Source organism: Vidua chalybeata, chromosome 6 (assembly GCF_026979565.1).
Source record: "Vidua chalybeata isolate OUT-0048 chromosome 6, bVidCha1 merged haplotype, whole genome shotgun sequence".
NCBI classification, from domain to species: Eukaryota; Metazoa; Chordata; class Aves; order Passeriformes; family Viduidae; genus Vidua; species Vidua chalybeata.
The window spans coordinates 22,129,210-22,272,721 of NC_071535.1; the positions used below are offsets into that span (position 1 = coordinate 22,129,210).

At 43.8% G+C, this 143,512-nt stretch overlaps 2 protein-coding genes and 2 long non-coding RNA genes across 7 annotated transcripts; 3 read left to right on the forward strand and 1 right to left on the reverse strand.

Annotated features, from left to right (window-relative positions):
- Positions 1-2,726: 2,726 nt before the first annotated feature.
- On the forward strand, positions 2,727-66,160 carry LOC128790126 (uncharacterized). Of its 2 annotated transcripts, none has more exons than XR_008431641.1 (4): positions 2,727-2,779; positions 60,725-60,821; positions 61,344-61,455; positions 65,538-66,160. It is a non-coding gene; the product is annotated as an uncharacterized LOC128790126 (long non-coding RNA). The 2 variants fall into 2 exon arrangements; XR_008431640.1 differs by lacking the exon at positions 2,727-2,779 and adding an exon at positions 40,391-40,599.
- Positions 66,161-78,345: 12,185 nt separating this feature from the next.
- Positions 78,346-79,618, forward strand: LOC128789061 (uncharacterized). Its single transcript, XR_008431307.1, has 2 exons — positions 78,346-78,459; positions 78,552-79,618. It is a non-coding gene; the product is annotated as an uncharacterized LOC128789061 (long non-coding RNA).
- Positions 79,619-99,974: 20,356 nt separating this feature from the next.
- Positions 99,975-115,547, forward strand: ANGEL1 (angel homolog 1). Of its 2 annotated transcripts, none has more exons than XM_053944522.1 (10): positions 99,975-100,116; positions 101,981-102,580; positions 103,095-103,315; positions 103,893-103,962; positions 104,356-104,789; positions 105,476-105,602; positions 106,446-106,556; positions 107,733-107,802; positions 108,233-108,390; positions 109,224-115,547. In XM_053944522.1, exons 2-10 carry the CDS (start codon positions 102,214-102,216, stop codon positions 109,391-109,393), a joined length of 1,728 nt encoding a protein of 575 aa, XP_053800497.1. In that variant the 5' UTR covers positions 99,975-100,116; positions 101,981-102,213; the 3' UTR covers positions 109,394-115,547. The 2 variants fall into 2 exon arrangements, with proteins under 2 accessions (XP_053800497.1, XP_053800496.1); XM_053944521.1 differs by lacking the exon at positions 99,975-100,116 and adding an exon at positions 100,225-100,296.
- A 531-nt stretch (positions 115,548-116,078) lies between these two features.
- VASH1 (vasohibin 1) lies at positions 116,079-131,173 on the reverse strand. Of its 2 annotated transcripts, XR_008431304.1 has the most exons (8): positions 130,898-131,173; positions 125,958-126,046; positions 124,800-124,856; positions 123,671-123,745; positions 122,288-122,669; positions 121,760-121,872; positions 120,957-121,160; positions 116,079-117,653 (listed from the first exon to the last, which is right to left on the reverse strand). XR_008431304.1 is itself a non-coding variant. In XM_053944536.1 (7 exons), the coding sequence occupies exons 1-7, from the start codon at positions 131,156-131,158 to the stop codon at positions 121,088-121,090; spliced, it is 1,050 nt and encodes a 349-aa protein (XP_053800511.1). In that variant the 5' UTR covers positions 131,159-131,173; the 3' UTR covers positions 116,079-121,087. The 2 variants fall into 2 exon arrangements, 1 of the variants encoding a protein (XP_053800511.1); XM_053944536.1 differs by having other exon boundaries at positions 116,079-121,160.
- Positions 131,174-143,512: the final 12,339 nt, after the last annotated feature.

The following is a 143,512-nucleotide window of genomic DNA, read 5'->3' on the forward strand; positions in this document are numbered from 1 at the left end:
TCTATGTGCTTTTTTTCCCCCAAGCCCAGTTTTCAGGAAATAGTGGAGAATGAGAAACTAACACAAGCGCGCACACATGCTTTTGCAGGAAAGATTGCTTTAACTCCTTTCTTTAACCATGCAAAATTTCTCCTGCTAGCCAGAATTGCCAGTTGTTTTTCTAAAACCTTACAACCTCAGCCAGTTGCAAGGCAAATTCCAGGATTGATTTGTAGGGAAAAAGAAACACCCCTCCCTCCATCTGACCAAAATCATCTGAAGTTTGAGTGATTTCACTGCACAATACAAAGCCTGTAGCCCTTTAGATCTCCCTGCTGTAAAGAAAGCTTAAATACAAGCCACAAACAAACAAACAAAAAAAGACGAACCTGGGAATGATGAATAGGCAAACTGAACTAAAGTTTTAATTTTGTATTTAATGTTTGTATACAGTAGATGAGTACATTGAGAAAGCAATGTACAGATAGGCAGCAGATTCCCCGCCAGTTCTCCTATTTTAAAGACCCATTCATTTTCCATCTAAGGGATGAATTCTTCCTCCCACTCTCTTCTACTCTCTCTTTTTCTGCGATTTGCATGATCATTTGCTACATATATTATGAATTACTGTTTATCTTAGTCCAGCCTGCAAAGCAATTTCCCAAATAAATTTCAATGGATCAGTGAATTCAGATTTTGTTTTCTCTTCTAAATTGAGGGAAAGAAAAATAGTAAGATGAAGTAAATGTTTTCTTTTTAGCTAAATGGAACAAAAATCTGAGTTAAACACATATGCCTATTTCTGAATTCTTAGGACTCACACAGAAGCCCTGTGATTCAACTGTTTTGTATCTTACTTTTGATTTTCCTGTCCCTTCTTGAAAAAAAAAAGTGTACTTGGAACTTCAACCCTGAAAACTGGTGTGTACTGCTTTGAACCCAGGGAAAGAGTATCCATACAAGGACTAGCAGATTAAGTCCTTTGTGACTGTTAAATATTTATCAGCAAGGCAAATTCCTCCTAGGTTACAGCAAGTACAGCTTGGAATGACCTGTGTCCATGCTTTCAAAAATGAGCAGCAGATTCCTGCAAAACATCCATCTCCTCATTCAGCTAGGATAATGTTTTCCTCTCAAGCTTTGAGATAGCTTGATTAATATGTAGCATATACGGCAAATTTCTTAGGAAAAAAGTAGTAACATATGGGAGCATTCAGATTCCAGAAAGAAGAGTATAAATTGGATGTTTCCATATGGGTTCGGTCTGATGTGTCTGTCTATCTGTGTTTACAGTGACCTGCCCTCATTGTACCAAGATTGCATTACTGTCTCCAGTACTGCTAGATGCACCTGCAAGCACACATCAGCCACACAGGTATTTCTTTTAGGTGTGATGAGTTATCTTTGAGCAACTGAATTTATCTCTGCTTACTACAGAGGCTGCCGAAACCAGATTCCGGACTTTCTGAGGGTTAGAGTTAGGTGGAATGAATCTTTGCTCAAGCATTCAACCACAGCGCCTTGGCTTGTGCCGTTAGCTTCCTGAATTCCCAGATGACTTCCCACCACAGCTTAGCCAGGCCTGGAACTGCTTATTTTCTCAGAAGGGATGAGGTGAAACGCAGTTAGTTCAGTGAAGCCAGTGGCATTTCAAAATTATATGTAAAAGTATGTATTTGTAGTCTTGTTTTTCAAATGTTATCGTAAATATGCTTACTTCTTAACAGGCTCAAAATACTCTCTCCAGTTGTGATGATTTTTAAAAATCCTGTTCAAATGTTTATCAAGCCATAAGGGAAACCGCCCATGCGGTGGTCAGTAAGTCAGTAGTACGTGCACAGAATGAAAGCAGACGCTTTCGTGCACTCTTGCTGCCGCCGGGGCAGTGCCCAGCCCAGGCGCTGCTCCAGCGGGAGCACGGAGCCTTCAAGGCCCCGGAGAGCCCGCTCTGGCTCCGGCCGAGGGGGCCGTGCCCCGGCCGTGCTGGCTGAGTGCTGCCGGTTTGCCCAGGGTGGCTGTGCATGAGCTGAGGCGGAGGCGAGAAATTCGGAGAGCAGCCACGAAGCTGTGAGGAGGTTATTAATGGCGGCGCGTGTGACTGCAGGTACTTGGTGACACTGGAGCTCATTCTGGAGACTCCTCTGATTCTGCTATGTTTTTCTTTTTTGAACCTGGCCTTTGATTAAAAATGCCTCGCTTCCAGCTCACATTGCCTTTTAAATGGCTCTGTAAAGCCCTCTCGCGGTTCCCAGCTCACATCAGAAGCAGGGCTGGAAGTGTTTCTCTGCAGAATAAACATACGGGCTGTAAATCCTGTGATTCAGAAGATCGCCTGCAGTATTCCTCTCCGCTGTTGCCATAGGTAACCGAGCTCTGCAAAACACCATTTACCCTGGAATGCAAGGAGACTCGGAGCTCAGCAAGGGCACTCCGGTTAACCCTTTCCTAGCAGGAAAAAAAACCCAAAACCCTCTGGTGATCTCAGCCGAAACTCCTCGCTCATGCGTGTAAGTCCACACACAATAAACCCGCACCCATGTACATTGAGGCAAATTACCCGCCCGGCGCGGCCCCAGGCATGTGCACATGCACTCTGCGGGAATGGCGGGTTTCTTCTCTTCCCCTAGTGCAGAGCCAGGCAGCCGCTGGCAGGCTGGGTGTTTTCGGGACCGCTGACTCACCGGGGCTGTGTGGCGCACAGCCCCGGCCACGAGCCCGCGGGACGGGTTAAACTGGCGCCAGATGAAGGAACTGAAAGGCAACTGAATAAGGCCGGCCCGGTCTGCAGTCCAAATGCAAGGTTTGTGGAGTGGTACTTGTCAACTTATTTAAGACAGGACCTTAGAAAGGAAGACTTTGAGCTCATACTCACCATACAACTTTGTGGGTTTTTTTGGTAGCTAGCAGGGGATCCCTAATGTTTACAAAGTTTTGCCAATGCCATCTAATGGAGACTTATCAAGTCAGACGATGAGTGCAAGTTTAACACTTCCTTTCTGCCTCACACTTCTTTGCAGTCCAGGTACTTTAAACATCCCCTCATGCCTTCTACTCCATTGTCTGAAGCACTGGATGTGGACAATCAATGGTTATCTGCAGTTTAGGAGAACGGGGCAGAAAGTGGCCCTCACTTTTTTCCTCCTCTAATTCTGACCTACCTGTGGGCTAATGTGGATTCCAGCAGAACCGGAGCTGAAGTGAGGAACTATGTCTGAACAGTGGTTTTTTGCCACAGCGACAGCAGCAATGCTGCCCAGCGAGCAGGTAGCAGCCTTTGCCTTTTTTTTCCCCACATGAACCTGAGGATTATGTGTGTGTGAAAAGTAAATTCATAGCCCTGTGTTCAAGCAGGGGTTAATTTATACTGCAGAGAAGCTGCAGGTGAGACTGAAGACTTGTCTCTTTTTTCAGTTTCACAAACCCTGATACAAGAGCCTAAATATGTTTTGTTCCAAACCACTGCTGTCTTCTTTCTCATACTCCCCTCTGCAGTTCAGTGCATACACAGATACACACCACCAAATAGTTTTTTCTTTTATGGCACAGTATTGCTGCAGGGTCATTTACCTATAGGTAAAAAATGCAAAATTCCTGCTCTGAAGTGTTAACAATGTTGGTTACTTTTACATCAAAAGTCTGATGGGAATACAAAGAAGTCAGGAAATGTGGATAAGGCTGAAATTACATTCATAAAAGATCATGCAGTGGTTGGGAATCACAGCCCATGCATGGACAAGCCTGTATTGAGACTGCTGTAATCCCTGGCCAGAGCAGGGGGGAGCGAAGGAGAGGTCAGTGTGCTTTGTGGGATTCTGTGGCATTACAGGGGCAAGGCGAGTTAGTCCTTCTCTGTTATTTGAACAGTGAGTGAGTATTTTTTTTAAAGATTTTTTTTTTTTTATGTTGCTAGAGTAAAAAGGAACAGGCAAGAGAAAATGACCCCAAATCATAAGGGGATTGCTGTCCATGGAAAAGTGCAAACACAAAATGAAATTGTTTTCCTGCAAAATTCTTTTTTTTTCATGGCTTGTTTCCATGCCACCATGGAGAAGAATGGTGAAGAAAATTATAAACAAGGAAAGGTACTTTTAAAGATTCCCAAGAGCTACTGATTGGGTGTTGCTGTTTCACATTCTCCAAATTGCTGTTACATCAGTCTGGATGGTGGAGATAAACTGTAAGAGAGCTTAAAAGCTATGGAGCAATGCATGGAAGCACAGTGATATATATGTGTGTGCTCTTTTTTGATTTATAGGATTTATTTGCATACTCCTTTGGCATTGCCAGAGCCTCTCTGCAGACCTAACACTTGATCCCCTGTTGTGCTGAGTCCTTTGGGAGCTGTTGACATTGTGGGGTATCTGCTGAGGTATCAGGGACACGCTGTGTGGGTGGAGGAATGGGAGCATGAGATCAGAAACAGGAGTGTCTGTGGGGCAGAGCAAAGCGATAACTGGACTAGTTGAGCCTCAGCCACCTCCTGAAGGTCTGAAAACCACTGGAAGCACTGAAGAAGCAGAGGCTGGAGCTTGTTCCTTTTCCTGATTTTATATGATTGCCTTAAGTCAAGGGTATTTAAATGTCAAGTTTTTATGTAGTTCCTAAATTTACTTAGGTTTGGGTGTTTGTAGCAGAAGGTTTGTGTCCTTGCGCACTCCTATCTGTGTACTTGAATGATGATAAATGCCAAGGCTTTCTTTGGGGGCTTGTGTTTTTCCACAGCCAAGGTGACACATTCCCATTAAGTTTAACCTTCTCCCCCAAGAGTTGATACAATTTATTTCTTTTGGAAGGGAAATATCAGAGCTGTAGCAGGCCCGAAGCAATTTACTTTGAAGGCTGCCTTGGCTGAGACTGCGGATAAAGTGACAAAGAGGAGATTGTGGCAGAGCGTGCTAGATGGGAGTTCAGGCAGGAAAGGGTTACTGTCTGCACAGCTCTCTGTGTCTGGAGCTCCAGGCAAAACCCAGAGAGAGACAATGATGTCAGCACTACCTCCAGGCCCAGGGCCCCTTGCCTGACAATGTGGGCAATCCAACACATTCCCATCTGCCACAACAAGAGCATTCATGCTCCTATTTCCTGACCTCTTTGGATTAAAGCATGTGGAGTTAAATATACATCCAGCCCCATGCTCATACACTTGCATCGCACCAGAAATAGACTTATGGGAAACTGGCGGCAGCTTTTGCCACCCGACACTCGGGATCTGTCGCAACGTTGTCATCGAGAAAAGCACATGCTGGTCCGGTCGGGAGATTGTACAGTCATGTACACAGAGCTAAAATACAGTTCGCTTTTGTGCCTGGAAATGCTGCATGTAATCAGCACGCAGTCAGAAAGAGGTGGGGCGGGGGAAGGGCAGCTTAAATAGAAAATGAAGATTAGTCAGAGGCAGTGATTTCAGCGTTTTAGCCATCTGAAACTTGCTGAGTTTTTTAGTACCACATAAAAAGTTCTGACAGCAGAGAGAGACCTTGGCTGAGCTGGGTGTCTGCACTCCAGGCTGGTGGAAGAGGGAGAGCATGCGGCAGGATTTGCATGCTGCCATGCCGGGCTGGCAGACACACGGAGTGCAGCTCTGACAAGTGCAGCTTTTTGTTTGCTTAATAGTGAAGCCGGTGTGGTAGTGCAAAATTCTAGTAATTAGAAGCATTTTATTGTTTTTCTTCAGGATGTGTGTGTGTGGGGGGGGGTTTGTTGCATGCACATGGGTATCGTGTTGTTTCTTTCTCATGTCTGTGGGTGCTGTGTATCTGTGGCTCTGTGCCCATGTGTATCTGTGCATCTCCATATTTTTCTGTCATTCTTTGTCTGCATTGCTCAGTCTTTTTCCTTTTAAGTGTCGGAGTTGCATTTATTTTCTGTGCACAGATGAGTTTTCCTGTGCTATACACTAAGGGGAAAAGAAACGTAGGGATAGCTTGCATTTTGTTTATGTCTTTGTCAAGAAAGTGCTTCACAATTGAGAAACATGAATGAAGATTAGACTATTTATTTTCCTTTCTTTCTTTTTTGTCTACAGTTTTCTGTCTTATCTTCCCAGTCATGTATTTTCTTTTCTCTCCCTTTTCCCCCATCACACTGCAAACTCCTGTTCCCATAACAAATGCTTTAAATGTTATCTATCCTGCCTGTACAACCAGTCCCTTTTTCATAGCATGTTTCTTGTACAGTAATCTTTTTTTTTTTAACAACTCATAGGAGTCCTTAACACAGCAAATTCCTTTACACAGTTTGGTTTGGTGTCTCTCCCCTTAATATGGCCTCTGCTTATGGCACTCAGAATCTCAGAGAGCACAACACAGGGAAGCTGAACAAAAATAAACTCTCCAAAATCTGTAGTTCCCCAATGGCTCAAAGGGGTCTTGGAAGAAGGTTTAGCTGATAAAATCCTTAGAGGGTGGTTGGAGGGGTGAGGCCAAATGGTTAATGTAGGATAAAAACTGCAAACCCCTTAATTCTCTTAGTGTTTGGCTTAACTTTGCCTTGACACTGAAGAGATGGTGGTAAGTAAGGATGAGCTTGTATTAGAAATAGGATTCTCTCTTTCTGCCCAGCTTTGCCTATGCCAGTTTCAGTACTACAGGGCATCAGTGCTACAGAATTCTCTATCAGTTTCTGCTGGTAGAGGTTTGGAACTGCCTCACTTCTCAATTAGTGTAATCAAAGCCAAGACCCTGGCATCTTTCCCAAGAGCTTTCTTCTCCCTGTGAAACACAGAATACTGAAAATCAGTCAGAAAAAGTGGAGCCAGACTAGCAAGCATTGGATTGCACTGGTGGTATAATAAGGAAGCTGCTTGTAGTGTCAGCCACTCTAAAGGAGACATACAGACAAGTTAAAGTGGTAATAGGCATAATGTCTGTCATCCAGATATTTCAGAGCATATAATAAGCTGTGATTAAATCATTAAACTAAGAACTTCAAAAGGTCTGGCTGTGTAGACTGAGGATCAGAATGCAAGAAATCTCCAGTCTTCTTTCTACCTTGGTACCTGATGTGCCACTGCTATAAGCTAGTCATTTCGCACGGATCTTTAATTTTCCCATCAGTACCACCAGGAATTAATAATACTTAAGCAGAGCAGTGGCTCTTGTAGAGTTGTTTTGAAGGAAATGGAGACTTACTGCAGGAGTCTTTGTGTGAATTTGCGTGCCAGTCTGAAGTTCTTCAGGAGAAAAATGGAGGAAGCATGTTCAGCATGAGATCATCATAGAAGGCATGAAGGTCTACAAGTACCAGGGGAAAGACAATGCTAAAAACAGGAGCACTGCGATTTTCAGGGACCCTAAATTAGGCTGTGGAACCTAGGAAGAGCTAGGTTTGCAGTTTAAACTGAGACACATGCAGTGCTTATGATCCAGCCTTGGTGCCTGATGGACCTCTGCTTTTATTACTTGTCTCAACTTCACAAAGCTAAGTAAGTAGATGAGAATAGAATGTCTATGTCCTGACACCCTGTCTCTTGCCACGAGAACTTAGACCAGCCACCAAAAGTGTGAAGAATATGTCCTGAGATTTCCCTGCTTTGATTAGGACCATTATTTTGATGATGAGCTTTATTTTTTCCCTAGAAATCAAACAGTTTCTCTGTTTATGGCTCTACATACATTTTATATGTGTCTCTTAAGCCAGATATAAGCAACCTTGTGAGAAGTGCTCAGGAGCTGGCTTGGAGCAGGGTGGAGGAAAAGAGGAAGCCTGCAAGTCACATCATCCTGACTGCCTTCCTCTTCATTGATGTGTGCATCACACTGCCCAAAAAAGCTGTTTGAGGAGGTTTGAGAATGTATGGAGCAAGTGCTCCATTTCACTTACGATCAAGCTGAGCTGCTAAGGTGTTCTGTGTAATTCAGTGCCAGGCAGTAGTGACTGCTGCTTAGGAGATGGATTTATTAAGATTATTACTAAGTGTTATTTGGAGGTGACTGAAATTGCTGGGTGGACTCCAGAGGATTAGCTTTCCCAAGATAGCAAATGCAAAACAAAAAAAAGCAACCCCAAACAAACAAGTCACAGTACCAGTTGTGTTTATTTAATAAAGTCTCTGCACAGGATTAGCTCACAAGCATTTGCTTGTTTTTGTGACTGGAGATATGGGGGATGGGAAGGAAGAACCATTTTAGCATGTAATTCCCCAAGTAAAAGCAAAGCTGCAGCGGAGCATCTGGCCTGGCTCACAGAGTAGGTGACAACGCGCTGTGAGCAGGGCAGGCAGAGGAGGAATCACCTCTTCCTGGATTGCACCGGATTTAGGCAGCCTAGTGTGCAGCAACTCTGATACAGAAATAACCTGTGTGAAGGAGGCTCTGCTCAGGAGCTGTCATGTCCCTGTATAAAGGGCATGAGAGCTTTAGGCAGGGCATCGTGCTGATCTGAGCCCAAGAAGTGGCCTGTGGGAGAGACAGCAGCAATCAAAAATAGTTGTGTTCTATAATGAGACTGTAAGAGGCCTCAAAGTGCTTATAGACATGAATTCACCAAACATCACCCCCACAAGCCTACCTCTCTGGAATGGAGGTTGGTGTTGCTCACCCCAGATGTCAAACTGGAGGCAGAGAGAGCTGTCCAAGCTCCCACAGAGATCAGGCCAGATGGGAACACAGTGAGGGCAGCAAGAAAGGAAGATAAAATTAGGATAAAAAATCCATCCCTCAGAAAATACTGATGGGGGAAGAGGCTTAAGGACCAATTTAGCCCATGTTTTTATGTTGCTAATGTTGCTAGACAAGTCCCTCGAAAATGCCAATGGTTGGTAGTGTAGAACAAATGAGTCAGTTCTGCAGTGTAGCCTGGCTGTCCTGCTTCAGTACTGTCACCCAGAAGCAGAGACACATGGGAGCTCCCTGCTGTCCCTTCAGCCTTCCCCAGCATTGCACTACCAGGAGCATAATCACCCAAAGGAGAAGTATGCTGTTGCTTTTTTGTAATTCATCTAGGCCCCATTGGGATGTGGCAGGAGAGACTGAGAGATTCTCCGTTCAAGCCAAGGTACTGGAAAGGTGACCAATGCCCTTGCAATTCCCAGGTAAACTGCTTGTTTCCTTTCATGAGAAGCTGCTTACTTGTTTCCTAAATCCACAGGGGTTGCACTGGCTCCTCTTCCCTCCTTCAGAGAAGTCCCTTATGCAAAGGTAGGCCTGGTTTACTATTGCCTGTGCTTCTCAAGACTTTCCTAGATACCACGGCAACAGCAGCAGAACTGGGTTTTGTAAACCTTTAATTTTATACAGTCAGAGTAGAATGGGACCTATGAATACAATTCAGCAACTTCATTCCTCAAGGGTGGGGGCTGGGGCTGGGAGGATGGGGATGGGGATGGGGAAAGGGAGGGGGCAGTGCACTACTTAATGTTCTTGGCATAAGCTATCACAAGTGGAAATAGGAGGAGGGAAAAGCTGCAGCTCACTGAAGTGGAAGAAAAAGGATGGGAACTCAGTGATGCAGTTTTATATTGAGGGGACAAAATTGTCTGGTAACCTGTGTACTTAATCCCATGCTGTGATTGAAGGATATGTCAACAGTAACTAAAATAGAAGCACAGTGCGAGGTATAGAGCCCTGGCTCCAAACTACCCAGCTTTTACAGATATCTTTAGTGCTTAAACTTGTGTTACTGAAATAATTGATTCCTACTTCAGAGAAGGTAGAGAGTGCTGGACTAGGAGGCAGAGGAAAAAGGAAGAAAAAGGAAGCAAAAGGGAAAAGGGGAAACAGACTGTAGCATTTCAGGATCATGTTTTAATTTCTTTCTATTGTTTATAGATTTTTTTTTATAGAAATCATAATTTTCACCTGACAAGCTGATGGGTGAAGAAACTATTTTCTTTCATAGATAAAAGTACCCCAATTAAAATAAAAAGGGTGGGATTTTCCTTTTCCATGAGTTCTTCATACATTGGAGAAACATCCTCATTCTCAGGAAAGGAAAGAAAAGCTAACATTTATTTGGAAAACACTTTGCAGTAAGAATAAAAGATAGTACAGGCCTAGCCCACTCTAACTCTTGATTTACAAAGAAGTCCAAAGAGCTTTTTGCTTTCACACTGTGAAGCTGGTGAAGAGGTGCATGTTGCAGTGTGGTGCTGGTGAATAAATGGGGCTCTAGTGTAGGTCCTAGACTGCTGGAGGGTCTCAAATCTCCAGACAGAGAGAAGTGCTGTGGTACATTTGGCTTTGTGAACCCATCCATGGTAAAGGGTCTTGACTTTATGCCTGTGACTGATTTGCAATATCTAGTAAAAAATCAAACCCCTTTAGTAAGACTCATTTGCTTGCTCTAATTTACATCAGAGAACCCAGCACATTATGACTGGTGACACCAAGGGTGGTTTAAGATCCCCTCTGTCCTTGAACTTAATACATACATAGAGTACAGCCAAGAATAGGGATCTGTCTCTTTCTGTGATAAATACCCACTTTTATGGGACTGTGGCCATGAGTCCAATTTAACATTATGAAGTAATTTTCTGTGACAATTCAGGTCTCAACTTCATCACTCTCATCACTCTCATCTTTCTCTCTACCTGATATATTTTAGTGTTTGGTATTATGCCTAATATGGAGTGATTCCAGTGAATTAGATGAGGCATTTAATAAAGGTGATGTCTGGACAGTGAGAAGTTTTTTATCTCTGAAAAGTCTTCCAGTGATTGTTGGAATATTCTATTTTAAAATGGGTTTGGCTTAGAAGTGCCACATTTGTATGATTTGTCCTCAATAGAAATTAGAGCCTCTCAGTATTTCTACATTGTGGAATGATTATTTTTTTGAGTTATTCATTATAGTCTTCTGAACCTCCCAGGAGTCCATGAGCTCTTTATGAGCCATATAAAAGGATGCAGACTCACTAGCAGAGCACAGAAATTCCCAGGAGGAGAGAGATTTGTAACTAAACTGAGATGGACAGAAAGAGATGGGAAAAATAAAATTCAGAAAGCCTGGAATAAAAGCAAATTCTTTAACAGCCTAACAATGATCTAGACTCCTGCAAGTCAGGAACAGAGGCAGGCTATACTGAGGATGTTTAGGAAAAAACTCACAGGACTAACCTGCAAGGATTTTTTTCATATCTGGTTTGGCAGCCAGAGAAAGATAGAAGAAAGTTTGTTTTCTGAGGCTTTCTCAAAACAGTGACCCTGAAAAAAACATGCCTGTTACCTTCAAAGGACCTACTCATCTTACATGCAGAATACTCTCCAAAAGAAGAATAATTTCTTTAAAGTACAATAAACGTGGCATACAGGTCAAAGTGAAAACAGCACACCTGGTATTTCTGAGAATTCACCAACAGAAGAATTTAAAGAAAATGCAGACAGAGGATGTACATACTATAAATGCCTAAGTCTCTTAATAAACAATTTTGGAATTCCCAGACTGCTAAAGAAAATATTGCATAGCAAAGCCCTTTCTCACAAAGAAACAATTAGATAAATGCCACCTGCTGATTGCAAAACTGTCTGAAACTTACTGGGATCCATGCATTTTACAGGCTCCAGCTTATTTTCTTACCTGGAAACAAAGTCCGGTGGAGCTGCATATTAAATGTAATGTGACAGAGCCAAAGCTACCTAAACAATGGAAACGTATTTGTGAATATTTGCTCAGTGAAAATATTGCCAAAATTCTCAGTATTATTGATAATGAATTATTTAATCACCTCCAGACAAAACTCCAGCAGAATCTCTGTCTGTACTGTTCTGCCAACAAGTATTATGCATTCACAGCACTCCCTTCGCAGTGACTGCAGAAATGCACTCTGCTTGCCAGTCTCCGAGAGAGGATTTGACTGTGCTGCTATCAGCTAAGTCAAAGTTTCACAGTACTGACAGAGCTACTTGGTCAGGGATGGACTGGATGAACAGAGTCAGGCCTATGGGCAGAGCTGGCCATGTGGATATGCTCAGGACAGGTGTCATGTATGCACCCACTGATTTGTACGTGAGGTTTCTGTTTGGGCATACCCCTGGTGTTTAATGTGTGGTAGTGTTTCTCCCTCCATATAGGTTTGTGCACTTTTCAAAGTGTGCATGGGCTTAAGCAGCTGTGGGACAAATACATGTTCATGGCCACTGTGCATTGGGGTAGGTGTGCCTATGGGCTGTCCTACCTGTGCACTTTGGGGCACTGATCTGCATGAGCAGTCTGGGATAAAGGGAATTCCTCAGGACTGTGTTTTCTGTCTTCTCCTCTACTTTTTCTCTCACTTTCCAGTAAGCTTTTCTGCAAACAAGTCCTTACACAGCCAGGATGTGGGATGGCCCTTGTGCATGGCTGTTCAGAACTGCACGCTGCTGCATGGAGCGGCTGGAGGTGTCTGTCCTGCCTGCAGCATCAGCCCAAGGATGCCTCTGCCTCTTCCTGTGTCATCTGCAGTTCACCAGCAGCAGTTCCTCCCTTTGGCCCGAGGACTTTTGCCTGGGCTTATGCCCAAATCTGTTGTTCAAGCAAAGGACAGAGGAAGCACTCAGTGAGGAAGTCCTGCATGTTTCAGGCTGTTTTAGGCATGTTTGTTCCAGACAGCCCAGTTTGTTGATCTCACTTGTTTTTAACTCATGCAAGGCACAGAATTCAGGTCAGCTCTTTCCTCATTCTTCTCTCTGTCTTGCCCTGCTGGAGTACATGCTATTTCCAGATGAGGTTACACATCCCCCCCTTTTCTTGTCCTATCACTCTGGAGCCTGTTCTTTCCATTAGGGTTTAATGAGAGGCCCACTAGCTGTGGCAATCCCAGCCCTCCAGTCACTGCTGCAGCCAAGGTCAAGCCCGGGGCAAGAATTGTCCGCAAATACAGACACCAGAGTGAAGGGAAGGAAAGAACAATAAGAGCCATTAACTTCCCAATGCACTTAAGCGCTTGAGAGAAACTGCCCCCCCCCCCCCCCCCAGATTGCTGAGTCAGCAGCGGCTGACAAATTAGTCAACAGGATGACTGGGCCTCAGCTCCTGGCAATTAGCATGGACAAAGCTTTGTGTGTGCCTGTGTGTTTTCCTATTAGCTCCGGCTTGCACGCCTGTGAAGGGAGGAGGGACTGGGGAAGGAAATGGCTTGCTTTGACTTCACAAACACATGGAATTTGCATTCCCAAGGTTGCACAGCATTCATTTGGCTTCCTGTTTCAGCATCTTTGCAGGCTGTAGCCATTAAGAATAAAGTATGCTGAGAGCCTCTTAAGAGGGAGGTGCATCAACACAGCTGGAGGAAGGGTGAGCCCTGAATTGTAGTAGCAGAGGCACTACAAACTGGGAGGGGTTCAGTTTAACCCATCAGCGTGGCTAACAAAACCGGTACTGTAAGGGTCAAGGAGTGTTGGCAAGGGTCGGGCAGAAGAGTTTATTGTTGAGAACGGCATTGCTAGTATATTCAGTATGGGAGTAAGAAAGGTGTCACAGATCCAGAGTGAGAGGCTTTGGCAGAGCTCAGGGTGATGAAATGATAGAGACAGAGGGGGATAAAGACTGGACTAAAAGAGGATTCTGTAGGTCAGGAGTTCAGTGTCTTGTCAAAGCGATTTGGGAAGCCAGGGGCTAAAAGGTGGAGCTGCAGGTCAGGATTACGCTGAACGTAGGAGCTGAGTTCTGTCACCATTTGGCAGAGGTCACTGCCTCCAAAGCAGGCTGCAGCGGTCATGGCCCATGCTGTGAACAATGAAATTTCCTGGATTCAGCTCTAGTGGAACTACAAACACACTTTGTTGTTAAAATCCTCTGCATCTCCTCTTGTCTTTCCATCTCTGAGGCCAGGTCACCAGTGGTCTCAGGGTGTGAGTTGCAAGTCCTCAGAGGACCCAAGATGAAAGGTCAAGTACATCTGGTTTTTTAGCCTCACCTTCACCCATTGCTTATCCATGTCCCTGGTAAGTCAGACACTACCATGTTATCATCCTCATTTACGATAAGCTGGTCAGAGTGATTTAGCCAAAGTTCAGTGGTGACCCAAGCTCTGAAAGGCCTTGCTGTGACCCATGAAGGTTTAGTGGGCTTTGTTCTGGGTGCTCCCAGACCCATCTCTCTGCTTACAGGCTTTCACAAAAGCTGAGCTCAAGTGAGAGCTGCAAAGGCATTCAAGCTATCAGTCCTCCTATTTGTGAGAATGGGGGTGAGAGACAATGTCTTTGTATTCTAGGCACCACTACATGCTCCTTTGCTAAGCATAACTGGAATCCCTGGACTTCAAATCCTGCTGCTGAGAGCCTAGCAACAAGTGAATGTATCTACCTAAGCTTTTAAGGAAGGACTAGGTTCGTGGAGGTTAAAGTAGGTCAGAATGTTTTATTTTCTGAGTTTGTTGGATTTCTTTCTAGGAACTGTAATGCTCTGCCTTGCAAGTCGCCTCTGTATCTCTAAGAGACTAGCAGCGCCATATCCATTTACACACCTTTATGCCACACTAAACCTGAGACAGTTTATTCCTTTCTGCTGACAGACAACTGAAGCCACAGTAGCCTCACACTACTTCACCTTTACCAAAGGAGAGGAGTATGCACCAAGGTGCTTCCTGTAGAGCAGCTGATATGCAGCAGCTTGCTGTTCCTATGGTGACCTCTCTGTCTTTGACTCCTGTGATTGATTTTCTGCTTGGCTGTAGGCTGATTTGGCACAGATTTTTACTGATCTCTTAGCTGCTGAATAGTGTTTTCTGAAAATACTAGCTGGCATCTATCTGTATTATTAGGTGTCTAAATAGCTTTTGAATGTGGGTGTCCCTTCCTCATGCTTCGATTCTTCATCCCTTTAAAAGGTCTAACTGTAGCTTTGGCTTGGGTCAGGGTTGTACATCTACACATGAATGTGGATGTGGAGGAGCTGTGGCCATCTAGGTGCTCCTGTTCTCCTCTCAAGGAATGTAGCTGGGGCCTTCTTTCTGCTCATCCTGTCATGGCAGTGGTTACACAGCACTTTGGTTATGCTGCTGTACCTGAGCTTCAAAACTTTAACCTATGAATTTTCTCATCCTGTCAGCCAGGACAGGGAGATACAAGGAGTAAACCCATTTCATCCAGGATTCAAACCATTACAGATGCATGAAAATAGCAAGTCCTCATTGCTTGTCTTCGGACTTCTGCAGTACCAAGAAACTCCATAAGTCTTGCACCATATAGAAAAACCCATGGCTATCTAGTCCATGTAACACACATGATTTATCAGATGTGCATCCCATAAGGAACCGTGGACAAAGATCAGCCAAATTGTCTCTCTGTTAACCTTCCTTGTGAATGTTAGAAATGGTTTATCTCTTTATCACAAGAGATAAAGTTCAGGGTAGCTTTGCTGCAAATTCAGACCCTCAGTTTTAAGTCCGTAGTTTTACAGCACTTAACTTTCTACAATTCTATGATATGCCAAGCACAGCTGCTTAAAAATCCAGACTTGTTCATATGAGGTGCATATGCTACTGCAGTAAGATCCATGCTGACTGTAGCATTTACAAGAACATCTGAAGGGGCATCAGGATATCATAATGAAAAACAGGTTAATGACAAGGTAGTGCCCACGTGTTACAGCAAATACTCAAGGGTCTAAGATGCTGTAACCTTGAGAGTCAGCCACTCATTCCACTGAATTTCATTCCAAATGAGCTATACTTCCTGCAGCAAACAAACCAGGGATGGATACAGTGCAGGAGTGCAGATGTATTTTAGTAACATGGAGTTACAACAGATTGTTACTAAGAGTAATTCCCAGATTCCCATTTCTTTCCTGAAGCACATTCCTAAAACAGCTACTTTTGGGAAAGTGCCAGCAAATAACACTCCCTGTCTGACTGATACCACTTTCTCACCTCTGCTCTTCAAAGTGGATAATTTTATGATGGAAGGCACTCAGTTATTTTGGAGTCTTCAAGGTACATGCAGGACAGGGCACATTTCTTTAACCTGGTCTTGACATTATTCTTCCTGCCCTCCTGGAAGTAATGTGCCTGAGGAATGCAATGGCCTCTTTTCTGACCTGGCAAGCAGTGCCATTTGTAGTGTTGACACTTGTCCCAGTGGGACTTGGGCTGAGATTTTTCCATCCTTCCCTTGCCCAGTTCATTTTGTCCAGCGTGCCAAAAAGGTGTCAAATGGCATTTTTGCAATCATCAATCTAGACTGGGCTGGACCTGGTGACATGGAGGTGAAAGGCTCTGGAGTCTGTTTTCCTGTCCTGCTAAACTAGCCAGTACCTCCTTGTGCTTATTCAGCAGGTTAACTTTGATAATGGCAGCATGAATATTTTGCTGCCATTTAGCTAATAGCTACATTTCCTGTTGCAAAATCATGTAAAGGTAAATAAGGGAAAAAGAACTGCTGTGGCAGGAGACACAGGCCAAATTCAGTGGCTGGCTTAAGGTGTGCTCTTGCTGTAGGTTGATTGCTTTTTAGCAGCAGGTCTGACAAAATGTTGAGCATATATCCCTGAAAAGGGATATTTGATTTTTACAAACCACATGCTTGAGATTATAATTTCACCATTTCTGCTAGCTGTTCTTAGGTTTCAGATACCACATGCAGATCAGATCCAGCCTAAAAAGAGTGAAAGGACTATAACATCTAAATAAGATATTATCAATGGCCCCCCATAATATCGGTGGTAAAAATAATTAAGTCTTTCTGCTTCTCTAGTGTGTTGCATCTGAGGGTCTCAAAGCATTTTACAAGCATTAATTAATTAAACTTTCATCTTCTCCCTGAGGCTTTTTCTGTGCTGGAGGTGGTTCAGTCCAGTTGGGTAGATGTGGCTGTTGAAATCACAGCTGATTCTCAAACCAGTGGTTAAAAACTCCCTCTGGAAATCTTCAGTTCTTACAGCTGCTGCCCTTTCATCCTGCAGCTGTGCTTCCCCATCTTAGTTTGGTGTATTATTTCTCTTCATCTGGCCCATGAATGCTCAGACCTGCAGGTCCCATCTTCTAGTTCTGTCTTGTTTGAGTAGGTGATGCCATTGGCTTGATCCCTAGGAGCTAAACTGACCTGCCACTAGCCCCAGAATTACTGTAGAAGTATTTAAGTAGCTTAAAGACACTTTGAGTTCTGTAATCCTCCCTCCCACTTAGACCAGGGGATATGGACTAGAAAGAAATTAAAAGAGAAGGGATAAAGATCACTAAGCACAAATATTTGAAATTAACTCTTTAGATAAGCATTTAAATTTGAAATATGCCAAGTGTTTACAGATAAAATACAGAAATTACTTATCCCATTGTTGAAATGCAGTAATTCTCAGGGCTGAACATGACAATTATTTAACAGTACAGAGTAGCACTTTCATCATTTCTTATGGAAGGAATCAGATGATATCCAGCTGAAACTGAATAGAAGTGGGAGAAGATAGAACTGCCCAAACTGGGAGATAGTCATTGGGATTCTGGTCCCATCAAAAGAAAGTACATCAGAGAACCTGGAATAATAGTTACAATCATAATTATTATATTATATTACTTGACTTTAAAAAATTATAATAAAAATAGTAATAGTAATAAGCAACTATGCAAAGTGTGCAGAAAGCCATTGGGGTTTTGTTGGCGAGAAACTGTTGAAATATTTTTGCTTTGATATTTATGTAACATCTTTTGTCTTGGGGATCCCAAACCATATCACCAACTGCAGCAATAAAAACCTCCTGGACATAGCAAGCCATATGTTTTTCTGTTAACAACATAATTTTGGAAATCCTCTGTAGCATTTCTAATCAGAAATATGTAAAGTATTTGATTTCATTAATTTGACTTCAATATTGTACATTCCTCACCTAGAAACCAAACCAACTGGCACATTATAAATATGCTAGCATATAGAATTGTAGGGTAAATGACTAATTTAATAATGTGTACTGTGTATTACATGTTTCTTCCTGAGCAATGAAGGTGCTTTACAAAGGCTGGTGGCAATAGAGAGTATTTTCAGTTAATTGGAAATGCATACTTTGTTCCCAAGATACACAATTATCCATTCATTGAATTCTACACTTTTCTTGTGTTTAGTGTGTTTCAGTGCCCATGTTTTACAGGTAAAGTAATAGAAGGGATACATTAAACCCTTCACAGTCAGTGGCAAGACAGGGACAAATTAAAGTCTCTTGATCCTCTCTCTCAACATTGAAAGCATTGTTTTTCTCTCAGTTTCGCTGGGCAAGCAACACAGGACTGGAAGAAAGGGTTTTCAAGGATGACCTTCTGGGTCATCCTCTCCTGTCTCCTGCCATCAGGGGCAACATGTTCTATTGTGGCTTTTGTGACTGTGACAAAGAAAGAATGAGTCACACGTCTCTGCTGGACACCAGACCACTCATTGATACAGTCCAGGTTGCCTTTCTGAAAAAAGGCAATGATGGTATCTTAAGGCAGCTTGCAGTGGGAAAAGGCTGGTCTGGTTTTTGTTCTGGGATTAGAGGAGAATGGCAGCCTTCCAGTGTCAGGTGCTGGGAAGTTAGAGGTGCTGCTGAGTAGGGGTTTTCTCACAGACTCAGCTTCAGCTCTGCCTTTCCCCAGCCATGTCAAGCGGTACCTTATTAAAGCTAGAAGGCTACTTTCACAACAAAAGAGAAAATTATTTCAGGAAGCATCTTGTAAGAGCATCCTGCAGACTACCTTTTAAACCAATGTCCGAGATTAGTTAGGTTGGTCACAGGATTGGAAGGTAGGATTAAATAATTCCCTTCATTCCCTTATTCCCCACAGGATAGTATTCATGGCAAATGTTAGATGGATAGTTCCTGGGGCTTTGTGATGAGAGCCTCTTAGGTCCTTCAGGCCTGTTCACTGTAACAGTTCACCATCTCCCTTCCCCACAATTCTTGGGCTGTTTTATCCCTGTTTTGTGCTCTGCATGAGCTAGTCCTGCCTGAAGAGGTAACTAGCTGGGTCGTGTGTTTGCAAGTCCCTGGATGTATTTGGTTCCGTTTCTCCCACCTTTATGTTATATCAGTGAATGTGCACTGGTGTCAGCAGGCCCGTTGGAGAAGAGTTCAGGGAACACAGTGGGAATGTCCTCAGTCTGAGAGCTGGGAAGTTTCAGCTTGGCTGAACTTCATGTTTTCCTTGGACTCTACAGCGCTTTGCAGGCTGATGACAAATGGGAAATAGCCAGTTCTGTAGCCAACTTTATTCTTTCTCATTTTATTGTCAAAGGGAGGGAAATTCACAAAATTTGTGAGGATCTCGCCCACTTTCCCTCTCCACTTCAGAGCTGCTCATTTATTTTTGTTTTACACTGTAATAGTGAGAGAAGCAAAGCTCCCCAGACCTTGAAGTTAATCCCAGTGTGTAGCACCATACATGACAAATCTGTGTGGTTGTGTTCTCATCACTATTGCCTGCAGCCTCCATACCTGGCTAGTATCACTTGGTTCCTGTCTTTAGCTCTCTCTCTCAAGTTTCAAAGCATGAGAGGAGCAGAAGTTGGATGGCAGGGACAGACAAGAACATGGTGTAGAAGATAGGAAGGATGGGGAAGCATATAAGTGACAGCAGAAAGGTCACAGGAACACCGATGAAGCTGGGAAAAGCATAAACAACCCTAAAGCACTCTCCTATGGATTCTGGTTCATAATTCATTATATCTGCATACTGATATTTCTCATCTGTCAGCTTACAGCTGTGCAATCTGCTGGCAAGGTGTGCATCACTTTCTTTAGTAGGACATGCATTTGAAAAAACATCAAGCCTTCCAGTAGTCCTAAATCCCTTGTGCATAAGCTCAGGCTGTAAGAAGACTGGAGAGGGAAACCAGACATTGAAATCTGAGTTTGGTTCAATTCACTGGACTAGAAGGAAGGCTGATGATGTCCTCATTTGCTGAATACTTTAAGATGTCTGGTATACTGAATAGGCAGGGATCTGAAAGAAGGGAAATGAGAGTTAAAGACTGGATTGCTGCATGTGCATTTCTTACCTCTGCTGGCCTCTGCTATCTTTACACTTGTATGTAGGTTTTTAAAATACCATGTGAAGTGTGTTTAAATTAGTAGTACTACTTTCTCCAGACACATTAGAAAACACTTGCCTCTGCTTTGTGTTTCTTACTCCTTAATTCTCATGCAAGCTGGTGAAACTTCTTCATGCAAGTCATCGGTTAGGACAATCGAAACTTTCTTTTTAGTTCTTAGTTAGATCTTACCAAACACCAGATATTATATCATGGGGCTTTATAATCTTCTTTGTTTCATGCCTATGTGCCATTCTAATCAGACCTGGATGGATACCTGAAGTCACTGTGTTCAAAGTGGAGGCTGTGGAGATCTGTGTCTCTGTCTGTTGTCTCTGAAGAGAATTTCTTGTCTGATATACTTGACTGGAGGGGATAATCTGGCACTAACTTCTCCTTCTCCCACCTCCTGGTTGGAGAATCGATGGGAACTAATAGGTATTTTCCTGCCTAACATCATGGTTCATGAAATTTTCTGTGGCTGACATGGTGCCAAGAGGCAGAGGGGTTATTTTGGGGCAGAATCATTTTAATTTGTTTTGTTTTCCTTTTTCTATAGCAGTGTAGCAATCACCGTCCTGGCAGCAGGCATGCCCTGAGGGAAAGGAGAGGAGCCGCTTCTGAAGACAGTCAGAATACTTCATGGCTGCTTGTCCTCTCTTTGACTGCGGCATCAGCTGGGGGCAGGGGGAGGAGAAGTGCCTCAGGCTCATTCAGAGTTGACCCATGGTTATTTTTAGCTCCTTAATGTTCTTTCCAAGCCCCCTGCCCCTCCCCTTCCCCCCCCCCCCCCCCCAGTTCATTTCTCTCCTCTTGGCAAACGGCACTTTGTGAGCTACTCAGTCACAGGTTAAAAAGCACTGAAAAAAGTCAAAGGGCAGGCAACGGAGGTACTCCTCCGAGAGAGGCACTTGAAAGGTCAGGAAATGCCTGAGCCGTGGGTAGGAGCCCCTCCTAGCCTAGCTCTGCTTAATAAGCAGTCTTGCCAGCTCAGGCAGACGGGGTGATGGGGCTCAGATCTGAAAAACCATATGAAGGAGGGAAGAGGAGACAGTAAAGGAAGAGTAGGAAGAGAGATAGGGAGATACAATAGAGTTGTTGTAAACAAAGGGGGCTGCTTGAGGTGAAGGACAATAGCACTGTGTGAGCATGAAAGAGGAACGAAGAGCAATTTTACTTCCCTCTGTTTGGAAGCCTGGAGGATCTCTCGCTAAAGGGCGATGGGCTTCCTCATCCCCTGCGGAGTCCCTAAATATCCATAGAAGGCAGACCTCCAGAGACATGAGGAGAAGACATGTAGGCAGCTCCACTTGAAGGACACACCTTTTTTACCTTGCCATGTGATGGGACTTGCCAGTGAACGATGAACAGCTGACAAGCAAGAAGGTGCTGGATCCTAGAGAAAGTCAGGTCTTTGCCTTTAGGGGGAGAATGAGTAGTCATTGTGGAGAGGCTTTTCCTGTGTTTTGCAGAGCTGTTGGCAGCCCACCCTTGCTCCTGGCTGGTAAAGCAACAGATGAGGTCTGAAGATGGGCCCAAATCCTAGGACCTTAGTCAAAGCAGGTGTGCAGGATCTAAGACACCTGCACCAGGTGAGGTAGAAAGCAATGCAAGAAAGGAGGTTTTAATCGTAAGGTGCTTGTCCGTGCAGGACCTCAGCATGGGCCACTCTGATGTCTCACAGCATCTTCTGCCTGCGTTGTTTGGTCTGTGTTGTTTTGTCTGCATTGTTTTATTTCTGTGTTGTTTTGTCTGTCCATCCATCATGGTGCAGGATTTGAGCTTTCCAAACAATATAGGGCTTTTTCTCACTGTGCCCCGGGAGGCAGGATTACAGTGTACTATACTCTTCACTCAGGAGCTGGGGAATGGCTCCGGCGAAAGTCAGGGCAAGCCCTTTCCCCAGGCAAAGCCTCAGGTCTGAGAATGAAAAAGCCGCTCCCTTTCCAAGGTGGGGAGCTGGAAAGGAGCAGCTGGGTGCCTCAGTTGGCTACTGCAGCCGGGTCCAGTGTCATGAAGATGCCAGGGCAGAAATAACCTGCTCAAAATAACATGGCTCCCCCCTGCACCATTTCCCCTGCTGCCCCCATGTAGCCCACTCTTTACAGTAGCTTCTTCTTAGTTTTCCAAAGTCCCAGCTGTGTGTCCTTGTCTCAGGCAGGGGAAGCAGGTTGCCTGGATACAATCCCTCTGCTGAGCAGTGCAGTCCCCTGGAAATCAGCCTGCAGTCCCTCCCCTCCTCTTCCCCAGCATTGCTTCACTGTGTGGAAGATGGATTTGGGTCTCTGGAGGACTTCTGGATGCAAAAAAAAGGCGGGGTGGGAAACAAAGCATCACAAATGTCAGCATTCCCTCTTCACCCCAAAGAAACAGTCAGATGAAGGGATTGTAGAGAAAGGCAGGGCAAGGAAACTGTTCCACTCATTGTTGGAGGCCAGGATGAAGCTGGTCCTAACCCAAAAAAAGAGGATCCCACCCCTGAACTGAGCCAAGAAGCCACTCAGAAATTGCATCACTAGCAACGGAGGCTAAGTCTGATTGTACAGTCCAGCAAAAGCAAACCCAACTGAGCATACCCAGATGTCAGGATAATCACTGCTCTGAAAATGAGGTTGCACAGAATGGGGCAGGATTTGGAAGGGATAAAACAATTTTCCTTTGTCTTGGTGTGTGAAGGGATAAAACAATTCCCATTCCTCTTGGTGTGTGTCTTTCTTCACAGTTTCGCAATTGCAGAGCTTCCTTGGCAGCAGACAGCTTCCTCTGGCTGATGTTGCTAGGAAAATCTGCTAATGTGGAAAAGCACCGTGATGTGCTTACAGGCATCTAAACTGTAAAGACCACAAAAAATGTTCACCTTGTTTCAAAAGCCTTTAACCAGGAAGAATATAAGAAAGATGAAAGAGCATTTACTATCAATATCAGAAAAAAAACTCATTCAAGTAAGTCCTTCTTGCTTGCTTTATTCCCTAATTTTCTTAATGCAAAAAGCCACACCTGCTTCATTTTTAGATAAGAAATACAAATCCTTACAAAGGATAATTTCTCAGCAACATTACGAAGTCTCCATATAGCACAATTCTGTAATTGAGAAATACTGTATTACTGCAATAATCCTTGTACTCAAACCATCTGTCATCAATGATCTGTCTCCACCTTCCCCATAATCCTGTGACATGGGCCAGTTTCAGAGAAAGGTAACAGTATAATTGGACTTAACTGGTTGATTCCAGAAGGAAAATTCATGCTCCACAGGTCCAGTAAAGTAGGTGGCTTTTGTAGCAGACACTAAAATGCAACAGATGAAATGTAAAATACAAATATATTTCAGAACCATAAGGAGGAAAAAAACTAAGACTCTAAATACTAAACTAAGACTCTTTTATTATGCGGTGTGCCCTGTCAGAAGCACTCAGCCTGTTTGTAACGACAGGCAGGGCATCAGCAGAAGTGTCTCTGCTGACTATGGCACTGCAGGATCTCAGTGGGAGGTAGGTATCTCTCAGTTACAGTGGTCTTACTCAGGGCTCTCACGAACCAAAGGAACCTTTCACATTCCCCAAGAAAAGCAATGGCCACCCACTGCAGCTTGGCAAGCACTGGTAATTCCCAGTGAGAAAGTCTATTCAGCTGGCAGTCATCTGCATTCAACAGTAGTTTCAGTTTCTTAGTGCAGAGAGTACATCCCCTGATGCAGTGCTTTAGAGCGCATTGAGCATGACGTAAATCATAGATGACAGTAGGGATTTCTACTCTGAGGGGAATGATTGCAACCCTTTAGCCATATTAAGACAGAAAAATGCAGTCTTGGACACTGGCATGTATAGTAATCTAAAATCATTCTGGATTTTATGGGGTGAACTGTGGGGTGAACTGTGAAAACTGGCTCCAGCGTTCTTGGTTGCTTTCTTCAACCCATCACCAGCACCTCAGTCATCTCTTGATGTAGTGTTGGAGACTTACAGTCAGGCAACTGCAGGTTAAGTCATTCAGCTGCATCATATATGCAAGTAGAAAAAGGCTAACCACAAAGCTGGGATTCATCCCTGTATACAGAGTGCCACAACGTGTGCCTTCTTGCTGGCTCTTTATTAATCCCATATGAATTTCAAGTAATGAAAGTAGCAAAACAGAACTGCATAGCACCCAGTAAGTGTCCTGAAGCAACTAGTATGCTCCTAAGATAGGTGTGGAAGCTTCTCAGGGCAAATTTCCTGAGGGTAGAGCAAGGAAAGGAGAAAGAGAAGATCATCTCTGGCAGCAGCAATGATGATAAGGATCTGTAGATAGGGGGTTTCTTTCTTTAATCTCAGAAATTAGAATGAATCAATGAATCGGTGCATAACAGCACAATACTGATGAGACTTTTAACAGTGGTGGCTCCTCTTCTCTGGTTTCTTTGCATCAGACACACTAAATCAAGACACTAGATATAGATGTCACTGGGAATTGGGGTCTAGCTGAGGAGGGAAGAAGGAAAAAGGAAGAGATAGAAGCTCAGATTACCAGTTTTTTACATTTTTTTTTTCTCATTCCCATTTGAAAGAGAAAAAGAGAAAGACACACAGAGAGCGTGAATCATTTAGCATGAATTTTGCTTGAGTGAGGGCTGACATAAATGTGTGAAATAGGAAGGCAATGTATGAATAATGCAGAACAAGACTCTGTGCAGACGGAAGACTGTTATTGTGTCCCTGTTTACAGCTACTGAAAGCACAATCAAATAGGGAAAGAGTGCAAAAAGCCTGCATGGTCATCTCATGATGAAAAGGTGTTAAAATACATTGTGGACCACAAAATACCACTTCTCAATCACTGCTCTGAATTTGCTCATCTGCTCATACCAAGACAAAGAGAAGTTGGTGTTGCTTTCAGTTAGAACTGTTAGACTTCCCTGCAGGTTAGGCTTGCTCTAAGTTATGCCCAAGCTGCACTGGCTGCTATGGTAGACAAAGGCAGAAATATGGGGGAGAGCATATGCTGAGTACCTCTGTCATGCAGTCTTTACCATGCACTTCTGGGAGAAGGGTTTGTAGAACTACAGAAAACAGGTATTTTTATGAAGGTGACCCCTGAAAGAATTCTCTGCTTATTTACAGTTGGTACATGCAAGAAGCTGAACTCATTTCTTATTCCTTTTATGGGAGAAAGTATGGCTAGGAACTAGCACACTCTCCCAGGATGCTTGGGACAGCTGGTTTCCATTTGTGGTCCTGCCACTGGCTGGTTTTGGCAAAATATCATCATTTTTGTGCCACTGGTGAAGCACTTTGAATTTTTCTAACAAAAAGCAGCATGTAAGAGCTGAATATTAATTCAGATTCTTCTAACAAGCCCATCATCATACCGTGTGGTCTCTTATATTCTGTAATTAAGACACACTTTTGCCCTAAGGAGGATATTCTTATTCTTTCCTTTGCTTGATTCCAGTTCTGGATGGAATTTACAATAATTTCTGAGGTAGCCTGTTGGATCCCATCCACAAGGCTGGTCCTTTTCCAAATCACATTCCAGGAGTTCATCTGAGTAGTCATAGGAGACTCTGCCTGCATTGTGTGCCTTAAGAATTCAGTAGTGTCAGAACTCACACATCCATCCATAGCTGCTGAAGATTTCTCAGAAGGCTTTAAGAAAAAAGGGTGGCATACTGAAAAACTCTCTCTCTCTCTCAATAATTTATCATTGTGTTAGACTAGGAAGAGATATTACGTTATGTAGGTTTATAGAAGTGACTGGAGGATGTTCATATTTTTTCGGCAATATTGAGAAGCTTACCTGGAGGTCTTGGGAAGGGCATCTTAAAGAAAGACCCTAGAGAAAAACAGAAGACGGGGGCAAAGCCAGGACATTAGGGAATAAAGCAAGGGAGAGTCAGAAACATTGGTGTTATATTTTGAATTGAAAAGAAACAAAAAAAGGGAAGTGGTAGTGTCTTTGAGGACAAGAGAATAAGGTAGCATGAGAGCCTTGGAAGAGGAGGACACACTCCTCTTTGGATTTATCCTGTTTGTAATATAAATACTATGTGCAAATAGGCATTCTCACATTCTGTCTGTCTACCTAGTTAACCCAGTATCATTTTATAAAAAGGCAGACTGTGCGAAGTCCTTTTGCACAGAGACACACACAGTTACAAGTACGGCACTACAAGCAGCCAGGATGGAGAAGCAGTGATGCTGATGCAATGCAGTGATGAAAATAAGCATTCCTGCTACTTCAGGGATAGAAAAGGCACATCCCATCTGCCTCCTAGAAATCTGCTGCACCCTTTCACCAGCCAAAAGAAGCAGCTAGCTTGAGTCAAAACCAGTCTGCTTTTGGTTCCTCACCTCATGCTTGCCCATTTCCTCTTTTTGTCTGGTAAAAAGGAGAGGTCAGCAGGGATTCCCATGTTTTCAATACACTGTATTTTTATGGTAATATTACAGTGCTGACTATTTGTTTTTTATCTTTTCACCTTGAAATGGGAGCTGCAGGTGTTTGTATGCTGTGCAGCTATTGCATATAATGAAAAGTGACAGGGCAGTTCAATCTCTGGGGTCCTTTCAGTCCACAGGCTTCCCGCTGAGAAACCCAACAAGGTGGGCACTTGGGTTGATATTTTTTACTAAGCTGTTCTGACATATCTCCTCTGGGAATTGTACTGATGCCCCCTAACTCATATCATGCAAGCCCCCTGGCTGCATCAACTAGCATTTATTTCTGGTCACTCACTGGTAATCTGAGCTTCAAATCAGTAGCCTACATTTGAAAGGCTCCCTGCTGTGGTGTCCACGGGAGTCCTGTAGTATTAGATGCTTAATAGGTGATTAAAGGACAAGTCACACTCTTTTCAGCTGTGCTTTGAGGTGTTTTGAGGGAGGATGATATGAAGGGTGGTGACTAGTGTCTTTTGGAGACAAAGACAAGAAACCTGAAACAGCCTGAAGCAGGAGCTCTAATATGCAGTGAGATCAGCTTTTTCTGCAGACTGTGCGATGCAGCAGAGAAAAATCATGCCAGTAACAGGTCTGATGTAAAAATAGGTTGGGTTCTTGAGCATCTTCCCTTTTCTTCATAGCAATATACCCACTTAAGCTTGCTTCACTGTGCTCTGAGGAGCTGTAAAGAAGCACTTCCTTGTCAGACATTCAGATAGCCTGCCACAATGTTGTCATCCTGGAATTCATCATATCCCTTTCTCTGCTTCTACAATTAATGTACAGTTCATATTGGCTCCCTACTAAGCATGATAAGGAGCAGTGAATCCAGCTTCTGTAAATTAGGGAGCCCACCAAATCTACCGCTGCATAAATGAAGAACTGCCTTTAGACTGTCTTCTTTAGAGAAAGATATATTACACTGAATCCAGAGGCTTCCACACACTCTAATACAAATTGAATCTTTGCCTTTCATAAATGGGAAAGCCTAAACAGATTTCTAAGACAGAAGCTCTACTATACAGAGTCCACACTCCCACTGTATAGAACCTGCCCTTGTCTTCCCAGTCCTAGTGTTCAGCTGAAATGCATGTATCCCTGTGTTAGGTGGTGAACCATATGGTGTCCAAGCCTTATATATATATATATATGAAGGCCATACTGAATCATCTCCTCATACATGGAGAGACATATTCTGTCAATTTGCTCTAAAAGTGGATGAACCTTATTTAGTCCAACATACCACCCCCTTTAATGAAGGCTGAGATATTGATCTCCCTGGTAAATCAAGGTGAGATCTACAGATCCCTCCCAATAAATGATGGTGGATTTATTGATTCTTTTCTTCCCACCCCCTGGAAGTGAAAGCAAGACATATTAGTTCCTCCCCATTAAATGGAAGTGAGCTGTATTAAGGCCACCCCCATAAATACAGGGTGGGCTATGCTGACTTAGACCTTAACTACATAAATGGAGGTGAAATGTATTGATTCCATCTTCTGTAATTGAAGGAGTGTTGTATTATGGTGCTCCTTCCAACATAAATGATGGAAAAACATATTGATTCAATCACACTTGAGTGAAAGGTGAGTTTTGCTGAAAATCCCCAAAATCAGGAAGGAAAGCCATGCAGAAATTAGCACCTTATTCAGAAATTTATTTTCACCTGTTATTTTCACATGAAGGCTTTTACTGTATTCAGATGGCAGAGGTGTTACTGCTTAAAAGCTCTGGGCACAAATGAAGTGACAAGGAACCATGCTTTCACTGAAGGGATGTAATGCCTATGTAGAGGGTCTCCTGAGTTCCAGTCCCTGTGCTCTTGTAGACCACCTGATTTAGGCAACTTTCTTGGCTCTTATGTGTCTTGTTTATCCAGTAAGGATAACGACTTTCCTCTCACATTAGGCAGTAGAATAAATTTCTTCATGACTGTCTACAATGTTCTGTTGGTTAATGGGACCAAGTAAGTTCTGGGGACAACATTAGAAGTTGATGAAACATCATAGGGCAAAAATGTTTAAAAATAAGGTGTACTGTATACGCCTTGTGCCCTAAGAGAAGCTAGGCCTGTACGCTGCAGATAAATAATTAGCAACAGCTGCCTGGACCCTGTGGTAATTTTTGCTCTTTAATTATTCCTGCTCTTTCCTACTCCTTTCTACTAACAGCACTGTTTTTAAATTGCTTTGGCTGATGGGAAAGATCCCAAAGTTACCTCACCTCAAAGCCATGCACTAATTCAGGAATTCAGTCTTTTGGACTGTGACTATTGCAAGCGAGGCAGTCGGGACAGTGCCCATCTGGAAAGCAAAACATTCAGATTCAACTGCACCCCTCCAAGGAGAATCGTGTTCAGCCCAGCAGCATGACAAAGCCCAAGACAGCACAGGGACAGCTGCTGATGGTGTAAAAGAAAGGTGCCAACTCCTTGCTTCCCCAAGGAAATGCACTCATTTTCCCCACAGTACTCCATTGCACAGCTGCTGTCTTTTGTTAACCTGTTACGAACATCAAAATCCTTAGGGAAGCTACAGAAGACAAGTGAAGAAGACAGAACCAGCAGAGCCTTGCAGAGAGACCTGCCTATGCCTTTCTTCACAATTTGTCCTCACAGTAGCAACAAGATAGAAAAAAAAAAGAAAAACAAAAAAGACAAACAACAAAGTGAATGCAGGCATGTGTAGATGACAAGTTAAAGACAAAGGCCTTACACATGCCACACAATAAATCCTATCATTGTCACCTTTTTGCCTAATGTCACAAAAGAGAAATGCACCTCTGATAACTATGTCTTGTGATGAACAGGTTGAGTTATGGTGCCTTGTGGTGTCCCCTTGCATCTGCAGGGCACCTCCCACCTCATGTCTCGGGGGCTACACATGCAGAAAGGGGACATATGTTGGATATGTGTTATTATTCTGCAAATCTGCAACATACCTAAGAGGGTCACAGGCATCCTAACAGTAGTCATATCCAAGATACAATCATGAGCAATGCAAGCTTTGTTCTGTTCTTTAGAATGAAATACTAAGGTATATTTTACCATGTGTTTCTTAACACATAATAATTTATCTTGAGACCTTACAGAAAGTAAGATGTGGTAGCTTTTACATGAATTAGCTGTTCCTGGAATATCTTGTGTTCTTCTCATGTGGGTATTTCCAAGCATACTGCTTTGCCTAGAACAGACTTTGAAAATGCCAGTCAAGTGCCAGCGTCCCCCTAAGCCCTTCAGTGGAAAAGCCCAATTTCTTTGCAATTCTCTCATATCGCCAGCTGTCTAAAACCCTCTGTGAGAGGATTTAAATTGGATTTTGTGCTGATTTTATACAGTTGTCTTATGTCTTCCCCATGTGTGTTGAAAGAGATTTGTTCCATACAGCATTGAGGATGCAAATATCATTCCTGTTTCAATGCGTTGTCTGAAAGGAGGACCAGACAGTTGCCATGGCAACTGCACATCTGAGCCAGCTGTAGTTGCCATGGAAACAGAAACTATGTGAGCCAGAAAAAATAGTCCCAGAGGACAAAGCATTTTAAAACACACACAAAAATTCCCTTAAATGAAAATAAAATCTTGCTGTGAGATTCTAGGATCTCAGAAACAAGGGGTAAACCAGAGGAGAATGCCAACATCCTCTCATGATCTTGATGCACCTTTTTTTTTTTTTTTTTTTTTTTTTTTTTTTTTTTTTTTTTTTTTTTTTTTTTTTTTTTTTCTCTGAGAGGCAAGGGAGAAGTCATTGAAAGTGATCCAATGATTGCTAGAAAGGAGGTGAAAGTAAATTCCACCATATCTCTGGCCTGGTCTGCTGATCCTTTGGGAATCTAAATGCTCTGCAATTTTTTTGGTAGCTCTGTGCCACGGAGGCATAAATCAGTACTCCTGTCAGGTATCCCTCTTGTTCACTGCAGGCTCTCCTTCTATAAACCTAACCATGTTTTATACAAGTGCTTCCAAATAATGACATCATATCTTTGGAGAATCTCTAGTCCCTGAAAGAGACATAGCTTTTATAATTAAACAGGGGGCAAGACACACTGTTTGAGATGTCCAAGGCCTGAGTCTGGGATCCTCAAGCAATGGCTGGATGCCTGGCAGCACTGCAATGTGTGCTCTGGCTTTCAGGGGTGGACCAGTGTGCTTGATAAGTACTAAAAAGAAGAATACACAACATCCTACATTTCATCAGAGTGTTTTGTTATTGTTTATCTGTAACTCTTTTTTAGTGCTAATGTTACAGCTAATCAGAGGGAATGATTAAAATGAGAAATGAATGATGCTGTAGAAGAGACTAAGGCAAACAGCTTCAGCATCCAGACAGAGATGTGTGGGTTTGAGGTTTTCTGAGAATGTAAGAGGGACCGACACAAGGGCTGACACTGGGACTGGGCAAAGAGAAGACAGCAGATGGAGAGAGAAGATGACAAGAATAGACTGAGTAATAGGGAAAGGTGAGGGAGGAGAGCCTCAAATTGGGAAATGATAGGGATGAGGGAGGAGGCTGGAGCCACATGTGGTAAAATAAAATGCAGTGAGAGGTGAGTAGGACAGCAGGTGAAGTTTGAGAGAGAGAACAAGGATGGAAGCAGGCAGAAATGAGGATACAGAGTGGAGCAGGATGGGAGACCACAGGATAGGAGGGTGAGCAAGCTGAAGGCAATGCACTTGGCACAGCAGTATGGGACAGGACAGGGATGGAGATGAAGCCTGGCTCAGTATGTATAGGAACAAGGAAAAGCAAAGAGAAACAGGAGATGTGGAGGCCAGATAGGGCACAGAATGGTTTGCAGGGTAACAGACTTTTGGTTGGTTTTCTTAATATTGCTGTAGTTCAGCATATTTCCCTGCCTTTCTAGAATCACTGCATATCTAAATACTTTTGTTAGCTGGTTCACTCATCACACGGTGGTGAAGGCAGCTCAATCCAATGTAGTGTTGTACTTAAATTTTCCAAGTATTTCTTTCCTTGCTCTATGCAGCTAATGTTATAAAATCTTTCAAGGTATGAACTTTGATTATTTTCCTACCAAAAGAAGATTTAGAAAAGCAGTTTATTATCTCAGGTGCCTTTGAATTGTCACTGTGTTTTCTGCCTTTTTATTTTGTGATCTCAGTTCCTGCCCCTTCATTTCAGTCCCACTACTCTCTGTCTATAATAAAGAGGGAGATTGGTGCCTCAATCTGCACACACCTGTAATTTCTGTTGAAGCTAAGGGAATCTGCATGCGTGTAACCAACAGGACTGGAGGACTTGGCTACGGATTTCTGTTTAAAGGGATAATAAACTGCTCACGTTTACTGAGAAGGAGAAAGAAAAAAGTCTTTATTCAAAATGTAAATATCTTCCTGCTGAGGAGCAAACCCAAAAGTCAGCCTTCAGGATATAAATATTTATGCCTTTTGCATAAACAGCAGATGTAACATTTCCAATTAACTGTCGATCTTTCCATTTCTCTGGCTGCTGCTGCTTTCTCTCACAGTACCAGAATGAACAGTTTGCTTGATTTGCCTGAGCTCAGAACTGTCACAAATTTCCACAGTCAGTAAGATGAAATTGTTCCTGAAAATGTTTGTTTATCAGAGCCTAACAATTTCCCTGTATTTTTTATCCCTGGTGTTCAGTGTAAGACAAAGTCTATACTGCTGAAAGATGTGAGATTCACAGCCCAGGTAAGACAACAGAGAAGGAGCAGAAGCAGTCATTGGTGAGAGTGTAGACTCAGTTATTGCAGTACAGTCCAGTCCAGACCTAGAAGAAGCCTGCCTGGAATGAGAGGTCTCTGACCCATTTGGCCACTGGCCCTTCTACCAAGGCGGCCAGCCTGGGGCTGGGTAGTATCAAGTGTAAGAGCTTTTATGATGTAGCCACCTGTTTATGAAGAACTGCCTCCATCAATTCTTCAGTGTCAGCTTTCTCAGGTATCTGACATTTAATCCTGCTAATGGGAGCCTCCCTCCTCCATGACTTCTTTTTCTCTGGGAGAAAGTGTGCACTGTGTAAGCAAGAAAATGAACCCTACTAGAGCTGGTAAACATCAGTTTTCATTGGCATCATGCCTACAAAGCAGAAGATTTTGCTGGAGCATTGGAAGGGAGGGTATGAACAAAAAGCAACAGCAGAAAAGCAGTAGTAGTTAAAAGCAAGATGGAAAGGCAGGTGCAAGGGGAGAGAAAAGCACTTGTCTGGAAGTATGTCAGAAAAGGGGGATCCCTCTGTTCTTTTCTGCATGTTCTACTGTTCTCTAAACTGTCTCTCAACACCACAAAATTTAGCTCAGTATCTTTTAATTTCCTGGGAATCCAAAAATTATTTGAGCATTGCTGCAAATCAGGAGCTGCTGTTCAGGTGATCCAGCTTTCACTGGGAACTTGAGTAAAGAGCTCTTGGCCTTCCTCCTTATGGGGAAAACTCTGGCCTGGGAGCTGCACAGCTGGCCTGGACAGGGCTTTGTGCTGCCAGTGGGGTTAGCATGGAGGTAGGTCAGCCTGGTTCTTTACCTTCCTTGGGAGCTGCATCCTGATGCCTGGCAGCTCTGATAGGTGCTGTTGCTATGGTAACTGGCTCTGCTATAAAACCATCTATGTGACACTGCAGGGATGGAGGCACCTGCAATCCTGCCTGTTTAGAGGTGCACCCTCCTCACACACTTCTGTTACCTGCTGCCTGCTTTTCTCCAGGTTCCCAGGACTTTGAGCTGCATTTTTGTCCACTCCTTTGGCTCTGTCTGTCACATCCTCCCTGGTTCAGGATTTTCACTGGTGTAAACAGCTGTCCTCTTACATAGCATGAGAGACCATCAAACGCTAACCCATAAGAGATGGTCCAAATTCACAAGTAACTGGAATTTTAATTGCTCAATACACACAATTTTCACTCTGTTCTGTGCTGTGCCAAAAAAGCATATGTGGTACTTCCTGTCTGTATTCAAGTACAGTCTTTACTCAAGCATCTGTGATCAGTGATAAGGTTATCAGCACTATAAACTCCCAAATGATCACCAACTGATTTGCTTCAGATGGGCTAACTGAAGTGCATTTTGACTACAATTAGAGCTAACTTTGCTTGGCCCACTTAGTGCAAATACTTGCATGCACCTGCTCCATCACCAGTGGAGCAGGTGCACTGACATAGCTGAAGTTATTACCAGCTGCATGCTACCTTCCTCTTCTTCATATCAACCTCTCTGTGTAACCAGTTACATCTCAAAAAGCCCGAGGTAGCATCAGCAAAATGTCCAGGCTTTGCCTTCCCATGAGGAAGAGCAGCGGTGTTGACTGACTCCTCTGTCATGCCCCGTCCTTGCTGGGACTCACACCATTCCTCCTGCCTGGGGAGCTTCACAGGCACGAGGTGGCCCTCACAACTTAAAGTGGATCAGGGTGTATTAACAATTAAGAATGGAGCAATCTTGAAGAGACTGAAAGTCAGTTTTCTTAAACCACAAGCTTTTTTTTTCAGTTCAGCTCCCCTGACTGTGGCTGACTGTCTGGTATTTCTCTTGAGTTTTCACTGCTGGCTGAAGAGTCTCTCTAGTTTAATGGCATCCATTAATCATACAACAATGCATCTTGGCAGCACAAGAGCTTAGAATTCAAGTTACAGTACTGATGAGCATTGGCCCAGCTTCTCAGGTTGAGGTTGCTCTAAGGTCAAGTCAGAGACCTCAGGCTCTGTTCACATTTTGGGTGTAATGTAGGACACCCAGGATGTAGACAGCTGCTTGTTTGGGCACAAGAACAGACTTTTAGCTGAGCATGCTGAGTGCTCCAGGTCACAAGTTACTCTTGGGGCTGAGGGACAGGGAATAAAGCCACTGTCACACTTTGTGGATTTGAAGGAGATCTGAGAGCTGCAATGACCCTCCCAAGAATTGTCCCAGTCTATATCAGTTTAAGCAGGTCTTTACAAAGACCAGGGCCTCAGTCTCTCATGTCCACTGGCTGCTCTTCTAAAAGCAGATCATCATCTTAGGTACTCTTTGTTCTCTGTGTTTTCCCTAGAACAGTTTGTCAGGTTCCTACCAAGGTATCCAGTTTTTCCAGTGCTCAAAGACCCAAAGTCAGCACTGTCTTCTCTCAGATGCCTTGTGGATGCTGTGATGATCTGCAGGTACAGTGAAAAGCAGCTTTCCAGACTATCCTCCCCATCCTAGCGGGACACAAAAGCAATTAAAGAGCCTGTGGCTCGAGTTTGCAGGAATGAACTAAAAATGGCCTTCAAGGGATTTCTTAATCAGCTTTTCCTATCTCTTGTGCTGCCAAGATGGTATTCAAAGGAAAATGTCATGGCCTGATCACAGCACACAGATCACCAGTCAGACAGCTCTGTGCTAGTCACTCCTGGGTTTGCTGCATGATCCTTGTTTCAAGGCCTCAGGTAAGCATTATGGTGTGTACCGCAGAATGGCTGCACTGGTACCTTTCATCTGTGCAGCCAGCAGTTGTTTTTGTCACTTTTAAAATGTGTCTTCGGGGCCCTGATACAGCTGTGAAAGTACACTAGTGCAGAAGCAGATGAGATACGTCCTTTTACGACTCCCATGTAGCCTCAGAGAGCCTGTTAAGAAAGGTCCCGTTTGAGAAAGACACAGACTTTTCGTGCGTTACGTTATTTCCCTTGTACATATGCTCAGAGAATTTGGAGTAACTCGTTCTTCCCAGATTTGAAACTATGTTTCAGTAGCCAGGCCCCTGAATTTGCACATTAAGCAGCAAGACTTGCTGAGCTGATTCTCTGGAGTCCTACTGACATGTAAGAGATCCATCCTGCTTTTCCTGGGTCTTCCATGTACCCCATTCCTTTTTCAGTCTGTGTCAGGCATAATGACTCAGCAAATACATATGCTTCTTGTTGGCAGGTAGTGCAGGCATTTGCAATGTTGAATATTAGATGTCCTTTTATTTATCTTGCCCTAGTGCAAATTTGACTACAGACTGTTCCATTGTCACTATAATATTTTGTTCAACCTCCCTGCTTCCTTCAAGAGAGGAAACAGCCTGCAGGTGCTGCAGACACTTTTTGTTCCTTTATGACTAGAAGAAACTGCTCTATTCCTCTAAGGCTTTTAGTCTGACTTGATCCTAGCTCACCCACCTGCCTGCATTCTCTGGAGAGCTGGCAGGTGAATATTTTCAGTAATTTACTTTAGAGATGTTCTATCATTCTGCTATTTACTTCTGCCATAAATTATGCCCAGAGGTTAGGATGCTCTTATTTTCCCACTCACAAAGGAACCAAAGGAAAATATTCTGCAGGGCACAGAGGCATCTTTGTGTGGTTTGTAAATATTTCCAGAGGCAGATATACTGGGGAATGAAAAGAGCTGTAGCCTCTACCTCGTAAGCATCGCCTGAATTAACCTGCATCTTCTAGGTTATGCAACAGGGAGCAGTTGTGCTCATACAGCCCCCTCTTCCCACTGTGATTTACATCCAGCGTCTGTGAGATACACCAGCTGGTGCTTCAAAGCATATAGGAGAAATAATAAAAAAAAAGCCTTGAGAGATTATAGCTTACTCCTCATGCAGTGGTTTGACTCATTAAAATCAGTGGAGCAGTTTTCAGTGATTTCTCTGGGATTGGATCAAGCTCTAAAAGCACAAGCCTTGAGAACTGGACTGCAGCCAACTAACTTAAGGGAAGCATAATTCCAAGCGAGTTTTCATTTTTAATTCAGAAGCTAAATAAAATTGAACATCAGTGCATTTAGATGGGTTAGCTTCAAGAAAAATCCAGGGAACTGAAGGAAGTGATATTTCTTGTGTGATTGCCTCTTCTTAGCTATACCCTAAAGGGCTGGTTGCTCTACAAAGCAGGCAGTATCAGTTACCCAGCAATGGACTACTGCTTTCATTATTACTATATGCCTGTGTGCTCATTGTACAGAACTCCAGCAAGCTGGACAATAGACAAGTACAGAACAAAGAGATGGCTGTCCAGAGCATCTCAGATTCTAGATTTACCATTTTATGATCAGTTTGCTGATGGGTGTTGCACCACAAAAAGTGGCATTTTTTTTTTCCTGTTGAAGTCAGTTATGTTCCTAGTGCCCCAAGAAGGTGATAGGGAGGTTTGAGCTTCTTGCTTTGACAGAAAAGATAAAACATTAAGTCCTGGTTTTGCCACTCAAATTCTGCTACGTTTTGTTGGAAAACACCTGCAGAAGTTTATTCAGCATGAGGGTGAACTTAGTTGTATCATACAGGCTTGTTTACAAAATCCAGCATTGCCTGCCTCAAGGTCAAATTGGTACCATGTGCCAAGGCTCCTGCCCTGCTCTAGGCAGCAATGGAGAATTAGCCTACACTATGTCAGTACTTCATGAGTATGTGCTTTCCACAGAAATACCTCTTTTTCTTTTTCTTTTTTTTTTTTTCCTCAGCATGCCCTGATTTCCTGTCTTTTCTTTTGATACCTCTCTTTAGTTTTTGTCTTTTCTGATAGCATCATCTAGTCACCCTCTGCAGGTAATTCCTCTGGAGAAGGGCAGACATACAAAAATAAAAGTTGTAAATCTCTCCCTATAATTCACTTGGTTTGTGAGGTGCAAAAATAGACCTAATTATTTAATTATTTGAGGGGCTATTGTGCTCTTTTGTGTTTAGATGAGCCATAATCATGTTCCTCCAGACCCCAGGAAAGGAAGCTCAAGAAATCCCAGAAGAAAAGGTTGTCCCTGTTTCCAGCTTTCCCTGTCAAAACCTTTGCCAATGTGAGATAAAACCCCTAGTATGAGCAAAGAAAGGATAAAGGAGAAGAGAAGGAAAGCAACTCAGAAACTTGCGGGCAGTTCTGGCTCGGCTCCAGCAGCTGGTGCTCATCTTTGACAGGTATAGGGAGAAATCAGACTTAAGAGGGATCTCAAGCAAGCAAACAAACAAATCACCTAAATGAACAAGCTGGGTAATAAAGTAGAGCTGAGAATCAGTAGCTAACGAACACATCTCTGTCACCACACCGCTTTCTCCTGGGTAGAAGGGGAGTCAATTACCCACCTTCCAACAAGTTATTGATCAAGCTGCTGCCACGTATTGAGCTGGAGACCTGACCATCCTGCGTGTGGCTCTTTGATTTTCTCTCCCTCTGTAGTAGCACGTGGATGGAAGCCAGATGAGCCAGCACAGGACTATTGATCAATCCGCCTCCCCCCTCCTCCTCCTCTTCTTCACCCCGGTTGCCATGGCAACCACGGCTGCTGCAGCAGCAGCAGCACTGTTTACCTGGCCTATTTATTTTCCTTTTCAATATCCTTCCCTTCCCCCCTCTGTTCTCACCTTGGCATGATATTGGCAAAGCACTCAGCAGTTGTAAAAGGGATGAATTTTTATGACTCTGAGGAGGACAATGCAGTTCTCAGTTCTACTTTATCACCCAGTTTGTTCATTTAGCTGATTTGTTTCTGAGTAATCATTGCCTATAAACAACAGATATCTCAGTCACCAACTAGGTCATGCTCCAGACATGGAGGAGGACCTGTCGTTCCAAAAATACAGGTCTCCTTCATAATGGTTTAAGTGTGCCTGTACTAAGATGCACATTTTCTTCTTATATATTGTCCAAGAGTGCCAACAGAGAACTTACTCCAGATATGCCATCATTTTTACAAGCTGTTAATGTCACAAGACTCCTGGGACAGTATATCATAAACATCAGGTGCACCAGCATTTCTTTCAGGTCTTCAGCCACCTTTGTAAGTGGTACTGGGGGTACAGTGTCTTACAGGGACCAGCTGCTATGGAAGGAACAGTGACCAGAGTCATCTCCCAGTAGAAGGCCTTTGCAGAATGTTCATCACAGCTTCCAGCTGCATACAATGAGCAGTTCCGTTTCTGGCACTTCCCAGTTCAACAGCATTTTCAATCATGCTTGCAATCTTCCCACGTGGCAATGCAGTCTTGTCCCATCTCTTTTCTCATATTGCTTTCATTGCCTGAAACTGTCTTCCCATCCCTCGGCAGGATGACAGTCATGCTGCAAAGACCAAACAGTGTATAAATGAACAACATTCAAGGAGTAGCTCATTTCCCCCCTCCTGAATGTGTTATTTTTTTGTGCTGAATCATCCATCTGCTGATGTTCAGTGTACGATTCTCTGCTGAAAAAGGCTTTGTGCAGTATATGAAATATAAGATATACAGACAAAAAATGTTTCTTAGAATATAGTACCTGTGTCTACCCTGTCTTAAAAGTCTTCCTGGCTTCCTTTTAATTGAAATTCTTCACCCAAGTCTCACGTTCCTGATTCTTTCCACTGTAAAGTCATCAAACCCTCCCAGGAGACTCCCAGTTTTCCTCATAATTCAGTATGATTGATACAGGATGTAAAAAAATCAGTTGATATTATCAAGAACATATTATCTCTCCTTGAAGCAAAGCATTATAGGATAAACTCTGGAATTTGCTACTGCACGATATTAGGGAAGCAAATACTGTATTTTAAAGAAAAAAGAGACATCTCTAAGAAACAGAAAGGCACTAGGAATTGGGTGAATGGAAGCTCCAACCCCCAGTGCTGGGAGGCACAGAAGGATTGGGGTCAGTGAGAAGTCCTACTTAATCCTTGTATTTTGTCTACCCTAGATCATTGCCACACTGGGAGTATTACAGAGCCATCATCCTTGCCTCTAAATGGGTTGGCTAATCTCTCTCTGTCAGATACACTACCAAGTTCAACTAGAGCGTCCCTTTATGCAGGAGCTCAAATCCAAGATTGGCTGGGCAATGGATTCATTGAGAACGAGCAAGTCTTGGACAGACTCTGCAAAATGAGACTGGAATTGGGTGTCCAACCACTACCACACATGAGGGCTTCACTTCACTGAGGGACAGTTGATTCAGAGCACCATGAGATAGAGGTACATGTTTGACTGGCTCGAGCAGTGGTCTGGTGTGACATGGCAGGATGTATGATACTAATGCAAATTGTTAGTAGTTATTAACTAATGAAATTGTTATGCCTGTAAGGCACTTAACACTCTACAGGAACAGAAAATAGCCCGGACCCTGCCCTCAGGAGCAGAAGATATAAAAAGGCAAGCACAGACCAATAGTGAAAAGAAAACAATTAATATAGAAGGAGTGTAATGAGAACCAGCACAGGGTTTTGCAGTCACAATTTATGTCTGGTTTTGCAAAGAAAGGTTTGTGTGATCACAAGATCTTTGGTGGGGGGAGAGTATATGACATCATAGGTCTGTCCAGATGCCTGTATGATTTTTGATACATTGGTCAACTAAAAGTAAATTGGATGGGTGAGAAGCTGGTTCAGATATACTTAATTTCATTAAAACATAAAACCAAGAGAAGACTCTTTTCCTCAGCTCAGAAGTAGGTTGCAACAGGACTTTGTATTTTCTCAGACTTCAGAAAATTCACACAGGCTGCAGCTCTTAAAAACACATGGAAGAAAGAGCTTTTAACTGGTGTTTGGAATCAATAGAACACAAAACTGTAGGTGATCAGACTACCGTAGTTGCAGAAAGCTGACCTGAGTAGAGATGCTGCTGCAAAAGGTGGAGCAGAGAGGTATTAGAGAACAGCACGAAAGGGCGTGAGGAGACTCGCAAGGCTAGCAAAAGCTCACAGTATTAGTGGAGGAGACAGGGAGAAGCATACTGGAAAAGAATGCGCCATCTTGCACAGGTGATTTTCATTGTAACAAGTTCCTTAAACTCAGTTAAGTAGGAAGTAGTAGATAAATTCAAGCCAGGAACATGACAGCGTGCTACAGAGATGACCTTTCTAGCTCCATTTGCTGTGTACTGCAGAGAGGAGAGGTGCACGTCTGATCTGGGATATGAATGCTATTGTAATACAGATGACAGATGCAGAGCCCTTGATACAATGGCTATGGGAACAAAGATCTTGTGAACACTGGGTGTGAAGAATAATTAGTTTGTCCACAAATTGGATGGATGAAGTAAGAGAAAGAGAGGAATTGCAACACCTAAGCCACACAGGGCTGGCTGCAGAGTCTACCAGAAGAAAATCAGTGAGCAGCAAGCGCAAGATTTTAGGATTTCATTTTTATCCAGTATTTTAATTAATGGCAAGATGTGCAAGAGGGAGCATGCATTCAGGATACCAAATGACAGTGTGACCCAGCCCAGCCTTTCTTTTCCACAAAACATTAGCGTTTCACTAAGCGCACGCTGCTGTGCTCTTTCATCAGACACACTGCTCTGGTGTGTATCATATGATATGGCAGCCACTCAGGCAGGCGGGGAGCAGCGCAGCCTGTAATTTCCTGGTCATATGTAACTGGGTGGGGAAGCGCCTGATCCTTGGGGTGAGTAATGCTGGAATCACACCATGAGGCACCCTGCTCTTTGCTGTTCAAGGCAGTTGAGGTGCTGCTCTTGCTGTTCTGGCAGACATTCCCCAGGGCATCCGAGTGCACTTACGCTCTGCTGCACTTACAACACCCTCCTGTAACCTGTTTCGCTGCGCACACCCGGTCACTTTCCCACGTTCCCAGCCTTTTGCCGGCGGTCGCCGCTATAAGGACTGCGGATGTGAGCGCGGCACACTCGCCTCCCCCGTGCCGCGGGTGTGTGAGGAAGGACGGGCCCCGCTGCCCTCAAGACACAGGGTCCACGCTGTGGCGTTTATTTGGGAAACGCTCCGGGCTGCTGAGCGAAGGGGGGGCGGCCTCTCCCGGTAGCTTTGCTGGCCTGCGCGGGGCTGGGGGGCACCGCCTCGCTCCTCCCCGCCTCCCTGTAATGGCTGCGGCCGTAGCCTCCCCGCCGGGCCGCCCGCCCAGCAGGCCCCGGCCCCCCCCCACGACCCTCTCCAGGCGAAGGTTGCTTGGTTTTTTTTTTTTTTTCCTCTTTTTTTTTTTTTCCTTTCCTGCATTTTTTCTTTTTTTTCCCCTTTTCCTGCTCCGAGACATTTTCCTACGTGCATTTTTCTCCAGTCGAGCTAATTTACGAGCTAGGTTTGGCGAGGGCCGGAGTTGCCGGCCCCAGCGCGGGGAGGGCGGCCCGGGCTAGGGGGGCTCCCGCTGGGCTCCCCAGCCGGGGAAGCGCACGTCTTCCCGCCCGACATGAGCTGTAATTTCCGGCAGACATTTGAGCTCTGCGACATCTGCACCAAGGCGCGGCAGCTCCCAGCAGCCTCCATGGCCGGGAGCGGGCCGGCCCCTCCTGCCTCCTCCCCAGCCATTTGTGTTTTACTCATTTCCTGCTGCCAGTAATGAGGCCAGCGATGCTGGGGTGGCGGTGGTGCTGCTGAGAAGGCAGATTGTTAAACACACAGACACACACACACACAGACACACACACACACACGCTCTCGGATGTTTTTGTTTCAGGATGAATTTTTAGTGCTTGTGAAAGGGAGGGACTAAGCGGAGCTCGCTGGAGCCTGGCACAGGACCAGCAAGCTTCCCGGCAGCCTTCTGCCGAAAGAATCCAGACGTCCAGCCCCCTACCCCAGCTCCTGTGGCCCCTTCTTGTCTGCTCTCTTCCCCCCTCGGCTCCTCAGGGGCCTCTTTCCCGGGGGCAGCACTGCCCGGGGACCCTGCAGACCCCTTGCTCACCCACGCCTGAGTCCCTTCACTGCCCCAGCACAGGGTTGCTCCTGCCGTGCAAACACGCTGCAGTCCTGACCCCTGACTCCTTAATCCCAATTTTTCTTCTCGGTCGTCTATGGAATTACTGCAGGAGGGTGGACGGAGGCTGTGACATTAACATCCTTGGAGTAGAAAACAACTAGAGGCCAGATAGATTCATTGCACTAGTGACTTGAACTAGGTGAAATGTCGACAGAATTACTCAACACCACAGCCTCAAACTCTCGGTACAGAAAATAAACAAACCTTCTAGTGATGTTTTGTATAGTCTCCAGCCCAGCCCCAACCCACCCATATGTTTCATTCCCCACGGGAGCAAAGGGATGTGGGTCTCCTGGCATGTGACTGTCTTCCCCTACACATCTGCCACAGATGAACTCTGCCATTTGTCTCCTGTTACAGCATACTAACAGGATTCTGCAGGTTTTGTTCAGTTTTCTTCTGTTTTGATTTGGTTTTTGTTTTTAATTTGTCGTTAAAGAAAAAAGAGAACAAAAAACTTTCTTGGCTGCAGCTATCAGCTAATTTTTGGTTGCTTTCGAATGCCAAGGCCAGCAGGATCCAGGAATTCATCTACTGGTGCCAGCAAGAAAGCACTGACCCAAACAAGGGAGCCAGAACTTGGACTGCAGTCCTTGCCAGGAATCAGCAAGAGGCCAGAGAGACCATGCTGCTGAGTCATCACCGCTCCAGCTGCTACAAGCCTTTTCTGGGGACGCGGCTGTTGCTAAGATTCCTGGGAGCTGACTGATTGCTCCTTCTATAGTCATGTAACACACACATACACGTCAAAGGAGCAAGGAGCAGCAGCTGGGGCGAGCTCAGAGCGAGCACACAGCCTGCTGGCCGTGCGCGGCCAGGCTCGGTGGCTCTGCAGGACTTGGTGCCCCGTGGGAGCTGCGCTGTTGCTGCTCGGGGCTTCTTTTGCAGGCACAGAGCTACCTCGCTCCCTGGAAGCTCCGTCTGCCTCCCACTCATGGAGGCGTTTCAAAAATCAAACAGTCCAGGCAGCGATTCTGTACAAAGTTTTCTTTCTGTTTGTACTTGCACGCTTCAACGCATATCCCTACCCACCCCCCATTTAGAGGTAGGGACATGCTTAAAATCTATGCAATGCATTCCTTGCAGGGTCACCGTTGGGTCATTCTCTTTATGCCGTAAATAAGTATGTTCAATTCGCAGGCAAGTAAAGTGAGCTCTTTCCAGTTCCTAGAGCCCAGAACTGAAACTGGTTATATTTCTTATTAAGCCCTGTAAGGTTTCAGAGTATTCTGCAGTTTCATTCACTGCACAGGAAGGTAATGCTTGTTCATGAGCATCCTGCATTTTCCTTCTCCCAGTTTAATGTCTTAAAATTTTTTTTCTCCTGCCTTTTATCTGCCTGAGGTACTTGCCTCCCTCAGATGTTGCAGTTACCCTTGTTTCCTGATCCACATTTGACACTCAACAAACTACATGTACTCAGGGTTTCAAATTTCACGCTATATAATCACGTTTAGGTTGTTAAAGCCTAAAGGTATAGGACCTGTCTTCTCTCTCTGACATTAGACACATCACTGATTTCAAAGGAATAACTAATCATACTAACATTTAATAGTAAAACGTATGATTTCAGAGCCCAGTCTCCTTCCTTCTCTGCTGTGTGTTTGTTGAGGTGCCAAACTCAGAATTACAAATTGCCAAATGAAGATGCAGAGCACTTAAGTTTTGTGGTCACTTTTTTCCCAGTAGCACCTTGGAGTCCTACCCATAGTCCAAGATCACTATATACCATAATACTAAAAAAAGGCTCTCTGCTCCAAGGTGTTCACAGTCTAATAATAAAACAAGAGACCAACAGAGAGCAGAGATAGACAGGGGAGGACTAGTAGGAAATTAATTGGTTTTGGCCAGCATGGCAGGAGGTGTTTTTCACAAACAAGTAAACCAACTGAATTTTAGGGCAGTTTCAGGTCAGGAAGGAGAGATTTTCTGAGATCCTTAAAAAGACAGTTTTCAACTCAAAAGGAGTTGAAGCAGGAGAAGATAGACACATATGACTATTTCCAAGAAAGAGCTTTAACTATTGCATAAGGTCAGTAGCATATTTGAATCTACTTTTGGCCAAATCAACACAGAGGTGGTCCGTCAGCATATGAAATTTGTTTATGGAGACAAATGTAAGGTGTAGCCAAATGCAGACATGGGTAAACTTACCTGTTAAGTGTTTTGAGAAAGATAGATAAGAAATCATATACATACCAATACTGAAACAAGTGTAAATTGCTGAAAGTGGATATGGGCAATCTCCATCACACCAAATGCAAGAAAAACCTGAGGGACACAACAAAACTGCTAGGAAAAAAGTGCTTGGGGACTGGAAGAAGCCACTCATTACTGACTGTAAAGGAACAGTTTATATGGGATCAGATACAATTTTTCTAGCTTTAGTTTATACAGTGGTTTAGGTATTGTAGAAAACAGAGAGGGAAAAAGCACTACACACACACACACAAAGTTTCTAATTACTTGCATGTACAGACTCAGAAGCTGCTTTTGGCTTGTGGCCTGATGGTATGCCTGCATGGGTGGTGAAAGACATGTATGATGAAGCTCATCTTTCCACTCCATGCAGTTACAGGCATGCTGTGCTTGAAAAATTCTGCAATCACAACATCTGAATCACTCTTTTTTGTTAAGCAAGAGTGGTTTTATGCCCCTAGAGTGACTAGTGCTTCAGAGTAAAGGGAAGTCTCTTGGGCATTTCTTGCAGAAGCTCACCACCAGCAACACAATGAGAAAGTACACTCTGACCTAAGATGCTACACAACATCCCCTGTGCTCCAATTTAGGGCATTTTGATATCATAAGAACCTTTAGATCTGTTGTAAAGCATCAGCCACTGCTTGTATTTGAGACACATGTCTGCTGTTGCTGGGATGGATGGCAAGGGATGCCCAGGAGCAGCCTAGGCTGCAGATGACAGGAAATCTAAACACTGGCTTTGAAGAAGAGGTCAAGCTCCACTCCATTCTGAATCATACTGTTGTTCAGCCAGTCCTCTCAATACCATCTCTGGAGCAATAAGATCTTCCAAGCTACTGATTGGTGTTGAACCTCCCACATTCAAACAAGATAGTAAAGTGGCCCATGAAGAAATGCTCCTGTGCACCTATTTGTCACTGAAATCTAGGGCAGTCCTCAGCAGAGGTTCAGGTTTGGTTGCCATACAGAGCATAGTGGCAGCTCTGTATTCATTCTCCTGGGCTTGCCTGCAGTGCTAGCTTCTAGCTCCAGCTAACCTCTGCAAAACTTTCTTTCTCCAGACCCTACTGATAATTACAGAGCCTCTGAAATGGATCCTTTCTGCTTATAAGAATGTTTGTTCATGTGATATGGACAAGGATAGCTGCTTCCTCTGCCTTTAAAGAAGTCATGTGAAGAGCCCCAGAAGGTTTCAGCCTTCCCCCACTACTTTCTACATCAATTCTAGGTCTTTATGTTTATTTTCAAGGCTGCCTGTGAAACTGTCCAAAAATATATTAGAAAAGCCTCTTTCTTTGCATGTTGATAGCACTGTTCTTCTGAACCTTAGGATAATGAAAGACAAGGCATTCTGTAAGCAGGGTCATGGCTTTACAGATCACTCTGCTTGAAGATATAAATCTCCTTTCTCTGGCTTTACTGAAGACAGATCTGAAAACAGCAGAGAAAAGACAAGAAGGTGAAAGAAAAAAGAGATGAAAAGAAAGCATGATTGAAAAGAGCTAAAACAGTGAGAGAGAGGGAGTGAGGAAAGAAGCAGCTTGAAAATAGAATTAAATCAGTTACAATGAAGAAAAAGGTTTTACCTTTCCTGAGACGTGGGAAAGAAAATCAGCCCAGTGGGATGCCATGCATTGTTCTGCTCTTAGATACTCTAGAGAGAGAGTTTATGAGCATATGGAGAAAGGAATTCCATGCAGTACAAAGAGACGTGCTTATGTAGGTGATGTGTCTGCTTATACAGCTTGGCCAGTCTAGCTCTGTGCAGTACCTTAACAAAACAAAGTCCTATACCAAGGGGTTTGCAGCTGTTTTCTAATGTCATTCCTGAGAGCATTTGACTTGATGGCAGCAGGGATCCATGTGGCATTGCACCCCAAATCATAAGCTTTTTATGGCATGTAAGTTTTAGCTTTTCTGATATTTCAATCCCGAAGCTTTAAAATTACTGTAGTAATAACACTCATCCAAAGGTCACCAACACTAAACAGCTCCAATATCCACAGATACTGAGCAATCTCAGGACCACTGTGAGATTATATTAATGTCAGTAAGGAGTCTGTCATGGGGAGAGAAATCCCCACTCCCATGTGCATGCTTTTGAAGGACCACAAACCTTTAGTCCAAGAGACTCAATAGGATTGTAATAGGATTGTGATTCATGGAAGTGTCATGCTTTAGTGTCAGTGCCATAAAGGTTTAAAAAAGTGTATTTAATCATTAATTGGTTTGTGATACTAAAACACATCAATTACAATTAAAACATAAAAATCTAAATAAAACACACATCTACTATCATTTGATAGAGCAATGATCTTATGATGTACTATCATTTTATAGTGCAAATCTTTAACGATATCTCAGTCGCTGTTACATTCCATTCTCCAGCTTTCTTCTGACACAGAGCAAGCCTGATAGTGCTGTTTGTAGCACTTCAGCCTTACCAACAGACAAATACTTCCCTAGATTTTCTCTGTATCAACTACTAGCATGTTTTATTTCATCTATGGTAGAACCATCTCTTTCTGTTTCTGCTATACTATATTACAGTCCACCTAAAACTTCTTTCTCTCTTTCGTATTGAAAGTAGTCCACTTGCAAAATCAGGGTGCATCCCCATTTCCCAGAAAAGGTTCACCTGCAAAGTGCTTTGGTGAATTTTAGCATTAGCAAATTCTAGTTTTACAGACCATATAGCATTACATTTAGAGAAAAATTTGAAAACCTTAACTATTGTTCTGGAGTAACTCACAGGGTTCAAGTAACAACAGGGCTCCAAGTCAGGAATGTATTAACATGGGATTCCTCACAGTGGGTCATGAGATGCTGGTTGATCACATCACCGTTAAGCAGAGTACTTAATCACTTTCTCAGCATTAACACTTGTATGGAAAGGTTAAAGAGAATTAATAGAGGGGTGGGAAGCAAACATCTTGAAAAGGGGTAAAAGCACACTTTGACCTTGTAAGTGAGTCATCTAGCTTCAATATCTGAAAGAACACTGGAATAAGTTATCAAATAATCAATTCATAAGCACCTAAAGGATATCAAAGTAATCTAGAACAACCTGGCTTCAGTTGTTAAGAACAAATAATATCAAAACAATCGAAATCCCTTTTTGACAGAGTAACTGACTAACAGTGAATGGCAAAATAATAGGTATTTATGTCTGGATTTCAGTAAGGAGATTTCAATGTCTCATCTAACCTTCTTCTAAGGATATGGCAGAAATGTGAGGTAAACAAAATCATCATTAAATAGAAGCACAATTTGTGGCAATACACTTTGAAGGAGAGGTTCTCAGTAAGCTGTTTGCTATCAAAGGGGTGGCTAGGATTTTAAAAGAAGCCCCCAGGTCTGTGCTGGTCCTACTCAAAGATCAGAATTTGTAAATGAAGAAATGGCCAAAACCTGGTTCAGTAAAAGCATCCTTTTTTTTTGTGTCAGCATAGATTAGACAGAGCTCAGTGAATACTTAAGATAGACCACCATAGAACAAGAGCAATCTTTGAGAGCCCTTATGGTCCTGTCTTTATTTTCTATTTACTTGACTGTGTGACTGAAATGAGAATTTTCTGATTCATATTTTTTTTTTTTGGTAAGCTGATTTCTTTTCCAGACCTTTGTATCAGTGTAAGAAATGTCTTGTTGGGTCAGATTATTGATTCACCTTGGTGAGTTTTCTGATTCCAGCAGTGCCAGCTGGAGACTGTATTTGGGGCAAGCATGAGTATTTGATCAAAAGAGATATTACACAAATCAGCATTGCCCTTATAACCAAATCTGGTTCCTTGTGAGCCATGGCGGGGAGAATAATACTAAGGCAATTATCCTACTTGCTGTTAGGATATCTCATTTTGGAAATTTTGGAAGCACAGGGACAGTGTCTTTTTGTTCCTGGATTAATGAGACTCTGTACTTTCAAGATTTGTTACATGGACTCAACCTCATGACAGCAGATAAAAGATGGAAGAATTGATGCCTTAACAATTTCAGAAAGCAGTCTTAGAAAATGAACAGCGATATTAGAATTTGAAATTGTCTTTTTCTAGTCCTTGACTTTCGTTGCAATGAATGCTTAGCACTGGCTAGTGGTTACAGTTAGTCACTCTGTGCCTCTGCTTCCTGACTTTAAAATGCGGAAAGTAGTATCTGTCTCCTTCATGGGATATTGTCATTATGAATATATAAGAGATTATGAGATATTCAGATACTGAGGAATAGGCTCTATTTAACAGTCTGATCTAGAGATACATAAAATACAGAGGGTTCCAAGAAGCAGCTGGAATCTCTTTTTAAAGGGGAAAAAAATTCCATCTGAGGAGGTTATGAGAGCACTGGGAAAATAAGCAAAATGTGAGCATGACCATTACAAAATAAGAATGTGGAAATATCAGAGGAAAGATTAAAAGGAAGCTTTAAGCAGGACATTTTCACAGATGTGGTTATAAGGGAATCACATGGGAGTGGAAGAATTCTGCCTAGAGCTGGAAGACCCAGTGTGGACAGACATGTCTTTTCTCATTTCAGATTCCAAAGTCATCATTGGCTGGTTGGGTGGCTCTGAGTAGGTCATTCTGTGTATGAGGCACCATCGTCTCCACTGGTGACACAGGCGTAATGGACCATGAGAGGGAGATGAGAGATTACAGATGGGGAGATTACACTAACTGATGTCTGAAACATTGTAAGCTCTTCATGGGGGTGTACTAGAGGAAGATCAAAAATACCACGATTTGTTAGTCACAACATTGACTAGAAACATTTGGAAGATCATGGACTGCTGTTATTTTAAAAATAGAATGGATGTTGTCAGTGATGAAAGGCAGAGAAGTGACACAGGGACAGTTGTTCCAGTGCAGGGACATATCACTCATCTGATCCCTGCAGTGTTGGCGAGTAGTATCTGGTATCCTCTTTCTTAAGAATCAGTTGTCAGGTCCAGCTGTGCCTCAGACCAGTCCTGGACCACCCAAGGATGAATAGCCTTTTCAGCCTTCCTCCTTTGAGAGGAAGAAGTGCCAGGTGTGATGTGGCTTTTGTAAGGTGAGAACCATGTGAACTACTCTGAGAACAGGTAGTGTGATTTTCCTGGTTGCAGGGGGACTTTACATGTGGTCTCTGTCTCGTGGGCAGCATTGGAACAGGCAGCATGTGCGGGAAAGCATGGAGCAGACATTGCAGAGCACCTGCCGTGTCCAGAGTTCAATCAGCCTTTTTCCAGGCTGAGATTCATTCTCCTCTCTTTACTCTGACTAAACAAAACATGCCTTCAGCTGCTGTTTCAAGAGACAAACCATGGTTATCTGGCACCTGTATAAACCATCTCAGTGAATTAAAAGAACCAGAGTGCATTGTAAAGACCTTTAAGCTACCTGCTTGTTTCCAGGTAATTGAGAGGCTGCCCTGGTGGTGGCCAAGTTGTTGGTCTGTATTCCAAGCATCTTTCCTCTGTCTTCTATCACTGTCTTCTAACACTATTGCTTCTTTGTCCCCTTCATTCCTTTTGTAGCTGTCTCACATTTAATATTGAAACTCAGCATTCCTTGGGCAGGGCCCATTCTTTTCTTCTCTATTTGGACATGGCTAACACAATGAGGTACTGGTCCTTGACCAGAACTACTGGGCACTATGCTAACGATTATAATGGCAGTAATTAATAATGCTTTGTTCTTTGATCTCTGGGCTTGCCGAGGCAGTCAGCTGCTGTAATTGTTCTCTGCCCTAGGGCTGAGTATATAGTCAGCTCGCTCTTTTTGGCTATATCTGTTGATTTGATCTTGGTGCCCCGTTCTATATGTTCACCCTGGCTTCAGACTGGCAGACTGGAGTCTACTAAAGTGGTTTTGAGGGCAGTTAGTCAGGCTGCCTTTGGATCCACTCCTTTTACTGGGAATGGCTTGTTTTCCCTTGTATGCTCTACTGCTGGTGTTATCTTTCTCTGTGTTCACACCAGCTCCCAAGTAAGGTATTCATATTTCCCTGTTGTGCTGATGCCTTGTCATGATATGGCAGTGGTTTTTTAAACCCATGAATATTATTCACAGGTCACCTGTTATTTCCAAGTCCTTATATCCATACACAACTTCTGTTGGTTGACTGGGAATTTCAAGTGGAGAAATCAGAAGCAATAAATATCTGAATGACTAGACTGAACATCTCAGCTGATCCAAGGAGGAAATCTGAGAGGCTAAAATGGTATGGATTTGTGTTTCATGTCATGAATCATATATACTTGTATTTTTTTTTTTTTTTTTGAGGGGATGCACTACCAGTTGCATGTGTAGTCCTGGAAATGGCAGTGGACATCCCTGTGCAGCTGTGAGGGAGACTTGTCCCTCGAGGGACAGAGGGAGACTGCTAAGCAAATGGCTTCTCTAGAGCATATTGCTTCTCCACTTAGTACTTAAATTGTCCTAATAAGAGAAGTGATGAAAATTTGCATTTCCCTCCCCCTTCATAAAAAAGTCATTCTAAGGCCATTACTAATTCCTTACCAATTGAAGATGCTCCCATCCTTCTAGGATGGACAATCCTAGAACAATTCTTCTAGGTAGCTGAACTGTATCCTGCTGATATCAGCTGTGCTGGCAAGGTCAGTGGTGTCACTGGGACAAGCCAGATTAATATATTGAGGTCCTAAAGAGAGGCTAGATAGGTGTGGCTTCTTCTCCCCAGCAAAATCTCTAACACCTTTTCCAGAAGTGGAGTGGTGCCATCTGCATGGCAGGTTTCTGCAGCTCTGATACCATTTAGGTCCCCATATAACAGTATGCTATTGGAAAGCAGAGTGTGAGGAGGCAAGAGTCTGGACAAATGGGAACTAAAACCCTCTTGCCTTTATTCCAGACTCTCTCAAAATAATTTCCAAGCCACCCAGAATAGCCGCAATACTGCACAAGTCTCACACCTACAGAGGAAACTAAACTTGTGAGTCACTCCAGGAGGGCTGGACTCATGCAGCAAAGTTTGGAAACTTCATCCCTTCATCAAAGCCACAGAAGTCCAGGGAAGGCCTAGACTGGCAGGATTAGAAATACAAGGGTGTTAAAGAACACAGCAGGAGACCTAACACAGATTTGGTGACCTGCCTGAACAAATACCTATGACAGAGGGCTGGGGAATATGATATTTGTGCTTGTGTGAGAACCAGCTCAGTGGAATAATAATTATCATCTGCTGAAATGGCCAGAGCATGGTGGAAAGTCAGGACAGATCTTTTCTAGTTGGAAAATGTGACCTATCAAAAAATGATTGATTGTTTCTCAGGACTTGCCAAGTCTTCCAGGTTATTCAACATCACTCCAGATGCAATAGTGGAAAGGACAAAAACACTCTTGCAGTTAACCTGTGTTCATACTGGAGATCTAGAGCAGATAATATCTTACACAAGGCTTCAATTTTCTGTTGAGGTCTTTTGGGGCATTTGCAAGCAAAGCCAGGTCCTATTTTACTTGGGGAAAATGTTTCATGCAGTGAAGAGAATCAAAGATTTCCTTTCTGAGTTCTCATACTCCCATTCTCTCTTCTTGGCACAGCAATCAATGCCTCTAGCAATGTATTCAGCCTTGCAGATGAACTGTGGAAAGAGAGCCGAGGCCCAAAAATCTCACTACGCCAGATCCTTGCTGGCTGGATTCCTTAAGTCTACAAAAGAAGGAAGATCAACATAAAACATCTGAAAAGCAGAACTTGGAGCAGTCAGCTTCTTCTGAATACTAAATTCTCAAGGGTTTATTTTCCAAACAAGATGGGACAGTTTAGGGAAGAGCCAGAAACTTTCAGTTCCATTTTATTAGTGTGTTAGCAAGAATCACCCATTGGCTTATTCTCGTCTTGCTGCTTGACATAATGGATTTCAGATACATTCTCATATCTGCCCTGAGACTAACACTGATCCCTTGTGATCCCTAACCTGTCCTCCAAATCGATTTCTTGCAGCTAGGAAAAGACAGGTGTCTTCCAGCAATCTTGGAAGAAATCAAGGATCCAAGTGCATTCAAATGCTGGTATGTAAATGTTATTAAAGGGCAGAAAAAACCCTGGTGCAGGGTTACACCATTGTGCATAAAGCTGTTCATTCTTGTACTGTATTGATGTTTCATTCCCATTTTCTTTTTGTTTTTAATGAAAGGTTTGCAGTCCTTCCCTTTTTGTAAAGGGACTGCAGTATTTATTATGAACATTGAGACTCCATGGTCGGGGGAGAGTTAATAAGCACATAATAAACAAGCAAGAATGTGTGTAAACAAAAAATACGGGTAATTCTTTATTCACTTTGACCACAGAGTCCCAAGTCTCTGAAATCTTGGCAACCCCCAAACTCAGAGTTCCTCCCTCCACTGGGATGAGACATTAGCTAGTGTATCAAGCAATTACATAGGGTATTTTTTTCTGCAGAGCTGTGACATCATGCTTGGCAGCTCCCCAAGGCACCAGATCCAATTACCTGAGTCACCAGCAAAGGGAAATTGCCAAGAGGCTGTCACTGAATTCAGCTCTGGTGAATGCTAGAGCAGAAAAAGCCAAGTGAAATGGCTGACAGCAGACAGGGGGAGGGAGGGGGGAGGGAAGGGAGCAGCAGCAGTTTCTCATCAGAGACATGGAAGGAGAAATGGATAAGGAAAGGATGAAAAAAAATCCAGGGAGAAGGAGCTAAGAAAAAGCCGTAGGATAAACTCTGTAAGGGGAATTTCCAAGTGTTCCCTCTGTTCTACATAAGGGATGATTGGAGCCACTAGATTGACACAGGTCAAATGCTCTTGGAAGAGTTTTTTGGTATGTAATTAAAAAATTAATCTTCACTGTCAATGGAACTGATGTCCTTTTCTTTTATGATCCCATCTGGAACGTCCTTTTTCAATTTGCTGCATTTTCCAGCTTTCTGCTAAAGCTGTTTTCAAGGACTGAGAAACGGACTTCATTGGTGCTTGCTGTTCCCTGCCCTGGGTTATGTTCCCTTTGAAGCTGCAATATCTTCCTTGCCTGGAGGAGTTTGCAAGGAGTACAAGGTTCCTCTGAATCTGGCACGTGGTTCCTTGTTTTCATAACGAATCCTCTGGAGGCTTCTGTTAATTACTTCACCAGAATTCTTATATATAGCATCAAAATGAAATTCCCCTAACACAGAGAAGAAATATAGGCCTCTGTTGCCTAAGGAGCCGGCACTGAAGTGGTGACTTTAACATGCACAAAAGTATGCCAATGGATATCAAAGCCCTGGCATAAATAGGTTCCCTACTCAGATCATATTTGCAAATTGGGAGGTACTCACAGGGAGAATTCCACCTGAATGCAGCATAACCAGCTACAGCCAGGGAAGGAGGTTTTACGTGCTGGGCACAGGCAGTGCAGGCACAGAGCATTAGTCAGGAACAGCAGCACACATACACGTACCTGGTAAGATGAAGAAGGAAAGTTCATAAACCACAGAAATACGCACTGCTCACAAGTGCAGCTTGAAGTACTGTGCACACACAAAAGCTATTAAGATGTAGATGCAGCCTCATTAATCTGGGCTGTTTTACAAACCCTATTCCCTAGCTTTCGTAGGGGATTTAGGTGATAAATGAGGCCATTTTGAAATCTGGCAAAATGCCGCCTTCCTCAGAGCATACTACAGAATAAAATTCTTATATAATGTGTAAAGTGTGAGGGGGAGGGGGCATCTCCAGGAAGGAGTGCATGTCTGGGTGTGTGTTTGCATGTAAACTATTAGCTTTATCTCCACTGCAGTGCATTTGTGCAAGTATTCTGTGTGTCTGTGTTGTGTGTGGGGGCATGGATGTACAGCTGAGGCTCTGTGAACTGATTTGCACATTGGATAGGAAGAGACCTCTGAGTGTGGATCTCATATATGCTCACATCCCCAGGCTGGAAAACTTGCCATGGCTGACCTTCAGGGTCTACTACAAAAGTTATGGGTTAAGCAGGAATAAGGGCCTTAATTTATCATGGGTAGGTTGGGGAGTTGTCTAGCAATAAAGGTATCTTGTCAGCATCATGACCTTTGCTTTGTGTTTGTGAACTTTTGCTATCGGTACCCTAGGGGCTTAGGAGAAATGAAGGATATGAACAGAGATATATGGGTATGTGTATGGTGTGACTATCATGTTTATTAATTGTGGAACCATGTGTGAAAAATATTTACATACATCTTTTCCTTTCCCCTCCTGCATTAATATCAGAGTTACAAACGCTCTGTAATTTATCAATTAGTCTTTATTGAGATTGCCTCTGGCAGTGCAGACCTTCAAACAGCTTTGAATGGGTGCTGCTGATGGAATCTTCTGTAAATGAATGATGTTTCATCTCCTGTTGACTCATTGCCTACAGCTCCCTAGTTTGTACAGTAGCCCATGTAATCTCTACATCTTTCCAACACCCCACTTGGGTAGGAGACTGCACATACACAAGTATCCTGTGTTCTGACTGGGCACCAGTACAGGCTCACTGGTCAGCTGGCTGCTAACTGTGTGCTGCAGTTAGATTTTGCCCCGCTTCCAGAACTCTGTGGAGACACTAATTTGGGTTGCAGTACTTGATCCAGCCATTCATTTTCTTGAAACTTATTGCATGAGGTTTTTCCTGGGATTTAATTGCCTGAGGGTTCTGTGAATTGGACTGCAACTAATCACAGTGTTAAAAGGGTAACAAGGAGAGAGGTGTGTACGCAGCACACTCACATAGGCTTTCTTTCCTTGAAAGGTAGTCTAAAGAAAAATATTTACTTCTTTCACCAAACAGAATTTACTTGTCTTAAGACTGAAGTTAGGCAAGATTCAGACCTGTAACACTAGCAGTCATTGAGTTTGGTATCTCTCTGCAGGTGTAAAAAAAAAAAAAAAAGCTTTATCTTGTTGTAAAGCTATTTTCAAGGAATTATAGTGGGGGAAAGAGTTGATTTGATTTATTCTTTAAGATTAGTTCCCCCCAGTTTCAGCTAATAATTTCCATGTCTGAAATAACTGACCTATATAATAGCATAGTCTGTCTTTTAGGAGGTTTCTCTGGGCATACTCTTCTAACTGGATTTGTGGAGTGTATTTGTAGAACACAGAGGCACACCCAAGCTAGCTCTCCTTGGGTTAACTCAGGTTAACCCACTGCTGTTGGAGAAATGTTATTAGCTGCCTCAACAAATACCCCATTCCCAGGAATTCCTGCTGCTTCTGCTGCAACCCATCCCTCTGCGTGTCCCTTTTCCTCCTCTTCATGTGTGCTAGGTTAAAATTAGTCCTCTTGCATTTCTCCTGGGCAGAAAGGTGTTTGCCTTCGGCTGCAGGTCCCGTTCTGCAGCTGCCAGAGCAGAAGGTCCATGCGGGTGAGTGTGTTGAGCACACGGGGTACGCGGGGGCAGCCCCCAGCCAGGCACGGCCCATCTTCCACGTGTGGAGAGGCTGCACAGGGCCTCTTGTCTGTGCCTGCGTGGAGCGATGGCTCAGGGCACACGCTCTCCATCTGTGCATGCCTGCAGTGAGTGCACAGGCACGTGCCTTCCACCTGCCTGTGGGTGAAGTGGCTGTTTGCTGGGGACTACCTGGCATCAGGCGTATTGTCAGAGCTGTGGTGGCACCAGGAGGTTGGTCCTTGTTACAAATATCCTTGTTCCTCTTTTTCCTCATGCAGAATTTTTTGATGGAAAAGAGGAGCATCCCCAAAGGTAGTTCAAGTGCACAGATCTGTGATTTATCTGCTGCTTCCACGACGGGCTTAATCCCTGGGTGTATCAACACTCCAGTCCCAGAAGGGACCGTGGCACAGTACAGAGACCCTACAGCTCCACTAACATCCTGGCTTGGGTGCTGGGAGCAGTCTGGCCGCAGTGGAACTGAGCTTGATTGACAAAGATTTGCCGTATTTGCTTTGTCATGTAGAGTTTGGTTTTGTTTTGAATCAGACTGCTAATCACAAATCTCTTCATTTGAATTCAGTGTTCCTTTTGTAATGGCGTCTGGATCCTGAATAGGTCGTTGAGGTACTGCTACTGCAACAATAATGCAAATAATAATAATAACTGCAACTGCAGGATCACAAGTGCAGCATAAAGTACTTGCTTTAGCCTTTAGGTGGATCAGTACTCTGACCTTCAAAATCAAGGCATATTTATCTACTGAAGGTATTTTTCATATTTATTTGGAATTTTAATGTGGTGTTATACTTTCCCTCTGCTAGTTCAGCAATTTTTTTGTGGTACCAGGGTATCTGTGTGGCTCAGCAAGTAGTGGGTGCTTGCACATATTCCTTTTTATATGTGGCATTTTAAGCATAGATAATGTATGGTGCAATGCAACCTGTATGTGCATAAATGGAGCCTGCTTTCAAGCTTCAGTGGTCACAGCAGCCTGCACTCAGCCTTTTCTTACAACAGTGCTGGTCCCTGGCTCTGGCCAGAGTGGAGCACATTCCACTGAGGAGTGAGATTTCACAGCTGAACCCCCTCGAGGTGGCCGTATTCTCCAGCCTTCTATTGTTGCACAATAAGGGATGGGGTGTCTAACCAAAGCTACAGCTCTCATGTTGCTGGCAGGGAGTGGAAATGGCAGCAGCATGATCTCTAATGAAAGTGCCCCATGACCTGTTCTGTCCAAAGCAGGATGCCGTCCCCCAGGGGCCTTCTGCCATCCACATCTCTGGGCTAGCAGGGAAGCTTTTTGTGGTAGGCTTGTGACCCCCAAAGTAGATGGATTTTCCATATTGCATACACAGCCTGCTTTCTCCTTTTAGAGTATGCAAAAGATGTGCCAGGAGCCGGGTCTGCAGCGTTCCCAGGAAGACAGCATACATAGCTGCATGTGTGGCAGTAGGGTGGAGGGCAACAGGATGGGAATGGAGCAGAGGGTAGAGAAGAACAGCCTTTCTGCCATGCAAAATCTGTCCTCCTTCCTCCTCCCCTGTCTTCCCCTCTTCCCTTATTTTTTTGTATCTCCACATCTGTGCAGAATTTCAGGCACTCGAGGTTCCCAGGAGATAGCATCATTTTTGTGTTAAGGATGCTTATTGAATTTGACAAATGATGATTTATGACAGGGCAACCCGCATGGGGCGCAGTGAGGAGTCTCAGTGCCTCGTCACAGACCAGGATTCTGTTTGATTCCCATCTCAGCTCCTCTTTTGCCTCTCATTGGAGCTTACAGCAGATCAGACTCGACAGATGCTGGGAATATATTGCTTAGCTGAGAGAATGAGTTCAAGAGAGAGCATGACACAAACAAAGAGAGCAGAGTGAGAAACTGATCTTCCCATGTCTCTCCCTTTAGCCTATGACCACACCTCCAAGACCTTGTAGGACACTCAATAAATAAATTAACTTTTAAGTTAACTGCTGTGGTAGCCTGGGGTTTAATTCCAACTTCACAGAATATTCTGCATGTCATGATAGTCTCAATTTGGTTTGCAGGCTGCATTTGCTGTCTTCTGGGCCAGCTGAAGGCTGGATCCTCTGGATGCAGCTCACTCAGATCTGCAGCAGATTTTGCTACTTTCTCCTTTGGCCATTCCAGTTCCACTGTGCACCTTTGACTTCCACCATCCTCTCTGTTCTGGTAGTGGAGCCCACACACAGCTCTACCTCTGCACTTCAGTCTTTGCTGCAGATGCAGAGAAAGTTGAGCCAGACCAGGTCTGGCAGGACTCAGAAACGGAGGCTTTGTGCTGCACTGACTGTGGCCTTGCTGATTCTAGATCCGGTTCAGATCTCTGAGCAGCTTTGCCACTTCTGCAAATGTAGATCCCAACCTAATAAACCGAGCCCAGGTAGAACCAGTGGGGTTGTTTCAGGACCCTGCTGCTGGGGCTGTGAGGGCTGAGAACCGTGGTGCAGACACATGAGAGAATTCACACAAATCCTGCTGGATTCATGAGGGCTGGCTTACTACCAGCCTGACCAGAGCTGAGCTCCCTTAGAGCCAAGCAGGTGTCTTTCCACCATGCTCTGAGCACAGTGAAACTCACTTAGTTCAAGCACTATGGAGATGCAGAAAGGCAGCTCATGTCTGGCACTGTGCCCAAGATAATAAACCCTCCCAAATCCAGAGTGCTGGGAGGCGCAATGTGGAGACACTTGAGCAGTCCTGTTGGGAAGCAGCCCAGGTCCAGCAGGGTTGATGCTGAGCCAGAGCTAATAATCGCTGCTGGACCTAGGCTGAGCTTGTGCAGAATGACTGGGTGTCCCTGCATTGCATTTCCAGCACATCCTGTGGGCCCCACGTTAAGGGGTCTTTCCATTGTCTGACAAATATCCCAGCCCCCTTATCTTGGTCATGGAAACGTGACAGTAATGTCTCAGGGACAGATGATGACGCATGCACCAATCCCCTCAGTGACAGCAGTCTGTGAGAGGTAGTTGGGTTGGAAGGTCTGGAGGGAGGCACTCCTCTGCTGGCAGCATGGTGAGGGGGAGGCTGGGCAGCACATGGCTGCTCCAGATGGAAGCCATTAACCAGGAATGTCTGTGATGTGGTCTGGAGCAGTGTAAACAAGGGCCATGAATTATCCCCGCACCTTGTAAGCAGGGCTGGAAAAGATCCCCTGTCATCTTCTCCTTCCCTCCCTCCTCTATCTCCCTATTTCCTTTTACCTCCTCTCCCTTAATTCCCCATATTGCTGTAGACATTTCTTTATTTCCATGTGTGGCTAAGTAAGGCTATGCTTTCTTCAGTCCTTCTGCTTTTAACCCATGCTATTATTCCTGAGAGAAGGGAAAAGGCTAGAGCTGGAGAGGGGCCAAGGTCTCATGAACCACCTCTGAGCTAAATCAGCCCTTGGATGAGTGAACACAGCTCACTGGCATGCTGGGCACATTCACTGCTTCAGTCACTCCTGCCAGCAGCAATACCCTCCCAGTCACCCTGCCAGAGACTCTGACTGGTCCCTCAGCCTCCATTGTTATTGAGTGGGCTGACTCCTGAGAAAGGGGAACACCATCAGCTTGCTCAAACTCTAAACCAACTCAATATTCTGTCACGGAGCCTAAAACACAGTTTACAACAGCACTAGTGAAGTATCCTGTCTTCCTCAGGCTCCAGAGTAGTGTCTTTGAGGTCATCTGAATACAGAGATCAGCAGAAAGCATTGAGGAGAAAGTAGCTGGGCAGAAATATCCTTTATCTGACAGGTTCTGGTGGACTGGCTAAACTGGATGCTCCTCCCTATTAACAGCTGCTTCTCCAGACAGCAAAATCAAAACAGGTTTATGTTTATACATTTCAGCAATCCCGACTAGAAGCTCTAGAAACCATGTTAAATGTTAAGATCTCTTTACTTACTATTGAAACATAGCTATTTCTGGCAAGAAAGAAGGAAGTTATTTAACAGAGCGTAGCAATGCTATGCAACATTTGAAGTAGCAGGATGCTGCATCCAACCATCTATGATATGTAAAATTTAGGAAGCAAAATTAAATAGGTCAAATTGAAATACCAATTAACACACGGTTCTCCAATAGAGCCATGTATTATTTTAGGTCCAGAAAAGGAATTTCAATTTTGAAAACCAGATGGGTCTTCTGGTTATATCATGTGCCCAAGATAGCACTGGTTTGTGTGGTCACTCCTTACCACCTGCTGAACTCTCCATGCCCCATCCTGTAGGATATATTTCCCTTGGACTCATCTAAAAAGGTATCATCCACTCAGACACCTCTACGTCTCAGCCTTGATGGGAACTCTCCTAAGTTAGATTGCTTCAGAGCAAACATCCTGAGTGTCTGCATTTCCAACTCTGCAGTGGCAAATTATTGATTTAGTCCATTTTAGCTACCTAAATGCAGAGTATCTCCATGGGGGAATGATCTCCAATGCTTCTGGACAAAGGCATTATAAGCCCTACCAGTCCCTGCTGCTAGGGTGGATGTCATCTCTCCAGGACAAAGGATGGGACATGGTGGGCCCCCTGCAGCGACACATGTCCCAGGAAGCTACTCAGCTTGGTGGCAAAATGGTTTTTGACAGAATCTAATATGGATGGCAGTACCTCAGAAAGCAGATGTCAGGAGGAATAAGCCCTGGCCAGCTAGACTGCTGCATGATTTAGACAGCAGCCTAATGTCTATTCCTCACCACCTCCAGGAGGGTGTCTCTGCTAATAGGGCTTCTTCCTATCAGCAGCGGTTCTCAGTTTCTTGAACAGTAATAAAGCAAAACTGATTTGGGAAGAAAAATGTAGATGAGAGTGGGCAGAAGTCCAGACCTTTTCCAGTGTTCTTGTGAGCACATCCAGCAGGTCACAACTACTTCTGTGTCATGGGACAACCCAAAACTCAATTCTTCTAGCAATCCCATGGCCTAATCTTTATTAGTGAGGTTACTCTCTACACTTTGTGGTTCCTTGTCCTACTGCCCACTTCAGAGCCAAACAGAGTAATGTTGTTATAATTCAAGTAATTTCTGTGTGTTCAGTTAGGATGTACCATTTTACACCAGAAATGAAAGCGGCCCATTTATAAGATCTGGGCTGTAAAATAGTCTGGATAATCTCTGATCACTAGCAGTATCTGCCTGGGAAAAGACTGGTAATCAGATATGATAAATACAGTATACACAAGAGATAGAAGTTTCATATTTTTGAGATTACATCCCTGAAATTTCTTTCCCTGCAGAACGCAATGTACTCATGGCCAGATGGATTATCAGCTATTCTCACTGACCTCTGAGATATTATCACCTGGACACTGTTAAGACTGGCCTCCATAACAGGTATTCCCAGTTGATCAGTTTTGGTCATGTTTTCAGAGATTTTAAGGACAGAACAGATCATCTTCTCTGTTTTTTTACATAATGCAAGCCCTGATTTTAATTCAGCTGGGGAACACACTATTCATTTTCACTTTCAAACATAATAAGGGTAAAGTATGTCTTTGCACAGTCCTTGTATTCAGAGCTGGAGAAATCCTAATTGGTCTCATTTCATGTGTCTCCTGGGGACCAGCAGAGGATCATTTCCTTTACTGAGTGCAGATATAAGTTCTAAGTGATTCAAAAGATAGAGTTTTCACTGCTTTCCTGGAAAAAAAAATAATCTCCATCTGCAAAAAGTTCTTGCTTATTTTCTCTGCTGTTCCTAACATTATCTCTATAAACACAATCATTCAAATCTCTGGGCATGTTTTCCTCTCAAAAGTGGCTACCAGCTTTCTCTGTTTACTGCCTCTCAGGGATTTTTTACAGCATTTCCTTGACTCCAAATTCACTTTAACATCACTTTGACTTTTTTTTCAGGTGCAAAATCTATGGATCCTTGGATCCTCCACTTTCTCATTTTCTTGGCCACCTCGGGGAAGTCCTGCCTGTCATCCAAGCTTGAGCCCTCTGCTCCAGAGCACGCTCAGCAGTGAGTAGCTTGCTAAAGTACCAGGTCTTGGGCGTCTCTACAGCTGGGAAGCTGCTGCCGCCCACTGCGTACATCAGTGCCAGAGATACTGTCTCCATGGCAACGGAGAGCTTTTTGTTTTTCTGATGAACAGTTTCAAAGAATAGAAAAAGCACATCTGGAGTTGCCATATCAGCTGCTCCCTGCCCCCCTGCCTGCCAGAGTCAACAAGAGACAATACCTCAGTTTTAGCAGACCTGGGCTGAACATCGAGGAGACAGAATGAAAGCAAGGGAGGTGTACAAGAGAGAGGAGTGTAGTGGAGTGTATTATTGATATAATGATGGCTTTGGGTTGGTTACCTTACTGTTTCTGTGGTAGGGGCTTTGCGTGGGAGTAGCTCAACCACACCAGCCTGCTGTGTATTTTCTACCTGTTATGTGTTGCTGAACATTTGAGCAGGACTAATTTTTGTATCCTTCGTTCATAAGGGCAGAGTTTCCAAGTTTCTAAGCCCTTTGTTCAACTGTACTTTTCTTACAGGATAGAAAATTATTGTGTAATTTTTTTGGGTCAGTGCTTCAAAAAGGTTCTTTAGAATTGTCATTATTTTCACTTTCTATGTCTAGTTCTAGGAGCAAGTGTTTTGCTGCTGTTGTCTGCTGTGCAAGAAAGCCTCTTTTTAACAAAGAGAAGCCATTTCTTAATGGCTTCTGGGTTATCAAACAGGAAAGCCATTACTGCCATGGGACCATACACAGCCCACTATATGTGGTTTCTTTAACTTCTTTGTCTCCTTATGGATCATCCTTTGGATAATTTTTTGCTCTGTTCTCAGAAAGGAGATCAGGTGATCTTGTTTCTTCCCTGCCACACACAGCCTCTCTTGAATACAGCAGTTCTAGCACACCATTTAACAAAGAGGTAATGCTGGCTGGCTGTGTCCAGCACAGGAAGAGGCAGAGGAATTGGGCTCCCTGCCATCAACCTCTAACTTCAGCAGGCGGGATGTGGGAAAAAGCAAAACCCAACCCCAGCCAAATAAAGCTGGCCTGCAAAAGACCTTCATTCCTGAAGAATTTTTGAATTAAATACTGGCTACAGCCAGCCAGATTCCACTGAAAATGACTATGTCAACTGGTTTTAAATAACAGTCTTTCATGTATGTGCTTTTTATGTTGCTTCCCATTGTCTGTTGATTTCCCCATAGACACCGAGAAATTAAATCTTTTGCTCAACACATTTTTGTTCCTTCTTACTTCACAAACAAGAGTCTCAGTAGGAACAAGATGGCTGTGTATGCATTGCTTGCCTTCCACTCCCCAAATGGCCATTGGGAGGAGGTGACAGCTACCTCTGTGCATCTGACAAAATCAGTGCCTCCTTTGGGTTTTCTGCACACCTATGACTCATTACTGTAGCAATCCCTGTTACTCTTCCTATTATTTTAGTAGTGCTGTGGGAGTCCTTCTGTACTCTTTACAGAACAAGGCAGTCCTGACTATACTGGGCTTCCTTTGTAAACAGGCAATTCATTTCCAAGCCTTCTCCTAAGAGTGCCAGATCCAGAGTGCAACAGTAGTCGCAGATTGCAGAATTATTTCTGTAAGTTACCTACCTCCAGTGTTGAGCCAGGAAATGAGAATTAGTCCCTCCTGGGGACACAGTGCCCTTATTACAGTGTATGAGAAGGAAGAAGTCTGATTTCTTTGGGGAAAAAAATGGAACAACTAAAGCTGCCTGAATCCCTCTCTCTGGAAGAAAGTCTGACAGAGACTTGGAAATGGCAGCTACAGTATTCCTTGAAATTACTGAAAGCAAATGGTAATGAGGACCAGCTGGAAAGAATGAAATCTTCCACATGGCTATATGTGCCATCTGTATTGGCTCAAATTGTATGGCTATGGCCTGAAAATAAAGAAAGATCCCTTATAAGCACCCTTATGTTCCATACAATTGTTACAGTATGGATTTTTTTAAATGCCCCACAGAGTGCTCTGAGATATGACACAAGGCTGTCTTCCCACAGCATGAGCCTGTTGATGTTACTACATCACCCAAGAATTAGTGGCTCTCTTGCAGCCAGAGCAGGCTTCTTGTCCTCAGGGTCAGCAGCACATTTGTGTAATACTGCAGGTCTTGAACACAATTGTCTTCCATCTGCATCTGCTTTAAAATATAACATTAAGTAAACATAACATCCCTCTGATTTTTGAATGGCAAGGCCCAGAATTGTATTGAAAGATATTCAGGGCAAATCTGAAGCCTCCATTTAAACCTGGCCAGCTTTGGCTGGGCCTCCTCTGCCTGGAGAAAGGGCCTCAGTCATGATCTGCCATTTGATCTGCTGATTCATTTCACCATCTTGGACTTAAGGGAGCAGTCAAGGACAAAGAGCAAGGAAGGGTTCACTGCATGGCCTCTAGTGTCATAATCTGTCAGAAGCTGACTTTTCAAATGTTTTCTAACCTCTGAATTTCTGGGTTTTTTTTTCCAAAACTGCTTCATACCTAAACTGTTCCCTGTGGCTTGTAGTAAAGTCATCCATAACTACCATATCATACTTGGAGAGGGATGCAAAGCTAGGAATGTAATTTGTTTGAGTTTTTCTCACTTGCTCTGCCAAATATTTGTAAATACTTAGCAAGTTCAACAAACCATAGTGGATTAACTATTTTTAAATGATTAACTTTAATTAATAATTTAATAATTATTATATTTAAATTATTAACTCATGAGACATCACAGCAAAAGTGAGCTGAGAAACAGTTTGAAGGATGACAGGTTCATGGTATCCTTTTCATAGCAAGAAAGAAGCATATCAATACTTGCCAGAAGGACTCAAAGGAGGAAGTGAGAGCTGTTTAGAGGAGAGAATAGACAATACAATAAAATCAAACCTTCCTCATGGAGTGAGAGGGTAGTTGGGCTTTCAAATCCAAAAGCAGGAATTTCTGTCAGGAATTAAAGTATATGTTTTATATTCAATTATGCCTTTAAGTATGTAGTCTGGTCTCTGAGGAGGAGGATGGTGACCATGGTTATGATCATTAGTTTTCTACTTTGCAGCATTAACTGATTATCACTGGAGTTTGACCTTCTTAACATCCTGACCTGTAGGAAAGAGCCTGGCAGCAGCTACTGAGCATAGAGGAATCAGCACCAGGAGACAGCAAGGGCTGGTGGCTCCGGGGGATGGGCTGTAGGGAACTTCAGGGAAAGCCACAGGGCAGCAGGGCAGAGCCTGCCAGCCCAGGCTCACCCCACTACCCCAGCAAAGGGCACCAAGGCAGTCCCAGCCCTGGGCATTGGGCACCTCCCTGGGAATGGGGGCAAGCCTAGGCTGGGCTGCCATGTCAGCTCCCCCATGGAAGCTGGAGACCAGTGTCCTGTGATGTTGCTGGTTAGTGCCTGAAATGGGGTCCTGGGCTGTGGGCAGGGTAAGGGGAGACCCAAGTGAGGGTATTGGGGCCCCGGCACTCAGGATTGAAATACTGTGAACTGTTTAAAAACAGCATCAGAAATTCCATACCAGTTTTCTAGTGTGGGGTCACCAAGTGGCTGAGGCTGGATCTGGATTCCATGAGCATGTTTCTTTCCACTCTTCCTTTAGCCTCAGTGAGCTTGGTCTGAGTTAGTTATGTATACTTAAATCTTTATGCACCAGTTTTGTGTGACTTCATTGTCAATCCAAAAGGAATAGGGCCTCTTCTAAGTGATTTCCTATTGTAAATAAAATGTGCTCCTGGCACATTTTCTACTGGAAAGTGGAAAGCACCTCTGTAGCACCAAGCAGTATCATACAGGGGTGCTCAAAATTAGTAAGAGACCTAATTTGGGTCAGGAAATAAAAGTATCTGTGTGCAGTGCATACATTTAAAATAGAAGCTAAGGAGCCTAGCTGTGCTATGTTAACATGACTGCATTGCTTTGGCTAGTAGGGTTGACTTGGACCTCTCTTAATGGCCCCATATGATGGACACCCCACAGACACTTCAGTTTATATTTCTAGCTGCCTGCATCCCTTGGGTGGTTTAAAGTGCTTCTGATGCAGAAGAAAGATTCCCTACAGAGTCACCCCTTTCTCCTTCATGTTTTCACAGCTCTGGTCCCATGTGAAGACACCAGGGGCTGACAGAAGTTCTTTAGCAGCAGCACCCCAGTGAATCACTACTATGGAAACAGCCAGGAGTTCTGTGTATGACGTTTGGAGAGCTTCCAAAGAGGTAGCTCTAACTATATTCAGCCTAGGCCATGCACATATCTGTAAGGTTTCCACTATCTTCTGCCCAAGGTGCCATGTGCGTGAAATTGTTCAGACTCCTGTTTTGATGAGAGAAGGCCTAACCAGTTGCAAACTAATAATAGCCAAAATTTAGCTGTCATCATTAAAAAAATATATACACATAAAAAAATTAACTGCTAGTAAAAGAATGTAAAAAATGGATCGTGTCAGTAAAATATTTTGGCATTTCATTGGTATAAATACCCAGACTCCCTAAGCACTTTCAATGCATAATCCAGATTTACTGCCTTTTCATGATGGCTGAAGTGGTACATTCTTTAAAGCTTGCAATGACTGACCATAAGCATGAATTGTACAAATTCAGAGTTACAACTTTATGGTCTGCGTGAACACTTTTCACCATATGCTTTAGAGATTTACTGAGGTCCTCAATGTTTGAAATGTTTTTGTGAAGAAAATTAAAATGTCAGTTAAAAATATGAAAATGACCAATAAATTCTTGTTGGTTTTTGGAGGTCAAAGGAAAAAAATCTGTTGGTTTGCATCTAAAATAAAAGCCCTCCCTCAAAGGAAAATAATTTCCCCCCCTCATTTCTCTCCTATCTTTATAGTTGATTCAACTTGATAAGGGTTTCCAGGCCAAGAACTTTAAACATGGAGGATGAAAACTATCAAAGCTTCATTCAGCCAGGAAAATGCAAGTAGTGACAGGACAAACTTCCCGTGTGTGCTCTTCCCCAGTGAACATGTTGGTGCTTTTATTCACACAGTTCTCAGCTTCCTAGACTACTGCATAAAGTTAGCTAGTAATTGGATGGAAACCCTCTACCTCAATTCAAGAGAGCATAACAGCTCTCACAGAGCATAACAGTCATCACCTTTCAGTACCAAGAAAACCTGAACTGGTGACTTACACAGACATCACATCTATATCCTTCTAGTGCAAGGAACCATATTTCAGACTTGACTCAGCCCATCACTTCCCACCCTCATAGCCTCAGATTCATGCTGAGACTGACTGCAGAATGATGAAAATAGCAAGACAAGGCATTTCATGTTCTATTTCTGATCTGTAAAGAAAAGCAAAGAATGAGAAATGTCAGGAGTAAAGCCAGCCTTAGGAGATAACCTCTTTCCAGACAAAAGAGATTTGAAAGCACAACCATCTTTATTTTAATGCCTTTCTGAATAAAACCTCTGAATGTCTTGATGCATAGGCCACCACTAACGTGATCATATCATACTCAGACTGTCTGTGGGTTTCTAAAGTACCTATCACTGCCACAGCTAGGTGACAGATTACAAGAATTAGAAGAGACATCACTGCAGTTCCATTTATACCGTATTTTCTGTCCCCCCTAAGGCATTTTAAGATGGATTCTCTGCTCTCTGCTAAATTTGCTTTGCAGTGGTTATAGAGCATGGAGAGAACTCAAACAGGCAGGAGATTCCCACAGGAAAACTCCCTGAGTAGGAGAGGTCTGTGCCAGTTGTATAGCTGTGTCTTCTCTGCTGCCTGTCCGTCTACTCTCAGCAGGAATGGGATGAAACAAAATGCTATATTACAACAGATCTTCCTCTGGTATAAGGTCCATTATCTTGTTTGCACTGGTGGTGTAAACTGGAGTATGTGATTTATTGTTATAGCTTCCAGTTGGATAAGACAGCTAAGATTTGGACATCTGCCTCTCCAGCATGCATTAGTCAAGGGTCAAGGTCCCTCATATTCTGTTTTGCAGAAAAGCTATGGGGAAAGACCCCACTGTCTGTCTGGCAAATTACTTCACAGAAAAGGATTACTGCATGCAGACCATGTATTGGTCTCAGCCTGAGGTCAGGCTGAGCTGTTACTTCACTGGAGAACATGACAAGATGTTCTCGTGGCTTAAGGTTTTCTGGCTCAAGAGATCTTCTTGCCTTTGAGGATGGTAAAACAAAATTTAAGGGCTTCCCTACCTCAACTGCTTACAGGAAAACCAATCATTATTTCTTTTCTTCGTTTCTCTTGCCTAGGTTTTCACACAAACAAATCACAGATACTTTTTCCTGCCTATTGTTCATAACCTCCTCCTGTCCCCATAAACTTCTCTAAACCAAGCCAGCCAACCTACTCATTGGAGAGGGGTTAGTTTCAGTTTTCAGTGTTACCTGGATTTATAATCTGCCTGCTGTGCTTTATAGAATCATCATGGAATCATAGAATTGGTTTGGGTTGGAAGGGACCTTAAAAATCATCTAATTCCAACCCGCCTTTATTAACTAATAAATTTATTAATTTATTTTGCCTTTCACTGCTATGGGCAGTGACACCTTCCACTAGATCAGGTTGTTTCAACCTGTCTTTGAACTCTGCCAGGGACTGGGTATCCACATCTTCTCTGGGCACCCTGTTCCCTTGCCTCACTACTCTCTTTGTAAAAAGTTTCTTCCTTATAGCCAATCTAAACCTACCCTCTTGCACTTTAAAACTGTTGCCGCTTGTCCTGTCACTGCATTACTTTGTAAAAAGTCCCCCTCCATTCTTCTTGGAGGCCCTTTCAGGTACTGGAAGGCGGTATGAAGGTGCAGTTGAAATTCCTCAGGTTTCATTAGTCTTCTGTTTTTTCCCACCTTGCTCCTTCTGGGCTCTGCAGCTGGTTAGCCAGAACTCATCCTGTACTTACTGCAGCCCAAAATGCCTCAGGACATTCCTTCTGGGTTTCCCAAGTTCAGCTCCTTTCCTTGCATAGCCAGCCACTTTGTACAATCAGCTGAGGAAATGTGTTTAGCTGCTTCTTAAAACCAGCTTGACTTTTGGCCTTACTAAACCCTTTAATTGGCCTTCACAGAGCATCAGGGTGTTCAGCATTAGAAACCTGACAATCTCTAGCCTAAATGTATGCATGGCTACTTCATACCCATTTGTTCTTGTGCCAGCATTGTCCTTTATCTTTAAATAGCCTTTTTCTGCTCCCCATGTGTTCATCCCCTGAAGTATTTATTTATAGATTGCAATTATATACCCCTTCGCTAGGCTAAACAACCCAGGCTCCTTAGTTAATTCAGATCTGGTGAATGATGCAAGGCCAAGCATCATGGATGCCCAAATCTGCCTCGGTCAGGGCTACATTAAGATTGTCAGGAGTCAAAAAGGACACACCTAATTTTTACCAGAGTTGGTTCTAGCTGCCCCCCTACTTAATGGCAAGTTTCTTAGTTCAAACTGTGATCAAGTCTTCACTAGCCAGTCCTCCATTTTATCTGTAAGGTAAGGCAGATGTGGGCTACCTCTGATGCACCCTGTTCCATCCTTCTTGACATATCCAAGTGGCTGGGTAATCCACCTTAATCACATTGGGGGTTATTTTTAAAGTACAAAAGAAGTGAAAAATAAATGAACCTCAGTTGCTTGCTTGTTCTAAACTTGTCCAGACAAACACAGGAAATGTGTGAGAGGCAACAGTACTGCATCAGCTCTGGGAGATGGGCTGGAGGAGTTGACAGGGCTTTTCCACCTCTAAACTGCAGGACTGTTGTAATTCATCATTTCTATAGCACCATAAATTATTTGGCACTTTGCAAGCACAGAGGCAGTTCTTGCTTCACTGAAGTAGCATGACTCTCAGGACAGGGTGCCTGGCTGAAGTGTGCTTTTCCCCAGAAAGGCTTCCACTACGAATACCATGCCTACAGGACTATGTGACAATACTGCTCCATTGTCCCATCAAGAGTGGGAGTAAAAAAGCTGGGGAAGGCAGAGGGCTTTTTTCCTAACTCCCCTGTATCACAGCTGGATTTCTCGTCTCTCCATGGCCTGTTTTAGCATTGCCCGGATGGAGAATAGGCTTCTTGGGGCTTTGATGCAGTCTGGCTGTCCTCCAGCAATATCCACAGTACTCCCTCCCCTCCCATATGCTCTCCATTAACATCCTCCTGTCTGCTGAATAAGGAAAGAATAACTCTCCCAGCCCCAGCCAGAACCCCTGAGCCAGGGGAGTTCATCAGTCAGACTGGTTTCTCCTGAACCCAGAATAGGCCTCGTTAATAGGCCAGGAGGGGATTTTTTTTTTTTTTTTGCCTTTCAGCTTGTGGCTGCCCTGAGCCAGAAGTAGAGTCAAGTTACTGTGTCCGGGAATCTCAGCTATTCCAAGAGTAGGAGCAAGTGAGCTGCTGACTCAGGAGGTTTCCTAGTGTTTTCAAGCAGGGCTCAGTCCTGTCAAAGCAAACTGAACTGTTGGCCTTGCCTTCTTCTAGCCCCAGGACAGGCATTAACAAAAGTCACAGTTGACTGGAACAGGCTGGGGAATTGATCTGGAGCAGGACTACGGATCATACTTTTTCCTGGCATGAACACAGGTCCTCACAAAGACTCATATTAGTCCTCTACTCTTTTTTACTCCTCTCCTTGGAGGGCAGTTTAGTACAGTATAGGTATCCACAAGCTATGAGGCAGCTTAGCTTTATTTGCACCATTTTCTAAAAGAGAAGATAAAATCAGAGGGAGAAACAGACTTAGGAGCCAAAATGTTTCATTGCAAATCAGTGTTAAAGGGTCAAGAATCCCTGCCACCCTGAGCTGTGCTGTCACCCAGAGACCACCTTAATTCTGTGTTATGCAAGGATGCAGGAGGATCCTTCCTGTGTGGCTAAATTGTCCTTTGGACTTCCCAGAGCCTGGAATGGAGTCACAGGCCGTGTCTGGAACAAGCAATTAGAAGTCATGCTGAGTTCAGGATTCTTGTCCTCATTTCAAGTCTGCCTACCTGCTCTTATCTCTTCTAAAGGAACTGGTTTCTAGAGGTTGGCAGAGAAGACAAGTCTACTACAGCAGTCCCCTGCATTCGCCCCTCATGAAGCTGTGCACACTCCTTTGCACAGAGACTGAAGTAATTGAAGAGCATATGCTCCCAAGTTTGCACCCCTCCATCTCCCAGCACTTCTGGGACTCCAGCCAGCCTGTTATAACCTGTCCCCTCTCAACCCCTGAAAAGTTCTGTCAGCAGAGTCTCAGCTCTTTTCTTTGAGGTCATGTTAGTCTTTACTTCACTGCCTCTGACTGCATTGGCTGCATTTTCTTACTGTCCTATTCCCTTCTTCAAACTAACTTCACCAATAAAAAGCCAGCCTAGTATGTACAAGGCAATTGGGTGGAAGCTGGTGTTTATAAAACAGAAGGTTTCTTCTGCCTGCAGCTATTGGCATGTCTATCCCAGACACATGCCCTAAGACTAGGATCTGATACAGGGACAAAGAAAAATAAGAGCTTCTCTTACTTGCCTTCAGTCTTGAGGATACAAAGGTCCCCAGTTTGAACAGCTAAGGAGCTCTTGGCTTGTGGCCTAAATGTCACCTGTTTCTGCAGCCCGGCCAGATGGGGAGGACGCCTCTCTTAGCTAGCATCTGACAGAGATTTCCCTATGTAAGGAAAATTTTCAGCTACCTTTTTGAAGGACTTACTACCCTTTAGAGGTGTCCAACACCCCAACAGTGACAAGCTGCTGACTAATGCTCTGGCCCACTAAGCTTTGGCATGCTGTTTGTTTTAGGGCAGAAGCTCTGGCAGAGGTTCACAGATGGTACCTGGGATTTGTAATGGGTACAGGGAAGCAACCAGGGAGGAAGAGCATGCTCCAGGACATTTTATTTTCTAGAAAAATGAAAAGTGCTTATTTTTCTCCGTAATTTAACTCAACATTTGGATTAGGATATGGGTCCTATCTACAGAATTCGTCCATTGAACAATGACCAAAAGAAATCTAGGTGTCTTCCTCCAAAATCTTTGCATCAGAGGGGACTGAATTGTTTCATGTCTGCTAACCAGGGTATGATCAGGTATGTGGGACTGGAATACAGTAAAAATGAACTGCAGAAAGCAATACCTGTAAGAACAGATTTCATTTCACCTGCTTGCTACCTATGAGACAGTGATCCCTGTAAAAAAAAGCAGGACAAACCTGCTGTGATAAATATGACCAGATGAAATAACTTGTTTCATAGTCTGTGATCTAGTTCAGTGAGTCACATGTGGTATCTCTAGAAAGTTGGTAACACCCTAGAAATCTGTAACTTAATACATATTTAACTGAGGTCTTGTCTCATATTTAATAGCAACTCCAACTGGGCTTGCATAACAATCTAGAGAAGGGTGGGGACTGCCAACATAGGCTTGAATAGAGCACTAATAACCCTTTAGTATCCATGATGCCTAAGAAAAAAAATCAGCAGAGCATTTGTGTTTGTAGCTAAGGCTTATTTGCAAAGCGATAAAAATGTGATTACCAAGACACTCAGCTACAGTTGTATTGGCTAAAAAGCCCGAATCTGGGCTGAGAGCGAAGGATGGACACAGAGTGGTGGTAAAGATACCCTGAGCATGATGGCTTCCATGTGAGGGCAACATTCTGAAGAAGCTGTGAGCTCCAAATGACCAACTCAGAGACAAAGATTGTCTTGAGAGTTTCAGGATAAACACAGCTAAACGATGAGGATTCTTTATCTTCTCAGAGAGAGAGAGCCCAAATGCTGCAGTGTTTCAGGCAGCCAGAAAAGCATTTGCTGCGTAATGTGAAGTATTTAAGCACACATGGGCTTCATGGTGTTTCCTGCCAATCTGCAAAGTATCAGTGTGGTGTCTTGTAGTGCCAGGAGCTGGATTAAGGAGAGGAGTTCCCCAGCGGGCATAACCTAATTGCTGTCCTACCTGGGGCACATGGCTGAAAGGCTATGGGGAAATCCTGAAATGTCACACTGTCTCTTCCAATAAAATAAATAAATGTATCTGCCCCTTCTCTGTCTTCTAGAGAGTACTGTACCTTCTTCTCTAGTTATACACCCAAGGAAGCATAAATACTCTCCAAGTTCCCCAACTGGCCTCAGCTCTGCAGGCCAGGGGCTGTGACAGAGTAGTACAGCATGTAAGGACTCTATCCTGTGGACTGCCCTTCCCTCCCTTCCCTCATGGGCTTCTCCCCCATGTACAGAGGTGACTCCTGGTGAGGCACTCATCCAGCTGCTTCAGGTGATGTACATGTGCCCACTTGAGTCTCTCCTGGAAAATCTCATGCCTTCTTAAGGGTTGTTCATGCCCATCCATATACTTACACATGTAAACAGCATGATAGCACATTAACACAGTTATGACCTATGATAATGGCAGTGAAACATGAAAGCTTCTTTCCCCATCCTTGTTTTTCTGGTTTGAAAGACCAGGGTGTGACTCCCTGAGTGGAGGAAAGAGGGGCAGGTGCTTCTGTCAGTTCAGCAGCCCTGTTGGAGCAGTGGCAAGGCAGCTGCACTGCAACTGCTTGTATTCAACTGGAGCTTCAGGTCACTTCTGACTCGAGGAGGCATTTATTGTCACTGGTAATTGTTACTTCCTTACACAAAGCAAACAAAAATACCTGCTGCACCAGCACAATCACCTGCTGTGGTTTGCCCAGGGGGAAAGGGGTGGGTAGTATGACCCAGCTGATGCAAGAGAGTGCTCTGTGCTACTCCATGCTGCTTTGTGCCTTCTGGGTGATTAGTGACATGCAAAATGTTCCAGACAGTACCTTAGCCAGTTTTCCTGTCATATGTGCACACCCCACACTAATCATGGTGACTGTCTGAGATAAACTGAAGTGCTTATAGGTATGTGACTTGAAGTGCACACGAGAGGGACATGCATGTGTCCCCTCCCTCCCAGGCCAGCTGGGAGGGTGGATGGAAGGGGCTGGGAGTGGTGAGGGGGAATGGCACGCTGAAGATGACGGGGATCCAGTGCCCCAAGCGTTTTGCAAATGGCTTCCTTCCGTCTGAGCACAATGAGCTTGTGAAGCGAAAGGAGACAAATGCCGTTTGCAGAAGAGCAGGGATTTTTTTTCTCTTTATTGCAGGCAGGGCCAGCTGCGTTCCAAACCCGTGACTGCAGCAGCCATGACCCCTCCGAAAGGAAATCTGAGCCCGCGAGCAGTTGTGCTTGGGAAGGGCCGGGCTCTCACGTTTCTCTATTTTGTTTTGGAGCCTCGGATAAGTAGTGGGCTTGCTTTTTTCCCTTCGTTTCTTTTCTTACTTTCTTACTTTTTTTTTTTTTTTCCCCCCTCGGAATGTATTTCCACAGCCTCAAGGAAGGAATTTCAAAAAGAAAAAAGAAAAGAGGGAAAAAAAAAAAGAAAAAAAAAAAAGAAAAAAAGGTTCTGGCATGGGAACAAGTATGTTTCAAATTACAGAAAGGATGTGAAAGGTTCAAGAATTTGAGCCCTGACTCCGCCTGTCTGTCTCCACCCCCCACCTCCCACCCGCATCCCCCAGAGAGTGGCTCGCATTGTGGCTCCTCCGCTCTCCGCACAATGAGGTGGGCGCGGGTGTGTCCGGCTGGGCGCTGCGGGGACCGGGCCCACGCTGCCCTTGGCGGCGCAGCCTCCCGCATCCTGCCCGCCTCGCCGGCTGCTGCCTGCCTGCCTTTCCGAACACCCTTTTCCCAGATTTGAGTTCGGGTTTTTTGTCTCCTAGGGTGTGCATGTGTGCGTGTGGTTTAGCTACATCCCAGGAATGTGGTCCTACATCCCAGGAACGAGGTCCCACTTATGAGGGCGGAGCGCCCTCTGCTCGCTGGGGAGGGGGGAAAAGCAAGGCAAAGGTGCAGCTCTAGGGCGGAGAAGTTCGCTGCTGCTGCCTGGCGTAGACACTTGCCCACAGGAGCCTGCGCACGGACACGTCCGTGCCCCCGCGGTGGCTGGAGGCAGGGCCGGTCGCGGCGCTCAGCGCTCTGCAGCGCGCTCGACACGAACCGCGCTCGCTGCTTGAGTCCTCAGCGCCCGTACCCCGCGTAGCTCCCGCTGCAGATCCACACAAAAAGATGGGGTGCGGAGAAACCACTGGCAGAGAGGATGGTTGAAATGGCTTGATCTGCCCTTGTAGGGGAAGATCATAGTTAGATCTAGTCTCAGTCCCTTATGGAGGATCATATCCTGGAGACCTTCTCCATTAAATGACCACTTTATCCTGTCCCCAGATGGAAACACAGACTACCATGGAATGCACATACTCAGTTTCCTAAAAGGGGGATCCTGTGAATAAGGTTACGTGGCAGAACGTTATTTTCTTGTCCTCCTGTAATGTGATCAGGTAGCCCCTAACCATAAGGCTGTGAAAGCTGGCGTATTTGTCCCTTGAGAGTTGCACAGTTAATTGCATGTCAGTGAGGTAACTAAGGTCTTCATGAAATGTCTGGAAGAGAGAGAGCTACCAAAGCAATCTGTCAGGTCTGTAGCATGTGTCTGGCTGCCATCTCATCAGCCTACAAGAAAGAGGGTGGCAAAGACGTGAACTACGGCTTGATTGAATTTTCTGTTGGGCCAAATTCAGAATGAAATATTTTTGGTTGGGCTGTCTGGATTAAGAAACTATGGAAGAGCATCAGTATTGTTGACAGATAAGGACTCATGCTGTTAACAAGAACAACTGTAACATAAATCTTCAGGAGCTGAAATGTTATTATGATCTTGACCTTTATGTCTTGTAAAAACCATTAGCACTAGTCAATTATCTTGAATCTGCTGCTTAATGCTGAAAAAATTAAATTTTGTCCTTGCAAATTTTCACTCCATCATCTCTTCAGATTCTGTAACTTTTCTGTAACAGATTCAGGTGAGGGGCCTGAAACATCTTAGTTGCACTGACCAGTACCTTGTACATGGCATACTCCCAGTTCTATGATGCTTGATTTCATGCATGGCTGCAAGACACCCTTTTGCATAGGGTGCATGTCCACTGATACACACTGAACAGTCTCTGTATGGATGGGAGGTTACTGGAACAAAGAACTATTGATCTAAGTTTAAAAGAGGAAGACTAGGATCAATGTACCTACTTCAGCAGCCTGTGAGTTTTCTCCTTTGCTAAACTAAAAGCCAAAAACCCATAGGCCAGTTCAGCTAGACGGATCAAAGGTCTTCACTGTGAACAAGCTGGGATAGTTTGTCATAAAAGATTAGTCTTTATACTTACTCTGAGATTTCCAAAGATTCTAATTAGTGATGTCCTAAGCATTGTGATGGTGCCTAGGAAATTAGTCTGAATTGGATCTGTTCTGCTGGATGGGATTAATTACAAAAAGATTGTTTTCCTTGCAAGACATCCAAAGGTTCATCTAAACTAGCTAACACATTGAATACCCTCGTGTGCAAGTTGTGCTTTCAAAACATATTACTCAAACAGTGCTATTTTCTTTCTAATATTGAAGAGCTCTGACAATGTCACTTGGCTGTGTCACTCTCAGAAGCTAGGGAGATATGTAGTGTTTAGCCAGCTTTTTACACTGCCTGATTTTGTGCAGGCAGGCTAAATTCCTGAGGTATGTTAGATGAGTCTCAGAGCTGCCTTAATTTATGCTAGCCAAACCATTTCCTTCTGCGCCATTTCACAGGTGCAGGATCAGCAGAGCAATTCATGTTCCACTCCCCGACCGCCCCTGCTCAGTGTCTTATCAGAATTTATCCCTGAATTCTCAGCAAGGGGACAAATGCTGCCACCAAGCTTAAAAAAGCTTTATTGATCTGAGAATACTCAGAGATCTGCACAATACAAACTGCAACTACATTCCTCTACCACACTGCCTGCATGTGACCAAAATCTTCACTCTTGATTTTAGTTGCATCAGGCCACATAGCAGGACAGAAGGTTGCATCTAGTTCCTTCCCAGAGGTTCAATCTCTTTTGATTTTGTGTTTGGCCAAATAAATAATTTTTATTTATCAAGCGTTTCTGGAATGAAAATGTGGTCTCAAACTCTTCAGCTGAAAGAAGCCATCCAATCTCCCTGCAGGTTTTTCCTGGTATAAAGGTACAATCTAGCTGCCACATTGTTGTTGCTTCGGAGTTTAAGTGGACACTCAGATAAATAAAAGTGACACCTGCCCCAGGCCAGTTGCCATCTTTATTTGATTATGTTGTTTTCTTACAGAAGATTTTTGATTGCTGCAGCTAATCTAGAAATTTAAGTGTGATAATTGAACAAATCAGTTTAGTTGGGCATCTGATTCTGTGCAAACCTAAGTAGAATAGTAATGCATGACTAATACACAACAGCACTTTGCATAAGATAAAGATCCATGTGTAACACATGCAAGCCCAAGACACTGTGGGAAGAAAACACCAAAGATATTGAACAGGATGTATGTGCTACTCCTCTACTCCAAAGTGTACCCTTTTCCTATACAACTGTGCTGTAAGGACAGTGAAGCAGGACCTTCACTCTCTGACATCAGGTACCCTGAGATCCCATTGTTCTCTCCTCCTTATTTGCCACTCTGGAAGCACGTGAGAAACTTCTTACTCCTGATCCAGCTTAACTGACCTTAGATCATCTGCCAGCTGATAAGCCAGGAGGCTCATTTCAAAGGAAAATCTGGGATGCTGCAAATCTTGTTTTCTGTTATGTAACAATAATTGTGTGTCATGCAAGAATTTTTTTTTTCTGTGCAAATATAAAATCATTAGATGTTCACAGCTCTCTGGCCTTAATTCTGAGTCTGAATATGTTGTTATTTCATTTTATGCCCGTTAAACTGAAAAAAAAAAGATTCAAAAAAGGATTTCTTGGGACTGAGGGGGGGAGAGAGGCACAGATATTTTTCACTGGCATAGCCAGGGAATGGTGAACAGTTGGTCAACAAACTTTGAGCCACTAAAGAGCATCCTAGGACATGACCTGTTTAAACATCAGCCCCAGAAATGCAGAGTATTTACACTCATGTCTGTGGATAAGCTTCAGTGGGTCCAAGAGATATGAAGACTGTCCTGCAGCAGTGAGACATCACATGTGGGCCAACAAGCAATGGCAGACTTGTCACACTGGTATGGAGCAGTTGTCAGGTATCTTCAGTTCCTCAACCACAGGCCCACTGAGTCCAGCACAAAATGTGCCACAGCCACTGCTGACCCAGCAGCCTCTGGAGCAGTGTGCTGGAGGAACACGGTACAACAGTTCAAATGATACTCCTGCTGGTAGTTCTTCACAGCAAAGCAGCAATGAAGTAGCTGTGGCAAGAACAGCTCTGGTGAGACCCCACCTGCATCCAGTTCTGCGTTCCACAGCACAGGAAGGACATGGACCTGTTGGAGTGAGTCCAAACGAAGGCCACCAACTTAATTAGAGGGATGGAGCACCTTTCCTTTGAGGAAAGGCTAAAATAGTTGGGACTACTCAGCTTGGAAAGGAGAAGGCATTATGGTGACCCAATAGTGGCCTTCCATTACCTGAAGGGAACCTACTGGAAAGCTGGAGAGAGACATTTTGTAAGATTATGTAGTGACAGGACAAGGGGGAATGATGTCAAACTGAGAGAGAATAGGTTCAGATTAGATATCACTAAAAAATTTGCTGTGAGGGTGGTGAGACACTGGAATAGGTTGCCCGAAGCAGTTGTGCATGCCCCATCCATGGAAGTGTTTAAGGCTAGGTGGAATGCAGCTCTAAGCGACCTGACCTAGTGGAAGATGTGCCTGTCAGTGACGGGGGATTGGAAGTAGATGATGTTTCAGCTCGTTTCCAACCCAGGCCATGCCACGATTCCCTGAGAACGGGCTCGGGCGAGGCCTCTGTGGCACGCTGTGCCGGGCCCCGCCGGGCGGGGCTGTGCTGACACCTGGCGGCCGGCGCGGGCACTGCACAGCCCGGGGCCCGTCCCGCCGTGTCCCCGGGGCCTGCTGGGGCTGAGGGCTCGGTAGCCCCGGACGGCACCGGCCGCTCCCGCCCTCTCCGAGCCCCTGCGCAGCGGCCTGTGTTGGTGTAGGCTGCTGTGTTGCTTAGGCGTGGGGTAGAGTTAATTTTCTTTCAAGTGGCTGTTCTTTAGATTTGTGCTGAATGCAGGGTTGATAATAGAGACATGTTTTTGTTATTGCTGGGCAGGGCTTACACAGAGCCAAGGCCTTTTCTGCTTTCCGTACTGCTAAGCTGGTGAGGAAGTTGGGAGGAGACTCAGCCGGGACAGATGACACCAGCTGAGCAAAGGACATTCCACACCATGTGACATCATGCTCAGCATAGAAAGTGGGGGGAAGCAGGAGGAGGGGAGGGATGTTTGGAGTGATGGTGTTTGTCTTCCCAAGTCACCATTATGTGTGATGGGCCCCTGCTCTCCTGGAGGCTGCTGAACGCCTGCCTGCCATGGGAAGCAGTGGATCTGTTCCTGGTTTTGCTTTGCTTACATGTGTGGCATTTGTTTTCCCCATTAAATTATCTTTATTTCAACCCACAAGCTTTCTAGCTTTTTACCCTTCCAGTTCTCTCCCTAACTGTGCTAAGTGGAGGAGTGAGCAAGTTGCTGCTTGGGGCTTGATTGCTGGCTGGGGTCCCTACCAAGCCTAACCACAACAGCTCCTATGAAAATGTACCTCAGTGTTTAGCAGTAGTCAGGAAACAGTAATGACTTTTCAGGAATGACTAGGAAAAGAAGAGAAACCCCCCTGCATGTGCAAGGCCAGCATTTCAAATGCTGCTCTGATTCTTCATCTCAAACCCCCACATATTCCATAGGTGAAGGTGGCACTGACTGCAATTGCAAGGCAATTCTGGAAGAGTCACAGGCATCAGAGGACACATTACCTGCTGGGGTAATGAGCTAAAGCATTCTGAAGGTGGCTACTGAGCAGACATTACCAATTCCATCATGCCAACAGACATCTTGACCTCTGATTAGGCACTGGAGCCACCTAAACTCTATGAAAGTTTTCAAGATATTTCAAAGATTTTTTTCTACATGGAAATTCCATTGGAAAAGAGAGACTTATCAGATTGCAACTAGCTTCTTTCCTTTCCACCGAAAGATGATCTTTCTGAAGTGGCCAGCATTTCCCAGTTTGTCAAGATTTTTGTTGTAAAGTCTATGTTGGCAGTTGGTTATTTGGCAAAATGTATTTCCTGTACATATTAACATTTTCTAGATTCTATTCTTAAATAAATATTAATATATGCAAGGCTTTAATTCCTTCTTAAGAACTGCAAAATATATTTTTTTATTGTTGGTTTAAAAAAAGTATGGTGTCTAAGCCAATCTGTTATGTCTCCCATCTTTCTAACATATTTTTTCCTATGGAGATATTAAAGAAAATTTATATCACCCATAACTTTTTAAGCAATGTGAACTGCAGTTTCTCATTAATTTATTTTATCTCTTCCAAAGGTCCCTATGTCAGGTTTGCTAAGGTGGCAGGGGATGACTGACAGCCCTTACCTCAGTGTTTGTCCATGTGCTTTACCTCAAAAGGAGATAATAACAATATATGAATGTTTTCATTTTCCAATTCCCACTTTCTGCCTTCATCTTTGTAAGTAAGTTCATCACTGTCAGCGTACAGAGCAAGACACATTTGGCAACCAGGTTCAAAGGACCAATCCTTCCTTCATGGAAAAAGACCAAACTGTATAGGAACTTGTTGTGTAGTGGAACATCAGCTTCATTTTTACATTCAATAACTCAGACTATTATAGATCTCCAGTGTTGGGCCTCCCCAAGCCCAGAGCCACTCTGAGCTTTCTTTCAGTGGTTCTCATAGAATCTTGCATTGTCTGACCTGCTTCCTTGCTTCATTTTTATGTCTCTTCCCTCTCTTCCTCCTCTATTTCCCCTTCCACAGGCTTCTGTGCTGTCTCTTGTTCTTTTAAGTGACTGATTGAAAAGAAGTGAAACAGTATTAATCTAAGTAAAGTGAACTTTCTCTGTCAGATATCTTAAAGCTGCTGAGAGGATCTTCAGGAAACAGCCTGAGGTAGGAACAGTAAGGACAGCAAAGATCACAACTCTTCTGACTCTTGTCTGCAAGGTGAATATTACAATTTCACACATGCTACAGTGCTAAAATGCATCAAGAAGCTAGATAAGGGGTATATATCCATATCTATTTTCCCCCTTATATCAACTCTGCCACGTTAAGGACACCAGATTAAGTATTTTCTGGCCACTGGGTTTCAACAGTTTTATCTGCTTACTGCTAAACTACAGTTCTGTAAGTTGTGCCTGAAGTACTTGGGAATCCCTCTGACTCAAGATTAACCAGGCCAAAGCACATCTAGCATCTGAGCATGGACCTTTTAGTATGGTACTGCTCTTTGTGAAGGAATAAAGACTGGACCCAACAAATTAATTTGCTTCTCTTTGAAAACATTAGGAGGCTAAGAGCAAAACTGACCCGTTGCTTCTAGCTTTAAAACTAGACTACAGCATATATTTAAACTCATTAGCATGTGCTGAGGAATGGGAATATCTGGGCATGATTACAGGGATTTCAGCTGATGAGTCACATGTTAGAACTGACTGAAAATCTAGGGGGACTTTTGGGTCCAATGACAAGCAGTTTAGCCTGCAGCAACTGACAGCCTCTTAGGAGTTTGCTGCTGAATGCTCAGGCTCTCAGAACTTGGACATGATTGCTACAGGCACTAAGGAAGAGACACTTTCAAGAGAATGAAAAGTTCTGTAGTGTGAAGGCAGATTTTCCAGGCCTCCTAAGAAGAGGAATCAGAGACAAGGAAAAAAAAAACAAGAGTCCCTGAGGATGGAGGAAAAGTTCTGACAGCACAGATATGCTGTCTTTGCAAATCTTATTTTCGCTGCAGGGGGGATAGTGTTGAGCTGATGCTTCTCATCTTAGGTTTAGGATGAATGAAAATGCCATTCAGCTCTGAGATTCCTGCAAAATTCTCATGGCAAGTTTATCAAATTGGAAAATAAGACTTGTAGTTTGATTCAACAGAACTTCTAAACATACAAGGTGTTTTTTCGTTTACCTTTTATTTACATAAGTAATGGACTGGCCAAAAACATACGTCCCTTCACATCCTGAGATGAATAAGGTTATGTTTACTTGGTGTAAAGCTGAATTAAAGAAAGAAAGACAAACCAGGAGTCATTCACCTGTAATCCACAACTGCTGTCTGATTCCAGTCTAGATTTTGCACTAATTCACCAGTTTGGACTCAGTTCAGTGGGATGCTTTGTTGGTAAGAAGGGAAGTGCTAGGAAACTTGGCTAATTTTAAGCAGAAAAATCCTCCATATCAAAAGAGGGCCTGGCTGTCTTATAATAGGTGAGCAGATGGCCTGGTTCATGGAGGAAGAGAGACAGAAAAAATCCAGAATGGTGGCGGGGAGGCAATTTAAGCCTTTAAAAAAAACCTTTATTATTATTATTATTATTATTATTATTATTATTATTATTATTATTGTTTTTGCAAAAGAACATCATATCTGGCTGATCATTGCTACTGATCCCAAGCACGACAGTGGTTTTGGCAGGAAGACAACTGTCTACTCCATTGTACAGCTGAGGGTTTAGATGCCTATTTTTCACTTTCCCATAGTAGTAAGACATAAGAATCTATCAAAATCCTGTATATCATATACAAACAGTCGCTGTCTGTGATATTCTAAAGTTGGTCCATTATCATTGACGCTATTTACAGTATTTATTGGGTGTCATGGCATTTTTGTTGGTCTCATGCTAGGCTCAACGTTTGCTATGAGTGAATTTTGTCTTTTAGTCTTAACAATCGCAGCATAGTCTGAGTTGGAAGGGACCCAGAAGCATCATGATGTCACCAGCAAAGCTGGCTGGTGGCTGTGCTGCAGCAGAGAGGTTTCCCTAGAGCAGTACCCTAACCAGAGGAGCATTCTGGCCATGCTTTCAGAGGCACACTTGCATCATGGCTTTCCAGAAGGCTGCCACAGGAATCTTTATGTTTCCATCCTTATCAATATTCCCAAAGAAGTTCTCAGAGTTGTAGGTTGTGCTCTTTCAAAGAGTTCTACTGGAAGCAGAGATAAAACACAGGCATGACCATGAAACAGCCACTGATACCTGCCTCCAGCTCTCCTCTTATTCTTCCATCGCCCTGCTTTTATTCAGCCCATCACTGAGAGATATGAGTTCTCAAGTCCTTGTGCAGTCAGACTTTTGTGAGAACAAAGACCTTTTGTTCAGGTTAATTCCATTCTTCTCAGTTATATCTCCTTCTCCCCCTAGAAACAAGACTCAGTAGTAAACCTGGCTTTTTTTTCCTTATAATTGCATATGCTTATTTGGTCCTCATCCCAGCAGCCACTGCTTGGCTAGGCTGTCTAATCAAGACAGTTCTGTCCCCCAGATCTTTGATCACTTTAGTTACTCTTCTCTGAATTCTGCTTCTGTTTGAATGAGGATATCTGAGTACCACAATGGCTATTAAAAACTGCAAAGCATGGTAGTGCAAGTGTCACTAGCTGTGAAGCACAGCTGCATTGTTTGATGTGAGCTAACAGCCCAAGCTTTTGCTTAAGTTCATCTGAAGCCTTATCCACAGCTAATTCTCACCCAATTAGCTGAAAATCTGCACAGCAGTTAAGAAACACAGTGAAGCTGGTAGTGCAAAAGTATTATTTAGCTCAGCAAGCCTCAATCGCTTGCGTTGGCTTCCAGAAAGGAGAACAGCACCATCTGCTGCTATCCGTGGAAACTGCAGACCTTGAAAAGCTGAGCAATGTCTGTTTCAGGTAGTAAATACCGTGTCCTTGTAATGCCATACCCTACTTTTGTGAAGCACATTAATTTTGATGCTACAGCAAAACTGTCAGAAGTGTTTTATGAAAGTCAGCTACTGGGATGGGCTTGTGATGAGGATGGACACTCATTTGGATCATACCTGAAATCAATTTGTTTTACACAGCGAGCAAGTATCTATTAACATTCCTTTTTTTCCCCCCAGTACTCCAAGATCCCGAGGTAATACCTTCTCCAGAAGATCAAAGGCTTTGCTTAGTCAGTCTGTGTGTACTGAGATGTGTGAACATTGTGATTCTATTTGTGTGTTTACTTTTCTGAAGGAACTTGGCTGAATTTCTCACTTGAAAGAAAACTTACCCCTTTGAACCTCCATCCCTCCAAGTGTCTGTAGCATGTGTACTGTGCACAGGGAGCTAAGGACACAATTCAGTAGCTTGCCTGAATCACTTCGATGGGATTTGGATGCTGTTGGGGATCTTGGTGATACAGCCTTTGACATTTCTGTAGGTGACATCTAGTTCAGGAGGCATTTGACACACCAAATCCTGCAACTTGATGAAAGTTTCATTCATCGACTCATTGTGCTACACAGAGCAAGGAAAGTACAGTCAGTGTGAACACCCAGGGAACAACAAAGCCTATCTTGTGTTCATAAATACATTAGCCATTCCCTCCTAAGGATGGTGCCTTCTGCTATCTCTGCTCTTCACTTTCAGGGAACCCCTGGAGACCAACCATAAATAAATGTTCATCTTTCCCTTTTTCCATGTCTGAGATAGAAAAAGGTTTACTAATTTGTGTAGAAATTAGCTTAGTGCAAGGTAGGTATTCTTTAGTAAGTGTCTTTACCAAAGACCTCTTATTTTCGGCCATCCAAGTGATTCATGTTCATCCCTGAGACAGTCCTAGATGGGTCTCCTCTCCCTTCTATTAAGACACAGACTGCAAGTTGAACAGTTAATGGCTACAATGTGCCATAGAGTTCTGAAAAATAAAAATCAGAATCACCCAAGATATTAAAGGATTAGTATCTCCAGCAATGGAGTTTTATAGCCCACAGGAAAGATGATCCCCTCTGGAAAGGGGCCAGATGTCTCCAGATGGACAGAACTTTTGGGAAAGCTCTGCATCATTGTGTAATCCTAAGAAGTTCCAGTCAGCAGAAGAAGGCCCGACATTTGTCTTTTTCCTATTAGCTTCAAACAGGGTCGTGACAGCTCAGCATTTCAAAGCTCATGTTGTAAGTTTTACGTTTTAACATATACTGAATCGGCAGTAGCACAGTGTCCTGATTCAGGGGTTTAGAATGTTAGAAAGTAACCTGTCAATGGAAATATTACTGATGCCACTGTAAATTATTATTCTAAATTTTACTTTGCACTGATTGATCTCTTAAAGACATGACTACGATTTTGTTCGTACCCATGATGACAGGCAAATTGTTCATGTATTATGTTAGTTATATACTTAATTGTTGAAAGTTTCAAGGCAGCTCAGGAAATTTATGAAAGCTTTTGTTTCTGTCATTGTAAAAGGTTCAAGCACTGTATTTTCCCCTAAAGTTTATTTATAGTTTGCCAGTGCATTCTTACAGCTTCTTTTTGGAAACTTAAGACCCACTGTTCTGCAGATCCATCTACAAGCTTATCATCTACTGTGCAATGAGCTCTTGACTGTTACCACTCAAACTCAGTCTTAAACCAGTCTGGGTTCAGCTGGGTTTATTAGCTTTCATTCAGCACCAAGGATTTGATGGATGTGGAGTGGCTCTCTGAAGAAGCCATTCAGACATCCTTGCACTATGGACAGCAGCAGATTGACCAACTCCTGGGAATGCAGCACAGGAAAGCTCAAGCTGCCTTTAAGGCTGCTGGCTCTCCCTAGGGTTGCCAACCTGGTTTAAGCCCATGGCAAAGCTGGTGGACTGCCAGTGCAGCCTCAGGAACAGCATAGCCAAAGCACCATGTCTGGCCTAACAAACAGTGCTGGGGTTGGGCAGCACCTGGAGGGAGCCAGCTTGGGCATTTCTGCATGTTTGACACAGTCAGTCCAGTCCAGAAAAACAACATGCAGGCAGTTGAAAGGCAACAGTAGTTTCCAGAGTACTGTGATGCTGAAGATGAGCAAGTGCCGGCTACTTTGATTCATGATTTCTGAAAATGTCTGATTGTCAGTATCTGCAAGATGGAACCCTATAAAGAGTAGATTATAAAAAGAATGTAGGGAACAGACATGCTTAGAAATCTTGTCAGAAGGAATAAACTGTTGTTAAAAATGTGCCTTTCTGTTGCTTCACCATTGCTAGTGTCAAACCCATGCAAAGGTTTCTAGATGTCCTTATTCCAAATTCCTCCTATAGACACACTAATTATTCATTCTTTAGAAGTCAAGATAAGCATGCATCACTGAGAAAAGGGGCAGAAAAGGCTTTTATTTATGTCTTCCCTTAAGTTTCCTGTAAAGGATTAACACTTTTACTATTTTCTCAAAGATTTAAGACAATGCAAGGTCTTTGGCACTGTATATTTACAATTACTCAGAATTGAAATGTAAGACTTCCCCCCTACAGTATTCCCCCTACATCACAGGTGGAATGAAATCTGTCAGACAGATTATATGTTTACCTACAAGCATTTGATTTGGATACTGAAATGTCATTGTAAATTTATGCCACTGACTATTTCTCTTGTGAAATGCCAGGTAATTTAAATTTTTGCAAGGGTGAGGTGAAGAGAACAACTGTTAACCCTAAAAAGCAGATTCATAGTGAGATTTAGGTTGAAGATTAACTCCTTGCCTCAAAGTTTCTGAAGTGTTTGCTTTTAAATAAATGCATTTCAATAATCTCTTTTAATTTCTCAGAATTCAGCTAAAATTTATTATTCTTTCCAATTTTATTAATTGATTAGGTTAATAGTAATAAAACCAGCAGGACCACGTCTATTGTAATGCTGTCCTTTACACCCATACAGCCTGTTTTCATTTTTTGTTGCAGAATGAGGCCTGATTCCTTGCAGACTTGGAAAATAATTCTCTTTGATCTTAATTTATGCAGGAAAAAATCTTTACCCTAGAGGAATGCCTGTTCTTCAGATTATCTCTGCTGAAAGCACTTGATACTCTCAGGAAAGACTATGGATGAATATTACTTATTTGCTTATTTTTAGTTTCTTTCATTAACATAGTAACAAAGAAACACATGCAAATGTAATACAACCCATTACATGAGTATCCAAAACTCCCCATCAACTTTATTTTTAGTTTGTTTCAAGTGTGAACATAATAGTTACGTTCCAAGTCCCAAATCTAATTTTGGTGAAAACTCTCTTTCCTTTAATCGTGGTGCTCCCAAATGTGGATGGAGGGCCCTGAGGCCCCTGACACCTTCTGTAACTACTCCCATGAAGAACCAGTGGATGGATGGGAAGGCCAGGACTGGACTAGTATATACCCAGGTGTCTACCCCATGTTGGTCTGCAATACACCCCCTGCTCTCACTCAAGAACTTAGGAGCATTTCTCAGTCTCCTATTTTCGAAGCAATAGAGGCAGCACATGAAGTTACAACAATATGTGTCATGCTCCCACCTTGCTACAGAGTATACTAAGATTTGGTCTCTTTGGTTTCTTTTTCCTTCCTACCAGCCTTTTAATCTTTGATTTGAATTTTTTTTTAATAGGACTGCTTTGCTTTTAATGCCTTGAAGCATTCATCTTCTATTCCTCAGACATACTGATCGAGTATCAAAGTACTTCACAGTATCTAGCATCTTAGGCTACCTTGGAGAAAGACAGCTCAGGGGATGAATAGAATTTGTCCTCCAGTGGTAATTCACTCCTTGTTCTAGTTCTGCTGTTAGAAAACGGAAGTGAGTGAAATATGGTGAAACTACAAGCACCTCTCCAGAGCTAGACCAAAGCCAGATTCTGAATAGCTCCTGGAAGAGTTGTCAAATACTAGCCTTTTTTTCTTAATGACTGTGCATAAATGAAACAAAAAGCAAGTGGCAAAACAGTCTAGGAAAAGGGCAGTTCTGTGATCCACCCACTTCCTAAAAATGCATAGTGTATGGTCCTGGAGTCTTGAATTTGGAGGGAGATCTGTTCTTTCTGATGGTTGTGGCTAGTGCCTTGGCATCTTCTGTGGTCAGGGGATTACTGGCCATCTGTAAAAGAAGAGACATAGATCCAGACATGGTGAGAATGAGGATGTCATGTCTAGCAGAAGGCATGCTGTAACCTCAAGGATGACCCTTTCTTCCCGTTCTTCAGCAGGCACATGGAAAAACTGTGGTCCCTTTCAATGGGTTTGTCTGTTATCTCATCGTATCTTGTCTCTGTCCCACAAAAGTCTGCAAGCTTCCAAATCAAGGGGAGTTACCTTCTCAGTTTCTCTCATCTCCTAGTGTGAAATTCCTTATATCAGGTCCATATATCAATCTGTCATGCAGAAGGATGTGATGTGCATCATATTCAGTCACTTGATGGGGAGAGGCAGAGGCAATGGGCCTTTGAATGTGTACTTGCTAGTAGGGCCCCTCTGGATGGGGTTGTGCCCCTTGGGACATTTTCCATTAGCTCAGCTCCTCTTGGCAGCCCAGCAGTTCAGAGCTCAGGCTGGTTGTCTGCCTGCTACAAGGTCTGGCTATCTGGCATTAGGGGGTTGGCACTGCCATATGTCTCTCCCAGTGCATGATCATCTCTCCCTCACCTTGGACCTCATGTGCAGTCCCCCTTCCCATGGTTAGAAAGAAAAGTTTTTTTGTTAAGGTTGGCCAGCAGAAGACATGTTCTTGTTTAGGTCCTTTGTGCTATCAGCTCCTAAGACAATCTGAGTGGCTACAGAGAGAGAGAAGAATGCCTCTAGGTGAGCTACTGACTTTACCTCAAGCCAGGTTAAGAGCAAGGCACACAGAGGCGTTTATTTACATAATCTGAAACAGCAGGCCCAAAGACTGGTGTGGTTGCAGTGATTTACAAAGACAGGGGTGTCCAGAGACAGGCCTACATTGACAGTTTTAAAAATGCCTCTCAACCACCATAGTGTCATTTGCAGGCTCTCAGGATGGTGATGTTAGATCTAGCTGAGAATGCAGCTTGTAAGCATTCTGTAAGCAAGTTGGCTTTTCTGAGCTGAATTCCCAGAGTCTGATCTTGGATTGAGAAGGTGTGTTAGCTCTCAATTCTCACCTCTGGAGGAATCTTAGCTGGTTATTCAGTTTTGCCTTTTCAGGGATTATTGACCCCATCTTACTAGAAGACAGTTTCGGCTTTCTTTTGCCAGGGCTTGGTAATATTCCTTTATTTTAGGTAGTGCTGTGGCATTGCCCTGTTGTGGCAAAGACAGTTTATCCTGTGTTTGAATAAATTCTTAGCAAATCATTTACATTGTGAAGGGGAAAGGTAGAGAGAGGGAGGATTTCTTATATTAATAGACACTGCCTGTTTTTTATGCAAAATGGCCGGATTCTCCTTGTCACATCTAAAATATCAAGACTCACTCTACTTATGTCTGATTGGCAGAGGAGAGGAGCTTCATATGATGGCTGTGCCCAGCTGTACAAGTGCCAATGCCAATTCACATGCATCACACACCTCAAGGTGTAAGTTCTACTTAGAGCAGGGTATGTGTGAATTCATTTGTGTCTGCTGTGACACCGGGAGGGATAGGACTTGCTGCCAACACTTGCTTCACATTCTCAGAGAGAATTTCTCATCCAAATTTTCCATGTATGGAAGGTTGGATGGAGGCAGATGGTGAATTTAGCTGACTTAAAAATATTCCTTTTAGAAACAAAACAGAAAGAAACAGATTCTGCAGAATCTCTGCTGCTCCTGCTTCAAGAGCTGAAGGATAGAAGAGATGTAAAACCTTGAATTTTGAAGAGGCATTTTTCTGGACTAGAAAGGTCAAAAGTTTTAGTACTGATCTCTGTGTTGCCTGCAGGCTTTTTCAAGGCAGGAGCACATTGCCTTGCCCTCGCTTCAGTTGTAATTGTACCATATTTTAAAGATATGGACTTTTATTAGAAAGAGATAACATATCAGTGGAAATACTGACCCAGGAGAAGGAAGGCATTAATGAAACGGAAGGCATTGCAGTATTGAGATGTTCAAGGAACACTGGATGCTCACACCACGTGCCTGTGGCCATAATGGTAGCAGGTGTATGGAACATCCTGAGGGAAGAAGGGCATTCAGATATTCATGCAAGTCTTTCACAGTGTAGTAACAGCACCTGAGATGACTGAAATCCTAATTGTTTTGTTTGCTTTTCCTCTGAAGGACTGCTAGCACACTCAGGTTCTCACTTTGTCTGAATAGACAGATTAGGCAGCTTAATTTTATTCTTTTCTAGTCTGTGTCTCTTGCTGCTTACTGTGCAATGGCTAAAACCATTAGGTTTGGGCTACTTAGGAAAAACTGAAGTAGCTCCAGAACTTTGCAATCAAAACAAACAATGGCTCCAATCCTATGGGATTTCAGTAGAGTGTAATTTTCTGCTTTATATGCCCTGAGGGACTTCTCTTTCAGCTCCTTCCTCTCTGACAGACTGCTCTGTTACTGTGGTTTCTCATGCTGCATGTGTGTTCCCACACAAGACTCATAGTTGCTAGAGTCACCTGTGGGGATGAGAGTGAACCTGTGAGCCAGCCAGAAAGCTCTGGATCTGGATGCCCTGTTTTTTGTACTACCCGCCAGGTCATGGGGCATTCTTGCTAAAGAAGAAAATGCATGTTCACTGTGCTGACACTATCCAGCTCCCTGGTGCCTGAACTCCTGTGTCCTGGCTTTTGGCCAGGATAGAGTTAATGTTTTCGCAGTAGCCATGAGGGGGCAGAGCCTGGACCCACAAGGGCATGTCTAGGTTGTTATTGTCACCACCTCATGTCACTGCCAGGGTTCGAAGTACAGGACTCTTACCTCCAAGAGGAAGGTGGGCATGACTTGAAGTCCAGGGGAAGCAGGGGCACAGAGAGTCTGTCATTCCCTATTTCAGGGTTGCGTGGCATCGAGTCAGTTGGTGAGCATTTTGTGCATGTAAATCATCCTCTTTTTGTATAATTTTGTTATTAATATTGTTGCTGTTACTGTTCATTTTCTTATCTCATTGCTGTTTCCAGTAAATTGTTCCTCTCTCAACCTGTAATCTCTGCCTTTTTTCTCTCTCACTGGTGAGACTGTGGTTTTGTCATGGTCATAGAGAAATGAGGTAGAGTTTCTAGCAGTGTTTAATTCCATACCACCCACATCATGGCAGGGGCATGGGTTCAGCAACAGGAAGTTGGAGCTGCAAGAGTCATCATCTTTTGCTGGGCTTGGGCTCAGGGGTGTGCACGTTTTGGGGTCAGCCTGGTGGAGCTAGCCCATCTCTGCCACCAGCGGTCCCTTTCCCCTTTCTCTGGGCTGTGGCTTTTCTGGTTTGACTCTGTAGGTTAGAGTCAGTGAACCTGAGATGCTGCTCTGAGAAAAGAACAAAAAAAAAAAAAAAAAAAAAAAGAAAAAAGGGAGAGAGCAGTGGCCATGTGGAGTGGAGCCCAGCTGAGCCACATGGACTCCAAGCTGCAGCCACAATGACTGCAGCTGGAGCCACAGCCGGAGCCCAAGATGCAACCAGAACTGCCGAGCATTCCAGTCCTGCTCTTGCAAGGTCAGGCCCAGGAAAAGGGTCCCCAGCCTGTTTCAGAATCCTGTCAGGTCCCACCAGGTTTTGTTTTGTCCCTGTTTTTCTGTTGTTTTTTGAGCTGGTTAACTTGAAAGTTAACCGTGCTTAGTGCTGTCTTTGCAAAGTGTCTGTCTTTATTTGGTGGATAAAATACTCTCTTTTGTATACTCTTTTATTAACATTGTTGTGGTTAGTACTATTTTTCAGTAAATTGTGATTTTATCTTATAACCTCTCCTAGTGTTTTCTCCATTATTGGAAAGGAGCAGGTGAAAGCACTTAATTTTCATGCTGTATTTTAAACCAGAACATTTTTAGTGCTGTTCCTAAACCATGACATCCTGGTTTTGCAGGAATAATAAGTTACTGACCATCTATCCCAGGAGCTGTCCTACTTTGTCAGAGAACTTGTGGCTGAGGTTCAGCTCCTTCACTTGCTAATTGCCCTGCAGAGAGACAAGTGTGCAGAGGTAATGTGATCTTCCAGTGAGCTGCAGCCAGATGCCATACCAAGGATGAATGAGGATGAGAGGGATATCAGACACATTGAAATCTTCAGTGCATGGGACATCAGCAGCACAGAGATTGTGGTACTGCATGTCCCCATATGGGCATATAACATCACAGTGATAATCTTCCCAAAACAGCAAAAGCAATTGGACTTTGTGTTGTGCAAACTTCTCTCATACAGCTCATGTCTGGTCTGTCACACATCCTGCAATTCTGTTCCTGTCCCTGTTTCACTGCCACCATGTCCCTTGACCAAAAGCTCTTTCTGGTATGAGATCAAGGTCTTGCTTCAGGGCAGCTTCTGAAGGCACCAAATGATGAAGAGGCTTTGAGACAGGAACTGTCCAGAGAAGTCAAGACTCTCCAGTAAAAATATTTACTGGAGAATTGCAAACTTTTATGAAGTTGTGTTCTCTTACACGGTTCTGAAGGTTTGTTTCTCAGCCAGACACACACAGCTGTCCTGAAAAAATGTTGATGCAGTTCACCCAGCACTGTATCTTCTCAGTCTCTTTTATTTCTGAACTAAGCACTTAGCGGAATTATGCCAGGAAATCATGTGGGCATTGCCAAGTGAAATCATGCCAAGTGAGGGCTACAAATGACCTTGGATTTCAGGTAACTCACTATTAATGCCTTAGCAAAGTATGGTGCATTCTCCTCTCCAAAGTTGTTTTGTGGGGAAGAAAAGTATGTTAACAATGCACTGATCTCTCCTTTGGTGCTGTGCTGGGGTCTGCAGAAAGATGTGCTTTTAGGTAAAACCTTCAGTCCATCACAGTCCATATCTGGCTGTAAGAATTTGTGGGTTGACCTTGGCTGTACTTCAGGTGCCCACCAAGCCTGTTGCTCCCCTCCTCTGCAGAACGGAGGATAAAATAAGATAGAAAAAACCCTTTTGAATCAAGATAAAGGCAGGTTAATAAGGCAAAAGAAAAGGCCACACACTAAAGCAAAGGAAAATAAAAGATTTATTATGTATTTCCCATCACTAGATGATGTCTAGCCACTTCCCAGAAAGTCAGGCTTTAGTACACATGGTGTTGTATAGTGGTGCATACACATAGTGGTCCAGAAGACAAATATTATAATAACAAATGTGCCCCAGATTCCCATCTTCTCTTCCCTTTTACCCCCTGCCTTTCTCTTAGCTTTTATTGCTGAGATGTCATATGGTATGGAATATCCCTTTGGTGAGGCTGGATCAGCTGTCCTAGCTGTGTTCCCTCCAAAGATCTTGCCCACCACCAGCCAAGTGGTGAAGGGCGGGGGGGATGTTGGAGAGACACTGCTTGATGCTTTGGGAGCCAAAACTTTCTTGTGTTTATCAACACCTTTCTAGCTACCAATACAAATCACAGAAATATGAGGGCTGCTATGGGGAAAATTAACTCCACCTCAGCCAGATCCGATAGGGAAGTTAGTCACCTTACTACTTTGCTCTGTGGAGTGGAATTACCCAAAGATGTGAGAGATGCTCCAGAAATTAACTAAGCTCCTCTTGAGGGACTGGTTTTCAGAGATGCTGGAAATTGAGCAGGTCAAATATTTAATCACTTTTAAGTCTAGATTTGTACTGTTAATCTGGGTTCCCATCAGAGACATAGCTGAGAGATTGATTTTGCCCATAGTCCCAGTAGTATTTTCAGGGTGAGAGACTGGAATGAAACACATATTATTTCACTTCTACTGCCATCAGTGTTTGTGTGCATACAACCCCTCAAGAGCTGAAAAACATCGAGGTAGGAAAAATTATCCAAAAGCAAACTGGCAATGGCTTCAGCTCCTGATGTGTCTAGGTCCTTATTAGAGATGTTCTGGAAGAAAATAAGGGAGTATAAGAAGGATGGGTCCAAAGAATGTATTGGTTTTACTGTCTTCTTGGTGCCCAAGATACCAAGGGAATAATGTAAGATGAGCAATATGAGAAATGTTAGCCAGACAGTAATTAATGTGTAGGTTATAGGTGTATTTAACCCTGTATCCTTCCTAACACAAATAAAGCCCTAGAGTCATCAGTTTCACATAGATCTTTGTCTTCAGTGAACCAAGAGGCATTTTGCCAAGAATCTTTTCTTTCAGTGTAACACAGATCCCATGGCCTATGAAAATGCATTTTGTATATCCCAGTTTCAAACTGAAGGAACATTTCCACCAGTTCATATGTGAACATTTAGCATTATTCCCTTAATCTATTCAGAAAAGTTTCTCCATGTCATATTGGAGAATGAAATTTTCTGACCAAAACATGTTTTTTGTTGGCTAACCATAAATTGAAATGACTTAGTCATGGTAATTACAGTCACATCTGCTAATGAAGATAACAGTTGCAGACTCACCAGACTGCCACTATATGCACACTTCTGCTTTTCAGAAGCTGGTACATTATAAAAGTGTTGCAGCAGAAAATATTATGACTTTCAGAATGTGCATGTTTTTGCTTGGGAACAACAGTTGTTTGGTTAAAATTTGTTTTCTATTGCTTGATGAGCAATAATTTTGACTACAAACTATGTCAGATCAGGTACCAGTTCTTGAAGGGATGGATTCTTTCATAACATCTTTCCTATGCATACAGCTCCTTCTACCAAAATGCAGTTGTCTTCAAACTCTAATTGTGTAATGGTTGTGTTGGACTGGGAAGATAGAAAGATAAACAAAGACATACAGGAGTCCCTCCAGCCCTATCTCTGGCCCTGTAGGGGTTAGAAGCACTGAGGGCTTGTGTCCCATGGAAGAGCATGAGTTGCTTTTGGTGGTAACTCCATTAAGGGACATCAGTTGCCACACAAAACTTTCATGTGCAGAGGATGAGCAACATTAGAGATGCCCAGGGGTCCTATGTTTTTTTCTCCCACACTGTGTGCTCATTGATGACTTCCAGGCCTGAGAGAAGCCTAAAACTCCTATTGTTCTTGAGAACACTGGCCCCACCATTACTGGCTACTTACCACCATAGCACTAACAATTTAGGTCCTAGACCATGGTGGTTCAGATATGTAAGGTTTAGCCAAATTTTGAATCAAGTGTGAGGCAGGCATCACTTCCATCAGCCTGCCTGCTTCCAAGTATGTGGCCTCTGTGCCCATAATGTCAGCAAAGCCTTCTCAGGATCTACAGAGAAAAAGTATATTGATGAGTGATGCATTGTGTCCCCCCATCTCTATTAAATAAATTAAACTACTTAATAAAATTAAGTAACACTATGCAACAACAGCACAGTTTTACTCCTTATGCATTATCATCCCCTGGTTCTCCCCATGCCTTTATCCCAGACTTTCAGGAGTAAATGTATCCTCCTTGCTTATCCATTTGTCATCCGGTGACTTGCTGCAGCTTCTTACCAGTCTGCAATGTGACTGATTTTTTTTTCTGTGTGTGATTGAGAACTTTTGACACCAGGTAAAAACTTTTTTGTTCTTAATTTAAGCATGCAGCTAATATTGCCAGCGGAGGTAGGGCAGCTCAGAACATTCTGGCTTACAACCAGCAGAAAGAATCCCAGCTTTTTCATCTTGGCCATTGGGTGTTGTTGACACAGCTGCAGTGAGACATATCAGTGCAGCTGGAGGCTATATTTCCACAAAAACCTGTCATTTGGAATTCCTTTATCAAACCCCATACTTGGAGGTCATATTTCTCCATGCTGTTATATGCATTCAGCAGTCTAACCTCAAGACAAATTCCCATCTCAACAAAGTAATTTTCCAGTTCAGTCTGTAGCTTTCAACAAAATAGTCTTTGTTCTTGTGCTATTATGTTTTTTGACTTTCATTTATAACAAGTTAGAAAGTTCTCTTCCTAAATCATGGATAAATCCTACTGTTAGAAAAATGATTGCAAGACTTGTTTTATCAGATGACTGACTTCATGAGGCAGAAAATAAGAGGAGAGCCACCAGAAAAGACTAGAACGGTTGTGGCAAACCCATTGTGTGCAGACCACAAGTGCTACAGTGTTTCATCAGGAGTGCACCAACAGGGATGCAGTCCCATCCCTGGTTTCAGCTAGCTCCTCCTGCTGCTCTATTAACAACTACAGGAGACAAAAGGGAACAAAGAAATAGCCCTAGTGTGTAGAAAGCAGTTGAAGAAAAATGTTTGATATCAAAGGGAGAGCTCTTAAAGGGGAATTCACATTCCCCCCCCTCTCTATCCCCTAACCCCCCGCCTTTATCAATAGCCAGATTACATGTAGCTGTTAGAATTCTGGCAGGATCATGTCCTTGGTCTCCTTTTTGGATACATACCACTTGGTATGTACAGCTCTGACAGCATGGGAAGGCTAGTGAGTGCAGATGGTCAGAAAACATTCTGTTTCAACCCCGAGGTCAGTGTCAGGATCTTACGTTGCCTTCTCTGCTGAGGCATTGGCCAGCAAGACAGAGTCCTGAGGCTCACTCATTTTGGACATTTCATTCTGGTCTGCCATGAAGCAGATTCAGTTTGTCAATGCAAGCCTAGCAGAGATGTGACTCCCTGGACATGATAGATCTTCCATTTCTCTTACTGAAGCCCCTCTTCAACATGCTGTGGATATACTCCTGCAACCCTCCTTCGTGCCCAGCACTCCCTGTGCACTACATGCATGTGGTTCTGGCCCCAGTGTGGGGAAGGGCTAACTCTGGGGATAAGCTCTCCTCAAGTTCTTCAGGCCATGTGCAGGGAACTCACAGTTCTCCCACATTAGGTTCATGTTCCCTCACAAGCTACCTTTCTCCTCTTTCTTAATTTCTGAGCCCACTGGGCAAAGCAATTTTTTATCTTCATCCTGTTTCCCCACAAACATGCAAGCCAAACCATACCAGCTGCTCCTACCTCTCTTGACCTGACTGACAATTCCCCAGGCACAGGGGCTGACTCTGTGATCACACTCTGGGAATGCTTTGCAGTATACTCGTCCTGCATGGCAGAAGAAAAAGTATTTGAATGCCACTGTATATTGGGATTGAGTGTTAAGTAGACTCACTGGAAGTAATAAAGCTTCTCTTGCCCACAATTCATAGTTTATTTTATAATTATAGAGAAAGAGAATTTAGAAAATTCCCTTTTAATGGAACAAAATGCATGAAAAAATTATGAAGTGTTATTTTGCCAAAATAATTTCTGGCTAATAGTATAATAGATATTTTTTTTCTACCCTGACTCTTCCTTTCCCTGTCACTGCTTTTACTGCCTTCTTCCCTTACTCTCTTACTTCCCTTTAGAGCTCCAGTCTATTAACCTGTAGTTTTGTACCCTTTCTGGGTGTCACCTAGCAATGATATGGAATGTAGAGCAGTTTAGCTATTTATTCAGATCTACATAGAGAAAAGACTGGCCAGCTGGCACCCACATCATCACACTTCAACCAGATCCGCAGCTGCATCTCCTTTCCTTCTGCCAGATTTTATTTGTCAAATGATAGGTTTACTTGCATTACTCTAATGTGAGAAAGACAAAAGGAAGGGTAAAAATAGGCTTAAATCCCATGTAAAGAAGTCATGAGACAAGTCATGTGCCCAGTACATTAGTCAGTCCCACAGTGTGTGGATTGAGCCTTCTGAGGTAGATTCAGAAATCATTTTGGCACTTCATAAATTGCATAATGTGCTATTTAAATATAGAAAAAACAAGCCTAGAAGAGTTGTCCCACATATGTCCATGCCTTACAGTAATTGAATTATTTAAGAAATAACTGCATATATAACAACAAAGGAAAACAAGAAATTAACATGTAATGACTAAATGACAGGCCAAAGGAGGTTTAGAACTTTGAGAGAAACTGTTATGCTAAGCTAGGAAGTCAGGCCAAAGAGCTGTGAGCAGCCCTGCCACCTGATTCTCCTGTGTACAAGCAGAGCCTGAGAGCAGCAGGTTCAGAAAACCCTGCTGTCCCCATGTCCTGCCTGTCCTTCTGGGCAATGAAGAGCTCAAAGAAGACCTGGTCTCAAAAAGATGCTGAGCTCTGACATCTCTTACAGGCAGCAGGGGCAGCTCGGTGGAGTGTCCTGGAAGCTGGTACTGTCAAGTCCTCTAATGATTAATTTTGCTTTTTCCAAGCTGCTCCCAGATGGCAGCTCCCATCTCTGGCCACTGGTACCCTGGATCCCTGTTCGCCACCCCTCTTCTCATTGCTGCCTGCCCTCGGGAGAGAAGCCTTTCCAGCTGGTGATCAGCCTGGTGCAACCACAGGCCCTCTTCGCTGCTGCTGATTTTTCTTTGGCCATTTCTGACAATTTCTGGAGTGACTTTGCTAGTAAGTAAACCCCGCACCTGCATCCTTCTCAGACTCATTCTCTGTGCCACTACCAGTGAGTCACATGTTCATTTGCTTTTTCTCTTCTGTAAATGAAGAGTTCACAGCCACCTCCTAGATCCTGTATGTTTCTCACACCTACACACTAAAAGCACAGCTGCTTGGAGTCAAAACATCTCCAGGAGGAATGGTGCCACTTTTAAGACCTGGGTTCTTGATTTATGCTTCTTATAAACAGGAGAATCCTATGTCTTGTTTGCAGGGGCTGTCCTGGTGTTGTGAGAAAGCCCTGCAGTCTGTGGTTGCCCTGTGCTTAAACATCACCCTTATGTGACCTCACCCGCACCTTCTGACTCCTAAGGGTGACATTCAGTGCCAGAAACCCCATTGTTCTGGGATCCAGTCAGCTCACAATAACTGAGAACAGCTATGGTTTTGGCTGTGGACCTTCCCCCTTTCCCCCCAGATGTATCAAAGAGTCACGCCAGGCTGCTGACAAGTGTTCTTGTCCCCTTAAATTCATGTTCCAATTTGTACAATTTCATGATAAACTCAGACTGTGGCAGCTTTAGTGTTAAATGAGATGAAGATAGGAATGTATTCACCTTTTTAGTCTGGAACAGATTCAGACTTCCCTACTCCCAAATTCCCAGTATAATCAGTAATAAAGTGTGGCTCGTAAACATGTCAGCACTTAATGGGGCCTTGAATCAAGTACTCACTCATTCCACCAATTTTGGTGCCAAAAAGTGGTTCAGTGCTTATTATTTTACATCTCTTTTACCGAGGACTTTGTGACTTTTCCTAAGGTGCTAAAACCAAAACTGTAACAGAGGAGGCTTTCTGATAAAGGTTGAGCAGAAAGAATTCATACACTTAGAAATATTTTTATTTCCCTAAGAATAGGATCATTTTCATGGCTTTATTCCCTTAGGTTCTACATAGACCTCTCAAACAGTCCAGTCATTAGAGACTGTGGAGGGGTTATATTTGGATAAAAAACAAAATACCACAAAACCCAGTGGAAGGCTTGACCCTGAAGCAGGTGACCATTGTCAGCTTTGATTTTATTGCCAAAATTTGTAAATATTTTTTTAGTGTAGGCCAAACAACTGTGGCTATTTGGCCACAGCTGCTTGCTTGTTTGTAGCACCAGGTAACATTCTTCTCTGATTTCAGTCTGATTATTCTGATGTGGGTTGGGTCTGAAGATCTTTTCTTAGCTCTTTCCTTTTAAGGAACAGGCTGGTTTTAAATGACCCAATCATGAACTCCTAATGTTTCATATCCTTCCTCTGGAGAACACCCTCCATTCTCTGACTAGAAACCAATGATGGATTGGTTACTGCAACAGGAGATGGGAGACCACAGTCCAGTGCTTTGTCAGAGACATCTGTGGGATTTGAGACAAGTCCCTGCTTCTATGGCCTGTGGTGTTTTAAAATAGGGATTTGAAAAAGAGTGGTAGGATTATTATTTATATACATTATAACATCATCTCAGACCCTAGCTGAGAACACTCATTGTGCTAATTACTAATGGGAGAAATGGGTCTTAATGTCTTCATAAACAACTCGAGTTTAAAGAACCAATCAGGTTCTGGAAGAATTGCTGTGGGGATTTTAGGAGAAATGGGTGTTAATGTCTTAGAAATGGGCCTTAATGTCTTCATTAATATCAAGGTGCATTTTTTTTTTTTTGCAGAATCCAGATAATTTGAGCTTCTAAACTTTAGGGCAACATGTAGTAGGTGGTTTGGGAAGTCTGTCCATTCCTCAGCTAATGGGGAAAGGAAGAGGGCAACCTGCAGCCAGGAGTTTAGGATAAAAGGAGAATGTGTCCTCCAAAACTTTGAGAGAGACCCCATGGGAGTATGGCCTAGTGGACTTTATCCCTTTACTTGATTAAAGTTGCAAGATTCCTCTGTCTCTTTTGTGAGGACTTTGCTTTTCTTATACAACTGTCTGGATTCAGCATGTGATGGATCTCAACTTGCAAACACCAGAGTACTCACGGCCAGGTGAGGACTGATTTTGCAAAGCTCTGATGACCTCTCAGCAGCACCGAGTGAGGGCACGCTCCTGCTCTGCTGTCTCCCCCACCCCATGGCCACTGCTGCATAGAGCTTGTGCTTTGCAAAACCTTAGCTATTATCAGTGCTGTTCGAAAAGTCTGTGTAACATCTGGCTTCCCAGGGGACAAAAAAATCATGGAAATTGTCCTGTTTGTATTTCTGGAGAACAGGGGGCGAAAATTTTTGTTTGAAACCACAAATTTCAGGGTGGCGGGGCCATAAAGCAACCTTCACTCGGCCCAGGGTCACAGCTTCTAACCCCCTTAGGCACAGTACGGCTCTGCAGGCCCTCGGCCCCGGCCGCGCTCCTGCCCTACAACGGGGCAGGCAGGGCCCCACCCCGGCCGGGGCCGTCCCACTACGGGCCGCGGCCTCCCGGGAGCGGGCGGCCCTGGAGCGGCGCACGGGGAGGGCCAGGCCCGAGCCGGCTGCGAGCCCCGGGGGGCCGACGCGGTGAGTGCCTGGGGCACGCCGGGCTCCGGCGAGCCCGCGCAGTGAGGCCGTAGCTGAGGCGGGGCCGGCGCGGCGGCGGGGCCGGGCTGGGGGCGGTGGAGGCCGGGTCGGGCGGCATGATCGGCACCGTGCTCTGCTACGTGCTGTTGCCGGCGGCGCGGCTCCTCCAGGCCCTCCGAGGTAACCCGGCCCCGGGCGGGCGGGCGGCGGCAAAGGCAGGGGGAGCTGCCGGGGGTGGCCCGCAGGGGCGGGGATGTCCCTCGCCATCCCCCGCCCCGGCCTGAGGGGGGTGCGGCCCGGCGGCCGGGGTCGGCGCGGCTGCCCCGGAGCTCCCAAGGCCCTGGACCTGGGCAGATGGAGCGTGGGGCTGCGGGGCCGGGCCGGGGTTGCTGGCCCCGGGCAGCGCGGGGAGCTGCGTGTTTGGGGGAACAGCTGCCGGCTGTTGTGCTGCAGAGGCAGACCGTGCTTTGCGCAGGGGCTCTAGCTCCTGCCCCCAGCTTGCTCTCCAGGCTTGGAGAGATCCTTGGAGATGGGCCGCTCAGAGATCTGTGATCCCCCAAGGACTTGCGGGGGACTTGCGACTTCGTGAATGGACTTATGTTTTCTGTGCGTTGCTATTTCACTTAGTTTCCCTAGATCCTGCTGCTACTTCACAGTTCCTGATTAGTGAGCTCATGTAAAGCCACGCTCCAGCCTGAACCTGTCCCTGGGCCTGTAGCAACTACTGGACTGGCACACTGTCTTTTTTCATAGTGAGCAGCGAGCTGACTCCTCTCAAATTCAGCTCCTATTGTGTATTAACAGGCTCTTGTAGGCACTCACTGTGCCCGGCCAGTGGCATGTGGAAACATTACCTTGGTGCATTGGTATTTTTGACATTAATGAACTTAATTACAAACCAACAGAGAGGAGTATGGTTCTTAAAGCTCCATTTCTGACACATACAGAAAACTTTGACACAAAAGATATAGTAAAACCATACATGAATGTTGCTGACTCCTGTATGTTACTGCTCTGGCTGACTGACAGGGATGCAGAGAAAAAAAGTGATCTGTAATCAACAGAGATTGCTAGTAGGGACATGTGTCTGTGCAGAATTCATAGTGAAGCGTAAATGCCATCTCTTGTATAGATGGAAGTGAAAGGAATCTCTGTATTTTTCTACTTTACTGCACAAATATTAGTATATTAAATGTTACATTAAAAACAGTTTAAAGTGGTTTTATTTTTTTGCTACATGTCAGGCATCAGGTGATCTGTAATTCTTACAGGACTTCTTCTGTACATATACTCTCTCTAATCAGGCATATGTTGGTCCCTATGTGTCTTCACTTTTCATCTCTTAGTAACAGAATGGATTTTTTTCTACAATGGATTCTTGTGATATATTTTACTCTCTTAGCTGACTGCTATTTCTTACGTGGTCCCTGGAAAGAAACTTGCTCCAAATGATGATTTGATGACAAGACCTTGGTTTCTTAGCCCATGCACCTGATCAGCTAACTTTTAGAGACTATGCCTTTACTGAGAGCTGATAGTTTCAACAAGGCCTTTCAGCTTGGCTGTCTGTGCTGCTGCATGAGTTAGAATTGCATTCCCTAGATTTGATAAAGCCATTGCCATTGTGTGCAGTTTCAGTGACTTGGACTAATATAACTGGATTTGGACTGTGGCTTAGCATTCTGGAGGAGGCAGGGGAAGTTATTTAGACTGTAACTGTTTTTCCTCAGAGAAGTAATTCGTTTGGGTTGCCATACTGAATGGTTGTAATGCACATAGTTACAGCAAATGCATTGGAATAAGAAAAGAATGAGTAAGAAAGCATTTCTGGCTGTCTTATTTTGATTTTGTTTTTACATGACAGATGCTTTCTTTACCTATCGAAAGAATGTGCTTCTGGCGAAGAGCCCGTCCACCCAGATAGAAGGTGTCTTTGCTGCAACCAGAGGAAGATTAGTCCCAGAAGAGCAAGAAGCCCTTCTCCAGCAGTGGCTGGAGGAAGGAGTAGGGAATTTGCCAGCCAGTGAGAGTGTTCCAGCAGTGAGGAGAGTATCAGTTTCACTCACTAGTGACTGGTTAGAAGGTTCAGAGCTATTGATGACCAGCCTCAGTGATCTGAATACATCTCCGGAAGTCACCCAGTGTGCTGATCAGCAGCACTCAGAGCTAAATGCCTTGGCTTCTTCAGAACTGCAAGATCATGCAGTGTCTGAGCTGCCAAGATTACCATCAGAGGAAACAGTGACTGTAGCAGGCAGTGCCCCTTGGGCAGCTGTGGTGCCACAGACAGATCACCAGACAGCTGGCTGTGCTGGTATCAACGTGGAAGTGCTGAATGATGACCCGGCTGTGCTGGCCTGGAGTTTAGCATGTGATGCAGAGACAGTGCCACCAGTGCTCCCAGCCCAGCCCATTCAGGATGCGGTGCCGTTTTATCCTGTCCCAGCAGAGGTGCCCTACCATGGTCAGTGATGGCTCTGAATCTAATGTTTAGTTTGGGATTGGCATTTGTAGTGAATGTGGTCAGGTTATTGTGTCTGGGTTTGCTGTCAGCAAGACATTGATTGCCCCTGCAGAATTGACAGGATCTGCTAGTGAAAACTGTAAAGTGAGTTTTTGCTGAGGAGGGGCTGGTCACAGCTAGTAGTTTCTGTTCTGTGAGACTGTCTGATCTGAATATCAATATATGTTCCTTACTGTTCTCAAATGCTGGCTTTGTACTCTAAAAGGCACTGAAAAGTGGGTCTGGCGTTTCAGTATGCTTGATTCTGGTCATGTGTTATGCCATCCCTACAGACAACTATCCAAAGATATCCAGAAAGAGCATCTGAAAACCAGAGTGGGTGAGGGTTTGCTCAGAGGCTAGAGTACCCTAGCTTAGGGAATGTAAATGGCTGTTTTATGGGTCCCAGGGGAACCAAAGTATTAGCAAGGTACCCAGTGCAGCTGTAACTTTGCTTTTTGTCTCTTGCATATAGAGATCTTATGGAGAGACTGGGAGGATCTTTCTGTCCAACCCTTAAAGCAGGTCTCAAAAAACACTTCCCTCTTTGAATTTCGAGTCATGTCTTACAACATCCTTGCCCAGGACCTGGTGGAGCAGGGTCTTGATCTCTATGTACACTGTGATCCAGACATCCTGAACTGGAACTACCGCCTTCCAAACCTTTTGCAGGAGATCCAGCATTGGGATCCTGATGTAAGTATGACTAAGCCCTCTCTACATCAGTGTCACCTGAATTTTAATTCCTTCTTTGATCTAACAATATTAAGAAAAGAAAAAGATGGGGGCAAGTCCTAGGAAGATACTACTTGCTTGGTAACTGGATGCTGATTGGTCTGAGAGTGTTTGAGGACTTTCACAGACCTCACCTATTTTTGGTGTCTATCTTGCTTTGATTGTAGAAACTAGTCATACTTTGATAGCAGGACTTAACTTCTATAAACAGCAGAAGTAGAGGAAGAAGGACCAGTTTTCTAAGGCAGCACAGGAGGGGAAGCCTGCATAGAAGAGGACTCCATGAATTTCTCTATTCTTTGAGTCCTCTTTGTGAGATGAAGGATCTTTTATCTCATCACTGGAAAACTGAATGATACGCTAATGTGACCCAGAAAGTTAGTGCTTTTCATCCGGAAAGTACAGGACAGAGTTGCGGTGATGACATTTCTGTTTGGAGGGTTGGCATGTGAGTCCACTTTTCCACTTTCTTCCTTCCCCAAAACAAGGTAACTAGCAAATACTTGTGGAGCAAGTGCGATCTCTGCCTTCCTTCCAGGTTCTGTGTCTCCAGGAGGTGCAAGAGAACCATTACTGGGAGCAACTGGAACCAACATTCAAGGAGATGGGTATGTCCTGCTTTTGTGGGTCTGTACATCCAGCTCATGGGACTGGCCGAGCAGTGCTTCCTGCTTAACATCTTCAAAACAATCAGTTTCAACAGATCTCTTCCTGTTTGCCAGGTGGCTGCTGGCCCTACTTCTGAAATATCTGCCTAGACCTTTATCCTTTCTTTTGCATTTGATGTCTCTGAGTTGAAAGATAAGAGTAACAAAACAGAGGGCCCTAGAAAGACAAGGAGAGAAGAAATTCCCCCAGTGATTAATAATAAAGGGCGATTATTGGAAGAGAATTGGGTGTCTTGCTGTACCCAAATGTAGTAGGAACCTTTTCTATACAGACTTGCTGAGCCTGAGGTAGTGACTGGATAAACCTTTTAATAGGTGATGGTTTCTTTTCAGGCTTTGCTTGCTTCTATAAACGGAGAACCGGGACGAAGACCGATGGATGTGCAGTGTGCTATAAGCACAGCAGGTTCCAGCTGATCAGTCTCAGCCCCATAGAATACTTCCGGCCTGGCCTGGATGTCCTTAACCGGGATAATGTGGGCTTGGTGCTGCTGCTGCAGCCTGTGCTCCCAGAAGGTCTTGATGTGAAGGCAGTCAGTCCTTTGTGTGTGGCCAACACTCATGTGTTGTTTAACCCCCGTCGAGGAGATATCAAACTGGCCCAGGTGGCCTTGCTGCTAGCAGAGATTGACAAAATTGCAAGAACTACTGAAGGCAGCTACTGTCCTGTCATCTTGTGTGGAGACCTGAACTCTGTACCTGATTCTCCACTCTACAAATTCATCCGGAATGGTGAACTTTCCTACCATGGGATGCCAGCCTGGAAGGTAGTTGCCAGCCAGAATTGGGATTGGATAGCTCTTTATTGTCTGCTGCTAGAGAAATGCATGGCTGCATTCTTCCTCTTGTGAGGAAATTGTCTTAATACTGAATTAAGTTATTCAGCAGTCTTCCCCAATGTCTCCAGCACTGCAGGGGAAAGAAGCGGACAAGTGCGTGCATGTTGTTTCCATCACTGCTCTTTTGGTTTCTCTTGGAGCAGACTTGTGATAATAGACCACTTAATGTCAAGTCTTTTTTTTCCTTTCCTGTGGAATTTTTGTACCTGTGTGACTGGAAGTGTAGGGAAATGCAATTCCACCAAGACTTACTGAAATTTTTTGTGGGTGTTTGTTCTAAAAAAAGTTTGAAGTGGGTACTTATGCTAGAGTCTCTTGTGGTTGTCTTACTGTGTGTCTGTGATCAAATATACGGTTATCATTCAAGCTAAATCATCACTTCAATAAGATACCTGTAAAGTATCTTGTCAGGTGACTTTTAGCTAATTGTATCTGTCCTCTACAGCTGAAGGTTTATTATACCTTTACCATACTCTGAATAGCTTAGTTCATGCCTTTCTAAGAGGGCATTCTCCTGTCTTGATCTTGGCAAGTGTATATATGTACATTGTCTATAGCTTGCACATCTGCTCTGTGCTACTGATGGTTGCTCTCCTTTCCTGGCCTTCTTGCAGGTGTCCGGTCAGGAAGACTTTTCCCAACAGTTGTATTCACGGAAGCTGCTGGCTCCACTGTGGCCAAGTTCACTGGGTGTTACAGACAAGTGCCAGTATGTCACCCTGTGTCAGCCGAAGAAACCTGGTGAGCTCCAATATGCACTGACAATATGAGTTTGCTGAGGATGGGCAGTTTGTGGGCCTTGCTGTCTCTGTGAGTAGCTTGGGCACATGCTGCATGAGGCACTTGACAAAAAAATTCTCTCCTCCTACTTTGTATATGAATTAAATACAATTTTTTTCCAGAACCTATTGCATTTCTGCTATTTTCTTTCTCTAGGCAGGACCTGAATGTTCCTCTACCAGTAACACTTACTCTACGTGTCTCTTTCATATTCCCAGACTTACACTTCTGTGTAGTTGTAAACTGTGTTCAACAGGCACTGCTTTAATCTCCGGGTGCTTGGGGTGTGGTTTTGGATAGTATTTGCAAACCACTGTAAAGAAATCATTCCTAAGACCCAGTTAGAATCATGTCTGTCATCTGCACCAATAGAGAGAATTTAAAAAATGGAGCCCACACAAAATAGCTTTTGTGAAAATCTTGAATGTAGAACTTGTATTCAGCCTGATCTCCAGAAATGTTTTTTCTCAGCAGACATTTCCTGGAGTTACAGACTAACTGATCTATCTGCTCAAAAGTCCCTTGAACTTTTGGTGTCTCAGAGAAGACATTCTTACTTTGTGCCAAAAATGACTGTTGCATTTGAGGGATAGCAATAGCGGTGCTCTGTTCTACACATCTGTTCTACATGTAGGTTATTAGGTGATTTATATTCTCATGGTATCAGAGTGCTTGGGCACAAAAGCCTCTCTCAAACTAAAGAGCTCTAAGAGGCCCAAAGGTCTAAAATATAGGTAGGTGTTCCCTGGAGGTGTGACTTTGCTGCAGTTACTTTCTTCTTTTAATTTTTACTTTTCTTTGCAGGGAGACGTGAATACAGCCGTGACTTCCTGCTGCAGTTCCGCTTTTGTGATGTTGCCTGTGAACGACCACCACAGCTGGTCCTCCTGGAAGGTGTGACAGATGCTAAACCAGGTATTAATGGGAGACTTTTCAACTTGTCACTCTCCTAGCTCAATGGAGCCTCTCCTCTGAGGACAGACTGAGAGAGTTTGGACTGGAGAAGAGAAGGCTCCACTGAGGCTTCATTGTGGCCTTCCAGTACTTAAAGTGGGCTTATAAAAAAAGAGGGAGAGTGACTATTTACACAGGTATATAGTGATGGGACAAGGGAAATTAGTTTTAAAGTTCCTAAAATTCTTTACATAGAGGGTAGTAAGGCATTGGGCCAGGTTGCCCAGAGAAGTTGTGGGTGCCACATCCCTGAAAAATGTTCAAGGTCAGGTTGTATGGGGCCATAGGCAGCCTGATATAGTGGGTGACATCCTTGCCCATGGGATGGAGGGATGGAACTGGATGATCTTTAAGGTCCCTTCCAACCCAGGCTGTTCTATAACTGTATGATTCTATGATTTCAAGGAAAACATGAGGTGGAGGTGATGCCTGGTGAGGAAAGGGAAAGGCAGAAGGGTGTCTTCTGTGACTGTGATTAGATTCCATGAGAGCTCAGAGAAGTACACTTTCTTCCATCACACACACTGACTGTGTTCCTTGAGATGCACTGAGATTCAGCTTCTTGAAGCTGTTTCTTATAAACTTCTTTTAAGCTGAAACACATATGTATATTTCTTTTTTCTGCTTCAAGATTTTGGTGGCAGAGAACAACCTGAAGACTGTAATGATACATGAAGGTCGCAATATAGATGTCTCTGGAAGCTGGTACCCAGTAGACATTCTTGCACCTCTGGGCCTTGTGGCATGGCTGGTTCTGCTTTCTCTATTTCTGTTCTGCCTTTCTAGACACCCTTTGAGTAAGCTGTAGGCTAAGACAAGCAAACTTTCTTTTGAGAGCAAAGCATGAAATACCCTGGACTTTGGTAATATTAAATGCTTTAAGGACATGTCCTCAGCAGGACAGAATATGACTTCTCAGTTGTTTGCACTGATCTGCTCTAGGGATGTTCCTGTTAGTCTTACAGCTTGTGTTTCCTTTGGATATTTTCCTTTATGATGTTCATGACTGGAAGCTATCTGCTCTTCTTGGGCAAAAGAAGATTCATTTGGTTTCAGGAGAAGCTTCTCAGACTTGGGATGAGCAGCCTGTTCTGGGATCTGTGTAGGTCTGGCTGGAATTTCTTTGCTCCTTTGCAGACCGCCCTGCACACTGGCCCAAGCCTGCTGCCATGGTGAAAGACCCTGATCCCCAGCCATTCATCCCAAGGTAACTTGCTGCACCTTCAATGGCCGCAGTCTTCAAACTCAGTCTTGTTTTTCTGAGCCCTGAAAGTCTGGCTGAAGTAAAGACTGAAGTAAATGTGAGAGTGAAAGAGAGTATGGAGGGCTGTCTGGAAGAGCTAGGTCCACCCAGGATTGTCCCAGCAGCTGGATGCTGCTCTGTAAGCATTGTGTTGGTGAGATTGAGAATGAAGGGCATAGGCATATACAGGACTGGGTATTGAAGACAAAGGAAATTCACAGTATGTCTTGCTTTGGTGTAAGTGGAGTGAATAGTTCTGAAAGATTTTATGTGCTCACAAAGTAGGAGTAGTTTAGATAGTTGCATCAGCAAGGGAACATTCAGCTGTGACTGCAGAACCAAAAAGGCATAATTCTCTTTCCTTTCTTGGTAAACAGTGACTGTTTGTATGCAGGTGTTCAGGTGTTATCCAGCATGGCCTCAACCTGACCTCTGTCTACAGCCACTTCTTGCCACAGAGGGGACGCCCAGAGGTCACAACAATGCCCATGGGGCTTGGAGCCACTGTTGATTACATTTTCTACTCAGCAGAGCCTGTGGAGAGCAAGGCAGGTGAGTGTGGCAGTGCAGGGCTTATCCCTGTGACTTTGAAGAGGACTGTGAGAAAGGCCAGATGGGCAGTGCATTTCATTAAGCTGGTGGATCTACAGGATCTGTCTTTGAAATAATACACAAGGTGGAAGTAACATTTGCTCATGTACCATGAGAAGACACTGTTTATCTTTGCTGTGAAGAAAATGAGGCTGCTTACGTTCACATAGACTTCTGAGGAAGCTAGAACAGAATAGATTCTTTTCTTCTGTATAAATATCTCACTTGTGCTCCTGGTAACAGGCAGTGCTGGGTCCTGAGTTCAAGGCTTGGAGTTCTGGTCTGTCTGAGACCACATACTGTTCTTGGAAGGAAGTGGCTCTGGTTCTTTTTCAGTGGCACCTTCTCTCTGCTGCCTGAAACAGGAGTTCTGTTGATGAACAACTGCATGTAAATGCATCCAGGAACTCTCTTGGAGCTCATTTGGGTCACATCAGAATCAAGTTTGGGGAACAGGTTAGGAATGAAGAGATTAATTCCTCCTCGGGGGAGAATCTGAAGCTATTGCTAGGCCACAGTTCAAGAAAGGTACTTCTCATATAAGCAACTACCTGGTGAATTTAGTGTATTCTTGCTTCCTATGCCTGCAAGTATATGAAACCGTGAACAGCAGTATTGTAGGATGCTCACTGCTTTCACATCTAGGCTCAAAGGTGCATGTAGTGTTTGTGCAGGCTGTCTTCATTTATCAGGGAAAGAACAGGAAAGGATTGACAAGCATCCCTTTGTGAGTGTGCAGAGTTAATTTGTGGTGCCAGTCTCTGGCTGATGTTTCTTCCCATTTTCTTTGTCAGGTCGCAGGCTGTACAAGGATGGAGCCCTGAAGCTGCTTGGCCGTCTTTCCCTTCTCTCTGAAGATGTCCTCTTGATGGCAAATGGCTTACCAAATCCTTTTTGTTCATCTGATCATCTCTGCCTGCTGGCTAGCTTCGGCTTGGAGATCTCCAGCCTCAGAGAGAGTTAGTGTTGGTTCCCCTTCCCTAAAGAAAAGTTGTTCTGAATACAGCAGTGGAGACTCTGGATTGCACAACCTGCTTGCAAGAAAATAATTTTCTTTGTGATGCCCTGAAAGTCCTTTTCTCCCTTCACACCCTCACTAAACACAGGGATGGAAGAGTTGGAGTGCTTTTTGCATTGGTATTTTCTGCATCTCTGCAAACCTGAGCTGTGTTCCCAGTGGGATGCCAGGTGCATTCAGGCCTTAGCATCTCTTAAAGAGATTCTTGTTCCACTGCCTTGTTTAGCAGGTGTTCTTGTTCTGCAGGAACCAACATAATGCCCTTGTTTATTTGTCCCTGTGTAAGATTTTCAAGGAGCTGGAAAAGAGAGGGACAATGCTATCTGCTTTTGGTTAGCTTAATTGCTACCAAGGAGCATGGAATGTATAAGCCAATACTCTTTCACACCAAAACAATAGTTCTTTTAATTTCTCAGTAATAGTTCAGTACTTTGCGTTGTTGTGTTGCCTTTTAGATTTGATCTGCTAAGTGCTTAGAAATGTCTTTTACTTAATAATCTGTAAGGGCTTATTTGATGACAGAAGGGTTTGTGTGGTGTAACAGTTTCTACAAGAAACTGCTTGCTGTGACTGATGGACCAGGGAATGGGATTGCCAGGAATGGAACCAAGGATTCTACAGAGCCGCCTGCAGCAGCTGTAGAACTGCAGCATGAGCCTAGAGGCCTTGGGGAAGGCTTCCTTCCTTTCTAGCAGTCTCAGAATGGTACCTAATATGTCATTTTTAGCAAAAATATTTAGGATCCTCCCAGTGAATATCCTGTGGAAAAAATTACCCCGTAAGTCATGATAACCCCAGAAGGCTATAACTCTGGTTGTCCCAAAAGAGAGATGAAAATGGAAGGCATGTGAGAGTCAGCAGAGCCATCAGATGGAAGAGCTGATCTTGTCACTTGCCCTGTTCTTTGTGCACTCCCTATTGCATTCAGCCTGCCAGGGGTCGATGGCCAACCTCTAGTATCCATCTCCTGTGCCAGACTGAAGTCTTGCTGCATCTTTCTTCTGCACTCAGCCATGTTTAGGTGTAGATAGAACCCTTAGGATCATCTCCTGTCTCTTGACATGCGTTGGGAGGAAGGGGAAGGCTGTGTAACTTGGAGCCAGACTGCAGTCACTTGGATCCCAGCATACCTTTGGTGTCCTATTGGTGTTCTTTTGTAAGCAGTGGCTTGGCCGGTACAAAAGCAGTCGAGCCTGTACCTAGAGTAAATTCCCCAGTTCAGCCTGACATTTGGTGCTCAGTTTTTCCTCAAGAGATGAAACCAGTCTTGGCAGAAATCAATATTGGTAGAAACATTATCAATCTTTTGTTCACAAACAAGGCAAGAAACCCGATCCCACCTCATGTTTTTGCAGGAAGGTACAGGAGACTTGAAACATTGTTTGTTCTTCATGGTCTATATTGAGGGACATTGATATTTTAAATGTTACTTTCTTTATTGAAAATAAAATCCTTCTAATCTAAGAAAATACCACAAAGTAACTGCGGCACCTTGTATTTCTGGCTGCTGAACCTCTGAAGACTTGCTTGCAAGGTTTTGCTGGCTAAGAGGTGAAAGAGGGCAAATTGGCTACACAAGAAAGTAATGAGGGTTGAAGACAGGGAAGAAATGAGCCTAATTTAATCTCCCAAGACACCCCTAAATCCCAGAGGTGGCTTCTTTGGCACTGGGCTTGTCTTGCCCCCTCCATCCCCCACCTCCCTCCCCAGAAAGATTTGCATGCAGGAACCCTTGCCCCCCTCCCTAAGAAAGGAATACAGCTCACTTCTGTAAACGACAAAAACAAGGTGGGGGGGTGGGGGGGGAGGGAGTTGTGTTTTGTGCCCTTATGAGCATGTAAGGACTGCATATTCCCCTCTTGCCCTGCAAGATGGTGTGGTATTTGTCTGGTGTTGTGTGGATGGCTTTTGCTACCATTTGTGAATTTCCCTAAGTGAACAGCAGTCTTGGAGGGGTATGAATTATTTTGCCCTTAGGTAATAGTTCTGGCATGGCACTGATACATGGGGAGGGATGGATGCAGAGGTGTGCGTTTTTATGACTATCTCACAGTTTGATTTCTGCAAGTACTCTTACTCTGATTTTGTAAGCAGTTGTATTTATAAAGGAAGGGAAGGAAAGGGTGAACTGAGAGCTTTGCTTTCTATCTGGCTCAAAAAGGTTGCCAGAAGGCAGCCTGGTTGCAGATGACTCCTTCTTGCTGTTAACATTGTAATAGGAACCTTAGAAGACACTGAAGGTTTAACAACAACCAACCAAAGGCACCACAAAAAATTCTGTGACACATGGTGTTAGAACTTTAGCTATCTGCTTCTATTGTTATTGCTGGCTGAGTCTGAGGTCAATTGATGAGGAGGTGTGTGTGTGGGGGTGTGTGTGTGTGTGTGTATGAAAGCTGCCCATAGGAGAGCCAGACTGAGCTCTCTTGTGCACCATACACCAGCAGATGAACTGGTTGCCCCTGGACTGCCTGAAGCACCCTGCCAGTCCTGTGATATAACTCAGGTGGAGGACCTGTGCTCCAGTATCACAAGTGCTTTTTCCATTTTACATAAACAAAAACCTTGACTTGTGGGCAAATTGCATGGAAGCATCTCAGGGAGGTTTTAAGGTTCCAGCTATACTTTGCTGGAAAATCTAGTGTTGCACAGGTCAAACTAATGCTTTCCCTTTCCGTGCATGAAATAATGTGGTATGCACTTGGAATTGTTAAGGTTTTGAACACTGGATATCGAGTCATGTGCAGAAAAACCCCAGGACGATGCCTACAAGTCCCCTTATTCTTATTTCTGGAGGTTATAATGTTCCCAGGGTGGCTTGCAGCTCTCAAAGCCCTGGCTTACACATGCTTTGCTGGGCACTCATAGGTGAAAGTATGGCAGAAATGCAGGACCATTGCTAGTGACTCTATAGAGACACAAAGGCAGAGTTGAAGACTTGATCTCTGTGTTTATTTTGACCACCGTCACAGAAGCTCTGGTATGGACTTTTACAGAGGTGGTCTATTTCAGGAAAATAAAACCGCCTATATTCTAGAGCAATTTGGAGTTAATATCAAATGGATCTGGAGACCTGTGTATGCCTCTTGACTCTGTGGGATTATAGGAGAGGTTTGGATGTGAGGTTGGTAGAAAGTTCCTAACTGTAAAATTGCGACTAGCATATAGTTGTTGGGAGAAAAAGAATATGTTTTGTGATGCTTTAAGAACAGCACTCACAGATACAATCAGAGCCTGTGGTAATGAGCATTGTTATGGGATGCAGAACTGAGATTCTAGACATAGGTCTTAAAACTGTTTCTGGACCTAAATGCATGATGAGTTTTCATTAACACAGCTTTCTGATGAATTACAGAGGGATCTGTAAATGGTTATGAAAGTAGAACAGCAGTATCTGCAATGCTCAGAAAGGGAAGGTGTCACAGAGGTAATTACCAGCTACATGACCTTAGTAGTGATGTAGAGTTCAGGGAGACTGGGAGAAGTGATGCCAGAGACTGCTGGCAGTGTGTGTATGTTCCCTGTTCGCAGCCTCCTAAGCTGCAGGAGCATGCAGCTGTTGAGGCAATCAAGTATTTGACTAAGTATCTTTGCTAAAAAACAGCTTCGTTTGCATCACAGCTGCTAGGCTGTATTTAGTTATTCTATTTAGATAGAAGTTGGACTTCCTTCATTTTCGCAGTTTTAAGTTCATTGCTTCAGGAGGTTGCCCTTCATAATCAGTTTTCCCAATTACATGGGATGTGAGGAGTGGTAAACAATATAATTGCTCTAGCTTCTTTCCTGTTCTTAATAAATGAAACTTGGCTGCTGTTTGAGGTCTTCTTTCTCCATGCCTTTTTCTTATGACTATCTCTCCAGCAGCTGTTTTCCCATGACTACTCTATCCAGTTATCTGAGTTACTGATGTTTATTTTTTCTGCAGCTGTATTTCTTCAGTTAAAAGTTATGGGTGCAATTCTCTAGGGCTAAGTATTATTATACATGCAACATATAAATGGTGTCAAGATGTAAGGTAGTGAGTTTCCTCACCCCTGAAGAATTAAGTGGGAGGAGTGGGAGCTCTGAAACCACTCGGGAGTAACATATGTTATATAAAACAAAACACCCGAGTTTCAGATTTATTGCTTGTGCTCTATATGCCACCTGCTTTGTGAAGGCAGAACTCTGAAATATACTTGACCTTAGTTTGTCTTCTCTGAGGTGTCTCCTAGAGGTCATAAGAAGTTCAGCATCTCAGTGGATCAAGGTATGAGTCCTGCTCTTAACGATGTGTTGATGATGGTGCTGGCAAGCAGTCTGCAAAGCAGGGTGTTGCTGCAGTCCAGTAACTGCTCCCATTGCCACCACCTCAGTATGGAACATTTATTGGATGTACTGTTTAGATATTTGCAGACATATCCACGGGTCATCCAAATGCAGATGAACCCTTTTGTTGCTTACCTAAAGGGGGAGCACACAAGGGTTAGTGGGATACCATCTCCTTTCAGGCTTCCTGTTGTGCAGGCTAATTGAATTGCTAGTTGTGACCTGCTTCTTACCAGACTGTAGCTGCCTGGCCTGTAGTGCTTCCCATAGCACTGTCATGTTGAAATGCACAAGCTGAACTGAATTTACTGCATTGTGTTTTTAAGTATGATACTGAGTTTCTGAAGGAAACTCACCTGTTACAATGATAACCAAGATGACAGATTAAACAGCTGGCATGCCTCTAACTCCTTTTGTCAGCTATACATGGTTTCTCCTGTCAAGGCAAGTTGTCCTCCAGCTTCCACTGAAAATGTCAGTCTTGATGCTATTTTTATTTATTTAAAAATTTATTTATTTTCTTTCAGATTTAGACTGTGCATTCTTGTGCTCTTGTATAATAGCTGTAAAATTTTTGTAACTTTGATAAGACAGCAGCTTTCAAGGTCCAAGTTTGCAAATGGTAGGACTAAGCTAGACACTGGCTTGTGCTACAACAAAAGATGTGTTTGTTCCATCCAGTCTTTAATTTCTACATACCAGGAAAAAAAAAGAAAAAAACAAACAAACAAAAACCACAAACAAACAAACAAACAAAACCCCTTGGCTTCAAGCCTTGACAATTTTGTTAAGTTTTTTGTTATTTTCTTTCTGGATGCAAAGTCTTCTACGTACATTTATTCTATATATTCAGTTATTGGCCAGTGCCTGGAGCTGCTCTTGAACTGGGAGTAGATGAATGCTGTAGTTATTCTATAGTTATTCCTCTCCTCCTTTCCTCCTTTAAAATGAAGTTAGAGATAGGATAGCACTCACTCTGCCAAAATAAAAATAAAATCCAAGAAAACAAACCTGGCTGAGTTAACTTAATTCTGTCATGGCCTGCTATCCACAGCATGTCAAATGCCTTTGCCTGCCATAATCCTGCAGTTGCTGCATGAATGGTGCTTTTAAGGCTCAGTCTCACTCTCTCATGAATGAATTTCTGTGTGCTTTTAGACATGTGAGAGCCTTAAATCTTGGGCCTCTCAGTGTAAAAACTGACAGGTGTGGGTTTTTGTTTGTTTCTTGTTTTTTTTTTTTTTAAGTTTTCTGCTTCAACATGTTGTTTATCCTTCCCACAATAAAGATTTTCCACTTAAGATCCAAGCAACATAATCTCTAACTGACTTGAAAACTAAAACTGCAGGAACAACCTGCAGGGTAAAAGCCTGATGTAAGAGGGAGCAGAAAGTCTGTGGCCACATTGCTGTTCTCACTCCACCCTGATCTATACATCCATAGGGGATATAAGGGTTACCTGATTTAAAGCAAAATCTATGAGGCGTGGAGCAGAGGGTGTTTTCAAGCAAGCAGCTGAAGTAGATGTTTAGAACTGTGCAATTACTTTCCCTCAGGGCAGAAGCAGTTCATATAATTAACTTGGCTAAGATGGACTATTGCACGTGCCTTTCTCTTTGGAGTAACAGGTCAGAGAATGTTTATTCCTTTCCTATACACACTGTAGGCTTGCCTACAGCCTGGCCCTGGTCCCAGCTATTACTCATTTCCCTGGAGAGAAGGGGTATGTTATGCCTGAAAGATGATAGCGTGAATAAAGTTGGATCCCCTTGCTGGGGATCCTTGCACTGAATCTTGCAGCTGACTGTCCTTTATTAACCCAGCATTTGTCTTGAGAAGTCCTGGTGAGGTCATTAGTCTGGAAGGTCACTAAACAGACTTTGAAGAGAATTGCTTTTCAGGCCAGGAAGGAAGACTGAATTGTACATTGAAAAGTTGAGCAGTGCCAAGAAGAGGTTTGTATTAACTCTTACAATATTGTTGCAGTATTTTAAGAGTGAAATTTTTGATGCTGCCTGCACTGATTTTTTTTCCCATCCAGCCTGACTGATGGCAATTCAAGAGGGAAAACATGAATTCTAGCCTTTGCTAAACAGCCACATATGTGCTTTACTTACTCTGGCAACTGCTTCTGTGTGCACAGACATACTCACCTGTTCAGATGATTAAAGGAGGATGAGGGTTCTTCCATGTCCACTAGTGTAGCAAGTAAAGGACATCTTTACATAATTTGCCTGATACCATCACTCAAGGCTGTCCCTTTGACTTTCAGCTGACATGTAATGGGAAGGTTTAAAGCAAAAAGAAGGACAGTACAGACAACTTGTTTTCTCTGCACAAGCTGAGAGCAGTACAGAGGGAATTTTATTGTGTAAGTGTCAAAGGAAGCAGAAGTATCAACATGAGGGCCATGGGAAGTGCAGTAAAAACTAAATCTAAATAAAAATTCTGTGTTGGCTATGTAAGAACACAGAATCACACTGATTAATTACAAAAAGACACACATGATACTGTTCTTAAAGAAAGAAACTTTCGATTTCTTAGTTCTGAGCTGTACCAGTGATAAAGATGTAAATGGTTTTGGAGCACCCTATCAGTGCTGGAGTAGAATACTGATGTGCATGGAAGTGGACCGCTCTGGTCCCACTAGCACCATCTCAACCCTGACCTGGAGGGAGACTCTGCTCTGCAGAGATTATGGGGGATTCAGTAGCCTTGTGGGCCTAAACTGAGTTGCTCTTGAGCAGAAAGGGCCACGGCACCACTGAAGGAGAGTGGTTGTGATACAAGTAAACACCTGCTCAGAAGACACACAAAAATATTAAATTCCCTAAGGAGTTCAGCTTGGCTATAGAGGGGCCATCTCCACCTTTCTCTGGGAGAGCAAACATCAAGTCAGAATAGCACTTGCTTTGTTAAGTAAAATTATAAATGCATAATGCAGGTCTAAATGTTGTCAGGACAACAGTGCAAGGCCACTGGAATGAGTGGTGTTATTTCAGCCAGACTTGCACACACAATACACCTGGGACACCCCCTGCCTATACCTACTGTTTGATCATCAGGACCACTTGAAATACTTCACTCAGAAGAAGCAGGTAGCTAAAGCAAACACCTGAAGTGATTAGCCAGTGCCACTGGAGCAAGGTCAAGCCAATCTAATCCAGCCTCACGCCATTTGGCTAACAGGAGCTTTCTTCTGTTCATTATAGTTTCTTAAACTGAAATTTTAAGGACAGTCATGTTCCAGTCTATACAACACCACATATGTGTCTGCCTTAGGGCACAGGCACCTGATTAAGGCTTTCACCTGAAATACTTAAAATTCATCCAGTTAATTAGATTGAAAACAGCAATACAATTACTATGTGAACAGAAACTATGTTTCAATTACAGTTCTGCAATAATTTATTCTGATGGATCCAAGGAAACTATGTACTGACCGGCAGGTAAAATAGTAACTGAAAAAAGCACTCCACTCCCACATAAAACACTTGCTAACACACGTCAATTTTCTAAAGACGCCTTTAGCTTCTACCAGTAAAAAAAAAAAAAAAAAAAAAGAGGTTACTGTGTCACAGACTGATGGACACCCAACCCCGCTCTTTAATATACAAAGTTTGTATCAGAGTGATGCTGTAGCACAGAGTTTTGCTCACTAATGAATCAGTAAAAATTGCAGTTGGCCAGGTAGTAAGGGACTTGTCTACATAAAAGCATCAAGAGGGGCTCCTTATTTCAAGGTTTGCATTACGTTTAGAATAGTTTCACCAGTAATAGGTCAGCATTTGTTGAAGTCTTTCAAAGCTCACCTCAGCTTCACATACAATGCAAACAGTGTCTATCCATTCCCAGAGTACAAACACAGTTCCATTCCACAGAGTTCACAGGACTTGCACTGCAGAACAGACATCATGTGAGACCTACTGAACAGTGAAATTTACATCACAGAGCTACATGAGCGACCCTATTAATATTTAACATTAAAAATTAATAGGACTCCTTGAGATCCATCTTCCTTATTCTGCAGGCACTAAAGGAGTATGACTTACATTATCATTCTTTCTCTGTAGCTCTAAAGCCTGCAGAAGTGAAAAAGACTCTCATCAATAGCCTTTTTTCCTTATGGTTAAAGGCAGACAGACCAGAAACCAGACCAGGTAGGTGGGGGAGGAAAGAAGTCAAAGTGCTAAAGTTTGTCTTGCTCTGTACCCTCAGCTTACAGCATAAAGCTAGATTGCATTAATCCTCCCTGTCATGGAAGGATGTGGTTTTGTTTGTTAGGAAGGAAGCAAAGCTTTGTATTGAATTGATTCATCCTGTTACAAAGATGGGGGGAGCAAGAGGGGGAAAACTCTATGGTCCTTTTCCAGTTTCTTGTACCATCTGCTGAATTGGAGATACAGAAGCAGTAAGGAGCGGGAATTCTACACAGAGAAACACAGTAGAAGGCTTGAAATGGTAACTCTAGCAGAGTGCACTTGTCTGCTCCTGTGTCCATCTTGAGAAGTTAATTAACATTAGATAAAATCAAATAATTAAATACTTCCTAACATACATAATTGTGCAAGTGGATCTTGAAAGAGGATGTTCTTGTTTAACTGCAGCTGAGGATTAAGAGACCTTGAGCTCTACCTGTCATTCATATCTTAAACATCCATTTCCTTTGCTTTTTCTAAGCCAATAGCTTTTTCTAAGCTATTGACCTCGGTTACATCCTGCAGGAAAGTTCTTAATTACAAAGTCAAACAAAGCATTTTGTTTTAAGCCATTCTGCCTTGGTGATCTAACACTGCTGAACACCCCTGTTGCCCTGCTCTCAAGAAAGCATCATTAACTTGCAGCTTACCCCTGACTTGTCTCATCTGTTGTAAAGTCTTCTCCCACCCCCACATTTCCTCTTTCCATCTAAAAAAGCTCAAGTCTGTCCAGTTATTCAATGCTCTCTGTAGTAAACTACTAATTACTCTCAAGAGCTCTCCAGTTACTTTGAATTAACTAACCAATTGACTAAACAAAGTCATAGTGAAGATACATTCTAGGCATCTTTTATATTTTTTTTTAATTCTGGATTTCATCCACTTTAATAAAACCTGACAGTCAGTTTCCCCTTGCTGACTGCTGCTTGTATTTGTCATATGATTCACAGTGGCATCTGAACTTTCAGTCCGCTGCATAGTAAACATTATGCAAAGGCAGTTTGTGGCTTCCAAGTGACCCATATTATTTACAGGTAGCTGTGGTGCCTTTACAGCTAACGTCATCGTTAGCACCCAGACACTAAATATGTTCATTTACAGCCACACAAAAATGACCAGAGGACACATTCAAATGGCTGCTTGGCTCACTGCTGCTGTTCACTTCAGTTGTTGCATGTAGCTAGAATATAAGGGAGTGGACAGGTGTTGCACTGCACTGTGGAAACTGGCATCCTCTTCTGGATTAACCTCCTCTGGGCTCAGCAGCAACTTCTGCCACCTTCTTACAGATTTTCCTCCTGGTTGTACAGCACAGCAGAAAAGTATAGACTACAAAGGGAGATTGGAAGGACTGACTGCAGTGGTATGGATACTTCTTGCAAGTTACATCACAGTTAAGGATGTACAATTAGGAACCTGTAAGGTCTGAGTTAAATCGCTTGTGGGTGGTGCTTCGAGGATTAACTGCTTTAACTAGCCAGAAGAGCTGATTTGTTTGGCGTTAAGAACCCATTCTCTGCCACCAAAATAGCTCTGCTTATTATGAGGATGTGGCACAGGAATACTGCACCAAAAAAAAAACTAGTAGAGCTAAGCTACATCATGTTTGTAACATAGAAAGGAAAGAATAAGCCACCGGGCTAACAAAATTAACTTAAGTTTAGCTCCTTGTCAGTGCTGTGATAAAACAAGACTGTTTCTCTCCAGGATACTCCCACTCCCAAGCTCAGTTTTTGCATCCCCCAGATCCATGCATTCAAATCACTTTAAGATCATGCTGTTCTGAGTTCTGGAAATCCCACTGTTCCCATACCCTAGGCCTCAAACAGAGAGGTCTGATAATATTCCATTTCTGACAAGCATTATATGCTTAAGCAGTAGTACAACACTCCCCCAAAAGAAGCATAGGAAGTAAAGGCCACAAGTGGCAGAAAGGCCCAGCCCAGCCCTTTGGGAAAGGTTAGTGTAAGTGGTGCTGTTACATACTGCAGCTATACAAAGAGCCAGAACACAAGCACAGCTCTGGCACTGGGGTGGGGAACTGCTTTCAGGAGGCTCCAGGGTGAGCTGTCCTGAAAGCAGCTGCAATTTCCTTGAGCAGAGCTTCTCACAAACAAGTGTATGCAACTCTGGCACTAACACTACAGGGAGGAAGGAGCAAGAGCCTTGTGGAAAGGTAAAAATGCTTGTAAAACCTGTTCACATGATTACATCCTCCTTTAACTTTTTACTCTTAAAACTCGTACCTCAGTGACTGAAGTGCCTGCCACAAGCTTTCTCAGTAGCAGCCACTAGAAGTTAATAGAGAGAAGGCTGATGAAGAGATAATGTGAAGTTCAGGTTTTCCACCAGCCCCCACCTGCCCCATCTCCATTGCTGGAACAATTGAGCTATCTATGCCTGTTTTCATGTAGCAGTGGTATAGGCATATCCTGATCCACTCAACCACCAAAGGACTTAGAGCAACAGTTCACCAGCATTCCACTGTCTACCCCCTCAGAGACAATGAAATACTTTGAAATAGGCAGGACTAAACATACAAGATGTGTTTTTTCTGTATGAGAAGACTTTGTATGGTCAATAAATCGGGCTGAGCAAATTCAGACCTACTCTCACAAGAGCAATGATAAACAAAGTGTTCATAATGACAAAACCAGGAGTTTTTGTACAAGATTCAGGGGCCATCCCATTCCAGCATCACTTCTCCCTCAGCCCTGCAGGCCTAGCAGGGGTTGAAGACTTCTGTGCACGCAGGGAAGAAGTACTGTTGACAAGATGCTCCATCTACTTGCTGTCAAGGCAAAGATAGCAAGTCCACTACCCCATTCATTTCATAGTCTTCCTAAAGCAAACTCCCAGTAATGTACAGATTTTTTTCCTTTTTTTTCTTTTTTTTTAAAAATACTTAAGTGAATTAAGATGGTCACCTGTCCCAGAAACAGGCGAGTGAATCCTCTGGGACCCATGGGATCCAGCTCTGGGACTGGCCCACTAGTAAGTACCTGGGAAAATCAGCACTCTCTTTTGCTCCCACTCCCCTGTCCCATTTGTCAGAATCACTGCAGGTGGATCCAGGTCCCAACTGTGGCCAGCAAGAAGTCCATGGAGCCAGGCACACAAGGCACAGCTCTCTTCATACCCGGATCTGGTACCCATTGAGGTCTGGCATGGCTTTGGAATCGGCAGGCTTCTTCTCACCAGATGGCCTGTGAGCAAAGAAGGTAACAGCTCTTCAGAAACTTTTTCAGTCAGGTGATGCTGCACATAGAGATGGCAGCACAGGAAAAGGTACACAGAGCTTCAGACTGATCCTGCACTACTGAGGACAGGACTATTCTGCAGCATCCATCCAGTCATTCTCCCAATGATCTCAACAGAACAGAATGCAAGTTAGCAAGTAGGAGGTCCACTCTGGAACCCCAGGTTATTATCAGGAAAACAACCTTGCTGTCAGCAGAATAATTTTTGGAATCTCTTTGAGGCACAGGTCTGTGAAGCACCAGAGCTCAGACCCATGCATAAGGTTAAAAGTCGGCCACCAACATCACTGTCTGTCTGAGCTGCCTCCTCCTCCTCCCTGCCAACACGAGCAAGCAAAAAAACCCAGCTGTCCCCTCAACTCCCTAAGCAATGATAAACTCACAATGGTACTGACTAGGGAAGAATGCTACTGCAGGTCAGAGAAATATCCACTGTTCTAAAGAAACCCTGTAGGACACCAGAAGGATCCAAACCCAAACAGCAAGGTGGAGTCTGAGTAAAGCAGATGCTCCAGATAGGTTTCCTGCCCAACAGCCCCACTTACCGTCGGTCCCCACGGCTGTTTCGCCGATGGGGGCTGGCCTGACCTCTTTGTGGGGAGGAGACATCTTTCTTTCTGTCCTTGGTGGGAGATGGTGGTCCAGTTCCTTTCCCAATCTGCCAGAAAAATAAAATTAAGAGCTACATGAGCAAAAAACCAATGTGAGTAATAACAAAACCCACAAAAACTAACAATGATTTATTATATGGGAAAAAAAAAAAGAAAAAAAGGCAAGGCAAGTGCATCAAAAATGCAAAAGCCAGAAAAAACAAGTTACAGTGACAGCGATGGCTCCAAGGACTGTATACAGTCCAACCTAATCACAACTGCAGCACTGCACAAGCATCCATTAGGGGACCAGCCTGTATAAAGTGGGTGGTATTAAGTAGGAAAGAGGCCCCAGCCTTTAATTCACTTTGTGCTCCACACATCTAGGAGTAGAAAGTTTCCTGTCACTTCATTCCCCCAGTACACCAGCAGCCAGGCAAGGCAGTGGATGTAGCAGTGAGTTACTCCATCCTTGCTGCTTACCTTCAGCCTCATATCACGGGCATGTCTCTCAAGCTCTTTGCGAAAGTCTTCCCGTGTTAGCTTGTCTAGATCCAGGATGGAGCGCTTCCACTCAATCTGCTCCACGCTGTGTGGGTCATGGGACACACAGTGACCCAGCTTCACCTTTTTCAGAGTGTGCCAGCAGCGGCGATACGCCTCCTCGAAGTCAAAGATGAGTTCGCTCAGTGTGCGGAAGACAGGTGCTTTGTACATAAGTTCCTCACGTCGGCTGATGCCCAGTGCCCCATAGCGGCCGCCAAAGTTCACCCCCAGCACGATGTGTCGGAAGTAGTTCCCTGAGAAGTGGGTTTTGAAGCTGATGGGGAAACGGTCCAGTGTGGTCATGTTGTTGGTGAGGTAACTGACAACAGCCATTATTCAGGAAATAACTGCTGATAACAGTTTCCTGACGAGACACGTCCTGCCTGCTCCAGACCCTCCCAGCCTACTTAGCAGATTCCCCATTGATTCAGACATCACATAGACAGGATTTGTTCTCCAGGTCAAGAGCCCAGCTCATTGCAGGCTGCCCTACTTTCATCTGGGTTATGGGGAAACAGACTTGGCCTCTTCAAGGAGACAGTCAACAAAGAGACATTAATTTTGATGCAGTTCTCTGATGCAGAAGTTGCAATGCTAGCACCTTAAGTGTACTGTATTCCATAGCTCACAAACTGTTAACACTGCAGCACTGTTAACACTGTTAACACTATTCCTCGGCTTGTTTTAATCTGTTTCACTAGCTACTGTTTCATACACTTTCAGGATAAAAACTCACCAACCTCCACTTCTGAACCACTCACTCACCATCTCTGCCCTTCCAGGTGCATGAAGAACCTACAGCCCAAGTACCACAAACTAAATCTGAAAGATAGCTAGGAAAGATGTGTACTTAAAGATAACACACATCTAGAACTAATAAAGGTATTGCCTAAGCTAGTAAGTGACATACACCATAATTAGAAGTTTGGGAGGATCCGTAAGTTACTTGAATGCAGAACACATGCAGACAGTTAGGGAACAATGCTATCCACAAAGGATTTCCTGACCTAACTCTACCTAGTGTTTTTGCTCCTCTTTAGATGCTCTTTTGTCTTTTACAATCTTATGTGGGTGACCAAAGCAGCACCACTCTTCTTGGTGAAGGATGAGCAACTCCAAAGGACTAGTTCTGATACTTTAGAGAATTGCTTGGATTTGGATTTCATTGGTGGGGTTTTCTGGGAGAACTGGGGAGGAAAAAAAGAGGAATGTGGGGCTTGGTGAAAATATTATCACCACCCTCAAAGCATCACAAGCAAGAGAGCAGAGGCAAAAACACAAAGATGGGCAGACATGCACAAATCCAAGAGGAAAGGATACATTCCCAGGATCACAGCTTCCAGGCATTTTATTGGCAGGGCCTCTTTGGTCATTTCTTTGGCCAGGTCCATCAGCCTACAGAGTGGGACAAGGGGACAGTTAGAGGGCTTGTGCTATGCACTGTGGCCAGTTCAGCCCTTTTGCACTATATTTGTAAGGTAGGTTTCCAGGAGAGAGGGTGGCTCACAGAGGATAGAGAACAGCACAAAGTATCTTCTCTAAGAAAATATTAAATCCAAACTAGGATTCTGCCACGTGCTTCCAAGGAATTCGCTTCAGTGGGTGGCAGTAAAACTGCTTACTGGCCAATCTGGGTTCTCAGGGAGACCACAGCACCAATGCCTCCACAAGTAAAACCCTCAAAGGACCAAGAGTCAGCAATGTTTGACACACAAGGCTCAAGGATAATAAAGCCTTCTCTGGCATTAACCGTAGTCTCTTAACCGTAGGTTCAGTAAATACCATGGAGGAGACATTGGACTGATTACAAAACAAGGCAATTAGACTCACATAAATCTGTGGACTAGACCAATAGTAAGAAGCCAGTCTTGGGAAATTCTCCATATGCTCTTTAAGAGAGTCAATGAACATCAGGTGCTTATTGCCAGGAACTTCTGGGACACAGCAGTTCCCAACATCTGGAGTGAGGAGAATACCCTTTCTCATTCAAAGTATGAGTCACCAAAAGCTTAGTGAGCCTAGATGCTGCAAAAGCACTCACAGGATCTGTGAAGTCAGACCTGTAAAGATACTTTGGCTTTCACAAAGCCTTTGTAGAGCAGGACCTAATTTCAGAATCCCTCCAAAGTTCATGTAGTTACATTCATACAATTAGAAGCAGACAGAATATGCATATTTTTGCAATACATTGTCTTTGGTTTACTGGATTTACTGATTCATGACAAAAAAAAAAACCTTACTCTCCTTCTTGAGAAAGGCCAGACACAGCTCTGCCCAGCTATGCCCCAAGCAACAGACAATGAAGTTACCCAAAGCAGGATGCAGCTACAGTACTGAAAGCCCTGAGTGCCACTAGACCTTGGGCAGGGGATGGAGAAAAAGCAGTGTGTATAGCAGGGCTGCAACAACAAAGAAAGGATTAAATGCTGTAGAGGCTGCCAGCACTTACCCAGTCAGAGGTCTGCTCTTCTTAATCTCAAAGAATTGTGTCCCAGTGTGATTGTACCTGGAAGGAAGAAGTTAAGGGCTTGGCAGCTTGGAATGTAGAATGTGAAGAAAACTTGTCTTAAAGACGTTCATGTTATTTACTATTCTCACAGCAAAGTCATGATCCCACAAATGTAGCAGCAACACAAGAAAATCCCTACCTCCCTTTCCTGCATTTCTCCCACTTACACGTCCTCCTTATTTCTACTGTATTTCCTTGTCAATTCTTCTCTTCCTTATACCCACACACAGGTTTCCACTCCAATTCCCAAAGGTTTATGCTGATAGCACATGCTCTGCTCAGCTTTCCAGTTACCAGGGTAGAATAGTTTGATAAATCTCTTCCTGCTCCATTCTGCACATAATACATGGAGCAATGAAACATTCATGGTACCTTATTCTAAGATTTACTGGGATCCAATCCAGAGCACAACCACCCTGGATGGGTGAAAGATGCCAAAAGGTCAGCCTTCTTACCTTGAATTAGGGCTGAAGGCAGAGCTAGATGTGTATCTCATCAGTGAGATTAGACCGTGTTTGCATGGCATATACTTGCTCTCCAGCACAACAGGAATGGAGAAATCTCATTCCCAGAACACAGCCACACAGGCAGCTCTGCATATAAAGGGGTAGCATACCACAGATACACAAAAGCAGGGTGGCTGAGTGTTGTTTAGACAGAGAAGAAGGATTGAGTAGGATGACCTGAGAAGGTTTGCCCATCACCACAACTCTCCCACACCTTAACAATGAGGTGATGCAGTTTGAGTACATCTGACACTTGGCTGTCAGGATCTCAGATATGTGTGTTTTTAATGAAATACCACTGTAAAGCCACTGACCTAGAAGAGTGAGTAGTGGGGAAAGGCCTTTGACAACATGCTCATTTGTTACATGCAGTTAACAGAACCAGGAGGTAACTTGGGCAAAAAAAGAAAAGAAACAGAACAGTAAAACAAAACATTATCCCAAGTCCAGCTTCCTGTTTTCAAGGAACAAGTTTCGGTTCTCCTCCAGCTACAACAGGAGAAGCTTTTCTGTTTGTCACAGGGAAAGAAAGTCCTCTTGCTCTTTCTTCCTGTGTTATCACACCAGTGAGTAAGGTAACAGCAAAGGATACTGAAGCTCCCTGATGTAGCGCTGTACAGCTTCCAGGCGCTCAGGGATGGGGGTGGATGGCTGGAACACAGGCACACTTGGTATGGGAATCTGAAATGAGGAGCAGAACATAAATTACTACTTCCAAACCTCTCCAGCGTCTTGCTGAACTCAGTGGCACATAGCTATAGGGAGCACGTTCCTCTGAAACCAGACCCTTTTTGCAGCCCAAAGTGACCACACCAGAAACATTCCTCTATTTCCACAATGGAAATTGGGAAGGGATTCCAAATAAGGCATCACCACAGAGCTGCAAGAGAAACTATGTGAAAAGGTCCTGCATTTATGCAATGTTACATTGGACAAAATAGATAGAATTAACTGACAAGGCAAGATACAAGACAGGAAAGCGATCATCTGAGGGAGTGTGACCTCATTTCAGTATTGGAACTGAAAGGCACAAAACAAAAATAAAAGAAAGAGGCAAAAATGGACAATGAGTTTTCCAATATTACCAGAGGGTGGAACAGTCCTGCAAGCAAGGGTAGAAAGGTCCTTCACTGCTTCCTGGCATTTCAGATGAGTTGGCACTGACTAGGACACAGGCTTGACAGCATGACTCCCTGCCCTGCAGTGTCTGGTGTTTTGAATTACATGGTCAGAGAATGACTTCTGGATGTTCACCTTTCAGACTGCTGTCCCATTCTGAGGCCTCAGCCTTATGGGTCCAGTCACATTTTTCTCACCAGTTTCACTATTTGCTCTGCAGGGGATAACTGTAGTCTTGTCAGCAGCTGAGAAAACGTGTCTAAGGAAAGAGAAGGGACCTGTCCACAGGACAAATAAAAAGGAGAAGACACAGTTTGGGATGACTGATAGGCTTGGAGAAACAGCCCAGTATTTTCTCTCTGAAAGATAGCTCATGCCTTGTATGCACATTGCTAATATCAGACTGTGTCTTTTCTCAGCTGTTTGACTTTTAATAGTTCAGTTCCTCCTCAGATTTCCCCCAGAGCTGGCCTATCTACAGCTATGATGGAGTGAGTCAGAGCCAGTTCTTTCTTTGGGCCTTCCACTCTGCTGTGCACAACTGCCTCTGCTGGACATGGTTTCATAGCCATAGTACTGCTTAGTGCACCCTTCACATGTATTTCTGTGGCCATCCATTTCCATATACCTCCTCCTTCTCTCCTGTGTTGGTACAAGTGACTGGTGAACCAGGTCAGGCACCTGGGGCAGCTGAAAGCTGAGCCAGCCAGCATGGGTAGTTTTCAGCCAGATCCGTTCCCTGTCCTGGCTTGCCACACGATTGCACTCTGCTTGTGCTCCCCCACAACCTTGAGGTAGGCTGGTGCTGCTCTGTGTCACACAGAGGCATCGGCTGCCTCACTTGCAGGGGGCAGCACAGGCACACTGGGAGCAGATGTGAAACTGGGTTTGTTCAGCTGCAGCTGGAGCAGGGAAGGCTCCAGAGAGTGGCACAGGAATGGAACCATCTCTGGTAGTGCATGAGCTGAGTCAGTTTGGATGCTGTGAGCTGATACACTGAGTCATAGGAAATAATTTCCAGGCAGAAACAATGAAAAAGGTAACAATCAGGGCAGGCTGACGATTTAATTTTGTTTTTTTTCTTCAGCATGGAGACTTTAATGCTTTTCAGTGGAGACAGACAGATTAAGTGCATGTTGACAGCAGAGACTAATGATTCTGGGTAGTTCCTCCTCCATTTACTAGTACAGACCTCCGATCTCCTTTTCCTCAAAAGACTGTGCAACCCTGAGACAGCATAATTGCAATTAGTTCAGCAGGGGACTAGTTAATGTGGAAGAGCCTCCTGCACCTCAAGTAATTAAACTGATGAAAGTACACTGTGCTCTCTCAGATCTGGGCCTGCAGCCCAGACTGGGCTACAGTTTCTTTTTGCATCAGGTCTGTAGCATTTTAATAGGACAATAGAAGCAGAAGTAGAGGAATAAGGTCTCCATGCCTCAATCCCACACTGACAGGACAAGAGATCCTTATACTTTTTTCTTCCCCAGCGTCATCCAGGGCATATCTCCAAAGAGCTATAAATATTAGTTAGTTTTCACAGTCTTTCAGAAAGTAGAGAAAAATTTATTTATAACAGAAAGGATAGGAAATCAGATCTATTTTGACTCGCCTTTAGCTATTATGAAAGCTGAAGAGAGCCCGGATTTCCCAAAGTATATAACCTCTGCCAGGCTTAGCAGACCAAATGAACACACCCTTGATCCTTCATCACTTGTGGGGAGTAGCTGCATCACCCCACTGCTAGATTCATGCACCCTGGCAGGCTGTCTATATGCATGGGATTGAGACTCTGCTTTTAGAAAGGGGATCCTGAGAACCAAGATTTTCCTATACAAGTGGGCCATGCTGTATGTGAGGAAAGGCAGATGAGAGCGAGGCACAGACAAAGCTCCACCCTTATCGATATTACAGAGGTGCTCTTCTGGCCGGCCTAGTTTAGCAACAGTTTCTTTTATGGTACTTACATGTATCCAAACTCCTTCCTACTCTTCCTTCTGCAAATAACACAGGAGCAGTAACAGCCTTGGTTGAGAGCTTGACTGAAAAAAAACCTATTATTTTTTCTGGCTCTCTTGTTCTGAATCCATTAGATGCAACTCTTCCTGTCTTTGTCCTAATAACCATCTCATATAAAATCCATGATTTCTTTATGAGCCAAGCACACATCACTTTGTACTTCCAGCTTGGACCCATTTGATGGTTCCAGCAGCTTGAAGCAAGGCAATACCCCACCCTGTTGCTGGAAAGAACACAACCTACAGGAGAGTGGCACTCTTAAGCCTGCTCACTTGATGCCCGCTCATCCCAAGTCTACTGGAAGGAAATGGAGACTAGAGGAGCTCTCAGACTCCAGTGAGAGACACAGCCTCTGAAGCTGATCTGTAAACACGTGTCTAATCACAGCCTCCTCCAGTCATCATTTTATAGTATTTTAGTTTATTGACAGCTTTTGTGAGAGCTATTTCCCCCAACACCCAATGCTGGCTATGATCCATGGCCAAAATTTTGGAGTAGGTAAGTCACTGTCCCATTCCCAACACCTAAAAAGGACTATTTACCCTCCAGCGCATGGAGAGAACATGGCTTTTCAAAGGAGCTAGCCTTGCCGAGTACACTTACTGCCCTGATTCTCATCTGTTGCATGAGCCTTTCAAAGAAACTTGATGGCACGGAGACAAGTAGCAATAAGCAGCCCTCAAAGAAAAAAATACATCCCTACAGAGGAGAAGGAGCTAAGGAAACAGAGCTCATCCATCCTTGTGGTTTCCTGAATTCCAGTATCCTCCCAGCTATATGCCGAGTGAGCTTGGGAATAGCATCTCAGACGACAGAGTGCTGAATAGTTTACAGATCTATTTCCCAGGGGTGCTAGCAGATGCAAAAAAACCCCCCTCAACAACCCAAAACCCAACAACCTCCAAAGCCAAACAGCCCAATTTCACCTCTTATTGCAAGACCTCAGACCACTTGTGCCCCCTAACTGTAAGCCTCTTGGATGAAGACTCTAAAGTGAGAACAGTGGAACTTTTTCACAGAGGACCAAAACAAGGGACTGAACACTATTTCCCCACCCATCATTCACTGGAGTCTTGTTTGTCAGCTTCTTTCTTCCATTGCCCTCACCTTTTTTGACCAAATCAGTCGTTATGGTTAGGAAATTAGCTAGTGTGTGTTCTGACTGATCTGAAATGTTTTCAGCCTTCACCTAGGCTCAGGACAAAGTCAAAGGAAAGGAAGGAAATCTGAAAAGGAAGGAAAAGTCTAATGGAGTTAGAATAGGGACTGTAATCAGGACTCACGATTTGTTCCAGCTGCTGCCACTGATGCCTCTGACTCTTTACTGCACAAAGGATGTTGCATCGCATGCTCTCCAGAATTCCTCATGGAAAGCAGTATGGATTCTCTGGTACTATATAATAGCATGTTCTTCCATACTTCAAATTACCTTCCTAAGGAGGTAAGTCCTTGCTTAAAAAGCCTGAGATGAAAAAGCTTCATCTTTTTGTATCTGAATTTCCCCTGTTAGAGTGATATGAATACTCTTATAACCCGTCATGTGGAGTGACACACCAAATGTTTGCAGTGTCTTTTGTTCACAGTATGCCAATAAAAGGGAGAGATTTTTCTCCAGTCGAGATGCAGCACAGCAACAATCATAAGAATTCACATTGAAATGTTTCAGTATGGTACAAGGCTCAGTGAAATCGTCAGTGGTTCCTCTTTTCATAGAGTTCTCTGCAGCAAGGCCAGGAATGTGTTTGGAAATCACACCTGACCCTGCACTAGCAATAAGCTCTGCAAGCATTTGCTAACGCCTCTTAAAACACTTGGCATCAAAAGTCTTTTTTGACAGACACAGTACTGTTCCAGAATGCCTTTTGGTGTGCAACATTGTACCCAAATCAAATTTCTTCAGGTTCAAAGTCTCACCTCCGCCTGTCTCAATCCCCCACCACAAGTATTTGGCCTCTTCTAAATTTAATTCTCATCTTTTTATCATTTATCCAGTCTTTCTCTTTAGCCACTGCCCATTCTCTACCCTTCGCCTTCCAGGCTGCTCACACATTACCTACCTGAAGTCCGTTTTCCAGCAAGGCCGCAGAAGAAGAGGGTGCTGCTGGCGCACCAGACAGGGCAGAGCCCCGCAGATGCCCTCTCGCACTCCGAGTTAGAGTGTGGCCGTGCTTCCAGCAAGAGCACTCCCAGGGCCCGTTTTTCCGAGGGATAGCTCCCGAGCCGGGGAGACCGGCCTCCTAATGGGACAGGCGGGCGCCTCCTCCCAGCGGCATGCCGCTGTTTACCCCTTCCCTTCGTCCGCCCCGTGGGGGACGGTCCGCTCCGGGCGCTTCCGCTGGGACCCCGCGCCGCACCAGCCCCGGGGTGGGGTGCGGGGGTGGGGGGGGGTCTCACCTTGGGCAGGTCGGCGGCGCCCCGGATCCTCTGCGCCACCCGGTCCCCCTCGGGGTGGATCCTGCCCACATGCCGCCACATCCGCTCCCAGGTGGGCTCATCCACGGGCAGCCCGCCGCGGTTGACGAAGAAGGGGACGCCGCCGTCGCGAAGATCCTCCTCGCCCTCCTCCTCCTGCTGCTCCTCATCCCGCGGTGCCGCCGCCTCTCCGGACGGGGGCTGCCTGGCCGCCGCGGCCCCGTCGCCCCCTGGTATCGGCATCGCCGCGCCCGCACTCAGCGCCTGCCGCCCGCCGCCGGGCCGCCGGGGGCCGCGCCCCGCATGGCCGGCGCTCCGGGCACGGGGCGTCACCGCCCCCGCCTCGCCCCCGGAGATATCAGAGCGGAGGGTTCGCCGCGAGCAGGGGAGAAAAAGCCGGGCGGGGCGGTGCTGGGTGCCGCATCAGGCCGCCGCCGCGGCGGGGGAGGCGCCGGCGGCCCGAGCGCCCGCGGCAGTGACGGCGGGCACCGCGCGGGGCGGGCCTGCCGCCGGGGCGCCCCCGCCGCGCCGCCTCCCGGGCGCTCCGCGGGGCGCGCGGGCACGGCCCCCTCCCGGGCGGGGGCTGCATGCGGGGGAACAAAGCCCCGCGCAGGGCGGGGCGGGGCGGGGCCGGGCACCGCTCCCCTCCGCCCCGCTCCGCCCTGGGCTCGGTCTCAGTCTGCGCCCTGCGCCGTGCCGGAGCCGGGCTGCCGCTGGCGGGGCGCGGCCGGGCGAGAGGCGGTGTCGCTGCCCGCGGGTGATAAGGCAGATAAGGGCGATAAGGGAGGTGGCTGCGGCCGGGCGATAAGGGGCGGGGCTGGGGCCGGGCCGCGAAGCGGCTGCTGAAGGGTCGCCGTGAGGGGCAGCGGCGGCCGGGCGCTGCCCGCCGGGGCTCTGCGCTCGGGGCTCTGCGCTCGGGCTGCGGGGGCGTGAGGGACGGGCTGGGCTGGGCCGGGCTGGGCGACTGGCCGAGCTCAGGGGCGGCCCCGCAGGCGATAAAGCAGTGCCGGGAGCCAGGGGCAGGTATCCGTGTTGACATAGCTTTGAGGAACGGAAGAACTGGGATGAGCTTTCCAGGTAGGAAGCAGTGCGGGGTGGAGAGCGTATTCGGATGCTCCTGTAGCACAAAGCAACGGTGAAGGATGGGCTCTTGTGGAACCGCGCCGCTTATCTAAGGGTATGCTACATATAACCAGTCCCCCTCAAGGGAGGGGCCCACCAGGGCTCTTCTTCCTGGGAAGAAGCAAAATATACCGTACCTGAGGTCTGGAGATGCACCACAACTGGAAGACCGAGTGTTTTGCACTGCTTCGTTGTCTGGTTTTGTTTCAGCTCTCTTGTGAGAGAAGTGTGAACTCTCATGGGAGGTCCACATGCTGCAGGAGATCTGTGAACCTATTCTCCAGTGTGTACCTGCTGCCATGGTTGTGTTTTCATCTATATGAGCCAGGTTATGTCTCGCCGTAGACAGGACTACTGGCTGTGTTTTCTCACCTCCCTCTGGTATTAATCCGTGTTGAAAGCTCTGACATAGAAGCATTCTGTATTTTAAGCACCAAGTACAAGAAATGTGTACAAATTACTGGGTCAGCTGAAGAACCCTCTGAAGGGCATCTCAAAATACTTTGCATTTAGTACTCCAAACAAAAGGCTGCGGTTCACCATCAGTGTGGGGAAATACATGCCGGTTGCCATGGAATTTGATGTGCCCTAAGAACAGGCTATAGCAATTACAGAGCTGGGTAGAGGATTTCAGAGAGAAATTCCACTTCTTCTGTAGTGCTGTGTAGGCTGTTGCTCACATTTCTGAAGGCAAAATATTTGAACCCAGTTTTTTGTTGAACTCAGTATTGCCCAAAATGCTGAAAGGTTGATTTTTTCTTTTGGGAAAATTAGGCTAAATGTGTTTCCCTTCTTCTGCCTTCCAAACAAATCACCAGCATCACTTCATACAGCCTACATTAACTTCTGTAATATTTAAACATATAAATCACTGAATAAGAATCTCTTTTGAATGGAGACCTTAAACATTGCAGATTTATTCCCTCTGTAAGGTCTTTATTTTTTTTTTATTGCCTTTGTGTTTTACTTGAGAGCAATTAATGGTTGGTTGAAATTTACTCCTTATATCTAAAGAGGAAGCAAAGCCTATGACAGGAATCACTCTACAGCCCCTGAATGGACACATTTTGCAAGAACAGTTCATAACCTCCCATGTCCTCAGTCCCTTGTACCCCAGTGGTCCTCAGTCCCTCTAGAGACACGGGACTGGGAATGTGCCAGTCATGCAATGGCACCAGCCTATTGGGGGACATCATCTGCATTTTGCTTGAGGGGCAGGTATATTTCCAGTAACAGCACTGCAGAAAGGACAGGGTGTAAAGACTTTAAATGCTTCTTTTAGAGCTGTATTGCCTCCCCTGGCTGAAATTAGGCACAGCTGTCTATAGAGGCAAGGATGCTTGGTTTGATTCTGAGCTCCAGCACTAATTCAGGGCTGGTAGATCATATTGCCTTCTGTACCTCAGCTTTTCTACCTGTTAGAGGGAAATGCTAATAACCCTGACTTGCAGCCAGAGATTTTGTAAAGATTAGTTGGCATTTTTGGCACATTAATAACTATTCTTTCTTAAAAGTAAAAATAGTCATAGTAGAAGTGAAATACAATTCTTGTATGTTTCATGTCTTAAAATATATTCTTAAATCTCAGCTGGAGGAAATGTAGCTGATAAGCATCAGCAGATCTCAAAATAAGCTTATCAAAGGATTTTTGTTTCAGTTTGTATTGGATAATTATTAGGCAGCATCCCTCCCTTCTGACCAACACTCAAATAATTGGTCTGTAGCAGGGCATCTGTATTTTAAGTAGTACCGTGGCATTTAGCTTTGCATAGCTGAAAAAGGATAGAGCAGAGCCATGCCAAGTGAGCCAGTCCCTGCAGTGGGAACTGGACACAACTGAGGTGACAGCAGAGGACAGAGACTTCACTTCCCCTTCTGCACAGCGTGTGCTTCCGTGCCATGGGGTGCTGCTGCCTGCAGTGCAGGCTGTGTAATGCACATTGAACACTGCCTTTCATTTCTGGCAGCACACTGGCTAGGATGATGAGGGACCAGAAGGCATGCAATTTCTGCTTAATAACAACATAAATTGTCCATTTACCTGTGCTCTGTAGAGGAAGACTGTGCAAATGCTCTGTGTGTATCACATCTGAGAATGGTTTAAATGGGTGAAACTTTGTTAAGACAGAGTTAAGTTTTGCTATTAGTGAAAAAATAAATAATATTGATAAAGGATTGAAATAAAGGCATAAATTATTGGAATATATAAGTTATTTTCAAGATATAAAATATTTGATAAAAGCATGCAAGTGGTATACAGACCACTTGAGAAAGAAATTCTTTGTTCTGTGAGGTGGGAGTTTTGTCTCTATTAGAGAGGATCTGAAATTAGTTTCTGCGAACATGGAACACATGGATAGTGAATGATAGCGTTCCCTTTGTTTTATAATGTCTTCTAGATTTTTATAAATATTTAATTCTTTTTACTCCTGGCAATCATTGTTCTTACGGTGTCACTTTGTTTTTGTGTTTTGTTTGTGTTTTGGTCTTCATATACAGTGTCTTTGTATAAAATCTTGCATAAGACCAATTAAAACACTTAACAAGGATTTCCTCTTAATGGCAATTTTAGGCCACTGTTTAGTTGCATTTTCTTAGTGTGAACTGGAACATCACAATGATCTTAAGGGTTTTTCCCAAACTATATGATTCCATGTAATACTGAATGTTGCTTAGAGCACGAGTAGGGGTTGTGCTGTCTTTATCCAATTTGGCCTAACTTTTTGTGATCTACGGTTCTTTTCTGTAACTGTTTTGGACTGTATTCCTGAAAGAGCTCTGTGAAAAACCTCATGTGGCAAATCAGCATATTTCTGAATTTGTTTCCCAGAGTACTTAGCTTTGAGACTATTTCCTTCCCCTTCCTTCCCCTTCCTTTTTTTTTTCTTTTTTTAACTTTTCAGTTAGAGGATTGAAACTCATTGTCTAAATGGTGTTTATTTGTATGTTTTCTTCCCCTGTGTTTAGTTTTCTCCAACTCACAGTACTCCCTTTCACCTATTCACACAAATGTCTTCATGAGCAGTGCTGAGATCACTGTTCTGCTGAGCCGTTTGCATGTGCTGCAGTAGACCTTTGCCCTGAGCAGGAATTCTACCTTTGCCCCTAAAATTATTCTTGCTTTGGCTCTAATCAGGACTACCTATGCAGATAACAGCAAAGCTTTGTTATTTGATTACAGCACATGAAATGTTTCATCTGTCTGGGAAATTAACTGGTATAGCAGTGCCAGAATAGCACTGCCTAAAATCTGCCTGTTTTGTTGGCAGATAAGAATGACTTCAACAGAGACTGATATAGGAACTCCACACATTTTTCTCTTCAGGTGCAGTCATTCTGATTTCTTTTCATGCGTAGATCACACCTAAAAGAGAGGAGACCTAGATCCAATCAAGCTCTAAAATGTCAGCAAATATTTATGAGGTTTCTGTATTTGTCATAGAATCATAGAATGGTTTGGGCGTTAAAGATCATTTAGTTCAACTCCCCTGCCATGGACAGGGACACCTTCCAGTAGATCAGGTTGTTCAGAGACCCATCCAGCCTGGTCTTGAGCACTTCCAGGGATGGGGCATCCATCTCTGGGCAATCCATTTCAGTGCCTCACCATTCTCACAGTAAAGATTTTTTTCCTAATATCTGATGTAAACCTGCCCTCTATCAGTTTGAAACCATTCCCCTTATCCTGTTACTACATGCACTTGTAAAAAGTCTTCTCCAGATCTCTTGTAGCCACCCCAGCTTTGATTACTGAAAGTGGGTCTACAGGAAAGACCACAGACTGATACGATTTCACATCAAACTTCACTGAAAGGAATATGGCTATAAATATTACAGGTATAAAGCACTGTACTTAGCTGAGAAGGAAAAGGGCTTTTTTTCTGAAGGGACTGTGGAACACAAATTGCAAAAAATTGTACCTGTTTTAAAGTTCATTAACTTCTCCAGTGAGCTTTTGAATAAAGGTAGAATTTTATCATAAAATTCTTAATTTCCTTTCTGTCTATCTGATATTATTTTCTAGAGATGGAGGGGAAACAGGCTCCTATCCCATAAAACATTTTTGCTGTTCTATACTGGTACAGAACAGACACTTCTGAAAGATGTACCTGGAAACAGAATAATGAATACACCAACACACAGGGTATTTTTTATTTTTGAAAGAACTGCTTTCCAATACCAACAATGCTTTGTGTGAAATAGAAATCTAAATGTAATGTTCCTCATCTCCAAACGAGTATGCTGAGCTTGGTCTAGCATGTGGTCCTTTCTTATAGGGTTACAGTGAATGTTCAGTTGTACATGCAAAAGACACCACTCCTGTACCAGCCAGGTCAGGAACTTACGTTTAGGTTTAGTTCCCCATGCCAAGTCTCATGCATGCAGCTTGAACTTCTGTCTGTCTTATCATTAACGCTGCAAATTGTCAGTACGTTCTGGAATTGGTGCTGACATTTTTTATCATTTTCCAAGTCAAATCGATTCTGATCACTTTTCACAGTTTGGTCCTTAGTGCCTCCAGTTCTAACTTTATCATTTAGTAGTAATAGATTTTAATTTTTTTTTCCCCTGATGCCTAAGATAAAATTATTGCAGGAAACTAACTTTCAAGTGCTGCATGGGTTTTAGAGTTCTGCATGCATTCCCTCCTCTCTGGTACTCAGTTCTGTCTGCACTTCCCTAGTTGTCTTGCTTGTATGCCTACAGCATCTTTGCAAAACATGGAAGGGCTACTCTTCTCACTCTTCAAATGGAGAAAAGAAATAAAGAACCAGCAAGTGCTTTTATTGTTGGTGAAGAGACACCTGAACAGGCTGTGTGATTACTGATCTCGTGAGCCAGGCAACCCCCTCCATGCAATGATGCCTTAATGTACCAGTACTGACTGGTTCATACAGGTTCAGCAGTGCTGTGCCGTGTGTGTTTCCTGGCTTGGGAATCTGCAGCTCAGAGCACTCTGCATTGTTCTCTGCTGTGAACTGTAAACATGTCCTGAATGGCTTGTCCACGATCCTGCAGGAAGACAGTGGCAGACCAGGGACATAATGTGAGTTTTCTCCTAAGCAGCAAGCCATCCTTCTTTATTTTGGTTTCTAGGCTACATAAATTGTAAGTGAATGAAAATTCTGTGCATGTGGAAAGACTTCAATATTTTTTTGAAAGTAGGTTAATTCCTATAGCATGGTATAGGTATATTAACCATATGGTATATGGTTAATTCCTATAGCATGGGGGACTGGAGAGGACTGATTACAAAAGGATTAGCTATGCTAAAGAAATAGTTTATTTTCACTGTTGGAAATGCTTTATTGATGTTAGAGTAGAAATGCATAGATCATAGAACTATACTGATCTGCTCAGTTATGTCATAAACCGAAAAGAATATAGGAATTTGTTAATATTCTAGTACATTGAGGAATGTATTAGAAGAGTATGAATAAAAAGTTTCATGAAAAAAGGGTCTATCACTACTAACAAATGGCACGTGTTTTTTTGTCAGTGTTAATCTCCTGGTTTTCGATTTCCTCTCCTTCCCTTTCCCTGTTACTGTTTCACAGTCTTCTCATGTGTTCCCTGGTTTTCTGAAACCTGCTAATCTAGCAATTACACTTTCACATTCAGTTTTGCATTACAATTTCTTAGGCATCATATGGAATGTTCTTGATGCCACACAGGGACATCTGTTTATACAGGGGAGAGAATTTATCATTGCAGGTTTTGCAGGTAGGGCTGGGGTTTCATATAAGTTAAAGTGCAGTACAAAGAGCTGAATTCATTTTTTAAACTGTCTGTAAACTAAAAAGGTACCTTTTCCAAGGGAATGTCTTATAAGGTATGTGGAGAGAGATGGCAGGTAGCTGGCTTCATTGGGATGGGGTGCCCAACTGAAATGTATCTATGCAATTGCATGCAGTGTGGGGAAAAAACAGAGGAATTAGAGATGTGCAGGTGCTTGTGGGGCTATAATCTTATTGGCATCACAGAGATTGATATATACCTATATATAGTGACTTGTCCCTCTGGTCTGCTCTGGTGAAATGGTGAGACTCCCCCAGGAGTGCTGCCTCCAGCCTCTGGGTTCCCAACATAAGAAGGGCCACGAAGATGATCAGAGGGCTGTAACACCTTTCCTATGAAAGCAGGCAGAGAGAGCTTGGGGCTCTTTTGCCTGGGAAAAGGAAGGCTCTGGGGAGAACTGGCAGCCTTCTGGTATCTAAAGACTATAAGGAAGCTTGAAGAGGGACTTTTGACATGGGCATGTAGTTGCGGGACAAGGAGGAATGGCTTCAAACTGAAAGAAGAAGGTAGGTTTAGATATTAGGAAGAAATTCTTTATTATGAAAGTGGTGAGGCTCTGGAGCAGAGACATTGTGGCTGCCCCATTCACAAGAGTGTTCAAGGAAGGCCACGTTGCAAGGAGCTCTGAGCAGCCTGTTCTAGTGGAAGGTGTCCCTGCCCATGGCAGGAGGCTGGAACTGGATGATCTCTAATGTCCCTTCCAGCTCAAAACATTTTAAGATTCTGTGATTAGGAATATACTGCAGGGATCAAGGCTCATACTTTGGGAATATAGTAGACTTTGCAGAGGCTTAAGATGTGATTCTTTCCACCCAAGTTGTTCACTTTGCTGTTTGAATTGGAAATAAATGGAACAGTTAATAAGTCTGTGCCTGTAACTATGGAGTTGATCTTTTTACCCTCTTCAGCTGAAAGTAGTGCCGATTTTGTCTGAGTTTCAAAACATCTTGACCTATGCATATTTGAAAGCTACTTCAGGCTTATAAAGAAGCTGTGTTTGGAAAAACTTTTGTGCCCTATGTAACATGTTCTGTATTTCTCCGTAGTGATTCTTTAGCTTGCCTTTTTTTTTTTTTTAATATTTTAGTTCCTTCAGGAGTAAATTACCGTAGTGGTGGGCATGAGACAGAAATGGGTTGAGTGACATCTAGTGGTTACGAATGAAAATGTGTAGGATCAAGTGTTTTTCCTGCAGGACAATGAAAAGTAAAGCAATTCCTAAAAATAGACTGGGATTAAATTAGAATCTGTAAAACCTGAAATTTAGAGAACATTTCCAATAAATGCAACTTTTACTGTCTGCCTCTGTTAGCCATAACTTTCCTGAATGATGTCTGATGCCAAGGAAAGACTTTGATGTCTGGTGCCAGGGCCCGGTTACCTTCAACCCATTCTAGTGTCTTCTCATGTCTCTTTCCCATTTCATTACTTGTTCGGTTTTAGGAATATTTTTACATGACTTTCCTTTGCCACAACCAGAATGACTTTAGGATCATACAGTTTTTGGATTATTAAATTTATTTTAGGCCATTGGAGAGAGGTGATCTCATTAATAGTGCAGTTGTGAGAAACTGATCTTGGTAAAAATCTACTTTGTACTGCTGAGAACCCAATTGTCTTATTTGTTACTCCCAGTTTTAGAAGAGTTGACACTGTCCACTGTTCACTTCCACTGGGAAGGATTCTAGTCCAGTTCTCTGCTATCTCAGACAACCTTGTCAAATTGATTCTGTCTAAGGGTAGAGTGGATTATACCTGTATGATGCCTGGTGGAGGAAACAGATGGCTTTAATAGGTTATTTCCTCTTGTAATTTCCAATTATTTCTTTTCTAGGCAACTGGACCAGTGTAACTCATCTTGCTATCAAATAAATACTTATTAACAAATTCCAGCTGGCCAATTGCCATTGAAATGGGAGCTAGATAAAATCTCTATCACTGTAGGGCAGTGCTTGTCTCTTTGTGTTATACAATACTATGCTTTCCAGTTATATTTGGAATGCTGAGAAATGAGCTAGTGTATGGTCATATTTTTTTTAGATTTCAATGATGAAACTGTTGTGCCTTCCTAGTTGCCTTGCAGGCTTCAGAGAAAATGGAAACAGATTTTTCCTCAAACTTGAGAAAGGAGTGGGCTCCACTAAAATTTTATCCATCTTTCTTATGGCTTCCTGGGAAGTCACAAGCATATTCAGAAATCCACCCACCCATCCACTATAGTATGAAGCTGGGTAAGTTGTTTAGTCAAGTTTAGACTAGTGCTCACTACATCTGTTATGGAAAATTCTGTGAAAAGAAGTGGCATTTAATACATAGGAGCAGCAGTAGCTATTGTCAATCTGTATGGTGTCACGACTCTTTGACTGGGCCTTGCATACATCCAGATAACTCTAGCCAGCTCAATTTCCTCTCAGTATTTCAGGGGTGTAGAAATGAAGAGAGGAAGATAAAGGGACATGGCACATGTGCTGTGTGTGTTAGTAACATATCCATCACAGCTGTGGGATCTGAAAGGAAAAGGAAGGAAGCAGGTGAAATCTGTTGTGCTCAGAGGAAGCCAGTGTGTGTTTGGGTGCTAGCAAATGACAGATTTGTTCTTTAAAAGTCTCTGCTCTTATATTGTGAGAGTGGGATGGGCATGCCATTATTAGATACCACCTTTATGAAGCTGTAAATTGAGCTTACTTGTTTGGTTGCAAGTTTTGGGGAGAAATTCATACTGTAACAGGGAAAAAGCCTAGTGCCATCACTGAGTTCCTCTGGAGCAGGGAGTATTATGGACAGGAGCTGCATGTAAGGAAAAACAGCAAGGGAATTTTTGCAAAACAGGATATAACAGAAACAATTCTGAACTTAACTTCAATGCTCTTTGGGGCAGAAACAGTTCTTCAATATGTATGCCTATTGCATTATAACTTCTGCACAGGTTTTTAAAGTACATGTGGTCTGACAGAGATTTCAGGGGAAGTCACACCAGCTGCCTCTCTCACCGGGCTCTTAGGCCTAAAGTGGCAATGACTTTCTCCAGTCATGGCTTCATGCATAAAAATGTAAGAAATACCTTATTTTATCAAACCTAAGGCCCACCTAGACAGGTATCTTTGCCTTGGACAGCAGGCAATACTACATGGACCTAGGAGATGATCCTGGCCATTCGTTTGTGCATTCCTTTCATTCTTCCTCAGCATCCACATCCACAGTCACTGGATTAAAATCTCTGCGAGGTACACCTGTGGCCATTCCCTTACCTAGTTTGGAATGGCTGTCCATAAAAAAATTATCTTTTTGTAGCCTGCTTTTTTTGTCTAGCCTGCTGATATTGTTGGTCTCCTAGTCCCATGTCACCAAAATTTCACTGCAGTTGTGTTTGCAAAATCTTTTTTTTTTTTTGTTTGTTTGAAACCTATCTTGCATGCAGTTTGAGTGAGTGCCCATACTTGTAGTATTACAAGGTTTGGTGACTAACAATCTGCTCTCACTTTCTCAACTACCTTCATGATTTTGCAGTTCTTAGTTGTATCCCCCTCAGTCTGCATGTCTTCAAATTAAGGAGAGAAATCTCTCCTCATAATGCAGCTGCTCCATCCCCTAAATTCCTGCTGTACAATTTATGTGCTCGCATGAAACACGAGTGCTTAAATGCGGATACAATTCAGTCTCTCAGTCGCTGCATTTCCCAGCTGTCTGTCACAAGGCAGAGCTGGCTGCCCAGTTAAAACAGCCAGAGTGATCACAGCATAACTCTTTTTTGAGCACCTTCTATCTGACCTTTTTAAAGCTGTAGCAAGCAAATTCCAAGAACACTTGTGGGATAAATGGCAGCAGCTTTCTCTGTTTATAGGTGGAGACTGGCCAATTCACAGCCATCCCTACGGATGTTCAGCTTTTTCTTGGCCTGAAACCAACTGTTACAAAGGCTCAGATCCTCACTAGTTGCTTGTGGAGTTTCTGGTCATTTGGGTTACAGTGCTGGCCAGACACCCATTTGTACTTTTTGTGGTGATTCCTGCTGGTCTCCGTGCTGAACAAGTAAAGTAATTTCTACCTCTTGGTGGTTAGTACCCTTGCTGTATGTGATGGGATACCCACGGTGAGAGTGTAGTCAGCTGCAGGGCAGATACAGGTAGCAGCCAAACTTGGAGGCAGTTGCACTCATTTTGTCCAGGACATTGATGCCCTCTATCCTGAGAAGTGGACCTTAGGAGAAGTTGGTGCTGTCAGTTCACTGGTCCCTGGAAAGTGGGGAGGTTACCTTCCAGTGGTGTGGTTATGATAAAACCGGTTCTTATATGTTATCATTCCTGACTTCTGACAGTTTATTGTATATTAAGATGTCTTGGTTTATTGAAAATAACCAATTTTTTTTTTCAAAATCAATAAATTTTAATAAATCGATGAGTTATTTCTTTGACTGATGACTGAGTTACTCTTCTTGGGAACCCATGCTGAGGAAAGATCCGTTTCTCAGTCTTAGACCCTGTAACTGATTTGACTGAATAGCAAAGGGAAGGCTGAAATGTTAAAATTTTATTATATTAGTAGGAATCAAAGGGTGCAAAAGAAAAGATAGCTAAGACTAACAATTGGTCTAACTATGACTAGTCTGGTAGGCAGAAGACTGCAAATAGAAATTTGCTGTATTTTTTCTCTTTTAGAAAAGTAAAGACTTAAAGAATGGAATGAGAGCAAGTACTGCTCTTAGATTTTAATACAAATCACTGAATGTGTCCACCTGCTCTCATCTTATTGCTGATTTTGCCATATTCATGTGTGAACAGTGTGAGCTACAATGTCTTGCATTGCAGTGACCCTAATTGTGTAAGGCATGGGACACATCTTCTCTGTGAGGTTCTATAAACACAGTGCTGTGAAACCTGCAGCAAATTTTCTAGATGCATCCTGAATTAGAGTGTCTTCCTGTTTTTTTATAGGAATAATACGCCCCAGAGTCAATCTCCCATGTCTCTAGCTGCTACATTCTCCCTGCCAGGAATGAAACCTTGTTCAGCCTTTGCACCAAATGGTGTCCTGGAAGCTTTGTAGGTCAAACTAAGAAATTACTACATACCAGAATAAACTCTCACAGAAAACTAGTGAAGAATAAACACATACACAGTTGGTTTACCCCTGATCTCACATCTTTTATTCTCAAAACACCTTCTATTATCTTAGAATACAAAACTGTCACTATGAAGTGTAGACTCAGCATAGTTATTACAATGAATGATATTTTCCCTTCTCACAGACTCTCACTATTTCACACTAGCAATTATCGCTCTCTTTTCCTGAACAGAGACCAGCTGCTTTTTCTCTTGGAAAAATGACTATCAAAGTTTTACCAATGACTATCAAAGTCAATGCAGAGTTCTTGTACTCAGAGGATTTTTGATCTTGCAGGATTGGTTTGTATTTTTTTTTTTTCAGTTCTCATGTTTCATCTAATAAGAGCTACTATGTTGGTGTACAAACTCATCTTAGAATAATTTGCAGCTACAGCAATGCTAATGCTGTAAGGAATAAAAGTGACTTAATTGCTTCTGTGATGAAGAGCAATTGCTCCCTCTGCTGTGTAATTCTCCTGCCAGAAGCTCTGCACTTGCAGTAGTCATTCAACTTTGCTTTTGCTGTGACACAGTTATGTTACTGAGTGTTAGTACCTTGTGCATAGTAGAAATT

Bases quoted from the DNA above. Each gene is read 5' to 3' on its own strand.
- VASH1 (XM_053944536.1), bottom strand. From the start codon at position 131,158: ATGCCGATACCAGGGGGCGACGGGGCCGCGGCGGCCAGGCAGCCCCCG. The intron at 126,047-130,897 runs GTGAGACCCCCC...TCCTCATTTCAG, and splicing joins GCGCCGCCGACCTGCCCAAG to ATTCCCATACCAAGTGTGCC. The intron at 122,670-123,670 runs GTATCCTTTCCT...GGCTGTTGTCAG, and splicing joins GAAGCTGTGATCCTGGGAAT to TTACCTCACCAACAACATGA.
- ANGEL1 (XM_053944521.1), top strand. From the start codon at position 100,233: ATGATCGGCACCGTGCTCTGCTACGTGCTGTTGCCGGCGGCGCGGCTC. The intron at 100,297-101,980 runs GTAACCCGGCCC...TTTACATGACAG, and splicing joins GCTCCTCCAGGCCCTCCGAG to ATGCTTTCTTTACCTATCGA. The intron at 107,803-108,232 runs GTAACTTGCTGC...GTTTGTATGCAG, and splicing joins CCCCAGCCATTCATCCCAAG to GTGTTCAGGTGTTATCCAGC.